Below are 114,514 nucleotides of genomic sequence, written 5' to 3'. Positions count from 1 at the left end.
AGAGGATGGGTTAGATACGGTAATGGAGATACCCAGCCCCTACTCTCCCACTAGGCACCCTGTAGAAGGTACAGGAAGGATTAATGGTGGAGGTGGTAGCTGGGGATAGGAAATGATACGTCAGAGCAGTTTTGTGCCCAGGGTCCTAGAGAATCCCCCTGGGGGTGGCCAGAGAGAACTGAAGTAGTCCTAGCCCTCTGTCCTGCCAGCAGCTCTGGTTGCTAACTCACCAGTTCTAATTAATGCCAATGGGTCTGGGAGTTCAGATGCCAGGGTTCCAAAGACAAGTCCCGAAGAGAGATGAGAGCAGGGGGCCCACCCTCAACACTAGCATTTCCTTGCTTTGGGAGGCTGTGTGCTGTATGTGAAAAAACTGAACCACAAGGCACTTGTGTTCAGTGGCCTGGCCCCCAAAAGGATTCTCACAGACTTCTCTGCCCTAAAGAATGGAAGTCCCAAAATTAGGACCCTTCAGGATCACCTTGGTGGGTCCCTGATAAACCTGAGATGAGGGACCTCAACCAGAACTCCCAGTTGTAGTCAGTTCCTGTGTTGGCCACTCCCTTCTGGATGGCTCTGTCACACAAGTCTCCATGTCAAGCCAAATTCTGGCTTCCAATAGCTTCCCTTCAAAAATCCTAGTTCTACACCTCAGGGCCATATAGAACCAGTCCAGTTCTGCCACTCACTTGAGAATCAACTGGCAACCTGGAGATGGTGGTCATGCATCTTCATGAGAGCCATCTTTTACAAGTGGATCTTCCTTGGAACACTTCAGGGAAGACAGTTTCAGGTGGCTGAATTCCAGGATCAGAAACCACCAGACCACAAGGTCACTGGTCATATCTCCTGACTTACAGGTGACTTAGGCCCTGCTCAGGCAACCTAACCAAGTTCCCAGAAGTGAAGTGGCTGGACCTCTCTGGGTGTTGAGGCAGACATGGGAGTTGTGATGAAGGCTTCTGTTGATCTGATCTGATCAGAGCTGAGCATCCAGGGCAGGGTCCTATGCCTGTCTGTCCTGTGTATTAGATGAGGGGCTTGCACACTACGTTCCAAAAGGTGGAACCCTTTCAGAAAGTAACCCCCAAATATAAGTATAGTGTGTGGCTGGGGATGGTGAGTATAGCTTTGCAAGCTTTCTCAGGCCTGAGATATGACTCACCTGTGAGACATGTCAAGTGGCCATGGGCAAACCTCTGTGAGGCATTACCCCAGTCCAGCCCTGCCCCCTTCCCAGTTCCTAGGAGCTTGAGCAGGTTTGCCACAGCCCAACACTTGCCACAAGGGAGGGAAATCAGATGAGGGGGATTTCATCTGGGGGTCCTATGGCCTATAGGAACAGGGGGTCCTATGGCCTATAGGCACCCTCCCACAGAACCTGCCCCAGCCCTGACTTCACATACCCATCATCTCTCCATTCCCTATGGGGGCGATATAATCAATCCCCCACTCCAGCCTACCACCCAGATCTCACCAAATGCCTGCGAACCATGTTCTCTTTAAAGACCCCAGACAGACCCAGTAGGACCTCCCCAGATCTCCACAATCTAGCCAGCAACCCACAGCTGCCAGCAGATTCCGAAGACAGAGATACCCAAAGTCCCATAGATCTCCTTGGATCTTACCCTCTAAAATTTATCATCCTCACCTATGGTCCCAAGGTACCATCTGGGCCCAACATGCCACCTCCTACAGCCCCTCAGAGACCTGGGACTGCAGCGACTCTGGCAGACCATCAGGCAACTCTTCTCCTCCAGACTGAGGGACAGAGGTGTGCAACCTCTCCCCTGAGCTCTGGACCCACTTGTCCAACCTTACCACCTGCTCTTGAACAAACAAAGGGGGCAATAGAAACACCCACTTCATGGGTTTATCATGAGGGTGACATTGATAACCTGAGAAAAGTGCTTAGTACAGTGCCAAGAGCATGCCGTCTCAGTACAGTAGCTAGTTGATTTTTGTCTCCCCTGGCTGGCCTACCACCACCTCCAGCTCTCCAGGTCCAAGTCTGATCTCATCCACCCCCACCCCCCTCTATGTCCAGGGCCTCAAGCCAAGACCTGCAGTCATCGAGATCCCCCTTCTCCCTCAGTGGCCAGCCAGTCCCCAAACCCTGTCAGTTTCTTCAGTTCTATATCCTTAATAGTTCTCATGGTGATCTTTGATCTTTGTGCCCACCACCATCAACTCAACAGCCTCATGAGGCGTGCCACAGCCTTCAGGCTGCCTTCTCCAAAGGAACCAAGGTGTTCTTCCTAATATGCAGATCGGAGCCCCTCACTACTCTTACTTTTCCCACTATGGCTGGTAGGATAAGGTCCAGTCTTCCCACCCCCTGCATCCTTCGTCTTCCTCCCCTTTCCTTCCTCCCCCCACTAGCCACTAGCGCTTCTGCCCTAGCCTGGCCTGCAGAAGTAGCCTAAGTGTCACCTCCTCAGCAGTCCTTCCACACACAGCCCCTGCCTCACCTCCTCAGCCACCCACAGACAAGGAGGGGCTCACTGGGTGGGCTCTGCCCACGCTGAAGTGTCCTCTGTGAACCCAGGCTCACAGCCCGCTCTTCTGAGGGCCTCTCTGTTCGTCTGTCCCCCTGACAATGCTGTGAGCCACGATGGCCAGGACCAGGTCGATTCTGTTCCTCACGGTCCCCTCCCGCTTCAGCGCACCCAGTTGCTCTGTGGTCGTCCGTTGAATGGATCAGGAGCCCTCATAGGCCTTGCAGAGGAGTCAGAAGCCCCGTGGGTCCTAAGATGGGGCCGACTCTCTGGTCGCTCACACCCGCGGACTCCCACTGGCCGAGGAGCCTCGGCAATTAGAATCCCGTCACCGGGGCGCCTCCTCCTTCCCCCGTGCTCCCGCTGCCTCCGCCCCTCCCTTCCACTCTCCCGCCCTCCACCCGTTCTTTGTCTCCCGCCTCGCCGCCACGCGACCCCCGCGTTGCCTCTTCCCTGGGGACCCCCGCGGATCCCCGCAGAAGCGACGCTACGAGTATCTGCCTGCCGGGCGGGGGACCCCCGCATCCAGCCGGGCCTGGCGGGGCGGGAGGTGGTTCCTCTCCTTCTCTCTCTCTCTCTCTCCCTCCCCCTCCTCCACTCTCTCTCTCTCTCAGAAACACACACACACACACACACACACACACACGCACGCACACAACGCACGGGAGCATCCTCCCCGTCAGGTCTCCTGGTCCTGCCCCGCCCGCCTCGCCTCCTGCTTCCTGCAAACCTTCTCTCTCCGAAATACCCACCCCGCCACGTTTCCTCCGGCTCCAGGACCCCTCTCGCTGACCCCTACCCCTATTCCTGGGATGGAGCGTATGGAGCCAGCCAGGAGCCCCCCGCGGCCGGGGTGACAGCCCCCCACCCCCTTGCCCCTCTCCCACCTGGTCCCTGCCCCAAGCACCATGGGCCTGAGGGGTTTCCGAGGCGCCAGACGCTGAAGATGACAGATGCTGGAGGTAAGGGATTGGGACCCCAAGATCCCTAACGTAGACGAGGATGCGGGGTCACTTGGGCTCGTAGTGGGAACCCTAGTGGGGTTGGATGGGACCAAGAGACAAGGACCTTTCTTCCCTCTTCCCTAGGGGGGCCTGCACGGAGGTAGGGTGCTGGGCTGCCAGGGGAGGGGGTGGAGATAGGATCTGTGTCCCTAATCCTCTCCCTCAGCCCGCAGCCTGGAGAAATTAATTTAAAAAAACAAACTGGTGTTGGGGGAGGGGTGAAGCTTAACTCCTTCTTGCCTGGTGAGGAGCTGGACTGATGGATTGAACAGAAGTAGCCACTTGGCTCTGATTGGAGCGTAAGGTCCCTGGGGTACAGAAGATGCCCTGTTCTCCACCCCACCCCATCTCCAGCGGTGCTTGTGAGGGGACGGATGGACTCTTGCCAGATGCCCCCAGCCTGGGCCTTGTGGGAGGGGGTCATCACTTTCTCTAGCTCCACACTGCTACCCGAGCCCTAGCCTCCTCTCCCAACAACCCCTCTTCAGGCTTTTCCAGTTGCACTTCCCTCTTGGGTTCCTTCTCCTCTCCCAGGGCCCCTTCCCTCCTTCCTGCTCCACTGGGGGCTGCCCCTCTCCTGGCAGCTTTCTCCACCCCTCCCCAGGGCCTCACTCAGGGCTGCCGGAGCCCAGTCTCTCCTGCTTCCCCTGCCCCTGCTGCTGCTGCTCTCTGGGCCATTTCTTTCTTGCTCTTTCTTCCTCCTCTCTGCAGCTCTATGGACTAACACTCCACCAACCTGTCCGTCTCTGTCCTACACTCCATTCCCTCTTCAGGACTTGTGCACACTTTATTTCTCTTTCTCCTTCCCCTGGGTCCCAGGGAACTTGGAGTTCACCTGCCCCCTTTCTCCTAGGGAAGGGACAAATGCTACTGGTGTTCTTCCTCCGGGAATTGGGAAGTTTGGGGAGGAAGGAGTGGCCTGCAAGAGTTAGAGCCCATAGTGTGTCCAGAGAACAAATTCATCTCCACCTTGTAGTGCTTACCTGGTTTGAATGTGAGTATGGTGTGTGAATGTGTGTGTGTGTGTGTGTGTGTGTAGGAGTGTAGAGATGTAGGAGTGTAAATGGGGGGTTCTCTAATTTTGCAAGGTTCAATTTTGAAAGGTGGTATAGGAGGGGCCTGGAGACATCCTGATGTCATGCTTCCCAGGGTTCCCCATGGGACAGTGCAAGGAGGGTCTCCCATACACACCTCAGGGAGTTATTTGTTGAAGAAAGCAGTTTGTGCTGAATCAGAATGTATTGGGCGCTGGTGTGAGCTGGAAGCCCCAGCTCACCCCAGAGGGTATCTAAAAGAGGGCAGCATCTACAAGAGGGTCTTGTTCCTAGACTGGGATCTTGAATAAAGAGCACATGGGCTTTCCATTGGCTTCCCAGGTGGCACTAGGGGTAAAGAACCTGCCTGCCAATGCAGGAGACATAAGAGATGTGGGTTCAATCCCTGGGTTGGGCAGATCCCCTGGAGGAGGGCATGGCAACCCACTCCAGTATTCTTGCCTGGAGAATCCCATGGACAGAGGAGCCTGGCGGGCTACAGTCCATAGGGTCGCAAAGAATCAAGTGACTGAAGTGACTGAGCACACACACGCGGGCTTTCCATTCTCAAGTTGTCTAAAAGAAGCAGCAGCACTGCTGCCCTCAGGGAGCCTCCATTCTGATGGGAGAAGCAGTTCTTCTCTTCAGAGAGTCCCTACTGATGGGAACACTGGCCCCTCTCCTTAGGAGCTCCTGTCTGATGTGGGGGAGATGTGACCTACTTAGGGAATCAATGAAGTATGAAAAATTACTCATTTCCTAGTGGCAGGAAAGGGTGGATTTAGAAATTATATAAACGAATGAGGGGAGTAATGGCTATCTAGGACAGCTTTCTGGTGGAGGTGGCAGCTGGGTCCTGGTCAGATGAGATTTTGCGACTGAATGAGGGAGTCTGGTTCATTCTTTGGAGCAGCCTCTTTTCCCATCTGCCTTCAGGACAGGAAGAGAAGGTCTAGAACTTCTTTGTTACTAGTGCCCAGAGTTCAAAAATGGAAGAGAGTTCTTAGAGGCTCCATATCCCTGGCCCCTTCTTACACCTCATTTCCTGCTTGTAGCCCCAAGTGTCCATGGAGCCTGGGGTGGACATAGTTTTGACGTACCCAGTCTTAGTGAGTATGGATCATTTCCACTACTCTACCCATCCTGTGCCTTCTCCCAGCAGTGTTCTGTCCTTATGAGTGGGTTTCAAAGCTGCAGATCACTACCCAGGATAGAGCTGAGGGGATCAAGGTTGCCTTCAGCCTCTTACCTCTTGCATCGCAGTTTTCCCATCTGTAAAGTGGAGATACTAAGAATCCCAAGCCCGGCCAGCACGCAGTGAGATGATATCTATGTTATAACAGAAGAGGAGAGTTGGAAAAGAACCCAGCAGGCATGTGTCCTAACTTTCCTAAATGTGTCAAATGTATGGTCCAATCCAGTGCTCTGCCCTTCTCGTGGGGACCTGAGAGTTAGAAATAATTGGAGATCATGTCCCAGCCATGTAATGTGCTCCTGACTCTGAGCTTCTTCCTTCTCCCCTCATCTGCTATCCACCTGCCTCTCTAACACCCAGGCCTTGGTTTAGGGACGCTGCAATCCTACATCTGCTAGGAAGCCTGCCCAAACTGTTTCAGCTACATATATCCTGCTTCTCCACCTGCCCTTCCTTTCTTACAGCCTATAAACAAAACAAAACCCCTACCCATCCAACTTCTTGCCAGAACATGCATGATGCTTCATAGAGATTTGGCTATCCACTGTTCTACTGTGGGTACTCTTTATACCCTTCTGCGTCTGTGAGTCTGTCTAGAACTGTGAGAACTGTGAGTTTGTTAAGAACAGAGGCCCTGCTGATGATGCCAGCTTCCTGAACAGCTCATGTTCAGAAAGACAGGTGGTGACTTGATGACATTGGAGGGAGGCAGGACTGGGTGATGGGTGGGAAGATGCCTGAGTGGATGGTGTAAATTGATGGATGTAAAAATGGGTAGATGGTTGAATAAGGTGGATGGTGGATGACTGACTGAATGAATGGGTGAATAGCCAAGTAGATGCACAGATAAGTAGGGAGGTAGGTAGATGAGTAGATGGAAGAACCTGGGTTCTGGTTCTGATTTTGCCATAACTTGTTATGTGATCTTAGGTCAGTCATTCTCCCATCTGTTTCTTCATTTGTAAAATGAGAGGATTGGATTTAATAGTCTTCAAGATTTCTCCCAGATTTGATGTTGGACAGTTTATGATAATTAAACATTTTAAGAAAATGCCAGTGATGGAAAGGCTCAGGACGGTGAAGGGGAGATGTTCAGTGACCTGTGTGGAGACAAATCAGCTCGGACTGGGACCACGGGAGAGCCTGTTGTCTACACCTTGGACTTGCTTCTGTCTCCTGCCCAAGCCCACCATCTGGGGTGTGGTTTAGATGGTTTCTCTTCAAGGGGCTGGAGGAAGACTTGTAAGGGAAGGTGAGGGGCTAGAAGGCCAGGAACAGGTAGCCATTGGCAGCTCCCTTACCTCCACCAACCATGGTCTATTTCCTTCTTATCCATGGTTCTTCTTTCTCTCTCTCTTGTCCTCCCAGCTCTCTCGAGTCATGGCTTCTTCAAAGCTCCAAGAACCTGTGGATGAGGTTTTTGGTAAGTACTGTTTGACTCTATCTCTAGCCAAGGCTAAGAGGTTTTGAGGGAGGGGCAGTCCGGGGGACTTCAGTGTGTGTGTATTTTGGCCTTAAAGTCTGAGTCTTTGTCACCACTATCTGAGTAGATATCCAATTACAACAACAATGATGATAGTAAGGGTCCCCATTTATTAAGTGCTTGTCTCATGCCAGGTACTAGGCTAGCACCGCCACTTCACATGCCCTGTATCCCATCTGTTGTTATTGTTATTCAGTGACTACCTCCTGTCTGACACTTTGTAACCCCATGAACTGCAGTACACCAGGCCTTCCTGTCCTTTACTATCTCCCTGAGTTTGTTCAGATTCATATGGATTAAGTTGGTGATACAATCTAACCATCTCATCCTCTGCCACCTGCTTCTCATTTTGCCTTAAATCTTTCCCAGCATCAGGGTCTTTTCCAATGAGTTAGCTCATCACGTCAGGTGTCCAAAGTATTGGAGCTTCAGCTTCAGCATCAGTCCTTCAAATAAATATTCAGGGTTGATCTCCTTTAGGATTGATTAGTTTGATCTCCTTGCAGTCCAAGGGACTCTCAGAAGTCTTCTCCAGTATCACAATTCAAAAGCATCAATTCTTTGGCACTCAGCCTTCTTTATGGTCCAACTCTCACATCTGTACATAACTACTGGATAAGCCATAGCTTTGACTATGCAGATCTTTGTGGGCAAAGTGATATCTCTGCTTTTTAATATGCTGTCTAGTTTTGTCAAAGCTTTCCTTCCAAGAAGCAAGTATCTTTTAATTTCAAGGCTGCAGTCATTGTCTGCAATGATTTTGGAGCCCAAGAAAATAAAATCTGTCACTGTTTCCACTTTTTCCCCTTTTATTTGCTATGAAGTGATGGGACCAGATGCCATGATCTTAGTTTTTTGAATGTTGAGTTTCAAGCCAGCTTTTTGACTCTCCTCTTTCACTCTCATCAAGAGACTCTTTAGTTCCTCTTGACTTTCTGCCATCAGAGTGGTATCATCTGCATGTCTGAGGTTGTTGCTATGTCTCTCCAGAATCTTGACTCCAGCTTGTGATTCATCCAGCCTGGATTTCACATGATGTACTCCGCACAGAAGTTAAATAATCAGGATGATAATATACAGCTCTGTTGTACTCCTTTCCTAATTTTGAACCAGTCGGTTGTTCCATGTTTGGTTCTAACTGTTGCTTCTTGACCCACATACAGGTTTCTCAGGAGGCAGGTGAGGTGGTCTGGTATTCCCATCTCTTTAAGAATTTTTCACAGTTTCTTGTGATCCACACAATCAAAGGCTCTAGTGTAGTCAGTGAAGCCGAAGTAGATGTTTTCTGGAATTCCCTTGCTTTCTCCCTGATCCAAAGAAAGTTGGTAATTTGATCTTTGGTTCCTCTGCCTTTTCTAAACCCAGCTTGTACATCTGGAAGTTCTTGGTTCATGTAGTACTGAAGGATTTTGAGTATAACCTTGCTAGTGTGTGAATTGAACACAATTTTACTGTAGTTTGAACATTCTTTGGCATTGTGCTTCTTTGGGATTAGAATGAAAACTGACCTTTTCCAGACCTGTGACTACTGCTGAGTTTTCCAAATTTGCTGACATATTGAGTGCAGCACTTTTACAGCATCATCTTTAGGATTTTAAACAGCTCAGTTGGAATTCCATCACCTCCACTAGCTTTGTTCATGGTAATGCTTCCTAAGGCCCATTTGACTTCACACTCCAGGATGTCTGGCTCTATGTGAGTGACCACACCATTGTGGTTATCTAGGTCATTAAGACCTTTTTTTATGTAGTTCTTCAGTGTGTTCTTGCCACCTCTTCTTAATCTCTTTTGCTTCTGTTAGGTCCATACCATTTCTGGACCACGTTTTGTCAGAACTCTTCACGATGACCTGTCCATCTTGGGTAGCCCTGCATGGCATGGCTCATAACATCGTTGAGTTACACAAGCCCGTTTGTCATGACAAGGCTGTGATCCATGAAGGGGATGTATCACTTTAACCCCACAATAATCCTAAGAAGTGTACCCATATAGCAGACATTAAGCCTAGGACACAGCGCTGCAGTGACTGGCTTTAAAGATCACATGGCAGTTTAGTGGCAGAGCTGGGACAAGAACTCCAGACTGCCCAGTTCCCTGCTGGCAGTCACTGTGCTGTATACCAGGATACACTGTGCTCTGTATACCCAGCAGAGGCAACACAGGTTACCTCCGAGTCCCATAAATAAGAGACCTCATCTACATGATGTGCAGGAAAATAAAAAATGCATAACACACTTAGCGTCTATACTCCCGGGGCACCCAGGATCGACCCCCTCTGTTCTGAGATGCGTGGACTCACACACACACACCCTATTATTTGCCTCCTGCAGTCTTTTTATTGTGTGGATTAGAGAAAGACCACTAGAGGACTGAGTTCCCAGCATGCACCGGGGTGGTAAGGCCGTTCCCCAGTTGGATTCAGTGGAGGAGTCAGTGAGCAAAAGAAGGTGGAGGAACATGGCGGGAGAGGTGGAAGCAGAAAGCTCTATCATGTATGCAGCCGTCAGGGCTCTCAAGCCGGGAAAGGCTCCTAGGTGTGGAATGCCATAGGGCCTCCAGCGTCTCCTCCCCTGCCTCTCCTCATCTCTACCTTCCTTGCCCTTCCTTTTCCCCCAACCCTGCTCAACTGACTCTCCCCTGGGGCTGCCGCAGATCCCGGCGATGCCTGGAACTGCTGCTGCCTCCCGGCTCCTGAGGAACTGCTTCCCGCCCCGGCCTCCCTAGGGTCTGTGCATGAAAGCTTTGCCTTGGGGACTCCCCCAGTCTCAAACAGCCTCTGGACCTCAGACTCTGAATCTGTCCATTCTCACCCAGGTCCAGCCTGACTCCCGGCCTGGCAGAGGTGAACTCCTCCTTCCTTAGGCTTTTCAGCCACCAACCCCAGCCCAACCCTTCCTGTTTTCCTTCTCCCCAACCTGCTGAGGTAGCTGCCAGCCTGGCCGGCTTCCTGAAGAGAAAGGTGATGAAATATTCATGACTTCCCACAGCCCAGGGCTGGCTAACTCCCAGGGGGAGAGGAAGAGGGAGAGAGAGATGGAAGGAGGGCTGGAAGGAGGTGAGAGGGGCCTGGTAGAGCAAGGCACCGGGAGAGAAGCTGACCCCATCTTGCCTCGGAAATCCCCAAGCCCCTCAGGAGTCCCTTTGCTCCCTAGACCCTCCACAGTAAGATGACCATGGTTTGATGTGGCCCAGATTCGGGCGCAGAGGGCCTTCTCCTTGGCCCAGGGCAGCTGGGCACCAGTTAACGCTGGACCAGTTAACACTGGACTGGTGAGGATGCTCATCAGCTGCCCACCAGCAGTCCTGCCTACTGTCCTTCATTCCCTCTGCACTCTGGGCCAAACCTTGCTCTCTGAGGAGACTACCTGTAAACTAGGGGATTGAACACACAGTCTCTCCATCTCTGCCTCAGGTAGGGAGGTAGGGAGGGCTTGGTAATTACTCGCTGAGCCTCTGGAGCCAGACTGCCTATAACCCTGGCTTGCTCTTCACCAGCCCTATCAGTTCAGTTCAGTCACTCAGGCGTGTCCAACTTTTTGTGACCCCATGGACTGCAGCACGCCAGGCCTCCCTGTCCATCACCAACTCCCGGAGCCTGCTCAAACTCATGTCCATCGAGTCAGTGATGCCATCCAACCATCTCACCCTCTGTCGTCCCCTTTTCCTCCTTCCTTCAATCTTTTCCTGCATCAGGATCTTTTCAAATGAGTCAGCTCTTCCCATCAAGTGGCCAAAGTATTGGAGCTTCACCTTCAGCATCAGTCCTTCCAATGAATATTCAGGACTGATTTCCTTTAGGATCGACTGGTCGGATCTCCTTGCAGTCCAAGGGACTCTCAAGAGTCTTCTCCAATACCACAGTTCAAAAGCATCAATTCCTCAGCGCTCAGCTTTCTTTATGGTCCCAACTCTCACATCCATACATGACTACTGGAAAAATCATAGCTTTGACTAGATGGACCTTTGTAAGCAAAGTAATGTCTCTCCTTTTTAATATACTGTCTAGGTTTGTCATCGCTTTTCCAGCTCTATACCCTCAGGCAAATTAAGGCTGCCCTGAGAATTCCTGGAGTCTCCTTGGGTTGTGGGGAGGTTTAAATGAGCTAGTAGTTATAAAACACTTAGGACACTTGTACACACACACACACACACACACACACACACTGTCACACCCACAATGTTCTATGTCTGTTAGTGCAATGAACAAAATAGAGAAACATCTGCCTTCATGAAGCTGACATTTTGATTGGTGGAGAGAGACAATAAACGAAATAACCTATATGGTATGCCAGAGAATGATAAATGATATGGAAAAAATTTAGCTGTGGGTTTTGGGGATATTCTAAATTGAGTGGTCTCTCAGTGAGAGAAAGCATTTAAGCAGAGACCTGAAGGAGCTGAAAGAAGGAAGTGTGCAGAAATCTATGGCAAGAGCCTTGCAGGAAAGGGAAGGGGAAGTGCAAAGGCCCTGAGGTGCAGGATAGTTTATATAAGGAAGAGCCAGGGTGGCTGGAGAGAGGGAAGAGGGAGAGCGTTTCTGAACAGCCTGAGTCTAAAGGCCATGCTGAGAACTGTTTCTTCCTCTGTGTGAGATGGAAGTCAGTGGAGGTTCTGAGTGGAGGGAGGAGTCACATGAGCTGACATGTTTTATCAGGATCACTCTGGCTGCTGGGCTCGAAATAGACAGTAAATGGGAAAGGGAGGCAGAGGGAAGACTAGCTGGGAGGATCTGTAATAATGGAGTCAAGAGGTGATGGTGACCCAGACCAGGGATGCTGTGTGTTCTCCTACTCCTTTCCTCTCCCCTCCTCTTTCTCCCCACATGTAGGCATGTATGTAAGTTTGTGTTTACAAAGACACATATACACAATATTTTATTGGGGGAAATCAAAAGTAGAGACTAGCACAAAGTACCCCATCATACATTTATGTACTTATCACTCAACCTCAAGGATCATCAACTCATGGACAGTCTTATTTCATCTACATCCCTTTCCTCTCTTCCCTCCTAATTTCCTGGATTATTTTGAACCTAATCTAAATCATCATGTCATTCACCATAAATATTTCAGCATGTTTATATATATTTCCAAAGTAGAGCTAACAGGAATTGGGGTTGGATCAGTTTGTAGGGTAGGAGGGAAAGGGAGGAATCAGGGGTGACTCCACGGTTTGGCCTTAGCAGCTGGAAGAATGGAGCTGTCATTCATCGAGATGGGTAGACTGGGCAGCTTGCGGGGTGGGGACGTCAGGAGTCCAACTGTAACATGTACATTGAAGATGTCCATTGGAATCCAAGTGGAGGTGTCAAGTAGGGAGCTGGACCCATGAATTACCAACTGGGTCTAGGTCTGAAGAGGGCTTCCCTTGTGGCTCAGCTGGTAAAGAATTCGCCTGCCATGCGGGAGACCTGGGTTCAATCCTTGGGTTGGGAAGATCCCCTGGAGAAGGGAAAGGCTACCCTCTCCAATATTCTAGCCTAGAGAATTGCATGGACTGTATAGTCCAGGGGGTCACAGAGAGTCGGACTGAGTGACTTTCACTCACTTTGGTAGGTCTGAGAAGGCGACTGGGTAGACAGTGGGGTCTTTCACGGAGCCAGGGACAGAGTCTGAGGCAAGGTGGTGATTCGTTTGATGGACTGAGTTTGAGGTGCCTGGGTGCTTCAGATGTGGCAGGTGTTGAGGTGCTCAGACTTGGGATTCAGGGAAGGAATCAGAGCTGGAAATAGATATAGGTGGTAGTTCAGCCACTGGGGGTGATTTAAGGGGTGTCTACAGACAAGAGAAAGAGGAGCAGGCAAAGCAGGGCAGGCATGAGTGATGGGATGGGGTCCCTGAGATCACAGAGGGTGGAGTGGTGAAGAAAGGTCTTAAGCCGTGATGGTCTGGGAAGAACGCTTTCTGCCTGGAGAAACTCAGGGACACTGCAGAAAGAAGTCTGTATTCTAGGGTGGAACAAATGGAAAGTGAAACTCGGAGCTGTGGGGTTTATGCGTAATCTATTGGGTTTACCTACTCTTCCACCATGTCCTCATCCAGGACCTAGCCCTGGGCTATGTACCCCAGGATGGGAGAGACAGGCTTCAGGGGTCTGTGGGCTTTCCTCTTTGCCACTGGCTTATAGGGGTCCCTCTAGTTAACTGCGAGTCACCTAGCTGCTCAGCAGTGCTGTCTCTGAGTGTGACCCTGAGCATGGCACAGGAAGCCAGCATCCCCAGCAGGGCCAGTCTCTGGAGCAAGACTGTGTGAGGGTGCTCAGTCGCTCAGTCATGTCCAGCTCTTTGTGATCCCATGGACTGTAGCCCACCAGGCTCTTCTGTCCATGGAATTTTCCAGACAAGAATACTGTAGTGGGCTGCCATTCCTCCTCCAGAGGATCTTCCCAACCCAGGGACTGAAACTGTGTCTTTTGTGTCTCCTACATTGGCAGGCGAATTCTTTATCACTGCACCACCTGGAGCCAGAGCTAGACTGGCCAGGCTCAAATTGCAGACTATTGCTAGCTGCGGGCCTCAGGCATGAGACTTGACCTTTCTGATCCTCAGTTTGCTTAGCTGTGAAATGGGAATAGAAGCTATCCCTAGCCTGTGGGTTGTTCTGAGTAGACAAGGTGATGAATATACATTCTGACACGTAGTTGGCACTTCTTCAGTGGTAGCCATTACAAGTGTGCTCTCTCCAGCCTCATCTTCCAGTCCTTCCCTCCACAAACCTGTCCTCTCATTGCTCTGGAGGTATCCTGCCCCCAGCTTCCCTTCCTCTCAGCATAGCATATACCAGTTTTGCCAGCCTCCACCAGTTTTGCCAGCCTCCTCTCTTGTAAACTCCCAGACAGACCTGAAGACCCAGCTTTGGTGTTGCCTCCTCCAAACAGGACAATCCTGTCCTCTTGCCTGTGAGAGGGTCTATCACACACTGTATGTACAAGCTGACATGTCCATGTCCCTGTGAGAGACACAGTTTTCTGTCTCATTGGACTACCAGTGCCCAACACTCAGAGACATTGTTGAATGTCTGGGTGTGAGTGCTGGTGGCCACTTGAGGTGGGCCTCTGGGCTTGCTGTCCTTATGTATCTGGTCTTTGTCCCTCTTCCCTGGTTTGCAGACCTGGACTTGGCAGTGCCAGAAACCGTCAGACTGGACAGCAGTTTACACAAGGCCCGGGCCCAACTACTGGCCAAGGGCCGGAGACATCGGCCCTCTCGCTCCAGGCTTCGGGACAGTGCCAGCTCTGCAGAGGATGGTGAAGGCTCCGATGGGCCTGGAGGCAAGGTTGGGGCAATCCCCCCAATCACCATACCCTATACCCTTCTTGCCCCTGGATAATCCCTCCAAAGCACTCTTCCAGGGATACCACACCCCTAGACTTCTCACATAACAAGGCTGACAAATATTAGCTGCAGTTCAATTCTGGCCCATTTCATCCTTTCAAGGAAGGTATTACCCGATTTTCCAGACAAGGAAACTGAAGCTCTAAGAGGTTCGCTATCAAAGTCACACAGTTAGTAAGTGAAGGAGGCCGGATGCAGCCCCTGCCTCTGTGACCAGAAGATGCATCTCTCACTGCTCGTTGCCCAGTCACCCCTCGGCCCTAGGCACGAGGAAGCCTTCCCTCCAGGCTGGGAAGGCCCTAGGAGCCTGGGCTCCCCTCCGGGAAGAGGGGAAGAGGGTAGGCGGTGAGCAGCTGCCCCTCCTCCAGGGAACCGACGGCTGCGGGAGCCCCCTGCACCGGCTGCGCTCGCCTCTGCACTCGGGCCCGGGGTCCCCAGCGGGGGGCTCCTTCTGCCTGGAGCCCCCGGGATTGCGGCGCAGCCTGGACGAGGACGAGCCGCCGCCCTCACCGCTCGCACGCTACCGGCCCCTGCACAACGCCGCCTCGCACGAGGGTCTGGCCGCCGCCTCCTGCTCGCCGCCCCGCTCCGCGGCCTCGTCCGACAGCTCGCCCAGCTTCGTGCGCCGCCACCCTCGCGCCGAGCCGCACAGCGAAGGTGAGCGTCGGCCGGCGCGGCGCCCCCTGCCGGCAAGCGCTCCTTCGGGCGCCGAAGCACTTGCCCGGACCTCGGGTTTGGCACCGGGTGGCTCAGGGGACGTGGAAAATAAAGACCACAGTTCATTCACTTATTTCCAGAGAGCCTTAATGTATGCCAGACACTGGCTGGGCACTGGGACACACAAAAGAGCAAGCAGATGCTGTCCTCGTCCTCGCGAGGCTTATAGGTTCTAGGGGAAGCAGTCAGATAACTCCTTATAGTTTGAGGGGAAGCAATCCCCTAATTAAAAGTATAGGTACAAGGTGTATTGAGTGCTATTCGAGAAAGGGCACGCAGGGCGGGAGGGCATTTATCAGGTTGAAAACATCCTGGGAGCAGTTGGGAGCCTCCTGCAAGGCTTCTTGAGGAAGTGACATGTGAGCCAAGATTAGAAGGTTGGTTACAAGTTGGCCAAGATAAAATTAACAGTAAAGAGTAGTGATCTCTACGTTTTCAGAGTGGTTTACGGTTTGTATAAGGCTTTCATAAACATCTTATTCAGTTCAGTCGCTCAGTCGTGTCTGACTCTTTGCGACCCCATGGACTGCAGCATGCCAGGCTTCCCTGTCCTTCACTATCTCATCCTATTAAGTCTCATGAAATAGGCAGTGTTATTAGCCCCATATATGAGATGCAGGAAGCTCAGAGAGGTAGTGACTTGTCCTAGGTCACACAGCTAGTGAAGGGCATTCAGAGTAAGGTTGCCTGATTCTAAGTCAAGAGAATTTCTATCACCTTATTGGAAGTTGGAAGAGGCAGACAAGCCACCACATAGGCTATTTCCTTCCTTTTCTTCCTCAAAAGATGACAGCCGAGATGCCAGCCCACCTGAGCCCGCCAGCCCTACCATTGGCCTGGATAAGAAGACTCGCCGAAAGTTCCTGGACCTGGGGTGAGTGACCAGAAACAAAGGCTTGGGGATTGGGTAGCACAGTGGGCAGCGCTGTTCCACTCCCCCTTGCCCTCCCCACAGGGTCACCTTACGCCGAGCATCCACTAGCAAGAGCCGGAAGGAGAAGGGCAGCAACCGTCTGTCCATGGGCAGCAGGTGAGAGGTACCCACAGCCCCTCAGCCACAGCTTCTGCCCGTAACTCCCTGTGGTTCCAGCCCTCTCCTCGGTGCCCACACCCATGCAGCGTGCTCTCTCTGCAGGGAGTCGGTGGAGGGGTCCGGCAGGTCAGGGGGCTCCCCGTTCCTGCCCTTTTCCTGGTTCACAGACAGTGGCAAGGGCTCCGCATCTTCTGGCAGCACCACCTCCCCGTCCTGCTCCCCTAAACGCGAGGGTTTCAGCCCTAAGAAGTCAGCTTCTCAGGTGAGTCCGTGGCCTTCTGGCCTCCATACTGGCCCCCAGACTCAGGTCACAGGACACACTTCACTCTGGCTTGGGCCTGGATCCAGGCATTCCTGGAGTCCATTTGTCCATCCAAGGAGCCATTCAATGATCATTAATTCATCCAGTCTCTGAGTTCAGGCATTCACTTGTTCACTTGTTTGTATGCAGAGTGGTTCCTTTGTTGATTCAGTCATTGCTGTCTCCATTCAACACACATAACTGAGCACTATGATCCCCTAGTACACACCCAGCCTGAGAGCTCTTCTCTTCCTGCTAACTCTTTTGCCTGGCTCAGTTCTGACTCCACATCCTGTATTAGGAGCTGGACTACATGTGGTACAGTGAGGCTGGGGGGAACAGAGATGAACAGGACCACAACTTAGCTAGTGCTTGGAAAGTTCACAACCCTGTGGGTGAAGTGAGACCAAGGAACAGAAGCAACAATGAGCACCTATTTACATTCACTAGGATTCTGTGGCCTATAAAGCTCCAAAAGCATTGTTGTTTACCCTCACAAAGGCTCAGTGAAGTAGGGAGGGCAGGCACACTCATCCCTATTGTGAAGTGAAGTGAAGTGAAAGTCACTCAGTCCTGTCTGGCTCTTTGTGACCCCATGGACTGTACAGTTCATGGAATTCTCCAGGCCAGAATACTGGAGTGGGTAGCCATTCCCTTCTCCAGGGGATCTTCCCAACCCAGGGATTGAACCCAGGTCTCCCGCACTGCAGGCAGATTCTTTACCGACTGAGCTACCAGGGAAGCTCATATTGTACAGATGGGCAAATGCAGGCCCAGATTGAAAGGATTTGCCTACAGACTCAACTGGATTTAGATGCCAGGCTCTAATGACCTCCAGCCCTGTGCTTGTTCTGTGATTCTGTTCCTGTGTGCAGCCAGGTCAGAGAAGATCAGAAAACTGTAAATTCAGGGGAGAAAGGGTCACTCTTCCACACCCTCCCTCCTTCCCTCCCTTTCTTCCATTGTGCTGGACCCTGGTGAACAGACACAGCCCAGGCCCTCATAGAGCTCAAAGTCCAGTGAAGACACCACATCTAACCAGGCTTTTGTAAGCCAGGGTGCTGGAGGCCATGCTGGAGAGGCTCAAGGCAGGAACACCTGACCTAGCCCAGGGGAATCCCGGTCAGCTATCAAGGAAGCAACACCAGTCTGACCTCCATTCCTGCTAACTCCTCAGTTCTAGCCCTGCCGCCTCCCAAAGACCTCAGATCCCAACGCCTCCCCTAAGCTGCCTTGCTCTGTGTGCCTGCCCAGCTCCTGGTTCACATCCAAGGGCCCTGAGAAACTCCTGGTGCCTGGCCCTGGACTTCAGCTTCATCTGAATGGGGATGGTGGGTTGTGGGTTGCTGCCTTGGGCTTGAGGTGAGCTCTCTCCTCAGCGGTATGCCCGCTTTCCATCTAGGAATCCACCCTGAGTGATGATTCCACACCCCCCAGCAGCAGCCCCAAGATCCCAAGTGGTCCTCGGCAGGCGGCCAAGTGTTCTTACCCCTACCACACTCTGTCCCAGTCTTCCGATGAGGTAAGCAGGCCCTGACCTCTGACACAGGTGGGTGGGCCACAGGGCACACCTTGCCCCTCACTCTCCTTGGTCTCCACCCCAGTTTCTGGATGAGCCTCTTCCCACCGTCTACCACTGGACCAGTCAGCAGGTGGGCCAGTGGCTACAGAGCCTCAACCTGGAGCAGTATGCTGCTGAGTTTGCCGCGCGGCAGGTAGATGGGCCGCAGTTACTGCAGCTGGATGGAAGCAAACTGAAGGTGGGTTGGGGTGGGGGGACCACCACCCAGTTGGACCCCTGAGGCAGCCTTCAAGGATTGGGATCCCCTCATCCTGACCTTTCCACTCCCTTTAAGGCCACTGCCCTGACCTCTGACCTCTAGGCAAGATCCTTGATCTTTGCTCTCTAGCATGGATCCCCTCCCAGTCTTGACTCCAGCCCAATTCCTCAGTCTGACCTTCGAGCTCCAGCCAAAGTCTTCAGGTTGACCTCTGATCTTGAGGACTAGCCTATCATCTGACTCTTGACTCTAATGAGCCTCCCCTGGTCATCTCATCTGAATTTTGGAGCCTTCATCTCTAAGACTAAAAATCTTGGAGGCTGGTGGTTGTGGGAGGCAAGTGGAGGGAGGGAGGGAGGGAGGGTGTCAGAGGTGGTGCTCTAATCTCTGTTCTGGGGGTTTCTGGCCTGTTTTGCACCATCTGCTGAGTTGCTTGGGGAAGCAGTGGTGAGGAGAGTCCCCCAGAAGTCTTTGGAACAGGAAGGGGCCTCAGCTATTGACGGGCTGTGTGACCTCGGACAAACTCGCTTCCCATCTCTGGGCTCACGGAACCAGGCAGGGTTATTCCAAGGCTGAAATCCTGAGTGGAGGGATGGGAGCCAAGGATCAGGGTGGGGAAGGGGCAAAGGGCCTGGAACCCTGCACCATTTACCCTCCTCTCTCCCAGCCACTCCCATTCCAAAATTTCTGCCCTGAGGGTCCTGATCCGTCAGCAATCCTGGGAGGTGGAGGCTGAGGGCTGGCAGAGCTCCAGCGAGAATACACCTGGGGCACAGAGAACCCCGGGCTTGGGTTGGCCAGGTGTGGGGCTCTGGGGCTCTTCACTTCACCCTTGGATTCCTCCCCCAGAGTCTGGGGCTCAGCAACTCGCATGATCGGGCGCTGGTGAAGCGGAAGTTGAAGGAGCTGGCGGCGGCCGCTGAGAAGGAGCGCAAGGCCCAGGAGAAGGCTGCACGGCAGCGTGAGAAACTCCGGCGCAGGGAGGAGGCCAAGAAGAGCTAGGGAGACGGGAGGGCAGCCACTGGCACCCAGCACGAAGCTGCTGGGCTCTGCGGGCACAGGCCGTCTTAGGAGGCGGGGCCTGGGCACCAGGCTTGGGTTGGCCTGGCTCCATGCTCTCAGGAGGAACAGCCCTCACCCTGTCATCTGTCTGGACCCAGATCCCTCAGAAAGAGAGACCCAGGGGAGAGGACCCAGTAATAAATCCCCTTGCAAGGACTTTTTGGCACAAAGTTCCTGGGGGAAGTGGCAGATTATGGGCAGAGAGGCCAGGGCTGAAGCAAATCAGGGAGCCCAGAGATGCCTGAGTGATTCTGACCCTGTTCCCTCAGGCCATGGGGGTCCTGGGGCTGCCAGTGAACTAGGAGGCCTGCGTACTTTCCAGAGGCCCTGGGCTCAGGACAGATGGGCTGAGCCTCTCTGCAGCAGCAGGTGGATAAAGTAGTTCCTTTACAGCTCTCCCAGGTGACTGCGTGTTGAGAGAGCTCTGCAGGAGGCTGGTGGGCCTGCAGCAAGTTGCACTCAGAGCAGACTCCTAGTCTGCACTCCTCAACAGGAGAGGAGAAAGCAGCACGATTATCTTGTGTCATCTTTGCAAGGGCTTTAGAAGGCAGGCAGGGGTTTCAGTGGTAAAATGATGCCCTTGCAGGTCTGCCCCTCCTGAGGCCCAAAGCCTGGGTTTTGACCGACTCTCCAAGTTGGGCCCACTTCTGCTGCTCCTGCAGAGGCCACCTGGACCCTCCCTGAAGATGGCAAACTTGGGAACTGGTGGGGACAAATGACACCCCCATCAATGCCTAGATGGCCCTTAACTGGTGAATCCTCACCTCAGCCAGGCAGAGAGGCAAAATCTGGGAGGCCCCCTGAAAGCTGCTAAACCGAAAAGGTTCATCAGCCCTCCCCGGCCTGTCCTGGTTCTTAACAGGACCTCAGTGGGCTCCAGAACTGGCAGACAGGAGGGGTGGGGCCCGCTCCCTGGGTGGGGGTGGAAGCCATCCCAGCAGCCCAGGGAAGATGTCTGTCCTAGGGTGAGTGTGTCCAGTGTCCAGGCATCATGCTGGCCAGTGGCTAGCCCAGCCTTTGCAGCACTGGCCAGAGTTAGCAGTAAGGTCAGAGGCCTCAGACAAGAAACCTTCCTTCACCTCCTCCCACCAGCCTGGAGCAGCAGACAGGCCCCCATATACACCCACTCCCCTCAATCCAGCCCAAGGGCTGTGGCTGTGACCCCTGTTCTCTGGGTCTTAGTTCTTTTTTCCTTTCCGCTGCCTGTGCTGGGAGAGGGGCTTCAGAGGGGGGACTGGACATGGGGGCACTAGTACCACCTGGGCCCCAGAGGGGCTGGTGGGGAGGATGGAAAGCTCCCAAGTCCTTGAAGCCATCAGGAGCTATCTGGGTGCCCACCTGCATGTGAAGGGGGAGGCGGCACTTAGTTTCTTTCAATAAACACTTACGACGTGCCAGTGACCTTCCTGTTTGCCCCAGCTGGGGGGTGGGCTGGGCTCTGAGTGTGGCAGGGCCCCAGGTCTGTCAGTGGGAGCTGCACTGTCAAGCGTTCTGAACGGACGGCTGTGGCCACTGTTGCGCTTGGCATGCACTGGGTCATGTCCGGAGCATGTCACGTGTTGGTCACAGGGACTGCAGTCTGCATACATTTGTACAAGAGGATCTCCCTCCCCCAGGAAAGCAGACGGGCCGCAGTCTCATTCCATCTCCTCTTTACTGTAGATGTCACTGTCACCATCATAGCCACTGGGAGGAGCACACAACTTTAACCCCCTGTGTGCTAAGGGGAAGGATAGGGGCATCCGGGGCTATAAAACTAGCTATATACACACAACATTCTAGGGAGAAAGCCACCCCAAGCACACACCATGTCCAGGCACAGTGGGAGTTGGGGTCTGCTCAGGGGGGACCGTGGGCGATGGGTAGGTGTATGCACATGAGGACATGCAGGGGAAGGGCTCTGGAAGTAGCAGAAACATTGCTGGGGTTACCGACAGGGAGGAGAGGCTGGGCGGCTGACCTCTGTGTCCTCCCAGATTATTCGGCTTTAGGGGTGAGCCCCAGGTGAGAATCCCCTCCCACTACACCAGATGTGGCAGGCACCTGGCCCCTTCCCGACACTGACACCAGACCAGTGCCAGGGTACCGGCATGGGCCAGGACAGTAAGGCAAGCAGGGGCGTCCACTTGGAAGGCCAGGGCGGTGGTGGGCAGTGAGGGGGACCGAGGGTCCCTGGCAGAGAAGTGGCAGCTCTGGGCTCAGAGAGGAAGACTGCCATGGAAACGTATCTCTGGAACACCCCATCAGGATGGAGACATCCTCCAATCCTCAGGCATTGCCCACAGAGACTGGACCCAGGGAGACCACCAAGGAGTCTCCATGGAGACAGAGATTGGCACTTAGGGGCCACCACAGACTGGTCACTGCAGTGATTTCCAAAGAGACAGAAGCTGGTCAACAGGGAGAGCCTCCTGCACCTGGGGGGGCTGGGAATGGGGAGGGTCACCACAGTGGCCGGACCCAGAGACAGCAGTCCATTCTCCTGGGTGTAGGTGAGTGGGGCAGCTTCTAGCTGACACGGTACGTGGACGTGTTCTTGGGCTCCGTGCTGGGCACACACCAATCACCGGCCTCCTGGATGGTCTGGTAGTGGCGCCAGGCTGACTTGTTGTAGACAGGCAGGCGCTCCACTGAGTCCGTGGACAGGGCCTGAGGGGCATCAGGGTCAGCCTCTTCTGCTTTCCTGCACCTTGCCCACTCCCTGGCAGACCACCCTTTCCCAACGGTGGGCTCCAGTGGCCACTAACTGTGGCCCACGTCAGCCCAGCCAGGCGCCACACTGGCTGAGATGACTAAACCAGAAAGACCCATGAAAGCGTCCGTCCCTTCTGTGGCTTGCTCCTGCCCGTTTAAAAAGGCTGTTCACTTTAAAGGTCAGGGAGGGAGAGGGAGGAGGCAGGCTGTGTGACCTTGAACAAGGTCATCAGCTCTGGGCCTCAGTCGCCCCAAGCTGAATGGGTTCTCCATGGTTCCTCACATGTCAAGGCTTCCCAGAACAGGGTCTTTACTCCTGCACCACAGACTCCCTGAAACTGCCTGCCAACTCAGGAGCGCCTGGTGGCTGGGGAACTATAGCTCTGCTCTGATTCTGAGTCTGAAATCAGGAAAAGATTGGAGGGATGGAAAAGAAACCTAAGAACAGGCCCGACCTGTCAGCAACCCACCCCCGCCCCTTGGGTGGGGTTTGCAGGCAGGGGCCCTCACCTTGAGATAGATGACAGCATCGGTCCCAAAGCCCTCCATGGAGAAGAGCTGCAGGTCCCCCTGGAAGTACTTGGCATAGAGGCGGGAAATGGGGAGCCCATACCCAAAGCCAGCCTGCAAGGAGGCGAGAAGGGAGCACAGTGAGACACTGGGCCTGGGCTCCCTGGAGCTGCAGGGACCTATATGCGGAGTGAGGATGGCTCAGCTGGGGTCGTACAGGGGGCTCCCAGCACCAGGGTGAGGAGGAGACAGGAGAGAGGGACAGCTGGGAGACAAGATGGGGATGGTGGGGAGAGGGGATCAGTCCAGTGGAGGGAGGAAGGATGCAGGGCATGGTGGGGGTGGGGAGCAGGGCAGGGCAGGAGAGGAGGCTGGCTCTGGTAGTCAGGGGTCTGCACAGGTCACCGGGCACCTCTTTCTCTCTATTTCCCACACTTAGCCCCGCCTATTCCACTGGGAATGGACACGGAGGTGCTGGTGAGCTGAATAATGCCAAGAGAGAGGTAGTTACTAGTGGAGAGAGAGAGAGGACAGGGAGAACTGAGGAAAGGGGACAGACAGACACCCACAGATAGGTAGGGAGGTGCAGGCTGGGGAGAGGGAGGAGGAACAAGGAAGCCCAGACTCCGAAGAGGGGACTGACATCACACACAGCCTACAGCCTCCCATGGAGGTACCAAGGGAAGTAGGGAAGCAAGTGATGGGCACGAGTGACAATTTGATAAGAGACAAGAAGACTGACGCGCATTCTTCAGGAGGTCGGGGGGAACTGGAGTGAAGCCAGCTCACCAGTGGGGTTCCCCCGGTGCCAGGCTGGGGCATGGGAGCTGTGGAGTACATGTAACTGAAGAGTCGCTCAATCTTCCTCAAGGGAACACCCCCACCTCGGTCACTCATCTGGGGGAGACAGGACGTGTCAGGGTCTCTAGATCTGTTTTCTCCACACCCCATCCCTGATCTTCTCAGGTCTTCCTCACCCCCAGCGTCTTCCCTAAGCCCATCTCCTGGCAGGAGGGAAGTCTCCATCCCACTGCTCTCTGGCCCTCAAAGTCAAAGGTCACATACTTTGATGGAAAGATCTTCCTCGCCCAAGGCCACCATGACCTTGATAGGTGGAAGAGTGAGACTGGATTCGTGGCTTTCCACAGTTGCTCGCATGGCATTCTGTAGTGGAAAACATGATAAGATACAGTGAGAGCAGCCTAGACCTAACCACCCCCCACCCTCACAAAGGAACATCCCCCAGTCTCCTCACCTTGAAGAGTTCAAAAAGCATGTGGTAGAGGTGGGAGGGGACATAAACCATGTGAATTGGCTGTTTGGAGTTGGATGCTGCCAGGGAAGTCCAGACCAAAGATCAGGAGATTGTCAAGAGGTCACCATTCAGCATTCATTCACCAGCATCTAACACCCAGCACTCAACCACCATCCATTGTCCATCCATCTGCTCATTCATTCATCCATCCATTCATTCAGTGTCCATTCATCCATCTACCTCTCCATGTAATATCCATCCATCATACAGTGTCTATCCATCCATCCATCCATCCAGTATCCACCCATTCATCAATCATATCCATTCAACATCTATTCATTCCTCTATCTACACATCCAACCATCCGATGTCTTTCAGTCTATTCATTTGTTCAAATGTCTATCTTTTCCATCTATCCATTCATTCAGAGTACAGATCCATCCTTCCATTCATCCACTGTTTATCTATCCATCTATTCATCATTTATCCACTCAAATAGTATCTATCTATCTATGCTATACTTAGCCTACTAGCATTCACCTTGATACCAGAATCCCCTGGAGAGCTTTTTCACCCAGGGGAGATGGGAGGGGGCTACCCACGTGATCCTGACACCAGCATCCTACTTCCTAAGAATCATCCTAACCTGGAAAGTTTCTTGGTTTTAGGGACTGCGTATCTTCCTGGTGCCTGGCACAGAGCTCTGTATGTAGCAGAAGCTCAGTAAATGTGCAATGGATCAATGAATGAGGGAATCTGAGGCCCTGTGCTGGGCAAGTGGAGACAAAAAGCTGAATAAAATTCAGACCTACCCTCTCAGAAATTTAAGTCTAGACAGAGAAATGCACAACTCACTTTCACATCAGGTGCTGTACCCAGAGCTGTGTGCAGGGCTCTGGGCCTGACCCTGGGGATCCGGAAGTAAAGTGGCCTGTCTCTGCCCTTTGGTTTCTGCCCCCAAGTAATTTAAACAGTGCAATTTAGAGGTCCACTTGAGGCAGGCAGGGCCTACCTCCTCTTTGGGAGGTCTGGGGAGGCTTTTCAGAGGAGCTGGACTTGAATGGGCTCTTAAGGGAAGACTAGGATATGGGCAGCGTGACTTGCAGGCATAAGGCATGAACGCCTTAGGTTTCTGGTGCACAGGCCAGAGTGGCTGAGGAGCAGGGTGGTGGTGGGAAGGGGAGAGGTAACTTCCAGGTCTCTGGTCCTCCTCACCCCTCCACCTCCAAGGTCTTTATCCAATTCACCCCCTTCTTTTCCTCTCTGCTGCCTTCCCCTCCCCTTGCCTAAATCTGCAGTGACGTCCTAACTGGTCTTCCTGGGTCCTCTCCTGCCTCCTCCAACCTCTAAATATCTTTAGAATGTTTCTCAGATCCTGTCATGACTATGCCTCAAACCTCCAGTGGTTTCTCAAAATCCCAGCTCCCGTCTGTAGCCTACGGGCCCTGCGTGCCCAGCCTCTCTCTCCCGCTGTTCACTCCTTCAATATCCTAACCCAGCCACACTGGTCCTTCTGGTTCTCAACTACTCCATCCAAAGTAGGACCCTTGTAGCCATCCTCTGTGTTCATCATTCCCTTTCTTCTTTTAGTAATAGACGCCTACTTCCCCCAAAGTTTTAACTAGCATGTAACTGCTCAGCTAGAGACTAAATTCTCAGCCTCCTCTGCAGCTGGCAGACTTAGGGAAGTGGTGTGATCAACTCCCAGGCCCTGCCGTCCACATCCTCTTTCCCAAAACTTCGCCAGGCTGGAACTGAGACGTGAGGGGGTATAGCTGACTTTGACCATTCTATCCCAGGGGCTAGCGAGAGGAAAACCTGTCTCTCAAATTAAGCATTTTTGGATTCCGGGAAGACAGCCAAACTGACATCCCATCTAATACACTGCTCCTACCCATGACTGTCAGGTTATCTCATTTTGTTTCCTTCCTGTCACATATCATGACCTGAAATTAGCTTGTTTATTATTCACTCACTGGTTAAAGGCCCTGTTCCCCAACCGTCCCAACACCAAGAATGTGAGCTCCATGGGAACAGGGACCTTGCCTATTGTGTTTACTGCTTAATAAATATTTACTAGATAAATTAGCAATAGTAATATAATAATAGCTCTGCATCTCCCTCGTTTCCTGACTCCTACCTCACTTCCCTCTCCCATGTCTGCAGCCCTTAGACACACACAGCCTTATTCGCTCACCATTGATCTCCTGGATCTCCAGGTCAGGAGAGGCCATGTAATACTTGTCACACAGGAGCTTGGCCATGTCATAGGCATCTGAAAGAAGCAGGGGGTCATCAGGGAATGGGTGGCCTCCCCCCAGCAGGCAATTCTCTTGGTATCAACAGTGGGTGTCACCAACATTAAACCCATGGGCATGTGGCCCCCACCCACTGGGGAATGGGTCACCCTCTGGCCAGGTAAACGTGGGGGTTCACTGGGGCTCCTCTGTGGGCCAGGCACAGTGAGGATGACTCACCCTTCACCACCTCAGAGACGTTGCAGTTGGGGTCGATGCTGCCGATGTGTTTGGGGTGGGCAGGGTTGGTTCTGCCATCAAAGAGCAGGGCTACAGGCAGAAACGGTGGGCGCAGTTGGCGGGGCCGTGTCCCTCAGCGCTCCCTCCCTCCTTCCCCTGGCTCTCCAGGACTCCACCTCTATTTCTAACACTTCTGACCCTAACACCGTCTCCCCACCCTCCTACCCTCTCTCCTCTGACCAGACCCTACAACCTCGAATCAGGCCAGTTTTGGACCTTTGCAGGCCTGAAACATTCTTCTTCTCAGAAGTCTCGTTCCCACACATTCTACATTATATTTAATTCTTCTCTTTTGCTATACGTTAAAATAATTTTTACCATCTTGTGTATTTAATGATTGGCTGTGATTTCGCAACACTCATAGTTAATTTTCCTAGAATAAGAAACTCTAGAAAACCACCTGTTTCCAAGTGTAACGAGATGGTTATGAGTACCACAGAAAGAAGTGACACAGTTTTGCTTCCTGTAAACCTCTGAACACTGAACGGCCCTGCGCCCGCTCACTGTGCTGGTTGATGAGCATGCGGATGGAGATGCGGCTGAGGTAGAAGCGGTCCAAGAAGTACTGGATGTTCTGGTTGGAGACGGGGTCGTCGCCGTAGGTGTCCTTGTATTCCAGCACGCCCTGAGCCATGGTGGGCACCACGTCATTGTGGCGGTTCCGGATGGTGACCAGGGCATCGGTGAACCTGTGGGGTAGGGGGCAGATGTTGGCTCTGGGACACCCTCAGACTCTCCCTGCTCTGCCCTTCTCTCCACACTTGCCTTCACCCACTCGACTCTTCCCAGCCCATTCCTCCTGAAGGCCGCCCAGACCTCCCACTGCCTGCCTGGCAGTCTGGGAGCTCCACCGGGTGGGTCCTGGGTCCCCCCACATCAGACACACCAGGATTGAGCGCTGTCTCCCCGCTCACCCTGGATACACCCAAAGACAGGGACATTTCCGTCATCCTACGGGCATTTCTGCCCCTGGGGCTGCGGCTCACACCTGCCCTCCCGCCCCCAGCCAGGGCCTCACTCACTGGCTCAGGGTCCGATGGTCCTCAGGGTCCTTGTCCAGGAACTCCATGATGTCCAGGAGACTCTGGACATACCTGTGCAGGAGGGGAGGGGGCATCACCTTAGCTCAGGGCCAGGCCCCTGCCCACCCGACTCTGCTGACCCAACGTTTGCCCTGTGACTCCAGGGGGCAGCCAGAGTGGGCAGCATGCAATGGGCTACACAGGTTGACAAGCTGCATCACAAATTTCCTCACTCTGCTCCATCTGTGACTCCTCCCGACAACACAGTAAACGTACTGTGCAAGAAAATCTCTAATTTGTTGGTTCTCAGAGGGCCTTTGCTTTGCTGTCCTAGAAGAGCAGTCTTCGAAGGGGCTTGGTGGCCACCCCACCCACGGGGCTCCTGGTGAGAAGACTGAGGCCCAGACTGGGGAGGGGGCCTTGCCCAAGACCAGCGGTGACAGCAAGGCACTCAGCCTCCCCCGCCGTCATGGAAACAGACCGAGTGTCTGCCTGCAGGGTGGCTGCTATATCCCAGGGGCCAGCCCAGCGCTCTCACAGAGCAGGGGTTCAAGGAGACAACCTCACACGCTGACTCTGGACACCAGGAGCTGTCAGCCTGTTCGCAGTTCCTAGGGAAGTGGATTTTAAATGGTGGGTGGGAAAAACGAGGTGGGGGGGGAGTTGGTGGGGGCTGGGCATGCCCAGCTCTGACACGGGGTGGGGCTGGAGCCCATGGAGAGCCTGAAGGGGCCCAGCTGCCTAGATGCTGCCAAACTGGAGCCACTGTCCCCCCATCCCCACTGTGAGGCAGGGAGCCACTGCTTTCCTACTAACGCCCCAGTCCGCAGCAGCTCACTCTCTTGGGGAAGGCAGACAGTTGAGCCTCTCTCTGGCAGAAACACTTGGGCTGGCAGGAAGAGGGGCCACTAGAGTCTGACCAGGGAGGGCCCTGGGGGCCTAACAGTCCCTCTAGAAGAGGTCCCACCATAATCCAAAGTCCCATGTATGCAGGGCTTTGACCTTAACAGTAAGAACAGCAGAATTCAGCCCCATTTCACAGTCTCCTCAATTGAGGCCTGAGGCAGTTCCGTAGCTGGGAGGTGATATAGTGAAGACAGGCCTCCAGCGCTCCTGCCACTATACAGTGCTGGCTGCTCAAAAGGGCTCAGCCCCCTGGTCCTGTGGTTCTCTCTGCCTGGAATACCCTGCTCCCTTCACCTACTGCCACTCTCCTCTCTCTTGCTTAACCCAGTAGAGAAGACGGTGAAAGAGCTAGCTTTGAGGCTAGCTCTTGGCAGAGCCATCTGCCAAGTCCCAGCCTGGGCTCTTCCACTTTGAGCTGTGTGGCTCTGGGAAGTCATGGAACCTCTCTGGGCGTGAGTTTCCTTATCAGAAAAAGGGAGGGTATTGTACCTACTGCTATCACTGCTTTTTGGTGAGAATGAAGTGTGATAATCAACACAGTGCCTAGCAAATAGTGAGTACTCTAAATGCTTGCTCTTGTTATGAACAGTGGTTCAGACACTGTCAACAGCTGAGGGCACCCTCTTAGTCCCCAGGTGGCACGTGACACACTCCTCTTGGTTACACTGGGCACAGGCTCTGAATCACACCATGTTTGAATCTGTCATGCTCTGGACAGCCACGGAGAACAGATGGGGCTTTCCCAGCCCTGCTGCTGCCACCTGCCCTCCCCACACAGGGCCCAGCACAGCGCCTGGCAGGAGGTGGCAGAGTCACTCATAGCAGAGATGATCAGCTCTCCCTGGAACCCCCTCACCATCCTCAGAGCCCCAGCAGACAGTCAGAGCGGCCCTCCTACGCCCTCACCTCAGAATTCCTGGAGAATAACAATAGCTGCCGCTTACCCAGTGACCATCAGTGCTCACCTGTGCTCAGAGTCTATGCAGGGGCTTTCCTCTCCCAGGAGCCTTCATGAGCATGTGCTATTTCCCCCTTTTGCAGATAAGGAAATCAGCTCAGAGAGGGCAGATAATATGTTTCAGGTCACATAGTACGCATTCACACTGGGATTCAAACCCAGGTCTGTCTGATGCCAAGTCTACACCACATGGCCAAGTGCTTACTGTCTACACCGGTCCTAACAGTGATGCTGCTGATGTCCATGGTGAGGGCAACCAGTGTCTACCGGTGCTGGCCTTGTGCTAGGGCTCTGCTCTATGCTCCCCTAATTAAACCTCCACAATGACCCTGTGGAGGGTATGCTACTGCTGGACCCATTTTACAGATGAGGAAGTCAACATACGGAGCTGGAATGCTCTCTCACAGGCCTGTGTTACTCCAGATCCCTGGATCCCATGCCCAACAGAAAGCTTCAGGCTCATGTGATTCTTAGAGGGAGAGGGGATTTGAGAGGAGGACCTGCAAGTATGTAATGGTAGGAACAGAGACAGGAGAGAAAGGAGACCAGCTGGGGGGTATGTGCCCTGGAACCCCTTCCCAAGACCCAGGGGGCAAAACAGAGAGGGAGCAGGTTGGAACTACAGGGCTCTGACCAGCTGGGCCAGGACTGGGGGTTGGTGACAGGATGAGAGCTCTCGCTGCTGGCCCCACCCCCTGTGGCTGCCTAATGAACCACCAAGGGGGGTGGCATGAAGTAAAACAAAGGGCACCAGGATGGACTGGCAGTGGGAGCGCCAGCTGGCAGGGCTCTGGGGAGAGCTGCAGCCTCATTCAGGCCTCAGTCTCCTGGATTGTGAAGCAGGGATTAGAATCTCTGCCCGCCTTCCTCTGGGAGACATTCCATCAGGGGAGTGGTCCTGGGTGTACTCCCAGAAGGGAGAGGAGAGGATGACGAGAATTCTCCCAGGGGAACCGTGACTGGGCCTGAAACCCCTCAAGAGTCTGGCAGACCAGACCTTACCCGTGGTCCTGAAAATGGAAAGGAGGGAGTGATGCTGGCTCCAAAACGGCCCACCCTGGAGGGTCAGAGAAAGATCTGGGCTTAGACACGGACAGTCTGGAGCAGTGATGCAATGATAGATGTGTCACCTGCCCTGGGCCTGGCAGAACAGGCAGTGGAGCCAACGTGAAGCACTAGGGAAGGCCTGGCCTGGTGACCTCAGCAGTAAGCAAGGCCGCCCAGGACTTCCTGGGTGACATCTGGTATGTCCTCCCCTCCCCTCTACCAAGTCATGTGGAGACCCCAAACCCTGCCTTCTGGGACTTTCCAGCCAATCCAGAGCCCTGGATTTGGCAGGTGGGAGGGGTAGAATTTGGTGAGAGGAGGGAGCATATGTATGCCTGTTTGAGTGTGTGTGGGTGAGCCTGGGTGTAGGGATGTCGGAATGAATACCTGGCAGAGTGGGAAGAGGCACACGCAGGCTTGTGTGGGCAGAGGAGTGGGGAGCCTGTGTGAGTCTGGATGCCTGTGGGGGTGTGTGTCCACAGCCGCTGGGGACCAGGGTGTAAACAAGGAAAAGGCCCTGTGAGGAGGGGAGAGGTGGAGACGTGCTGGTATCTGGAAGCTGCCTGTGGAGGGGCGCTGGGCACAGCCCTGAGCCAGGCTGACCTGGGCCCCATTGCTGACAGTGCTGCTCTCCGGTCCCAGTGTGTGAAGTGGGCTTCGCAGCAGCAGGAGTAGATCAGAGGAGGCGATGCTGGTGGCCGATCCACTCGGATTACATAAGTGATGGCTGAGGGATTCAATGGCAGGTTTTGGCTACAGCCCCGGGCCTGGCGCAGAGCAGGCCCTAGGTGCCCGGAACCAGTGAGGCGGTCATTCTTTTCAAGGGCAAAGACTACTGGGTTTGGTGTCCACACACCTTGCTGAGGCAAGGGAGGTTCATGAGAATGTGCCGTCGTATCCACTCTCACCCCCTTCCCATACTACACCCCTGCAAAGGCACTACTAGCCACAGGAGTGACTCACTGTCATTTGATTCTACTCTGCAACTCTCACTCAACCCTCCATTTTTCCAGATACATCCCCAAACTCCATGCCCTTTGTCAGCCTGTCACTTTCCCCTGTGAGATGTAAAGGTTACCCCTCTGTGCCCCCGCAACACTAGCCATCAAATAATCTCTGTAAAGAATATCTACTTTTCCGCTGACATGCTTTTCTTAGAAATATCTGATTCCTCCAGAACACGGCTCACTCCCTTTCCTTTGAGAGCACAGCCCCCAGATCACACAGCCTGGGTTGGAATCCCGGCTCTACCACTTACTACCTGATGAGCTCAGGCTAGTTTCTTAATGTCTCTGAACCTCAGTTTCCTCATCTACAAGACAGGGATGATAAAAAGGCCTACTCTGCAAGGTTGTTGTGAAGGGTAAATGAGTAAGGACATGCTCAGAGCAGCTCCTGATGGCCAGCAGGCCTTCCAGGGGTGTCTGCCTCTGTCATTGTCGTCCACCACCAAGACTACACTCTTAAGAGAACCTCTGCCACAGCACATCATCTTTGGCCAGAAGGTGACGCTGCCAGAAGATCACAGACATCACTCGTGTGTAGAGTTCATGTACTTCCACATCCAGCAGTGGCATCTCACCCATTTTACAGATGAGGAAGCTGAGACTCAGAGGGGCCATGTGGTTGGCCAAACGTCAAGTATCCAGCAGGCACAAAAGCCAAGCCTCAAAGTCAGGCATGCTGGTGCCACACTCAGGGCTTTCCTTCACCTTCCAGTCACCTCCAAAACAGGATCCCATGACCTCAAGTCAGTCCAGTTGAAATAATACATCAGGTTTGTTTAGAAACAGGAATTCTCCACTTGCCCACCTGCCTAGACCCTCTCCCCAGCTGAGTAGAAACTCCGCTAGCTGTTGCCACGTGTTAACTATTGCCACCACTGTTACCGAGAGCATGTGCACAAGTCTTGTCCATTTCCAAAGGAAAGGTTTTACTGCTCACTCATCGGTCTCTGAGGCTAGTAGCCCTCTTGCCAAGCTCTCTGGTAGGTTTTCCCCTTCCTCTTGTGGAACTGCCTACCTTCACCACCTCCATCATCCAACTGGCAAGGGGGTTCCCGTGGAGAGGGAGGTCTGTCTCAGGAAGTTCTTCCTTGCCTCAGACCACAATCTCTCTTGCTGCATTTGATGCCCATTCTCTGGAAACAGTCTCAGCAGGCTGTCTCTTCATTGTGTCAGCACACTCTAGCAATACCTTGGTGTGCTCTCCTCTAAATCAATCATCCACTGGGAAGCATTCCCTCTTGTCTCACTTCGCTCTCTCCTGCTGTTGCTGGTCATTACTTCCCAGCTTTGAGAGAAGAATTAAGTCAGGCCAAGCCCAGACGTGAGTAACTGATTTTCAAGAAGGGACTCTGGGACTTCCCTGACGGTCCAGTGGTTAAGAATCTGCCTTGCAATGCAAAGGACATGGGTTCGATCCCTGGTCAGGGAACTAAGATCCCACATGCCAGAGAGCAACTCAGCCTGTGTGCTACAACTACTGAGCCCTTGCATCGCAAATAGAGAATCCACGTGCCGCAATGAAAGATCCCCCATGACACAAGGAAGATCCCACATGCCACAGCTCAGACCCAACACAGCCACATAATAAATGAATATTTTTTAAAAAAAGAAGGGGCTCTATGGGCCTTGGGGGCATCACGGGCAATCAGCACCTCCCTGCCCTCCGTCCCCACATCTCCTGACTCTTCAAGGAAACAAGTGTCCAAGGAGGGGCCCAAGAAGCCCTGTCCTGGAGTTAAGGACCAGCTGGAGAGGCAGCCAGGTCACTCAGCTGGACAGAGCCGGAGGAGAGCTGGAGAGAACAGATGGCACCTTCTGTCTCCTCCCCATGCCTTCCACGCTGCCCCACGGCAGGAAATGCCGGTTGGCTCAGAGGTCCTGGACCTCTAAGGGACAGGCCCCAGTGAGCGGTGACCTCATTGTGCCACGTGAAAATCAGGCTCTGCCCTCTGTCCCCCCACCCACCTTCATCACTTGCAGTAACAGTGCTCTGTCCATAAAGTGAGTGCTCAGATGCCCTAGCCAGGCTCTCTCCTGCCTCCACACCTTTGCACAAGCAGTTCCTTTGGTCTGAATGCTCTTCCCTCCTTTCTAGGTCAAAGTTCACTTAGGCAACTTATAAGGCCCAGTGACATGTCACCTCTTCTCTGCCTCCATTTCAACTTCCCCACAGTGTTCTGATTCAACTGAAATTCACTGTGCAGAGACCATGTGCCTGGGCTTTTCTTACTTTATCCTCATTGAGTTAGAATAAGTCATTTATAGCACATTCATGCGCAGAAAAAAAGCTGGAAGGGCATCAATAAAGGGCACTTACAAAACCTGAATGTTTGGTTAAAGGGTGGAGGGAAATAATTGACATTTTCTTTTATCTACTTTTCTGTGTTCTCCAAATGTCAAAGTGAGCATTCTGCAATGAGGGGAAGAAACCAATGTTATTTCAAAGCAACATTATTTCGCTATTAATTTAAATAAAACAAACTCTTCAGTCGCTTACTTCCGGCCACTACGGAGCTCTTAAGTTTGCCCCTTTTATTCTCCCCATGAGAGGATGGCTCCTGAGCAGCAGCTGCTGCTGCTGTTTCCCTAACCTAACACAGCACTGAGCTCCACGTAGGTGTGGATGCCCCGAATCGAAAAGGAAACCACAGTAGTACCAGACCTGCCATAGCCAGAACAACAGGCAAAAGATTTCTGCACGCATGCCACTGAAGATTAACCACGATTAGCTACTCACACCCCCAGTTACAGAGCAGATTTTTGTTTATTCTTCATGTGATTGGCCTTTGGTTAATGTCATTCAGTTTTTAATACTTATCCCTGGACAAAGTTTTTGAGTAAACTTTATTGAGAATTTCTCTCTGCTACTGCTGCTGTGTGCAATAAACTTTTGGTCTTTGCCCGTCTAAAGCTCTTTGGGGTTGGTACTGTGCCAAGCTTGTGTCTATTTGAGTGTTTTCCAACATCCCAAACAGGCTGATCTGTTTGGATCATACAATTTGAAGATTCACTTCTTCCTGTTTCCCACAAAGTTGCCCCAGCTAGATGTTATCCAACAGGTGCTAGATTCTCAGGGTCAGGGCCGGTGGCAAATGCTGCCATGAGCCTGATTTGGGTTTTGGTGTGAAAATGATGATTTCCTTTTCCAGAGAATGGAGGGTGGTGGGTATAGGGCTGTCTCAGAGACATGGAGGCTGGAAGCTTGATCTGAGTCCCTGCTACGGCCTACGATTCCCACTTGACTGTGAGAACTCCCCTACTTCTCAAAAGTCCCCGTGCCTCTCCTCTTGCCCCACCTCCTGCAAGGCTGGGAGCATCGGGCATCTGACAATGGAGTGGGGGGCACGGGGATCTAGCCGAGGGTCTCACCAGCTCTGTACCAGCTGCACCGAGGGTGTGCTCAGCACCCGGTCAGGAAGCAGGTTGATCTCCTTCATGATGTTGGCCAGGCGCACAGGCAGCTCCTGCCTGAGGAAAGTGAACGAGGTTTTCTCACAGGCATTGCTGGACCCTGGTGGGAGAGGGAAAGGTGAGCCTAAGAGTTACAAAGCACTGGAGCCAGAAGACCTCTGAGTGGTGGGGAAGGGGGTCAGGTCACTAAATACTTCATTTCCTGAGGATTCAGAAGAGACAAGATGACAAGGAGGCACAGGATAAGGGCCCCTCCTGACCCAAGCAGTGACCGCCACACTACCCAGCCTAACCCTCAGGGAGGCTGTGTCCTTTCCCCACCTCCAGCTGAATCCTGCTTGCCTTCAACCACAGGGGACAGGGCCACCCTGGGCCCACTGGGTGCTGCCTCTGGCCCAAGTTCTCTCACTTCTTCTCTTTCTTTTCCCTCCTAGTAGACACTCACTTTGCGGGGCTTGAGCCAGGTGGGCAGAGGAGCCTGGGAAACCCATCCTACCTTGAGATGAGCTTCCCTGGCTGAGGGAAGCTATGCTCAGACCACTGCAGCCATAGGGTCCGGGCATCATCTTGGCCCAGGTGGTCTTTATGTCCACAGTAGACTTGCCCCTACATTAATGCCCACCCACCTGAGAGGTAGACAGGGTTGGGGAACTGGGGCCCAAATACTTACAGACTCTTGGTCTGGCTTGAAGATGAAGAGCGGGTAGAGGACTGAATGAGGTCATGGCCTAGAGTCAGGAGACCTGGGTTCTAAGTCCAGGTTCTGCCTTTAACTCTGTCACCCAGGGCGTGTCACTATCCCTCTGAAGAACTGTTTTACCCACTGGACTCCAAGTGGACCACTCTACTGTGAGTGCCTCCCTGCTCTGACAGTTCTGTTAACTGGGGTCCAGTCTGGACTAGACAACTGCTGGAGGCTGGGAGTGGGCTGAGGAAGCTTTCCTACATGGTGGGAGCTCAGATACGGAGGGAAGCAGGTGAACAAGTATCGGGCAACAGATGCCCTGTGTCCTGGCTGCCACCTCCCTGCCCCCTGCCATCAGTGACGCAGCTGTAACCTGAGCCAGGCACTGTCTCCTCAACTCTTGAGAGACCTGGGCAACCCCTTCTAATCCCCAGCTGGCACCATAGAAATTCTGTGTGGACAGACACTGTCCACACAATGCCTGTTTCAGTCACCGTGTTGGCACATCCTTGCCACTCCCAGAACACTGGTGGTAGGTGACCCTGGCCCAGGAACCCAGGGGCAGCTAAGGATGGGTACAAGCTGTCTGGCTCCATTTCACGGTGCCCCAGACCCCTACCCAGCTGGGGACAGATGGCCAGGCCACAGTAGATTTGATCTTCAAGTGTCCTTGCTTTCCAGGACAGCTGGGGGCCAGCTCTTTCAGTGGAGGGAGGTGTACCAGTCAGGGCCTCTCTCCTGTTGACTCATCTGAAAGAGTCCCTCCCGCTAACAGACCCCTAGGGCGGGCAATGCCCCCTAGTCGCTCCCACAACACCCCCCATTGCCTCTCTGACCTTTACTCTTGGAATCGCCAGGACAATCCCCAGTAACCCTTTAGTGCCTGGATACAACCTCCTGCTCCAATGGCACTGCCTCTCCTCCTCTCCAAGACTCCTCACAAAACCCAGGAAGACACCGTGGACCCCCCCTTCTCAGTGGCCCCCACTTCCCCCTAACAGCCCAGTCTTCAGCCGGGGTGCCCTTAACCCTTTCAAGCACAACCGGCCCCTGCCTCCCCGTTAACTCTTTCCTGTCTGAACTCCTGCAAGCAAACCTTCCCTGTCACTCGGCCTCCCTTAGCCTCCGAGTTAACCCTTCTTGACCAGGACTCCTTCACCCCCACTCCCGCCCCTCGCAGACCCCCCGCGGCCAGCCGCCTCCCGCTCACTCGTACCGAAGTCCAGAAACTGCTTCATGGACAGCGGGGATGGGGAGAACTTGCTGAAGTGCTCGATGTATTTGGGTGCCCCTGCCAGGGACGCATTCTTCAGCAGCGCGCGGACCCAGCGCATGGCGGTGGCGACCACTTCTCGGGCTCGGGCTCTGGACCCTGCGCGAGCAGCGCTGGTGCTCGGCTCAGCCCAGCCCGGCCCGGTGCCGCGGCGGCCGCCTCCTCCCCACCTCGACCCCAGCTAGGCTCCGAGTCCCGGCCAATTGGCTTGTTGCAGCGCCCCGACGTCGCTAATGGCGTCTCACAAACAACTCCAGGAGAGCCAATAGCCTCTCGCCCCGGCACGTGGCTACCCCCTGGGCCCGCCCCCTTAACCCAGTGTTTGCCGGGAGCGGCCTGTTGTTTTCGAGAGGCAGCGCCAAGAGCCCGCGCTGAGAGCCCGCCTCCCCGGCGTCACCACGCGCGTTCCTCCTCCCGGCCTAGCCCGGATTAACCCCTCCCTCCCCAAAGGCCCGTTATTCCCTTTCCTCGTACACTCCGTTTCCCCGATCCCTCCCCGAATCTCCTTCACTTGCCTGCCCCAAGGTTGTTCGGGAGCTTTCAACGCATCCTTTTCCGCCCACAAGGGCCCGATCCACCTGTCCTGATCTCCACCCACCTGCTCTCCCTCAGGGCGTCTGGTGGGTTCCCAGTCTGGAAGACAGTGACTCGGACTGTGGATGGATTGGGATGCGACCCCATGCTAATCCCTAATATAGACGTGTAACACACCTACTTCCACAAAGATCCAAGCAGCTCAGGACAAGGCAGCATTTTGCTTTTCCAGTTAAAAAACTCCGAGTCAACCCCCTCACTAACGCCTAGCGGCGGCTACAATGAACTTTTAAAACCACCTTTATTTTATTATTCTCTACTCATTTGACCTGAGAAAGCAACCTTTTTCGTGGGAACATAGCTCGTCCTCTTGGCCGGATATGTCCCGTCCCCGTCCCCGCATCCCACCCACTTGAGGTGTTTTTCGCTTCAGTCTTTGGCCCACACTCATCAAGTGCCAAATAGTTGCCAGGCTTATATGCTGGGAACGGGAAACACAGACAGGATTGGGACATGGTCTTTTGCCTTGATTATTTCATTTCTCAGTTTGAGAGAGCTGCGTAAGTAAATAACTAAATAGTTACAACAGACTGCAATTATAACCAATGCAGAGCTATGTGCAAGTCTTCACAATGGAAGGGACTCTTAGCTGAATGAATACTATCCCATACGCCAGGCACTCTTTGCATGCATCATCTCATTGAATTCTCTAGACAGCTCTACCGTGCTACTGTTACCACCATTTTACAGTTGAGGAAACAGGTTCAGGTACCATTTTCCACTGCAAATCTGAAGGTGTTACTTCCCTTGCTCTCAGCCTTGGCCTTCACTTCTTACTGGAGCCTTTCCAGTTCTCACATGATCTGGTTTGGTTTAACTCTCTGGCCTCATCTCTTCCACACTCCCCTGCTCAAGTCCCACCCATACTTATCTAGTGCCTTGAACCAGACTTCAATCTCCCCACTGTTGCAAATGATGTCTCCTACCCATGGATCATTCTTTCTTCTGTCACCTACCCATTCTTCTGCACTCACCAAAATCATCAATGACCTAAATGCTAGCTGAATGGAGTACAGGTAACAAAACACACAAATCCCCAACATTTCCACTATATGTTCAACTTGGGTTGGTAGGGAGTTCTCAGGGACTCAGACTGACAGAAGCTTTATTTCAACACAGGCTTCCACAGCATCAGAGCCAGGAGAAGCAGAACTGGGAATCTCACCCAGTAATTAACTGTCTCAGCCCAGAACTGGTCCTCTTCCCTCCGGCTGACAACTCATTGGCCAGGCTGGGTTATGGGCTCCCTCCAAAGGTTCCTCAGGCCTCCTGATCTAGCACTATTTTAGCTCTTAACACACAGCATGGTAATCATCTGCTGACTCATCTGTCTCCCCAGCTAGGCTTTAAGCTCTGTGAGGGCAGGCCTGTGTTGGTCTTATTCACTGCTCTGTCTCCAGTACCAGATACAGGACATTGAAGGGAAAAGAAGGTGAAACAAGAAGTTGGAGTCACTGGGAAGACATGCCACAGAGATATCAAAGACCACCAAAATCCATCCAGCTAGCAACTAGATCATTGACGATATTGGTGAATGCAGTCTTCAAGTTGCCCAGAAGAGAATATTAAATCCTATATGTAAAAAGCTGAGCCCTGTGCCTGGCACACAGTAAATAATAAATAGCAACTATTACTACTACTGTCAAAATTAAAGTAACAAGGAAAAGGCTGTAACCTCTGAGGCTATGTGTAAAAGACAGAGATTTCCCATGATCTTCTCTTTAGAGCTGGACTTCCTAATGGGGGTTCTGAGTTGGATCAAACTTCTCCTGCAGAGTGGTAATGGGAGTGGCATGGAGTGGTGTATCAATCAAGTTAGGTTAGGTGATGAGAAGTAACAAAACTCACAAATCCCCAAATTTTCCACTGTATGTACAACTTGGGTTGGTAGGGAGTTCTCAGGGACTCAGACTGACAGAAGCTTTACTTCAACACAGGCATCCACAGCATCAGAGCCGGAAGCAGCAGAACTGGGAGAGTCTCACCCAGCAATTAACTGTCTCAGCCCAGAACTGATCCCTTTCCCTCCGGGTGACAACTCATTGGCCAGAATGGCATCATCCAACCAGGAGGACCTAGGAAGTGCAATCCAGCCCTGTGCTCAGGAGAGGGAGAATAATCTGTTGGTTTGTTTTGTTTTATTTTAACTGATACAAGAGCCAAGATACTTCTTTTAAAGTGTTTGGAGGTACTGCAGCTCCAAGGAACTCAATAAGCTTGGCATAATACAGGGTTTTTTTCTATAAAGTGGGCATTGCTGGATCTCTGCCAGTATGTTTCTTTCATGAAAGTATAGCTACAACAGTCCTGAAAATGTCTACTTACTTTTGCAAGTGTGTGTGAGACAGATGGTATGTTTTCATCCAAACAAGTGCTCACAGGAGATGGGAGGCTGGGCCCGTGCACTGGTCAGAGAGATATATAGATCCCACTTCATTCTTCAGTGGTGGCAAAGGACTGGACTGAGCTGCACTGAACTCTGATCAACTTGAGCTGGGCTTTGACCACCTACATGTGTGTTTTTTCTAACCTAGTGAATAACCCAGATTTGGAGAACAAACTCAGGTCTCTGGTTACTGGTCCTGGAAGTTCTGGGTAGGGGCTGGGGTTTTCCTGGAGGAACTAGACATCTCACTGTCAATGACAAATCCCAGCACAGAAAATGAGGCAGCAGGCTCTCCTAGAGAGGGTAGAGGGCAGACAGCTGCCACAGGGGGGCCGTCTGAGGCAGCTGAAGCTGAATTGAAGATCTGCCTCTAGGCTTTTCTGAGTAGTAATTTCCAGCCTTGTCAAAAGGACTTCCCTGGTGATTCAGACGGTAGAGTCTGCCTGCAATGCAGGAGACTCAGGTTCAATTCCTGGGTCAGGAAGATCCCCTGGAGAAGGACATGGCATCCCACTCCAGTATTCTTGCCTGGGAAATCCCATGGACAGGGGAGCCTGGCAGGCTACAGTCCATGGGGTCACAAAGAGTTGGACATGACTAAGCAACTAATACTTCTTGTCAAAGGTCCTTGAGAACAATTAACAGAAGGACTTGTGACACAATTTAGGACAGAGAAGTCACAGGGTAAGCAGCCTTGGTCCATCCCCCAGGTCTGTGAGGCTTGGTTTTGGCACTAGCAGAGGCTGGGACGCGCATGTCCACGCACCATTCAGGGTGCACAAGCACAGTCTGCAGCCTTAGCACAGAGGAGGCAGCAGAGAGCTTGACCCAACCCTGCGCCTGTGAACTCAGGACAGAAGTGTGTCTGGAAGAGCTGCAGCAGGCTAGGGCTCCCGGTTCTCCCTCCCAGAGCTAGGGAATGGATACTAGGACTTTTCAGTGTTTCCACCCTTGGGTCACTGGTTCACCATCTGATCTACCCATCATGGTATCTAAGGCTGGTTGTGGGGAAACTGAGGCAGTAACACAGATTCTTATCTGAATGTAGCCACCAGATGAGGGCTCTCAGCTCTCTACCTGTGCACACAGCGTCACTCTATCATTACCCAGGACTACCTGCTTCTACAGCAGAGTAGCTTCCTGCCTCTTCCAGACCCTACACGCCACCATCTCTACTCCTGCTCCTTCCCCAGGCTGACACAGTGTCCACCAAGAAGCTGTCTTGGATTCCATACAGTCTACTCAGGGCTTTTCCTCATCTGATGTTCTGAATCTCAGTTATGTGACGGTGACCATCCCTTAAGTCTGGGGCACCCCTGAGAACAGGAGCAGTTATCTCGGCCATAGAACTTCACCCTCCCAACCTCTCAGAGCCCTGCACCCGGCTCTGTCCACTGGGGGATAAGCTAGGTATCATGATCCATCAGCCTGAATGGTGTTGCTAAGACGTGGGGGTAGATGGAGGCAGATGCAGTGTGTACAAACAGGGGGCTGTTTACTGGTTGCCGTGAGAAGCCTGTACACAAAGAAGGCACAAGGAGGGGGAGGGGGCTCCCCTGCTACAGTACCATGGAAGGGGGGAGGGGCTGAGGAGGGGACCGGCCAACAGGCCGGGGTCAGGACAGGTTTTCTGGAAACAGCTCAACTTCTAGAATGGGCCACAGGTGAGAAGGCAAAGCTGAACTGGCTCCAAAAGCCAAGGATAGTCAAGAGCTCCACTTCTAGGTCTCCAACCCACGGTCAGAGAGGGCAGAGTGGAGTCTGGCTGATGGGGCATGATGGGGCTTCCTCCCTGTTCTACATTCAAGTGTTGCTCCCTCTGTGGTCGCGTGGAGATCCCTCCAGGCCTTCAAGGCCAGGATGGTAATGTGGGTGAGAAGTGGTATCTGCTCTGTACCCGTCCATCATCTCCTTGGCCCAAGACCGGTCCCCACTCTACTGAGGATTCCATCATGCTCCAGAGCGGTCCCAGCACAGCATGTCCCGGCTGCCTAGCAGCCTGTCCACCTCTGTTTCCTCCGGCTGCGTTTCCTACTAGCGCGCGGGATGGCCATGGCTGAGTTCAGAGGTTTTCTCAGCAATTCATGAAAGAAAGCCACCCTGGGGACCTTCTTTCTAGTTCATTCTGCTCTTGGTCTGAGCATGCCAGATCCTGTGAACACCTCCTTGGACGACCTCAGGCAGGGTCCCCACTCTTTGCCATGGGTGCTAGGAGCTGCACTGGGGCTCTGGTGGTCTGCTCCTTGTCAGTAGTTTTCATCTCGAGGTCAGGGTCAATCCAGTGCCTGTGGCTCATGATGGGTCCAGTGTGAACAGAGGAAGGGTCACCCACTGGGGGCCTCTTCCTCCTGGCTCTGGAAGAAGGCCTTTGGCTTGGTTTTGGCACTCGTAGAGGCTGGGACATGCATGGCCATGCACCATTCGGGGTGCACAAGCACAGTCTACAAGCAGTGGGACCCACATGTGCTCATATGTGTCCAGGGCACAGGGCCGCAGTGCTCAGCAATGTACGGGCCACAGCCCCAGCCTTCCTTCAGGGAGAAGGCCACGGCCACATAGCACGTGCATGCACTTGAAAGGTGTGTGTGCCCGAGCCTGCTGGTGCCAGCCAAAGGCAGCGGCCCCTGTGGTCTGTTGGGGCATAACTTATGATAAATAGAAGAAGGGGACACTGGGGGAGCAGGGTGCAATCAGGGAGGATATCAGTAGTATTGGCCCCGAGTCTGCCAGCTGGTCACCCAGTGCTTCTTGGTGGGCAGGGTGCTCCCTGGAGGTGGGTAGCGCTCCTCCTCCCGGATCCTCACTGCGTGATACTTGGGCATGATCCGGTAATAGTGGGTCCGCTTAAAGAAGTCACACTGGAGGAAGGGGAGAAGAGGGAGGCCTTCAGAAGAAAGCATTTACAACCAGCGGGAAGATGTGCCCAGTCCCTTCCTTCTTCACCAGGAGGTCCTCAAAGCCAGGACCCCTACCCAAACACAATGCCATCTCCCTGCCTTGAGATGAAGAGGACAAGGTTCCCCACCCCAGACCCCAGAGGAAGGAGGAGCTGAGGAAGGCAGAGAGGAGAGGGAGAGGCAGATGGAGTCAGAGGGGCAGTCACCTAGACTGCAGATGGAATGGCTAGGAGAGGTGGTGATCTACAGTGACCACAAAGTCAGGAGGGGTCAGTTTGTCAGCCCAAGAGACTCCCAAGAGGAAAAGTGGTGGATCTCAGGAGTAAGGGCTCTACTAGTTCCCTCCTTCTGTGGAGGTGGGGATGGGGGTATGGAATCACTCTGAATTCTGTCTTGTGGCCTACAAACATGGGGCCTAGCCTTGACCCTTTCCAATCCCCAGAAAGCATAAGGGGCACAGGGAGGGTTTATGGCTGCCTCTTGAGGTCCCAAGTCCTTGAGGGACTCAGTGGGGAGGCTGGTGAGAGCAGACGCCACGAGCTCTCCCAGGATATGGAGGGGAGACCGACAGATTAACCTGCTCTTTGGGGGTGGTGCTGGGGACAGAGTGAAGTGCAGACAGGGCCCATAAGGGAAGAGGAGCAGATAGAGAGAGTCAGAGGCCCCAGCCAGCTGGGGGCTTGGGGAAGGGGGCCCGGAGGCCGCGTTACCCAGGTGGGCCGGGGGTGGGGGCTGCCCCCCTCAGTAGTCTTCCGTCAGCCTCTCCGTCTCTGACGGCTGGCTCTTCATCTCCGCCTTCTGCCTCTTAGCTTCATACAGGGCGCGAGTGCGGGCTCGCTTGAAGAAGCCGCACTGCGGAGGGGAGGAGGTGGGGAGGGGCCATCAGGGGGAGCTGGGGGGTCCTTGCCAGCAGCACTCGTGAACTGGGGCTTAGGGCTGGGGAGCCTGGATGCCTGGTTCCCAGTCCCAGCTTGGTGATGTGGCAGGAGCCAGAGCTCCTGGTTCCCCTTTCCAGCTTGCAAGTCCCCCCATTAACCCAGGACTGGGAGCTGGAGAGAAAGTGGGGAGGACTTGGGTGATGGTTGGGTGAGATGGATGTGAGGAATGAGATGAAGGGAGAGTTGGTGAGGGTCTGCTGGCAGGGGGTCCCAGAGTGGGAGTCCCAGTGGCGGGCTGGGTGTTCTAACCTTCCACAGCAAGAGGATGATCAGCCCCAGCAGCAGCAACCCGGCACTCACAGCCACAAGCACCAGCCACAGCTCGATCTCAGCTGGTAGCTCCTCCACCAGGTCAGAGTCAATGTCCACGGAAAACTGGAAGGGGTGAGAAGGGGCTCAGCCATGTGTCCACCCCCTCAGGCCCTGAGCTCATCCTTCCTGTTTCGGCTGGACCCTGGACCCTGCTGTTTGATTTACCACCTGTAGGGGGCACACAGGGACTGGAAAAGCCCCTGCCAGCCCATTGACAGGAGCAGATTTCTCTATCCTCCCCTTTCTCCTTAGAGGCGGACACGAAGATCTCAGATCTGGGAGGCACCCTGGAGTCTGGTTTGTGACCCACACATCCAGGCTTGGGTACCAGCTCCATCCTTCACAAGCTGTGGGACCTTGGACAAGTAAATTCACCTCTCTGAATCTCCATTGATCGTAATGCCTACCTCATAGTATAGTAGAGTGGCCAAAAGTATGGGTTCTGGAGCCAGACTACCTTGGTTCAAGTCCTAACTATGTTATTCACTAGCTGTGAGACCTTGGGCAAGTCACTTAACCTTTCTGTTGTTCATCTGTGAAATAGGGAATATGCTATCTGTATCATAGGTTGCTGGGAGGATTAAATGTGTTTGATAAGAGTAAACTGCTTTGAGAAATAACCTGGTACAGAGCAACACTCCCACAAATATTTACAAAAAAATAGAATACATAGCATATAGTACCATTTTTTCTTCCCCTAAAATGAAGATATATATATAATATTATTATATTACAAATTTTACAATATAGTTATTATACATATTTTGCATATATATACACATATATATTTTTTAAAGTTCCTTTGTGTGTCTTTAATATTTACTTATTTGGCTGTGCTTGGTCTTAATTGCTTCATGTGGGATCTTGTTCCCTGATCAAGGATCAAATCTGGGCCCCCTGCATTGGGAGTGCAGAGTGCTAGCCACTGGACCACCAGGGAAGCCCCTGCATATATATTTATATATAGAAAAATATTTTTCTGACTGTACATGATTATTTCTTAAAAAGTTACTTTTATTATTTCATATTTTTAAATGTCTATATTAAACATATATATATTTTTCAAAGTAATTAGCCTCCAACTAATAAAAATAAATGAAAAAATAATGTACAAAAAAATTTTTTTTAAATAAGCATATTTTTTTTTCTTTCACATAAATGGGATCTGTGTGTACTATACACACTCTTCTGTGACCTTTTTCATCATCTTTCGATGTCAGTTAATCAAGATCAACCTAATCTCTTCTGACGGCTGCACATCATTGTAGGAAATGTGTCAGAATTTACTGAACCAATCTCATACTGAAAGACATTTAGATTGTTTCCAATTTTCTGCCATTATAAACAATGCTTTAAAATATCCCCATATATTTATGTTTGCAAATTTGTCCTATTAGCTCCTTGATATATTATCATATGCAAGATCAAAAGAAATGTATAATTAAAAATTTAATAGATATTGACAAATTCATCTTTAAAAAGAATTCGTCCATTTATATGCCAATCAACAGCATTTCCTTCTACCTTATTGGAACAAGATAGCATTCTTCTTTTTAATGTTTTCTCATATGATATGAAAAAAGTCTTACTGCTGTTATATTTCACCATACGTACAATGCCTATGCATGCCACCCTTTCTCTTTACACATTAAAAATATGTCTATCAATATTTTGTCATATATGCTATAAACTTTTTATTTTTATTTTTTTCATTTATGTATACTTTATTATTATTATTTTTTAATATATTGTAGTGGTTTTTGCCATACATTGACATGAATCAGCCATGGATTTACATGTGTTCCCCTTCCCGATCCCCCCTCCCACCTCCCTTTCCATCCCATCCCTCTGGGTCTTCCCAGTGCACCAGACCTGAGCACTTGTCTCATGCATCCAACCTGGGCTGGTGATCTGTTTCACCCTTGATAGTATACTTGTTTCAATGCTATTCTCTCGGAACATTCCACCCTCGCCTTCTCCCACAGAGTCTAAAAGTCTGTTCTGTATATCTGTGTCTCTTTTTCTGTCTTGCATATAGGGTTATCGTTACCATCTTTTTAAATTCCATATATATGCGTTAGTATACTGTATTGGTCTTTATCTTTCTGGCTTACTTCACTCTGTATAATGGGATCCAGTTTCATGCATCTCATTAGAATTGATTCAAGTGAATTCTTTTTAATGGCTGAGTAATATTCCATGGTGTATATGTACCACAGCTTCCTTATCTATTCGTCTGCTGTCTTTTGCCCTCTTAGTATCTTTACCATCTCTTTTGCTATATACAGATTTAAAATTTCAGAGTTGAATTTTTCAAAACTTTTTTGTGATTTCTGGGTTTAATAAAATAACTCCCTCTCCCCATAATTAAAGATTATTATCAAATTATTTCCTGAATTTTCTTCTGGTATATTAGGTTTCATTTCCTACATTTAAATATTTAATCTAACTCAAATGTGTTTTTGTTTATGGTGTGAGGCAGGGGTTTGTCTTTACTTTCCAAGTATGTTCTCCCAATACTACTTAATCATCTATATTTTTCTCCTGATTAAAATGCTATCTGTATAATAAAAGTAAATTCCTATTCTGTTCCATTGATCTTCCTGGCCCTTCCTCTGCTACTTTAGTTTATTTTAGGAAATGTACGATAATGTATTTAACCAATCCTTCATTCACCTCCTATACATTTCCCTTCTAACCTTTTCATAACAAATTATTAGCAATTTTGTGGTATTTATTTTTCCATATATAACTTAGAATCAAGTTTGGGAACTTTTTTTTCAGGTTAGCACAGAAATGCAACATCTTTACATGCAGATCAAATGAGCTCAAGTAGAGGTTCTCAACCCTGGCTGCACAGTAGAATCACTGGGGGTACTTTTAAACATACCAGTACTGGGGTCCCACCTCCACAGACTCAGATTTCATCACTTAGGAGTGTAGTCCAGACACTAGAAGTTCTCCAGGGGATTCCAATGTGCTGCCAAGACTGAGACCAAATAACTAAAGTATGTGGAAGTGCTCTGAAAAATGCCCTGCGCTCCCATGCCCTGGCCAGGTCTTGCTGTCTCCTTAACACGCTCACTCACCCGCACTGTCTTATTCTCCATGTTGATGGTTGGGACGCTGGTTCGGAGAAACAGGGTGGCCCAGCTGGCTACCCTGACTCGGTCAAAGTCTCTATAATCCTGGAGGGGGAAACGGTGAGTCAAAAGAAGCAGCTGAAGTCCCTCTGAGCCTTCTTCCTGACCAGCCCCTGGGATACTCTCCCTCCACAGAGCATCTTTAAGCAGCACTCCAAAGGACCTGACACCGGGCCTCTCCTCTACACACAGATGCACATCATTCATTCATCTCTGTGTCAGGTCCTATGCTGGATTCTGGGGACAGCAGGGACAGTGAAGGTCACAGTCTAGGTCTGGCCTGCGGGCTAAATCTGGCCCAAGAGCTGCTTTTGTAAATAAAGTATTTCTGGCACACAGACACGCCCATTCACCAGTGTATTGTCTGTAGTAGCTTCATGCTACAATGCAGAATTGAGTACCTACAATAGAAAGCGCGTGGCCCACAAAGCTGAAAAGAGATGTTTAATCTAGTCATTCACAGAAAAAGTTTGGTCTAGGTCGGCTGGCACTGCAACCCAGAGCAGAGTGTGCTAAGTGGCATGTGTGGCTTCTGAGAAAGTTCTGTGAGTGTCTAGATGGGAAAGGTCATTGTCAGCTACAAAAATCAGAAAAGATCTTGCTGGTGGTCTCTGAGGGAGACTGTGAAGGCTGAACAGGAGTTTACATGCAGAGGTAACAGATGGGAGCTGGCATCCAGGGAAAAGGAGCAGGACAGGCTAACGCAGAGAGGTGAGAAAGTAATGGATACACAACAGAATAAAGGACACGGGAGATGTTATTTTATGGAGACAAAATGATGTCATGTCCACACATGGATGCAGGACTAACTCTGACAGGGCACACAGTAACAGGTGCAGAACCCAGCATGCATCCATCTCCATGCAGTCACCGACAACACTCAGGTACACACGTGTGGTCTGGCCTCACCCGCTCCCTGTTGCTCTCCCAGCCCGGGGTGGGTGGCAGTTGAGACCGGCACTGACCTCGATGAAGGTGCTGTTCCACACTCGTGCCTGGATGGTCACGTTGGTGATGACAGGGGCATCAGGAATGGGGCACTCCAGCCACACACAGTGGGTGTGGTCACTGCCACAGCTCTGAGATAGGCAGGGAACACAGACCCAGACAGTCTGGGTCTCTAGATTCTCCAGACTTCGCTCCAGGCTTTGTCCCAACTATGGTTGAAACTGAAGGGGCCTGTCCTCATCCCTTCACTCAAGCACATTCCCCACCAACCCTGCATTTACATGTTTAAGGCACATTTTTTGGACCACGCATATATAGATGCCAGCGATATGGAGAACAGGAAATCTGGTCCCTGTTCATGTACATGGGGCCCAAACCTGAACACCACCTTCCCACACTGGGACTTTGTTCCTGCTGGCTTCCTCCTCTGGGAGGCTACTCCTCCCTCTCCACCCAGCTAGGCTCCAACTTGCTGCACAGGTCTGCTACCCCCTCCCTTCCGACAGAGGGCGCCCTGCACCCTGTCTTCATCTTGTGTCTCCCCATCGCTAGTTCTAATGTCCAAAGTTTTGAACAGCTATATAACCCCCAACAGGCTGGGGTTTCTGGAAATAGAATCAGGGCCTGTGATTTTGGTTCACCATACCAGCTGCTCCCCAGCACAAGGCAAGGGCCACATCTCCACATCAGACTGGGGTCTCCTGGAGAGTAGCACCTATCTCTCTTGCTTCGTATGTCTTGAGGTGTCCACTCATCCTATGATAGGTGGGCATACTCCCCCCAACCCTGCCCTGGCCACTCACCAATTGGATCTCAGACTTGGCCTTTTTGGCAGCAGCCAGAGTGACAGGCGGGGGGCCTTGGCCTCCTCCTGGGTCCAGTTGTCGCCGCCTGCGCTGTGGAGATGGCGGCCTGTCCCCAGGAACCTGAAGGGGGTAGAGGCGATTTACTGGCAGAAGGAGCAGAGGTGAGGAGAGGAGGAAAGGGTAGGGAGAGGAAGATGCTGGCCTTTCTGCCTTGCAGCTAGCAAAGGAAATGGGCCACAAGTGAACGCTCCCCCTGGTGTCCTTACAGAGAGAGTGAGGTTGAGAGGGTTGATAAGGTCTCCAGGTGGCCAGCAGTGCCAGGATCCATTGCCACGGACAGTGATCTCCGTGGGGTACAGCAGCCACTTTCCATTGCTGACTTCATAGGGCCACTCCAGCCCCAGGACCAGGGTCCCCAGGGCTGACAGCCCTTCACCCATTGGGCCCACCTGTGAGGACAAGGGATGTCACGGCTACTTTCTCCTGGGAAACCACCTCTGTCTCACCGACCCCCAATCCTCACACCCTCCGACCCTGGACCCAGAGGTCCCTTTACCTGGAACTCGTACTTGAGAGGGCTTCCCACATCCTCCACAGTTTTCATGCCAGACTCACCCATCACTGTCCCCCCAAAGAAGCTTTGTAGCCGGTGATTCACCCTGGGGGTGAGAAAGAGGCTGGAGTGATAGGGGACAGTAGGGGCCCTTGCAGGGGGTGGGTACCAAGGCTAACTCCTCTGTACAGCTCCTCTGACAGCAAGCAGACCTGAGACAAACCCCAGCTCTAGCATTTACTAGCTGTACAGCCTCGAGCAAATAATTTAACCTTTCTAGCCTCAGTTTCTTCAACTGTAAAGTAAGGTTAATCTCTTAAGTGGGGTCACTGTATCATGGGGCCATTTTGAGAAGACAATGAGATGATGTATATAAAATCATTAGCACAATGAGCTCTCATGAAATGGTAGGGCCACACCAACACCTTCACCCCAAAGTTGCTGATTCCTCCACTGCTAGCTGCTCTGCAAGGAGAACAATAATAGTAACAATAATGACAGTGATGTTGAGGATACCAGGCCAAGAGAGGTGTGTCAGAGGAGCTTGGGAGACACCTTAGGGAAGGGAGACCCAGGTTCCTCAGCAGGCTGAGGTTCAGGGCGGTACCCACATGCTGAGTGAGGCCTGGAGTGTGTAGTCCACCAGCAGAGGCAGGGTCACGGGCCGTAGGTCATCCTGGTGACTTGACCTGAGGAAGGAATGCAGGGGGTAGGGGAGGAATATGTCAGCTGAGGCTGAGGGGCACCCAGAATACCTCAATTCCCATATAGACTGGTTTCCTGAGGTCACTCACGTAGACAGCTGCAGCTGCGCCTGGAGTTCCCTTGTGTGTAGGGTCACTCCGATGACCTCGAAGGCAATGAGTAGCTCCATCTGCCATAAGGGCAGGAGAGGCAGAGATGGGTGTTTGAGGCCAGGCAGGGGTGATGCCATGGGGAAGAGAGGGGCTGAGTGCTGTGCTAGGAATTTGGCTCTCTGGTCTCCACCTCCCACCTGTCTCCACTCTTCCATCTTCCTAGCCTCATCTGCCTCCCTCTTCCCATTCTTTTCTGTTAGTAACAGCTCATGTAGCTCAATACTTCTGAGCTACATGACCTTGAGCAATCACTCAAGCTTTCGAAGCCTGTTTCCTTTCTGTAAATCAGCACCAACCTCCTCAGAAGGTTGTGAGAAATATATAGAAGAATTGGGCTCAGGGCCTGGCACATGGCAGGTGCTCAGCAAAATCAGTTTCCTCACCTCCACCTGTTCTAGCTTTGTGCATAGCTCCCTAGTGGCTCCATTTTTCTGTCTCTGGGTCTCTCCCCACCCTCTACTGCATCCCTCCTCCCCAACTCTAGCTCTTTGATACAAGGAAGCCTGGGAAGCAGGCAGGCAGAGGAAGGATAAGGAATTCATCACAGGAGGAGCCTTGTACCCACAGCCCTGGGAGGGTACAGTTGGGCACTCACCCTCTGGTTCCGTTTGAAGGGGTTCCCCAGCTCACAAACGATGGTTTCATTGGCTTGGCAGGCTCCAGGCTGAAGAAAGAAGACAAATCAGATCTAGGTGGTCAGACTAAGGCTTGTCCCACCCCTCTCCTGTGGCAGAGGGCCTGAAGCCCTTGAGGCTTGAGAACTGGGTTCCCCTAGGAACAGAGACGCTGGAGGCACCTGAGGAAGCCCAGCCCAGAGGACTAGGGTGGGGGGGACACGTGGCAAATGACAACACATGTATATGACATGTACGAAGGATGCATTGGGTCGTGGTTGGGCTCTGAGGATGCAGAGGGCACTCACGGGGCGCACTGAGGACAGCAGCAGGGACGGAGGCACTTCCAGGGTGAGGAGCGCCTCGTGGGCATCTTCCCCAGCCCGCTTCCGGCTTGGGGTGTTGGTCACGTTGATGCTCAGGAGCAGTTTTCGGAAGTCTCTCCTGTACTGGAGCCTGAGAGGGGAGGAGAGCCTCAGACTGAGCCCAAAGCCCTGCCCCAAACTGTTAGGTTCCGCCCCTCAGAAGAAAGCCCCTTCTGGCCAGGGAAGGCCAATCCTATAGTTCTTGGCTAATTAAAATCCCTCCTCTCCGACTTGCCTCTCTGAGACCCCTCCCCTCAGGTCTCAACAGCTCTCCCCACTCTTTCCGACCAATAGGGCCCCGCCCCTCAATTTCTGATAGCCAATGAAGTCCGGCCCACCTTGGCCAACCAGCCCCGCCCAGAGCGCACCTGCTTAGCCGCTGCCCCAGCTCAGACACGAAGGCCGCCCTCATCTGTAAATTGCTGTCGCACCTATTGTCCTGCCCGCATTCCTTCTGGAACTGTACCTGTGGGTGGGGGGAGCTGTGAAGGGCCCACCATCTATAGCTCTCCAGGCCCTTGTCCTTCCGGCCCCGGCCCTGGCCCCAGCCCCACCCACCTCCGTGTGGTTCTCCAGAGCCTGCGCTTGGTTGAGGACCGGGTAGGCGTCCAGGGACCCAAGCCCCAGTTGGGGGCGATCCGGCAACCGCAAAGGTAAAGAGTAGTTCATGGAGATGGTGATGGGTCGGAGTTTGTCGCGGACGTTGTCCTGGGAAAGGAAGGTGAGCTGAACCCAGCTCTGCACTGCCCTCCAAACCAAGTTGTATCCTCATACAAACTTAAACCCCTAGGGTGAAGCTGTGCCCCTCTCCCTCAACCCTAAAAAACCCCTGTAAGGCTGAATCCCCTCTGGTCTGCTCACCAAACTGTACCCGCTTCGGTAAGATGTGGCTCCTCCTCTCCAGAGACTCCTCTGGAGGAAGATTGAGCCTCCCTTCATTCCTGGGGTCCCCAAGTTGAGTTTTCCCTTTTCACTCTGATGTCCCAGAGAGAGCCTGAGCTTGTCCTGGCTTGTGGATGCCTTTTCCTCGGAGACAAGCTAACAATCTCACATACTTCTCTTTGGCCCACATCCTGGCTCCAAAGGTCTCTGCTCTCTACCATGGGCTGGGTGTTGAGCCCTGTAGCCTCCACTTACCTATGACTTTCCAGGTCAATCCACAACCTCTGTCTCTGGAGAGAACTCATTCCCTCACCCTTGACCTTGGGGATTCTCCTGGGTGCATGGAGTTATCTCCTCCTGGGACCATGGAGTCAATGTACCGCCCCTCACCCCTCCCTCACCATCAGGAGCAGCTCCAGCGTCTGGCAGCGCATCTCAGGCATGGAGAAAAAGCCATGGAAGACAGCTGACTGGCTGCGTGCAAAGTGGAGTCGGGGTGGACGGCGGTCCCGGTCAGCCTCCAGCGTGTAGGCCAGGGCTGTGGGTGCACAGGGTGGTCAGCAAGTGACCAGGTGAGCATGCCCCCCCCTCGCCCTACAGCCCAGCACTCACTGATGTTCCGCCTGTAGTTGGGGTTCCCTGCACTCTGGTTGTAAGCAAAGCACAGCTCCACCTGTACACTGTTGAGGGTGGGGGACATACAGAGGGTCAGGTCACGGTGGACCCAGATACCCAGGTCCAAGCTCTCACCCCGTTTACTGGGCAAGAGGAAGCAGGGTCTTTGGGGGAAAGGCAGGGACAAAACTGAGGAGTCTACAGAGCTGGGCTGGGGTGTCCCTGGTCTCTTCAAGCCATAGAAAACAGGGTTAGAAGGCACCAATGGGGAAGCTGAGGTCCTGAGACTAAAGGAGTTGCCTGAAGCCAGGTGTTGGCCCAGCCAAGTCTTGGGCAGGATCCCCAGTCCAGATCTCTTTCCCCACCACCTGCTGCTTCCCTACTTCATCTCCCTCAGCTTTCTGATCCATTATCCTCATTCACTAACAGACCTTGGGGTCATCTCTGTCATTATTGTAACCATCTTAGCAACTACGTTTTTTGAGCACTTAGGATTTACAGAGCACCATGCTAAGGGCTTTTTGTACATTATCTCATTTGATTATCACAACGACCCTGTAAATTGTTTTTTTTTTTTTTTAATTAAAAAATTTTTTTACTGGAGTATAGTTGCTTTACAGTGTTGTGTTAGTTCCTGTGAATTGGTTATTATTATTAGCACTCCCTAGAGCCCATCCCTACCATTGCAGTGGGCAAAGCTGGAATCTGAACCAAGCAGACCAGAGCTCCAACCACCATGCCCTACCTGCACCCCCCCACCCCCACAGTTCACCCACTAGCAAGGAATCTTGCTCTTTAATGAGGTTGAGTGGGGAGGGCAATGCTTTCCCAAGAATCAACCCTTTAATGGTGGGGTATCAGGAGTTGCCAGGGAAGGGTTTTGAAAGCCAGGGTCCCTCCTGGGCTTCCCAAACATCAGGAGGAATGAAAAGGGCAGACTGGGGCCAGAGGGTCTCACCAGGAGGTGGCCGTGCAGAACGCAGGGTCCAGTATGGACGGCCTGGCTACCAAGGTCTTGTAGAGGATGTTGATAACAGGCCGGGCCCTACATAGAAAAACTAGACATCAGTGCCTCAGGCCTGCCCCAGGCCAGGCCAGGGTCTGGGCTCAGGCTTGCATGGACCTGATTCTGAAGGAAGACAGAGCTGTGGCTCCATGCAGACAGGGGTGGAAGAGAGAGGCCCCCATCCACCATTGCCCTGGCTCACCTCAGCAGCACAATGCGGTCTGACAGGCTCCCCACCAGCAGGTCTGGGTAGAAGTTCTCATCCACGTCCATCTGCCCACTCAGGGAGTAGCCAAAGGTGGTCAGGCCAGGCAGTCCCAGCTGCTCTCCATGGATTACCTGGGGGCGGGGGGAGGTGGTGGGGACAGGCTCTGGGGAAGGTTCCAGAGAACGGGGCCCATGGGGAATAGGCAGGAGTGCGTGAGGAAAAGGAAGAAGGTGCCTCTGTCCCTGGCCATCTGTACCTGCTGGGGCAGTCTGAGGAGCCCCCTGGAGCTGCCATGGTAGATGTACACTTTGCCCGAGCCCTCGAATGGGGCTCCCACAGCAATGTCTGGGAAAGAGAGATAGTTCAGGGTCACCCCGGTTACTATGGGTCCCATGGTTTTCCAGCCCTGTGCTGCAGGCCACAGAGCCCAGCATGGCGTGACCTCCCTGTCAAGCAGTGCTCAGAGCATCAGGGAACAGAGTTCTGTGACTTAGGATTAAAACTGGGCCCATTAGGCACCCAACTGCCTCCTTTATATATGGGAAGTTAGGCCCAGGAGAGGAAAGTGACTTACTAAAGTCACACAGCAAGCTAATGTCTCAGGCAGGTCTAGACCCCAGATTCCTGACCACTGGCTATTTGTTTTCCCTTATTATTGTGCCTTCCTTCTCCCCTGTCAACCGCCCCTCCAGACACCTGGTTCTTCTCATGACATTTACCAGCAGGGTCACAAAAGCAGGTGTTCCCCATTTGTGACTTTGCCGGATAGTTCTCAAACACTCACGTCATCCAGTCCTCACGAAAGTACTGGCAGTAGGTAATACTGTCCCCACTTCACAGAAGAGGAAATAGGCTCAGAAAACTCAAAGTTGGACAGCTAATGAGTAAAGAGGCTATTTGAGCCTATGTCTGTCTAACAGTGGGGGCTGGGATTTTCATCACAACACTATAACTTTTCTTGTTAACTTCTAACCATTATTTCCACAAAATAACCCCCAAATGTTTTGTCTTCTTAAACTTTCTAGTTTGCTGCTTTTGATCTGATAAGGCCTAGGTAATTAGAAAGTCAAGCTTGTAGGAAAAGTAGGCAAAGGAAGAATAAGTAGGTCTTGAGTGACAGCTGGGCAACTCTTGGATCAGTAAGTGCTTGGGCTTCATTAACTGAACTTTCTAGCACCTATTTTGGCTCTTTAGAGGTTCCTCTGCCTTCCTTTTGGTTTTTAGATATATTCTGGGAAATTGAGGTTGTCAGAGAAATGACTTCCAGATAAGCCAGGTGCTCCCATGGCAACCAGGCTAAACCCCTTGATTTATCCCTCTCCTTGACATGCAAGGTCTGATTGGTCTCCAAGTCCTGCAGAATAGTAACTGGCATCCCCTATATCCAGAACTTCTACTGTGTCCCTGTGCTTAACATCCACACCTGGTATAGTATATATATATGTATATATATATATACATATATATATATATTTATTTATTTGTCTGCATCAGGTCTTAGTTGCAGAATGCAGGTTCTCTAGTTGTGACATGCGGGCTTAGTTGCCCCTCAGCATGATCTTAGTTCTCCGGCCAGGGACTGAACCCATGTTCCCTTCACTGCAAGATGGATTCTTAACCACTGGACCACCAGGGAAGTTCCACACCTGATATAGTAATATTATATTATTTTTTAAATTTTTAATTGGAGGATAATTGCTTTATAATATTGTATTGGTTTCTGCCATACATCAACATGAGTCAGCCATAGGTAATACTATGCCAAATGTACCATGCTCCCATTTTGCCCCTTCTGTTCCCACCATTGTGTACACTCAGCCTGGCCTTTGATCCCAGTGGTAAGTGCACTGTTCCCGGAGGTCTACTGAGCTCACCCCTGGGGGCTCCCTCTGCCCTGCTGTGAGCTCCCCAGACCTGGGCCCGAGTCTGTCTCCTTTTTGGGCCGCATCAAGCCTGGTATGCAGCTGGCTCTCTCTCTCAGTGGGTGCTGGGGCGGGAGTGCTGGCTCATACCCTGGAATCCGTCTTGGTTGATGTCACCAATGCTTGCCACAGAGAAGCCAAAGGCGGAGTGACTGGGGCCGTGAAGAAGGAGGGAGGGGTGGTTGGGGAAGGAGGTGCCTGCCTGGTTCATGAAGATATAAATTGCACCCCCTACTTCCTCTTTCCGCTCAAAGTAATAGGGGGCACCCACCAGGAGGTCCTGCCACCTGCATAGGAAAGAAGGAGGGGGAGATGGAACACGCAGCATAACTGTTATTTAGCAGACACAACTGTGCCAGGCAGGGCACACAACTCTACAAGTGATGCCTCTGGCCATAGGTTGTGGGAAGGACATGGAAGTGTCAATGTGACCGATCTAATAGAAAACACAGCTTGTGGAGAAGCCATGTACACACAGATCACACCCAAACAGCTCATATCCACTAGGGCCATAAGAATGACAGGCACAGACAGTGAGATGCAGGCATCATGAAATTGTCATGCAAACACCCCAAATCCCATAAAGTCTGATTGCAAATCAACATGCAAAACGGATTTGTACACCCCTGCAAACAACAGGCAAAAAAAATGTACAGTTGCAAACCTCTATTTCTCTGCCCTCACTCGTGCAAGCCCACCCACTCATCATTCTCCCTGGCCACAGAGAAATGTCCCTGGATTCTCACCCATCATTGTTCAGGTCTGCCAGGGCAATGGCACTGCCAAAATAGGCTCCCACCTGCGTGCCCTCCAGCACCTGCCTCCTCCGCAAGTCTCCACCTGCTTCCTGGCTCAGCAAAAAGACAGCGCCCACATGTTGGTGCCGCGGGGCACCTGTCACAATGGTGATGTCTGTGGGGTGCAGGATGGCACTGCCCACCTGCATCGTGTAGCCTGGGATGGGGGGAAAGTGGTCAATTGAGACTCCAGTAAGGTTGGTCCCCTTGTACTCTGGTCATCTCCCAGTATCCCTGTTATCTTCTATTCCTCTATTCTAAGTTGGGCAAGAAAGTGGACCTTGGATGCCCAGCCCCAAGCCCTGACTGTACCCTGACCATGAACTCCGTGAGGGTCGTGACTCTGCCTCTGGGGGGAGTATACAGCTGGTGCTCAGGGTGTGCTAGCTGAACTGAATGCTACTGGTCTTGGTGCAGCCTGGCCTCTCTGCTCCACAGGCACCAGTGTGCCAGGGACTCAGCTCCCTTCTCCTCCCCACCAAAGGGCCACTACCACTGGACTTACCAATATAGAAGTTTCCTATGTCCTCTGGGTCCTTGTAACTATATTCAGACAAATCCCAGTCCTTCCGCTGAATCATGTAGCTGTTTCCTTCACAAAGATTTGAGGAAGGGGGTATATAAGTCACCACTCCTTTTCTCCACTATGTCCAGCCCCACCTCCAGATGAGGATAATAATAACCCCTTTGATCTGTGAGTACTTTGCCATTTGAAAATCACTCACTCTTTATTTTAACAATTCTGAGCTAGCATGATGACCCCCATTTTGCAGATGAGAAAAGTGAGGCTCAGGGATGGAGGCTTAGGGATGTCCAGTCATGGCTGGAATCCAGTCATCTGGGTACTGGCATACTATCAATAGATGACATTTCCCCCACCCTAGACAAAGAAGCCAGACTCACACCATTATCTCCTCCTAATCCTGTCCCCAGACTCGGGCTACCTACTTTCCCCTGTCCCCCAGGCTGCTGCTGGAGAGTACCTTGGCCCTGCCAAGGAGTGGGAGGTAAGACTAGCAGAGTGAGCAGAGGCCTCAGCCTCAGGTGAGCCCAGAGCTGTGACTATGCCCTGGGCAACCTGTTGGTCAAGAGGACAAAATAAATAAATCATTGGAATGTAACATACCACATAAGAAATACAGTCAATAATAATGTAATCACTTTGAAGAGTGACAGATGGTTTCTTGGCTTATAGGGGTGATCATTTTACAATGTACTTAAATGCTGATCACTATGTTATACACCTGAAACTAACATAATATTGTACATCAACTATACTGCAATTAAAAAAAAAAAAAAAAACAAGATTCTGAGCTCCCTCTGCTTGTTGATTCTGCAGTAGTAGGTGCAGTAAGGGAAAAGAGGTCGCTGTTGCTATAGCCTGTGGTGGAGAGAGGCAGGTGGAGGGTGTGTGAGCTGTCAGACACCTAAAAGGCAGTGTGTGGTGTGGCAGAATCAAGTGAGAGTTTTGATACAAGAAAATACTCTGCAGCCCTCTCAAAAGATTGCCTTGTATGTACTGACATGAAAGCATGTCCACAATTTTTATTGATACCTGAAGAAGAAGTAGAAGAACAATACATTTAAAATGATTTTCTGTGTGGGTATGTGTGTTTCTTAAGATACCTATATATTCTGAAACAGGTCTGGAAGGACCCACAAGACACTTAGCAGTATACATTGGGAAATGGGACAAGGGAGATGTGGGAGAAGAAGGGTGCTCTTCCTGTTTATTTTACTGTACCATTTAGTAGTTGTACCAGAAATATGTTTTATTTTTTAACAAGTTTTTAAATGGTTAACCTGGCATCAGATGGACCTATATTCCAATACACATTTCAGGACTTATTATGGCCTTGGGCAATTTATGTTACTTCTCCAAGGCTCAGTTTTCTGTAAAATGGGTACAATAATACTTGCATTTTAAGATTAATGAAGATAACAGGTGTACCTCTGGTACCTAGAAAACACTTTAAAATAGCAAAGGTGGTTGCTGATGGTGGCAAGGGCATGCTCTCCTCTGCCCTCTTGTGTGGAAGCTCTGGCAGGCTGCCTCAGGGCCTAACAGGGGTGGTGGTCTCTGCTCCTCTTCCCTTCCCCCACGGTCCCCACCTTTCCAGTTGTAGGCACCAGGAGCACCAAAGTACACGGTGTTTTGGGTGAAGCCGCCGCTGGTGCCCAGCTGGCACATGCCCGTCTGCAGGTAGTCGGTGTTGCTGTTGCACATCTCGTTGTGGTAGGTCTGCCAGTCATCCGTGGCATTCAGCTCCAGGTCGTTGCCTCTCACATAGCACTTGCCCACCATGCGCCGCTGGTCCTCTAACCCCGACCACAGCACCTGGGTGTAGCGGTGGGCACAGACCTGGGGACCCCCCCCAATACACACAGCTAAACCCGCAGCAGGGACTCTGGAACGGAGTCTCCATGGCCCCGTGCACCTCTGCTTTTGCAGGAGAGGAGTGGAAAGCGGTCTTCCGGCTTTTCTCTCTTCCCATGGAGATGCCTGGACCTGCACTGCCTTTCCAGAATTCCAAAACCTGCCCTGAAGGTTAGGAACACTTTTTGGAAGACCAGAAGGTACTGGATTTGAGAGTGGCTTGGAGATCTCGGCAAAATAAAAAGGGAAAAGGATGAGGGGATGTGGGGTTCAGGTTCTTGGGTCTAAAAGGAACTAGACACAGAGCAGGTTAGGAAGTTGCTTCTCTGTTGTCCCCTGATGATCCTGCCCTCTTAATAAACGGATCAATATTAGAATAACAACAACCACCACAGCAGCAACGGCTAATATTTAAAGAGTGCTTATTTACTTAGTAAGTATATGCCAGACACAAGTCTGAGCTTTTTGCATATTAATTCTCTTAAGCCTCCTACCAGCCCTATGGGCTAGGGATAATCACTTCCTCGTTTTAGATAAGGACACTGAGGCACAGAGAAATAAGCAACCTCACATCTAAGAAAGGCAAGGGATAGTCAATCCAAGGCTGTCGGGCTCTGGGGTCAAGCTCTTAAGCACCAGACTGTGCTGCCTCTCTCAAAGCTTCTCCCAGCACATGAGAGGTGCTCCATTAAAGTTTATTGGGCAAATCAATAAGAATAGGGTATTTGTAAAACAGCCAGGGGCCAGAGGAAACCCAGAACCAGGCCTAGTTCTTGTTTGCTTGTCTTTTGTGTCCCTTTTCACCTGTGAACCAAACTTATGCTCGTGCCGGCCCGAGTCTGTCCCGAGTCACTGGGAAAGTTTCTAGTGTTGGCACGCAGGACATGCTCACTAAAAACGAACTGAATGAGTGGACGGGCAAGTAGAAGACTGTGGAAGGACCCACCACCATCCTTAATAAGAGACTAGAAAATGTGTTTCAGCGAGCTGGTCAAACCCAGAGCTTACAACAATGTTCAAAGGTGACAGAAACCACAACAGTGATGACTATGGGGGTGACAAGTTACGGAAAAGGAGTGCACCGTCCAGACTGATGTAAGTATTCTACTTCTTTAACGGGTGTTGATTACTTGGGTTTATAATTTGCCAAAACGCAACTGAAACTTAAAATCTGTACATTCACTGTATGTAAATGTTACATAAATTTAAAAATGAAAAATAATTGTCTATCTGGGACTCAAAAATTGAGATCCCAGGGGCCAGCACTGACGAATGCAGGCTGGAGGTGACAAGTGACAACAGGGAGTGGCCCCCAACCCAAGCCGGATGAGCTAGGGCAGAAGGGCTGTGCTTCTTCCGTCAGCTGGCCTCCCCAGAAGGAGTGCGTCCAGGCCACACTGCCTGAGGCTCTCTCTGCCCTTTCCATCTCGTAGTCCCCTCAACTGATTCCCACAAAGGGTGAGCACCGCCCCTACCCTGGGGTGGGGGGAATGGGTGATTCAGAAAGGACCCAGGCTGGCCCTTGGGAGAGCGCCAGACACCCTCCCCATCCCCCTGCCACAAGTGCAGGATGAAGGGACACACATGCCCATGGAGACATACAGCTGCAGAAATCGACATTTGCAAGCTCACGCACCAAGGTCCCTTCTCCTGCTCTCTGCTTCCCTCTGCAGCTCCCGGGAGATGAAAGGAGACGTCTGGAGGGGGATCTGACTTACCAGGACTCTGCCTGCAGGGCCCTGGCTGGCCACAGTCACGCCGAGCCACATGTCCTCAATGATGTGGTTAGGGTTACCTGTGGGCATGAGAGGGCTCATGAGCCAGGGCACCTCATCCCATCCTCTAGGCATCCAGCGCCTCCAGAGGGCAGGAGTTGGTCCCTCCCAGATCTCCCACTCCAGCAGGGCCACCCTCCCTCCCTGCCTTCCCCAGCTTATCACAGTCTGAGCTCCACAAACCCCATTTGGTCCCACTCTTCCCTAGGGCTCCCTCTTCCCAGGTGGACAAGAAAGCACTGAAGCTGCCCAGCTGGGCCTTCTGTCTCTTCTAGTCATTCTCTCTGTGCTACCTCCTCCACCAGCCTCTTGACCCAGCACCACTGCCTAGGCCCTCTTCTCACTTTTCTCCTTGATGTCCATCCGCTCACAGTCATTCTTGTGGGCAGTGAGTGGGCACAGATACACAGCACCAGTCCGGTTGGTAGAGCCATTGGGCACAGCAAAGTCCCGGGGGGCACCAGCCAGCAGCCTGGGGGCGAAAAGGTAGTAGACTCAGGCTCACATTCGCCAAAGCCTGCTTCAGACAGCTCACTGCTTGGTGTGCATGTACCGAGCATCTGCTCTGTGCCAGGCTCTGAGGGCGGGAGATGAACGGCTCCGTGCCCCTCCCTCGAGGAGTGCCCAGGGTGGGGAAGGAAGGCAAGGAGACAGACACCTGTGGTCAGTGCCTCATGAGAGGAAAGCAGGGTGCAAACCAGCCCCGACTCTGCATGGGGGGCAGTCAGGGAGGCCCACAGAAGAGTACCTTGGCCTGAGTCTGAGGATGCTGCCCAGGGCTCACCAGGTAAAGAAGGGGAGGAAGGGCACTGCAGGCTGAGGTCTGGCATGTGCAAGAGCCAGGAATCGTGAGCAAGAGGGTGACTCAGGCATCTGCCAGGCCCTCGGTACAGCTGGAGGCCAGACACATGGGGAAGAATAAGAGGGCAGGGTGAAAAGGGAAGCTGTGGAGGGATTTTAAGCAAGGCAGAAACATGGCAAGATCTGGGTTTCGGAAGGACTGTTTTGGTATCTGACTGACATAAGCAGATCTGGCTTGGGGAAAGAACGCTTGGCTTCTGAGATGAAGGTAGATGGGAAAGAAGACAGCAGCGTTGTCCTGGCACAAGATTTAAACTCCCAGAGATCCGAGGAAAGGATGTGTGAGGTGGTGGGGAGGGGTGGATAGTTGGAGGCGTGGGTCCTACCTCTTTCAGCCATCGGAGGACTTAGATCTTGGGGTGGTCTGAAGAACGTGGGCAGGAAAGGACAACCGACCCCAAACCACAGCTGGGTGAGCTGAGTCAGCAGGGTCCTTAAATGACCCTGGGGTGTCTTCTGGCCCCCTTTCTACCGTATTGAGACAGATTTATGAGGTATGGGGGTGATGGCAGGAGAGCGGGGTACCTGACACTTTGGCGGAATGGTGAGCATGAGAGTGGGGGTGGATGAGGACTGTCAGTCACCTTGTCCCCAGTCTGCCTGGAGCCCGTCTTTAGGGATGCCACCTGCAAGTCTCTCCAAGGGTTCTTAGGGCTCTAGCAGTCCATCCCATACCAGACAGGTGACTAGAGGAGAGGAAGGCAAGTGATCAGCCTTGACATATTCTCTCAAAAGGTAATTCTTGGACCACTAGAATAAAAAATCCCTGCGATATTTTTTCAACAGGCAAATTCCTCAGCCCGTCACAGACAGCCTGAGTTGAATCTGAGGGTAGAGCCGTGGAACCTGCATATTTAACATATACCCCAAATATTCACATCGCAGTTTGAGAACCCAGCTCTACCACCCCTTGCTCTCCCAGCATCATCTGTCTGCAGCCTTTGGACGTTCTGCCAAGATCAGCTCCTCAATCCTGCTGGACCCTGCCTCCTGGGTGGCAGACATCTCCCAGATACTCCTCCATCTGCCTCGGCAATGCTGGTTCCTGAGGCTCCCAGCTGAGAACTGGGGCGCCAGGCCTCCTGTCAGAGCCTGGATGTGCAAAACAACAGCCCTGCCCGTAGCTCCTGCCTGGGACCTGACAGTGAGGGCAGCAGGGATTGGGCAGGGCCAGGCCTGGGCATGCCGGGGCCTGGGTGCCTCCGCCCACTGGGTGTCAGGAATGTGCTGCCTGGGGGTGCCATGAAGGGCCTGCACCTCACACCTCAGCTCAGACTTCACCCTGGAGAACAGTTCCTGAGGGCAGGGGTGCAGCTTCTCTATGCAGGGCAGGGCGGGCAACTCCAACAGAAGGGCTGGCAGGGGACCAGCATGGCAGCCAGGCCCTGTTAGTCATCCTTGATCTGGGCTGAGGCGGGTACCTAGTGAGCCCATGGCCTCACCACCTGTAGACATCTGCCCCCAGTGTGCCCGACAGGTGAGAGCGGGGAGCTGCTGCCCGTGGAAAGGGAATATTTCAGCCTTGGAGCTGAGGGGTCTGGTTCCAGGTGTCTTCTGCCTCAAAGGACAATTTCCTTTCCCCTCTCTGAGCTGTGAGTGCTTCATCTGTAAAATGGGACAGCAGCTGCCCCACCAGCCTCCAGGATTGCTGGGGGAACAGTGGGTTCATTCTTTAGAAGGGCCTTCTGACTATGAAGCCGAGACCCATGTGAGCACTGTGGTTCTGCTTTCTTGCGGCACCAGGATGGCCCCAGCACACCCCCAGGCCTTGTTCTGGGGACCCGGGAATTTCTGCCCTGCCAGGTGAGGGCATCTAAAGCAGAGTGCACCGAGCAGACTAGTTCAGGTGCGTGGATGGGACAGAGGGTGACGAGGAAGTAACACTTCAGGGGCCGAAGGATACCAGGCCATCAGTCAGGTCAGTGGGCAGCTGGTCATTCGAGGGTGGGAGCTCAGATTTGGCTGGAGGTAGCAGCTGGGGGTTGGCTACAATGACCTTGGAGGGGTGGGTCCAGGCCTCAGTGGGCAAGGGGTCCCTGGAGAACCCACACTGCATTCCAGGGCGAGCAATGCAAGGGAAGTGTTGCTAGGCCTGCTGCTTTCCAGGCCCAAGTTTAAGTACTGGAATGGCTGAGGAGCAGGTGGCCACACCCTCCCAGCTGCCTCATCTTAGAGGGAGTGGCCTGAGGGACCCCTCCTCTTAGCCTCCTGCGGTACAGAGAAGGCAGAGCTGGGCATGAAGAGCAGTCGGACTGACATAAAACCCCTTACTACCTATACCCTCTCTGCTCTCACCCTGCACCAGCCTGTGCCCCACTGAGGGGCAGTGGGGCGAGACCCTAACCCCAGCCCTGCATCCCAGGCCCCTCCCTCCCCAGAGATTCCACAAGGTGCTCCCCCCACCTCCCTGGAGTATTTTTAGCTCCTACTTGGCCCGCTTAGAGGCCCTTTAAGGCCCTCTGGCTCCCAGCCCAGGATCCAATGGATCCACAGCCAGAGGACTGGGAATAGATGGCGGGGAGGAGGGTGTGCAGAGGGCCGGGTCTAGCTTCCTCCAGCCACAGTCAGGTGTGGGAAAATCCAGAGGGTGGGAAAGATCTTTTTGTTGCCGTTGTAAATGAATGTAAGTTACTAAGCAAATGAGCACACTGCTCCTGCTGTTGGATCTGGTCCAGATCAGATCAGATCAGAAGCTGATCCCTCCCAGGCCACCACTGAGGTCACCCTCCTGGCAGCGGTCAGAAGCGGGATGCAAGGCAGGATACTCTGTTCAGCTCTTGCAGCGAGGGAGAAAGGAGATTGGACGGCCTCTCTCCTAGAGTCAGGCTGGGCTGGGTGGGGGCTGGTGCCCCTCCGGGTGGCAGGGAGATGAGTAAAATGACCTCTCAAGGGCTTTCAAGCAGCTGCCTCTTCACCCTACTTTTTGGCTCCAGCCAGACAGCCCCTCCTGGCCTTTGTAGAGGCCCTTGAGCTCTAAGTCCAGAGAAGCCCTTTCTCACTCCTGCCCCTCCCACCCCCCACCCCATCACTCTTCCTGGGGCAGATCAAAGCTAATGCAACAGCCAAGTAGAAAGCAACAGAATCAGAGGAGGCTGGGGAACAGGGCCCAGGGGTGTCAGGGCACCAGTTGGTTCACCCTAGAGAAGTCTCCCTGGGGCATACTGGGGCGGGATGATGTTCAGAGAAACAGCCCGTAAGATTCAGCTTCCCAGACTCATCACCTCAGGCAGGCACTGGGGTGGCCCCAGTGGAAAGACTTCAGTTAACACTGAGGGGCCAGCGAGTCCAACACTCAGGCCATGGGCCCCCATGCCTTACTCCTTTGGCCAGAAAGCCGGTTGGGGAGGGTTCCACTCCAGCTCTGAGTGCTTGGGTGGGGTGGGGTGCGGAGGGGTAGGGGGCAGCTCTCTGATGCCCGAATCCCAGCTCTGTGCCAACCCTCTGCCTGAATTAGCCATGTCCCCAGAGGCCGCTCCTGTGTTAGCTGAAACACTAGCCTCTTCGTCCTCCCCAACTGCCCCCAGTCCTCTTTCCCCTCTGGTGACTCAGCCTAGAATCCGAGCACCAAGCTGGGGAAATGACAGAATGAGAGGACAGGAGAAAGAGGCCTTGCTCAAGCCTCCAATACTAAAGAACAAGACTGTTTTTCTCATTTCTTCTCCCTTTCTCTGGCTCCTTAGTATCTTTTTCCCCACATCTGATCCCTTAGGGCATTTTTCATGTCCTCTAACCTCAATCCCCCTTATTGTAACCACCATCCTCTTCCTTCTTTGTTTAGTTCTGATCAAGCCCTTTTCACTTCATTTCTACAAGATCAGGCTGCCCCTACCTCCCACCCAGTTTTAAGTGCCTTGGCCTGGCCTGGTCATTGGATAAAGCCAGAGAAAAAGGACACTGCGCATCCAAACCTTCTGCTTGCAGCCACAGCTGCTCTGCCCATTTCCTCTGGCACGAGCTTTGCAGGCTGCCAGGTGCCTGCCCTACCCAGGGAAACATGTTTTAGGGGAACAAGTAAGCCTGGTTCCTGCCTACTTCAGGTATGACCTCATTTTCCTGGAGCTGTGGCCACCCCCGCCCCAGGCTTCCCAAACACCCTCGTTTCCAGGCAAAGGCCCCAGAGGTATCTCCCATAGTCCACAAGGTCAGGTCAGGCCAGGACACCTAGATTCCCAGGAGGGAATGACAGAACAGGTACCGGGGGAAAGCAGGGGAGGTCCGTGACCATCTCCCAGAGGAATAGTCCCTCTGCTTCCCCAGGGGTCCTCACGTATCTCACTAACAAGCCCAAAGCACCCTGGTCCTCTCCCCTTCCCTGCCCTGCTCCTGATCACCAGGAAACTGGAGATTCCAGAGACTGGGAAACTGGGGCCGGGGTTAGAGTAAGCCTCTGATATTGTGGGCATGGAACCACAGTCTAAAGATGAAGGTGATGGGGAACAAAGACACACTTTCGTTTTTAACCATTACTACAATAAGGCCTTCTTTGAGAATATAATGAAAGTTATGCTTTTCCGTCCTCCTGGCTCTAGAATAATGCACAGACATGCAAGACTTTGCATACACTTTCCAAGGTCCCTGTATCTTCTGAAAATCTGCAGGGAATTCCAGGCTCAGACTTTGTTCAGGATCATGAACCCTCCCCCATTTTCCAAAGGGACTATGAAGCTAACAGAATATAAGACTGCCACTTGACTTGCTGGTTCCCCTGAGCTGTGTACTCAGGCAGCTATTTACATCTGGCTACACAGCAGGCTGCAGCTAAGCCCAGCTAGCCCAGCTGGTTCTCCCTAAGGGTCATGGGGCAGAATTCAGTGAGATGAGGAGACGAGCCAAGATGTAGAATCACCCCTGGAAAGACTGAAGATTCCCAAGTGAGTCACCCAGAACACTATCTAGAACTACCTGTCACTCTGAGATTCATCAGTTTTAGAAACTTCTGGGCTCCTGAAAGGCCTAATGCCATCTCTAGCTGCCCAGGAAGAAAAGTAGGACTCCTCCACTAAGTCACCTTGAGTGAGGCCCTTGGTTAGCACAAGAGCCCTCAGCTGATGCAGTATTTAACCCAAATCATCTCCTTAAAACCTCAATATTACCCCCATGAAGAAAGTGCCCTAATATGTGAAGAGTCAGGTATTAGTGACAGATTCTAGATGGGAAACTGGTAATGGGATTGGGAGCCTCTTCTTTCTCCACAACGCCAAGTTGCCTTCTATAGACCAACAGAGGCAGGAAGGCATATATAGATCCAGGCTGAACCCCTTTCTCGGGAAAACAGGCCTAGAAATATCCTGTTTAAGGTCACAGAGCAGAAAATAAAAATTGAAAAAGGCTGGGGGGGATGGGTAGGGAGTATTGCATATTACAGAAACTATTACTTCCTCCAGCTTTCCATTACCTACCCTTGCTTTTCTGATGTTCTCTTTACACTACATTGCCTTATATCATGTTGATTCAGCATTGAAAATCTGAAAATCTTTTTCTGGGCTGGGGCAGAAAGAGCACTAATACAGAAACTTAAGCTGATGGTCACTTAGAGTCTCGAAAAGATGGAGTATTGTCTAAGGCCAGACCGCAGCTGCTGAGGCTGGGCTGGGAAGGATGTGGTAGCCCTAACCTCTGCAGAAGCCAGATGGAATTGAGGCCAAGTAGGCAGGTAGACTGGGCAGGGGCTGGGCCAGCAGGGCAGGGGCCAAGGCTGAGGCAGAGTCTGGACTTTGGACATTCCAACTTCCTCAAGTTTCTGCAGGTTCCAGCCAGAATTGGGAAAGGTTTCAACACACCCTTTACCTGACCACGTCCTCTTGCTCAGCAGGGTCTGACATCTCAGTCGGTCAAACAGAAGAGCCTGCCTGTGCTGTCCTAATAGCCTTCCCTCCTGGACAGCCTCACCTTCCCCATCTGCCCTTTTCCTCCACCTGCCAACCTCAGCACACTGAGCCCACGCAGAGAAACTTCTCAAACTTGGACATGCCCCTCTGGGCATGATATAGGGTGGGGGGACAACATAAGCAGCTGGATGTGTCTCCTTCCCATCTCTCTTCTCTGTCTAGCTCTTTCCCCTCCTTCTCCTTGCAGCTGTTGGGGAAGGAGAACAGAAGAGAAAAACACTATTTCCCTCCTGAAACCAAAACAAACACACTCAGGGTTGAAGATTCAACATGAATCCGTGGAATGCGAGGAGACAGAATCGTCTAGTGGGAGGGCATCACTGCTGGGGGTGGGGGTGGGGTGCAGGAAACCAAGGGGGAGTTGGGACGGCTCCTGCTCTCACTGCTACTTCTGCATCCTCAAGGGGTCTGAAGGGGCGCCTGGACAGCTCCAACCACGCAGACTCGCCGTCACCTCTCTCTTCAACCACCAAGCACTTGAGAAGGCCCTCCAGTCTGGTTCTGCGCAGGGTGTGGCTGGCGGGGCCACACACTTAGTGTGAGGTGGGGGCGGGCTTAAGTGCATGTGCTCGGAGGTCCTTCCGGGAAAGGAGAAAGGCGTTTATCTTGCAGTTTTCCCCAGTTCCCAGCCCTGGAGAGAAGAGGCATTCGGTCCACTAAATTCCCAGTTCATTGAATGGGAGGCGTCTCAGGAAACGGGGACTCCACTTTATTCTCAACAGAGGTTTAGAAGGCTGAGGGGCTGAGTCTAGACAGGTTCTGGCCAGGTCAGCACTTGCAAATGATTGCTGCCCCCATCCCACTTCCAATCCCTCTATTTCCCGCCAAACTTCAGCAGCAGGAGAGCCGCCTAGGTCCCCGCCCTCTCAATCTTAGCTCCCAAAAGCCGACGGCCTGCGAGCCTGGAAGCCACCGGGCCCTAGGGCTCGGACTCAGCTCGAGATCCGCATCCTGTGCGCACACTCTTCCTCCCACCCCACTCCGGCCAGTTTCACTTACAGGTAGCGCTGTTGTCGCTCTGTCTGCCGATGGAGGGCGACCGAGTAACCGAAGAGGCTGCTCGGGTTCCCGGCCTCCTTCACCACCAGGAATCGGGTGTCCAGGTTGAAGGCAGAGGCGGCGCGGTTGCTTGCGGCCACCATCAAGGCGAGCGTGCCGAGCAACGGGCGTAGGACGCCGGCGGCGCGGCTGGGGCCAGGGCCCATGGCTGCTGGCGGGAACCTGTCCCCTGGCGAGAGCGCGTGAGGGCGTGGAGCTGGGAGTGAGGACCTGTTCACCTGCTCCCCCGCGCTACCGGAGAACGCTCCCGCCGGCCGCGTAGTTAAGCCCCGCAGCGCTGATCAGTTTCTGGCCCCCAGACTTGGTCAATTTTACATCCGCTCACGGTCTGAACGCTCAGATTTCCCTCGGAGGTCCGAGGGTCTGTTCCCCCGCCTGCACTGTCCCGGGTCACCGCCCCCCTGCCCTGGGCACCCTGCCCCCCAGCTCGCACCGGCCGCGCCCACTTGGCCGCAAAGTCGCCTCCGATCCGGGTTCGGCGGCAGATCTGAGCAGGCAGACCGGTCCACCGCAAGGCAGACTGGAAGGAGGGGGTGTCCCCCGCGCGCGCCCCGCCTCCCCACGCCCAGGCCCGCACCTCCCCACCTTGCGCGCCCAGCCAGGGCTAAGCTTTCCTTCCGGGGAAAGAGAAAAGGTCCCTGCTCGGCCGCCGCCTCTTAAAGGGGCAGCACCGCCCCTCCCTCATCCTTCCTGAGCCGGCTCCGCCCTCTCCCCCAAACACCTGTCGGGAGACCCCAAAAGCTTGGATTTCCCCTCCCCTCCGCTTGCTTCTCCAGAGAAGCGTCGCTTCCCGAGCAAGATGGATTGGACGGGCGGAGCCGGGGGTGGGATTTGTCCCGCTGCTTTGCTGCGGCCGCTGGAAAGGCCGTTCCGGGCGCGGCCACCTCTGTGGGTCCTGCTGGAGAGCCCCGGCGTTGGCGCATCTGGGAACCAATTTCCGCAAGCCACCGGCTGGAAGGCTCTACTCTCCTCCGCCGCGCTGTGAGTCCCTGAGAGAAGGTTAGCGGTCTCTGAGCATTCTTCCTGGTACCCAGCCCCTTCGCCTTCCTTGTCAAGATTTTTTTCTTTTACCCACTTGTTCCCACCCACTTTGACCCAGGCGGGGAATGGTCTCACACAATCAGACAGATGTTTACCAGTGGTAATAACCAAGCATCGCTAATTATAAATAGCAACGACAGCGTTTTCTCCGGCGGGCTACCTCTTCTGACATCTACTGTATCATGAATATCCATTCGATGTGGAAAGAAGTCCCTTCTCGTTAGAGTGCCTGCATAGCCAGGGAGCTAGGCCCAGACTGTACCCATTTCTGACCCACCCTTGCCTTCAGGGCCCAGCCCAGCAGAATCCCAAAGGTCCCTTCCTCCCACCCAGGCTCTAACTAAGTGTTTGGAGACTGGGCAGGGACTTCAGCCCCGACAGGTATGTCGTGGGTGGCACCAGGTTCAGTTAGGTAGGCGGAGTCCAAAGATCTGGTTATCCGCAGAAGAATCTAACTAAATGGGAACTTGAAGAGATCACTCTGTTTTCTTGAGTCTAACTCAGATTTCTTTTGTTGCAGCACAAAGACCCACTTCCCCTGAGCATTCTTTTTTCTAGGCTTTAGGAGCTTTCTTACTGTGGTACAGTAGTTCATTCTTCAGACCTTACTTCTCAAAGTTCATTTTAGAGCCCCTATCTCTGAGAGTTTATGGTAATAAGATCTCCATATTGTAGTGCTTGGGCAGCGTAAACTATGCTACCTGCTTTACAAATATTAGTAAATTAAATCCTCACAACAATCTTTCAGGTGTTATCTCTGTTGTAAGGTGAAAAAACTGAGGCTTGAAGGCTACGCAACTTGAATTTTAATCCTATGCTTTCTGACCCTAGAGCCCTTTGTGACTACTTGTGCTGATAATTAATGTTCAAACCATACACAGGGCACATCTAGGTTTGGTGGGGCCTGAAGCTTGTACAATTTGAAGCCCTCTCTAAGGAAAAGGATAAAGAATTAGGAATACAAAATTAGATTCAGAGCATGGGGAGGGACTCAAGCTGAACTTCTTTTTATGAATCCTTTCACCTACAGACTCTCATTTCATTGTCATTTGGCCTCATTCAACTTAAGGAGGAAACTAGATGTCCAAGGTCACACAACTCATGGGAGGCCAGAGCTAGAACTGTAGGCCACTGGCCACAGCTGTGTCTTTAAGAGACAAATTCCAGGCAGATGTTGATTGGAAAGCCAGACACGCCTGAACAAAAGCAGCTGTGATAGCAGAGTTTCTCTAAAGTGTTTGGGGAGAGGACACTTGTCCCTGTCTGCCCTTGGAGCAGCATTTGTTCCCAAGCTGTGACTCTCAGAACTGCCCAGCCTCTCTCCACGGACCACTTTGTGGTCCAGAGCCTCCAGGGGTTAGGAGATGTGGAACTAAGCAATAGGAAGCTGACCTGGATTGAATAGTTAGCTTGCTCTCCTTCCAGTGGGCTGCTGGGTCCTCCACCTCATCCTTGGAGAAGGGGGAACAGCCAGGACCAGGAACCCAGGGGCCAGGGTGGACACTCAGTGTGGACAGGGGTCCTGCCTGAAACAGCTTTGATAGTTCTGTCATGACAGATGGGCTCTATGCCAGGTGTTATCTCTTTGGCCATCCCAAACAGGAATGACCAGCATGTCCGATCCCAGGCTTGGGAGCAGGAAAGGGATGAGGGATGGTTTTTCCACTGTGGGGGAGTTTCCAGAGGGAATGTGGAAGTGGGAGCAGGGGGCATCTGGTAGGGGGAGGGCCCAAGCTAAGGAATTTGGAGGAGTGTCAGACAGATCTAGGGGCTTCCTTGGTAGCTCAGCTGGTAAAGAATCCACCTGCAATGCAGGAGACCCTGGTTCGGTTCCTGGGTCGGGAAGATACCCTGGAGGAGGGCATGGCAACCCACTCCAGTATTCTCGCCTGGAGAATTCCCACGGACAGAGAAGCCTGGCAGGCAACAGTCCATGGGGTTGCAAAGAGTCGGACATGACTGAGCACAGCACAGCAGACAAATCTGGGGGAGATGGAATGGAGGTGGAGAGATGAAGGGACTGGAAGGGTCTCTGGGCTGGAGAGATGCGGAAAGAGAAATCCACAGTTCAGTGGCATTATCATCCGCAGCCTCATCTCACCCCTCAATTGACTTTATCAGGCCAACTCTTCCTGTAGAGAAGGGAGCCACTAGAAATGTTGACCCAGAGAACAGCATGTGTAATGAGGAGTTTGAGACCATATTTTGATGTCTGACTGCTGACACCTCTTCAGCTGTCCCCTCTCCCTCTTCAGCCTGAGTGCTGTGCTGCCTCCTTTGGTGTCCATGGGAGATTTGAACCATGCAAGCCCCTTTCCTCACAAATGCTCCACCAATTTCACTCCCTCACCACAGTAAAAACCCCAGCCAGTCTCCTTTCTTCCCTCTCTCAAGCCATTTTGGACCTGCTTGAGGAGCCAGCCCTGCTCCTCCAGAGACCTCAATTACATAAATAATAAAACTTTTCTTTCCATCTTGGCGTGGGTGTGACATCATCAGTCTTGACATTGAACCAAATTTTGGATGGGGGTCCATCTGTCTCTTTTGGTGACCATGACAACATACAAACTGTGGGTCCTGCTGTAGAGTGAGGGAGGCTTCCTGGAGAAGGAAAATCTGGACAAGTGAGAAGGAAAGGACTAGCAAGAGGGAGCCTCAAGAGAGAGGAAAGCAGAAGAGTCAGGGCTTAGCTTGGGGTACAGTTTCCCATTTGTAACATGAAAACATCAGATGCTGTAAAGGACCTTCCATTTATTCCATTTATATATTCATACCAGCTTTCCTCTGCACCCCGCCCCATGCAACACTCCGCTTGCCCCCATCTCACTCTCCCAGATCCCACTTGCTCACTCACTTCTCACAGGAAAGTCAGCACGTATATGGAGAGATATGGATGGAGTAGAATTGTGGTGCCAAAAGGGCTGAATGCAGGCTATCTTCTGCCCTCTCACCTTGTACAAGTTACATGTTGCCTATGTGTCTATTTGTTTCTGAATGTTTTATGTACATTTGAATTCAGAAAGGGAGCTAATGTTTGTTGAGCACCTACTGTGTAGCCACCCCTTTATGTATATCTTCTAATAGCCTTATGAGGTGAAGATGTCACCCACTTTACAGCTGAAAATACTGAGATGCCCAAGGTACCTCCCCCAGGCACCCTGCTTCCCCCATGCCCCGATCATCTTGGCTGCCTTCTGTTCTTCCAGGACACTACAGCTTAGAAGTCACATCCTCCAGGCCTCAGTTTCCCCATCTATGAAATGAAAGAGCTGGAAGAAATCCCTTATTATTCCTCACCTGGCATCCCTGTGTCCCAAGGCTCCTAGTATTTGTTGAACTAAGTGGACCAAATCTCAGCTATTGAATTAAGACTCAGGTCCCTGTCTCTGACTTGAATTGAAAATGCAAATTATTGGGGAGGGAGCGGGAGCAGTGAAGCATGAATGGGTTTATCAGATTTCCTTTCTCCTATGACCCAGATATGGGGGCAGAACAGGCACCCAGGCCAAACAACTTCTCTGGCTCAGAATCTGTCAGTCTCAAGCGTTCATTGACAGCCTGCTATGTACTGGCACGGAGCTGAGAACCTCCAGAGGCTCAAAAATGAATGAGAGCATCTTCAGGAGGCCAGGGTTTCATCCTGGCCTCACATTCTGAAAGCTCTCAGATTTTAAGAGGCTAAATCCACATTGCATTATATTTTAGGGCTGGTGATTACGGAACAATGGGTGGTTGTTAGAAAGAACATTCTGGCTATAGCATGAAGTTGGCATTGCCAGGAGGAACTGGGCTGGGAGGGCAGCTGTAATGATTTGGGCAATGGGTGAAGTGGGATGAAAAGGGGCAGAAGGAGGGAGGGAGAGAGTGAGTGAGAAGGCCCCAAGGTGCTGATCTGACTTGGACTTAGGTAAAGGTGTGTGTGGGGGTGGGTGGGTGGGTATGCAGGGGGTGGGGGAAGGAGAGAACAGAGTGACTCCCACAGGGGCCTGGTGAGTAGGCCCCAGACATCCGGAAAATTCTGTGCTAGCCAACCGCTTTGCCTTTCTAATTCCTCTGACCCTCTCCATGGTTCCCTTGCTGTCCCCCATAGCCTAGGCCTTGCTGCACATGCCTTGACCTTCTGACTGGGAGTTTAGGACTTGGGTGGGCTCTTCAGCATCTCTACTTCATGCCAAGGTGGCCCCTTCAAGTTTGAGAGGCCACTTGGTGGCCCCAGCTGAGCTGAGTCACCAGGCCCCTTGGGGAGATGCCTTCTCATTGGCAGAGTTCTGTGCTCAGGTGTGAAATCTGGACAGGTGCCGGGCTTCATCTGCACCCCCCCCTTCCACTCCTACTAATGTCTTAGAGATTCTGCTAGGGGTGGAGGGCCATGTGTGTGTGGTTGTCCATGGAACATTCCTACACACATGTTGGTTGGAACATGTCTGTGCATGTCATCCCTTACACATTTATACATGTTTGCCTATGTGACTATTTGTCTCTGAATGTTTTATGTACATTTGAATTCAGAAAGGGAGCTGTTTACTGAGCACCTACTATGTAGCCAGCCTTTATGTATATCTTCTAGTAGCTTTATGAGGTGGAGATGTCACCCACTTTACAGCTGAAAATACCGAGATGCCCAAGGTACTCAGGTACCCAAGGTACCAGGCACCCTGCTTTCCCCACCCCCCAATCATCTTGGCTGCTTTCTGTTCTAAGTCTCTACAACTTAGAAGTCACGTCCCTGAAGTAGGGATTCTGCCTTCACTGGAACTTTATCTCCTTGGGCACCCGCCTCCTCTGAGGGGCACACCCAGTAGTGGTCTTTGGTTCTTTGCCCCTGACCCCTCTGGGGTGGCAGCAGGAACCCTGGTGACCTCCCTCTTCACCCTCTCTTGGTCCTCCTTCCTCTCTGTCTCTTCCTAGCACCTCACCCCCTTGCGAGACTCCTCAGCCCACCCTGGGCTTCTGTTCTTGTTCCTCCCTCTGCCTCCCCAGATCACTGTTTGTGTATTAGCATTCCCCTCCCTGCTGATGACCCCCATCCAAATGCCTCCAGGCCCCAGCCTTGATGTTCAGATCTTGTCAACCACCTCCAGCTGGCCACCCACAGGTTTCCCAGATTCTGAGTGTCCAGATCTGGCTCAGCAACTTCCACTTGTCCCCACCGCCTGCTCCTCTATTTTTTTCATTTATTTTTATTAGTTGGAGGCTAATTACTTTACAATATTGTAGTGGTTTTTGCCATACATTGACATGAATCAGCCATGGATTTACATGTGTTCCCCATCCTGAACCGCCCCCCCCTCCACTTCCCTCCCCATCCCATCCCTCTGGGTCATCCCAGTGCGCCAGCCCCGAGCACTTGTCTCATGCATCCAACCTGGACTGGCGATCTGTTTCACACTTGATAATATACATATTTCGATGCTTTTCTCTCAGATCATCCCACCCTCGCCTTCTCCCATAGAGTCCAAAAGTCTGTTCTATACATCTGTGTCTCTTTTTCTGTCTTGCATATAGGGTTATCGTTACCATCTTTCTAAATTCCATATATATGCGTTAGTATACTGTATTATGTTTTATCTTTCTGGCTTACTTCACTCTGATAATGGTCCAGTTTCATCCATCTCATTAGAACTGATTCAAATGTATTCTTTTTAATGGCTGAGTAATATTCCATTGTGTATATGTACCACAGCTTTCTTATCCATTTGTCTGCTGATGGGCATCTAGGTTGCTTCCATGTCCTGGCTATTATAAACAGTGCTGCGATGAACATTGGGGTACACGTGTCTCTTTCATTTCTGGTTTCCTCGGTGTGTATGCCCAGGAGTGGGATTGCTGGGTCATATGGCAGTTCTCGCCTGCTCCTCTCGACAGCCTCTATCTCAGTGCCTCACCCCCAGCAGGATTTCATGGACACTCCAAGTCTGGTCCGTGCCACTTGATCTTCGCATAAGCTGAGCCCTCTGCCTGGAATACTCCATACCTCCTTGTCCACTTGGAAAATCTCCACTTGTTCTTCAAAATCTTTCATGAATTTTCACTTTATTCCTTCACTCCTGCCCCCTTGAACCCTGAGTACACACACACACACACACACACACACACACACACACACAGATGTAATCACTTTTGCATCTTCCAGGCCTTGTACTGACTTGTAGGCTGGGCTCATAGTGTGGTTATAGACTGATAGGACTATCAGTTCAATTCAGTCGCTCAGTCATGTCCAGCTCTTTGCGACCCCATGGACTGCAGCACACCAGGTTTCCCTGTCCATCACCAACTCCTGGAACTTGCTCAAACTCATGTCCATTGAGTCGGTGATGCCATCCAACCATCTCATTCTCTGTTGTCCCCTTTTCCTCCTTCCTTCAATCTTTCCCAGCATCAGGGTCTTTTCCAATGAGTCAGTTCTTTGCATCTGGTGGCCAAAGTATTTGAATTTCAGCTTCAGCATCAGTCCTTCCAATGAACACCTAGGACTGATCTCCTTTAAGATGGACTGGTTGGATCTCCTTGAAGTCCAAGGGACTCTCAAGAGTCTTCTTCAGCCTCACAGTTCAAAAGCATTAATTCTTCTGCACTCAGCTTTCTTTATAATCCAACTCTTAGACCCATACATGACTACTGGAAAAACCATAGCTCTGACTAGATGGACCTTTGTTGGCAAAGTAATGTCTCTGCTTTTTAATATGCTGTCTAGGTTGGTCATAACTTTTCTTCCAAGGAGCAAGTGTCTTTTAATTTCATGGCTGCAGTCACCATCTGCAGTGATTTTGGAGTCCAAGTAAATAAAGTCTGTCACTGTTTCCATTTTTCCCTTGTCTATTTGTTATGAAGTGATGGGAACAGATGCCATGATCTTAGTTTTCTGAATGTTGAGTTTTAAGCCAACTTTTTCACTCTCCTCTTTCACTTTCATCAAGAGGCTCTGTGATAGGATAAGACTATGACCTTGGACAGGTCTCTTCACCTCTTAGTCTCCTCACTGTGAGTTGGACATAAAGATACCAGACTCAGAGGTTTGTTGAAAAACAGCAGAACTGGGACCCAGAAGTATCTCACTGATAGTTGTGCTCAATGTCAATTACACCTGTATTTCCAGCACCCATGACAGTCCCTCACACTCAGTAGATCTTCAGCCACAGTCTGAGTTCAGTTGGCCACATATTCTTTATGACCCTAAAAAAGGGAACCTAGCAGAAGTGAGTGAGAGGCTACTCTGTCTCATAAATACCCTCTTGCTCCCTGCCCCTCCCCCACCATGGGATCATGTTGGGACAAATGTCTTGGCTCAGTGGGTTGAAAAGGAAAGTCAGAACTCTGAGGCATGAATGGCTATGCCCACTGACTCACTTCCTCCTCCTTGCCGCTCTGGACTTGTAGGCTGGGCTTCTAGTGTGATTATACTCAGGCCAGGCCCTGAGTAACACAGGTTGTAGCCTCCTCCCAGCTCTCGCCCCTCATCCTAGTGCTCCCCCCAACTCTCCAAGCCCCTCACTTCTAACCTCACCCTGGAGCGGCCAGCAGTGACAAGAAGGTCTGTGGGGCTGGTGAGTGCTTGCAAGTTTCAGCGAGCTAAAAAGTAGATTACAGGGTAGACTGAGGGGGGAGACACAAGCCTGCTCTCAGGACTCAGAGTCCTATGTGCAAGGCAGGGCGCCTGTCTGGAGTCTGATCTGAGAGGCAGCAGAATTTCCTCCTCCTCCTCATGGCCCTCTCTTTCCCTGCCAAGATCACAGAAATTCTCACTCTTGGGCAACCCTCCTGTGGCTTAAGGCCTATTTCCTGAAGGTTCCTGTTGAAATACAGGGAGTCCTACCTGGCAGGGGAGCTGGCGGGCTCTCTGGCAGGGATAAGGCAGGATATTACAGCATTGCCCACAAAAACCAGGGCCCTGGGTTATAAATGACTCAGGCAGCCATGAGGGTGGGGGGAGGGAGGAAAGGGTGCTGAGGGAAGAGTTGGGACAAAGAATGATTTAGTGGGGGCAGGCGGGGCAGGCAGGGTTCCAGACAGGCCCTGACGCTGCCCTCTTCAGTTAAGTGTTGGCATGATGAGGTCAACAATGAAGGAGATTTTACTTTGCTGTAAAACACTTCCTGAGAGGCATAGCCTTCTGCCTCTGGAGGATTGTCCTGGATGTCAGGGGCTCATCTGAGGGAAGGAAACTGACGGGGCTTGGGGGATGTCAAGGCCACTCCCTCAGTGACAGAGCTGCCCTGGGCCTCGCCGCTGACAGGTGTAGCTCTGAGGTAGGATGAGACCACAGCCCACTGCAGGAAGGAAGAAGGGAACTTGAGGGTGGGGGTGGGGAGGGAAGAGCCAGAAATGTGGCGGGGAGGGGGCATGGAGATGCAGTAGGTAGGGCAGTGGGCAGCAACCACAAGCACAGCTGGCTGTAAGGGACACGCCCAGGAAAGCACTAGAGCCTGGAGTTTGGGCTTCAGCTTGCCCGCCTTGGAACTGAAGGGAAATGACGGGTTCAGGCTTTGGAGTAAGCTGACAGGCTTTGTGGATTCAAAAGCTTCCTCTGGTTAGGAGTCAGGGAGACCCATCTGTGGGCGGATGTGGGGTTGGAAATGATAAGGGGTGAGGAGCTGCCTCACTGTAGATTTGTGAGATGTTTGGGCAAGGAGTGTGGGCTGGTGGCTGTGGGAGGCAGGGGTCATGGGCGGGATCCACAACAAGGACAACCAGTGAGTCTGGGGGACCTCTAGGGCCTCCTAAGTGGAGGTGCAGGTCAGGTCTGGCTGGCAACCTGCCCAAGGCCCCAGGGCAGGGCTAGAGATAGACAAGAAGACCAGAGTCCAGAAGTGACACCAAGATTTGCAGAGGAAAGTTCTCTGGCGCCTTTCCTCAAGAGCACCAGCCTGAGCTTTGCTGTTGATCAGGCCATGTCAGCCTGGTTCCACATGGTTAGCCTGGGCCCATAGCAAGCTCACTGAAGGTAGTCCCTGGGGTCCTAATCCCCTAGGTCTCTCATCATCTGCACCCTGGGCTCCAGCCCCTCAGCTCTGTCCTTCCTTCCTTCCAGCCCCCTGGGTTCTAGCTCTCTTGGTGATCCCAGTTGTAATCCCAGGGGCCCTACTTCATTCATTCCATGATCACCTTTCTCTCTGTACCCACAGACACCCTGAGAAGACCTCAGAGCACTACGCACCCACCCTTGCCACTAGTGGGGAAACATGGTTTGGGCCCTGGCCCCACCCCAGGGAGGGGGCCCCTACCCCTACCCCAATGTTATTCACCTCTAACCCACCTCTGGACAGCTCCGAGCCTCAATTTATTTGCAAAGGGGTGATGATCATGCCCAACTCTAGGGACTGTTGGAAGGGTAAATGATCATACATGGGGAGCAGCTGACAGTGGGCCACCCACCATGCCTTTCCCTTCTCTCTTCCTAGACAACCATCACCTAGCCCCAGGAGGCCCTCCACCTCTCCTCTGATCTGACCCCACTCAAAACCCTACCTTAGATGCCTTGCAGAACCAAACCCAAAGCCCAGGTCCTCAGCAGGGTCTTGAGGTCCCCCATGACTGTCCTGCTTATCTTCTGCTCTTGTCCTCCACACGCCTGTCCTCCCCACACAGCCCCAGCTGCCAGGCAGATCTGCATCTCCCAAATGCCTGCTCACCCCCTTCTTGAGGCCTTTGCCTACAGGCGGTGCTCCAGCCTCCTCCTGCCCGTAGACAGTTCCCCTTCCTTCAAAACTGACTGAAAACCATTGTCTTCCCAAGCTCCCTGGAGCTCACTGGATGCTTTCTGCTCCAGCATAACCCTGTTTCTGCCTCTGATCCAGTGTTTGTCACATTTGGCCAAATGCCACTTACTCACTTGAGTGAAGTTGCTTAAGCTCTTTGTGCCTCAATTTCTGTATTTGTAAGATTGAATTACAAATTGCACCCTAAACATAGCATCATTATGGAGAGTAAAAGAGAACTTGTACAGTGCCTATCACATAGTAATAGCTCAATAAATATTATTTTTTTATTGGGATGGGAGTGGGGAGGCAGTGGCTATCTCTCCCTCTACAGCTCAGTCCTCCAGGAAAAGTCAAGCTCAGACTCCCTCTCTTTCCACCCTGCCAAAAGCTCTTACCACAATACTCTGCTTGGAGTGGAGATCAATAATGTGCATTGAATTGAACGGGTACATTGAAAAACTCATGAAATTCCCTGTGGGTCCCTTTCAGCCCCATTCCTTACGGTACGTGGACACATCAGTGTGAGTGAAATGGACACTCGAGAGCTTGTGGAGGTATCAGCATCTGGGGAATCCCATCATAGCACCTCCATCATGGAGGAGCCCAGTTGGCTTTCCCCAGGGCTCAGACTGGGACCCCAACACAGGGATGAGGAGACAGGGGGAAGGGAGGATCCTGGAAGTCTTCCTGGAGGAGAAAATTGGGGACAGCTAGACTGAGAAAAGGGACAACATTTTGTACTGGAAGTCTCACTATGCCAGTCCCCTTATGTATAGTATATCCTTTATTCTTCATGATAAACCTGTGAGGTCAGTCTCATCATCCCCTTTTCCAGAAGAGGAAGCAAAGGCCCAGCCTAGCAAAGTGACAGGTCCAAGGTCATGCAGCTGGAGGAGAGAGCGGGATTCTCATCTGGCTCTATTGGGCTTTGGGGGACTGCCCAGCTGAGAGACAGCTCAAACTGAGGATGGCGGGAGAATTCCAGTCCCAAAGCCATCTGCCCACTCAGCCAGGGACGCTATGGGCGGGGCGGAAACAGCCACCGGAAGTCAAGGGCACACGGCAAACAAGGGTGCCAGGAAATGACCTGAACCTGGGGCCCTTCCTCCTGGCCAGCCCTGTGCCTTTGACGGCCTGTCACACCCCCATTCTCAGTGCTTCCTCCAAAGGAGCAGGGAAAGCTGAGTTGGAGCCCAGGGGATGGCCCTTGAAACCCTGAAGGAGCCCCGCCAGCCCTAAGCCCCACTGTGTCCAGCAGAGAGGCAGGACAAGGTCCCAGGGGTCTTGTCCTCTTTGCCTCAGATGGGGCTCAGACTAGGGCCTGGCACAGAGAAGGAACTCAGTAAATGTGTGTTGGTTGGAGAAACAGCAGGCATGGTGTCAGAGCTACTGGCAGGAGGGGAAGAGACCTGGTCCTGACCTGGTTTCTGCCCTACCTTGTGACCCTGGGTATGTCATAGAGCTTCCCTGTCCATCAGATTGGGTTGTTATCCTCAAATGTACCACACATTCCAGGAAGCCTGCGGTCCTTCCAGCTCTGTCAGTGCAGTTCTATTAATTCTTTTACCCATTAGATAACTTGGTATTTCAACAAAATGCATTGTTGTTGATGTTCAGTTGCTGAGTCGTGTCCCACTCTTTAGACCCCATGGACTGCTGCATGCCAGGCTCCTCTGTCCTCCACTATCTCCCAGAGTTTGCTCAGATTCATGACCATCAAGTCAGTGGTGCTATCTAACCATCTCATCCTCTGCCGCCCCCTTCTTCTTTTGTCTTCAATCTTTCCCAGAATCAGGATCTTTTCCAATGAGTAGGTTCTTTGCATCGGTGGCCAAAGTATTGGAGCTTTAGCATCAGTCCTTCCAAAGAATATTCGGACTGGTTTCCTTTAGGATTGACTGGTTTGATCTCCTTGCAGTCCAAGGGACTCTCAAGAGTCTTCTTCAACACCACAGTTCAAAAGCATCAATACCTTGGAACTCAGCCTTCATTATGGTCCAACTCTCATATCCATACATGATTACTGGAAAAACCATAGTTTTGACTATATGGACCTTTGTCAGCAAAATGATGTCTCTGCTTTTCAATACACTGTCTAGGTTTGTCATTCTCTACATACTGTCCCTGGTGGCTCAGTAGATAAAGAATCTGCCTGCAATGCAGGAGACCCGGGTTCAATCCTTGCATTGGGAAGATCCCCTGGGGGCAACCCCCTCCAGTATCCTTACCTGGAGAATTCCATGGACAGAGGAGCATGGTGGTCTACAGTCCATGGGGCCACAAAGAGTCAGACACGACTCAGCGACTAACACAGGTTTGTCATAGCTTTTCTTCCAAGGAGCAAGCATCTTTTAATTTAGTGGCTACAGTCACTGTCCACAGTGATTTTGGAGCCCAAGAAAATGAAATCTGTCACTGCTTCTTCTTTTTCCCCCTTCCGTTTGTCATGAAGTGATAGAACCAGATGCCATGATCTTAGTTTTTTGAATGTTGAGTTTCAAGCCAGCTTTTTCACTCCTTTCTTTCATCCTCAGCAAGAGACTCTCCAGTTCCTCTTGACTTTCTGCCGTTAGAGTGGTATCATCTGCATGTCTGAGGTTGTTGCCATTTCTCCCACCAATCTTGATTCTAGTTTGTGATTTATCCAGCCCAGCATTTTGCATGATGTACTATGCATGGAAGTTAAATAAGCAAAGTGCCAATATGCAGCCTTGTCATACTTCTTTCCCAATTTTGAACCAGTCTGTTGTTCCATGTCCAGTTCTAACTGTTCCTTCTTGACCTGCATACAGGTTTCTCAGGAGACATATTCCCATCTCTTTAAGAATTTTCCATAGTTTGTCGTGATCTGCACAGTCAAAGGCTTTAGTGTAGTCAATAAAACAGAAGTAGATGTTTTTCTGGAATTCCCTTGCTTTCTCTATGATCCAACAAATGTTGGCAATTCGATCTCTGGTTCCTTTGCCTTTTCTAAACCCAGCTTGTACATCTGGAAGTTCTTGGTTCACATACTGCTGAAGTCTAGCTTGAAGGATTTTGAGCATAACCTTACTAGCATGTGAAATGAACACAATTCTACATTAGTTTGAACATTCTTTGGCATTGTGCTTCTTTGGGACTGGAATGAAAACTGACCTTTTCCAGTCCTATGACCACTGCTGAGTTTTCTAAATTTGTTGACACATTGAGTACAGAACGTTAACAACATCATCTTTTAAGATTTTAAATAGCTCAGCAGGAATTCCATCACCTCCACTAGCTTTGTTTATAATGATGCTTCCTATGGCCCACTTGACTTCACATTCCAGGATGTCTGGCTCTAGGTGAGTGACCACACCATCATGGTTATCGAGTCATTAAGACCTTTCTTATACAGTTCTTTAGTGTGTTCTTGCCACCTCTTCTTAATCTCTTCTGCTTCTGTTAGGTCCTTAACATTTCTGTCCTTAATTGTGCCCATCTTTGCATGAAATGTTCCCTTGATATCTCCAATTTTCTTGAAGAAATCTCTAGTCTTTCCCACCCTATTGTTTTCCTCTATTTCTTTGCATTATTCTATTAAGAAGGCCTTATCTCTCCTTGCTATTCTCTGGAACTCTACATTCAGTTGCATATATTCTTCCCTTTCTCCATTGCTTTTTGCTTCTCTTCTTGCCTCAGCAATTTGTAAAGCCTCCTCAGACAACCACTTTGCCTTCTTACGTTTCTTTCTCTGATGGTTTTGGTCACTGCCTCCTGTACAATGTTATGAACTTCCTTCCACAGTTCTTCAGGCACTCTGTCTACCAGATCTAATCCCTTGAGTCTATTCATCACCTCCACTGTATAATCATAAGAATTTGGTTTAAGTTATACCTGAATGGCCTAGTGGTTTTCTCTATTTTCTTCAATCGAAACCTAAATTTTGCAATAGGACTTGTGATCTGGGCCACAGTCAGCTCCAGGTCTTGTGTTTGCTGACTGATAGAGCTGCTCCATCTTTGGCTACAAAGAATATCAATCTGGGCTTCTCTTGTAGCTCAGTTGGTAAAGAATCTGCCTGCAGTGCAGGAGACCGGGGTTCGATCCCTGGGTTGGGAAGATCCCCTGGAGAAGGAAATGGCAACCCACTCCAGTATCCTTGCCTGGAAAATCTCTTGGACAGAGGAGCCTGGTGAACTGCAGTCCATGGGGTCACAAAGAGTCGGGCACGACTGAGCAAGAATATCAATCTGATTTTGGTATTGACCATCTGGTGATGTACATGTGTAGAGTCATCTCTTGTGTCATTGGAAGAGGGTGTCTGCTATGTCCAGCATGTTCTCTTAACAAAACTCTGTTCACCTTTGCCCTTCTTCATTTTGTACTCCAAGGCCAAGCTTACCTGTTACTCCAAGTATCTCTTGACTTTCTTATTTTGCATTTCAATCCCCTATGATGAAAAGGATATCTTTTTTTGGTGTTAGCTCTAGAAGGTGTTGTAGGTCTTCATAGAACTGGTCAGCTTCATCTTCTTCGGCATCAGTGGTTGGGGCATAGACTTGGATTACTGTGATGTTCAATGGTTTGCCTTGGAAACAAACCGAGATCATTCTGTTTGTTTTTTGAGGTTGCACCCAAGTACTGCATTTCATACTCTTTTGTTGATTATGTTGGCTACTCCATTTCTTCTAAGGGATTCTTGCCCACGGTAGTAGATATAATGGTCGTCTGAATTAATGATCAGATGAATGGTCATCTTGCCCATTCCTATCCCTTTTAGTTCATTGATTCCTAAGATGTTGATGTTCACTCTTGCCATCTCCTGCTTGACCACTTCCAATTTACCTTGATTCATGGACCTAACATTTCAGGTTCCCGTGCAATATTGTTGTTTACAACATCAGACTACTTTCACCACCAGACACATCCACAACTGAGTGTCATTTCCACTTTAGTCCAGCCACTTCATTCTTTCTGGAGCTGTTAGTAATTGCCCTCTGCTCGTCCCCAGTAGTAGATTGGATACCTTCTGATCTGTGGGGCTCATCTTCCAGTGACATATCTTTTTTGCCTTTTCATACTGTCCATGGAGTTCTCACAGCAAGAATACTGGGGTGGTTTGCCATTTCCTCCTCCAGTGGATAATATTTTGTCAGAACTGTTTACTATGACCTATCTGTCTTGGGTAGCCCTGCACGGCATGGCTCGTAGCTTCATTGAGCTATGCAAGCCCCTTCACCTCAACAAGGATGAGTGAATTTTAGTAGAAAAAGATAAGCGGTGCATGTGAATGTGATAGTGTTAGTGTTGGGGGAAGTGTTAGAACAGCATATACTAAGCTGTGGAGGCAGAAAAACCCAGTGAAAGTCTAAGGAACAGCAAGAGGCCAGCTGAGGACAGATGGTGAGAGGCTTTGACTAGGCTAAGAAACTTGGACCTAATCACGTAGGTCGGCAGTTCCCAGTTGCTGTTCCCTGAAGCACCAGGTTTCCATGAGATGCTACTGGATGTTTTGTAAATATACAAGGGAGGCCCAGGGGAGGACTGGATATTCACATGCAGAAGAATGAAGTTGGATTGCTACCTCAGATCATATGCAAAACTTAACTCAAAATGGATCAAAGACCTAAATATAAAAAGTAAACCTATACAACTCTTAGAAGGAAACATAGGGGTTAGTCCTTGTGGTCTTCTCCTTGGCAATGGATTCTTATATAGAACACCAAAAACACAAACAAAAGAAAAATAGATAAATTGAATGCTCTGATCTAGATGTGTGTCCTCCTCCCCCAAATTCATATGTTGAAATCCTAATTCCCAAGATAATGATTTTAGGAAGTGGGGCTTCTGAGAGGTTATAAGGTCATGAAGGATTTGCCCTCATGACTGGGATTAGTATCCTTATAAAAGAGGCCCACAGAGCTGCCTAGCCCCTTCTGTCATGTGAGGTTGTAACAAGAAGTCTGCGACCCAAAAGAGGTCCTCACTTGACCATGCTGACACCCTGGTCTTGGACTTCCAGCCTCTAGAACTGTAAGACATAAACTTCTGCTGCTTAGAGGCTGCCAAGCCTGAGGTATTTCATTATAGCAGACTGAATAGATTGAGACACTGAACTTAATCGAAATTGTGCTTTAAAGGACCTGTTTCAGGACTTCCCTGGTAATACAGTGGTTAAGAATCCATGCTTCCACTGCAGGGGGCATGCATTCAATCCCTGGTCAGGAAACTAGCATTGTGCATGCCACATGGGATGGCCAAGATAAGTAAAGTAAAAATAAATAAAAAGATACCTTTAAGAAAGCAAAAAGGTAACACATAGAATGAAATGAAATATTTATAAATCATATATCTGATGAGGGATTTGTATCTGGTATATATAAATAACATTTACAATTCCGTAATAAAAAGACAAGTAACCCAGTTTGAAAATGGACAAAGGAACTGAATAGACATTTCTCCAAAGAAGATATCCAAATAGACAACAAGCACAGGAAAAATGTTCAACATTTCTAATTATTAGGGAAATACAAATCAAACCGCAGTGAAATATCCCTTCACACCTATAGGGCTTTTCTGTTTTGTTTTGGTTTTAGTCTCTAAGTGGTGTCCGACTCTTTTGCAACCCCATGGAATGTAGCTTGCCAGGCTCCTCTGTCAGTGAGATTTCCCAGGCAAGAATATTGGAGTGTGTTGCCATTTCCTTCTCCAGGAGATCTTCCCAATCCAGGGGTCAAACCTACGTCTTCTGCATTGCAAGTGGGTTCTTTACCACTGAGCTACCAGGGAAGCTGCTGGGATGGCTAGATCCAAAAAGTCAAATAAGTGTTGGCAAAGTTGTGGAGAAACTGGAGCTCTCATACACTGCTGATAAGAATGTAAAATGATGCAATTGCTTCAAAATAGTCTGGAATTTCCTCAAATAGTTAAACAGAGAGTTACAGTTTGACCCAGCAATTCCACTCCCAAGTATGTACTCCAAAAGAAATGAAAACACATGTTCCCACAGAAACTTGTGCATGAATGTTCATAGCAGCATTATTCAAAATAGCTCCAAAGTAAAAACAACACTAATGTCCATCAACTGATGAGTGAATAAACAAAATGTAGCTTATCCACACTACGGACAGTTATTTGGCCACAAAAAGGAATGAAGTGCTGATACACATTACAATGTGGGTGAATCATGAAAACATTTTGCTGAGTGAAAAGAAGTCAGTCACAAAAGGCTGCATCCAGTATGAGTCCATTGCTATGAAATGTCCAAAACAGGCAAATATTGAAATAGAAAGTAGATTAGTAGTTTTTCCAGGGTTGAGAGGAAGGAATGAGGAGGGCAGGTTGGCATATGGAATTTCTTTTGGGGATGATGAAAATGTTCCAAAATTGATACTAGTGATGGATGCACATTGGGTGGTGCTAGTGGTAAAGAACCTGCCTGCCAATGCAAGAGACATAAGAGACATGGGTTTGATCCCTGGATTGGGAAGATCCCCTGGAGGAGGGCACAGCAACCCATTCCAGTATTCTTGCCTGGAGAATCTCAAGGACAGAGGAGCCTGGTGGGCTACAGTCCATAGGATCAGAAAGTTAGCGACCTTCAGCGAGGACTGAAGGGACCTAGCAGCAGCAGTCTGTGACTACACTAAAACCTTTCAATTGCACCCTTTAAGTGAGTTGGTTGTGTGATATGTGAGTTATATCTCAATAAATCTGTCAAAAAGAAAATAAAAGGTGAGGGGAGTGTGAATTTATTATCAAATTCATTTGGGAAATGTTGGATTAAGGAGGGGCAGTGTGTGCTTTGGGACTTCTCTGGGCCAACATATGTTGGCAAACTCCTGGCGTGGGTGAGAGAAGATAACATTTCCCAAAACTATGACCATAACTTGACCGTGGAACTATCTTCAAAGGAACCTCTCCTGACCTCTCCCAAAACACTTTTCACAGAACACAGTTTGGCAAGTTCAGCAGCAAGCAATGGGGAGCCATTAAGGATTTAAGCAAGGAAGGGCCTGGCGAGAACCTCGCTTAGCAGAGGACAGGCTGCTGTGGGGAGAATGGGCGTAGGCAGGACAAACCAGTGACTTGCTGCCAGCAAGGTGGTTTAAAAGCATTTGAATAGACATTTCCTCAAAGAAAATAAACAAATGACCAATAAGCACTAGACTCAACATCATTAGTCATCAGGGAAATGCAAATGAAAACCACAAGGAGATACTACTTCATACCCACTATGTATGCAGGCTGAGGTGGCAAGGGTCTGAACACCACCATAAGTTGGGACCACCTAGCTCCTTCTCTCCTAAGCTCCTGAAAGGGTGCTTCCTCCGCACCCTCTGGGCTCCCTAACCCTAGGGATTCCCAGGCCTCCCTGGAGCCCCAACCGTCCTGGTGCTTCCGGAGAGGATGCTGGGAGCTCTAATCCATCCTGGCTGTGTTTATGTCCTTCTTCCTGGATATGGGGTGGGCACCAGGCTGGCAAGGTGGGAGGAGTGTGGGGGAAGGTAGCAGATCTGGGGTCCCACGAGAACCCAGTGGGGAGGGCAACCATGGATGGGAGCAGGTCGGCCTGCTCAGGGCAGGCAGGTTGGGGCAGGGGTCCATCCAGTCCCCAAATACATTATTTCCTCCACAGCCTTCCTTCCCCCAGGCCATGAGAAGCACATCCAGAGCTCAGGGCTGAAGGAAGTGGAAAACTTGGCCTTTGAGTCTTAAAAGTCTTAGTCATAATGGTTAATATTTATTGAATATTTATTGTATTCTCTATCCCATGCTAAGTGCCCTACATGCATTATTCCATCTGATCCTTACCACAATCCTCTGGAGTAGATACTGTTATGAACCCCATTTCACACACAAGGAGACTAAGCCTTGGAGGCTTACGATCACTTGCCCAATGTTACATGACAAGACAGTGGGCCAAGGGAGTGTCACGAAGTGAGGGTAGACCAAGGGAGCAAAGTTGGAAAAGCTCACACGAGCACCCTCTTCCCTGACTCCAGCTTTCCTGCTTCACGGCCTGTCCCAAGGCCCTAGAAGTGCATGCGGGGTGCAGCCTGAGACTGCTTCAGTCATCCCCCTGCAGGTGGCCGGTGGTTCTCTCCAATTCCCAGCGGCCCGGCACGGGAACTGTCCAGAGACTTCCTTCAAAAGACATTTCTGTTGTCTTGATCTAAGGCCATGGGAGAGGGGGGAGTTGAGGGCTGCATGTTCCCCTCCAGGGTCACAGTAGGACAAGCAAGGGGACCCCCAAGGAGTTTGGGGGCATCCACCCAGGGCTGAGCCCTTCCAGACAGGGTGACAGCAGGCAGACAACTCTCCAGGAGGGGCACAGTAGAGAAGGCTGAGGACCTCAGTTAACTTTCCAAAGCTCAGACCGGGTTCACGTCCACCCCAATACCAAGTAAAGGGGCCTCTGAAGGGCAGAAGCTGGATTTCAGAAAAGCATCCATCAGCAAGGCATTCTGTACCCAGGAGAGAAGGCTTGGGGTCTCCAGGCTGCACTTGACCCTATGGCCAACCTAGAAGCAGGGGCGTGGCTGACATGACATCGCCCTTCGTAATGAATGAAGAAGATGCTTTCTGTTTATGGACAGACCTGGTCGAAGGCCCAGCAGGCTGAACCCCAAGATATTTGATGCTGCTCCCAGATCAGAGGCAGGCCTTCTGTGGCTGCAGGAGTCAGCTGTGTGGGGAGGGGCAGGCACCATTCACTCCCCAAATATTTACGGACTGTGTTCCTAGCACTGGGCCCAGAGCCAAGGCCCTTGGGTCAGGCCCTGACTGCCTCCATTTCTCTTGTCTCACTCCGACAAGCAGGCCCTGGACACAGGGAGGGGAAGCTGGAGGAGGCAGGAGCCTGGCTCACCCTGCAAGGGGGATGGGAGATGCAGAGAACAGTAGCCTGTCTGCTGATCCTCCCACAGCCCACCCGCCAGCAGGAATCTGGCTGCATCCCAAAGGCTCATGGCCTGCTCTCTGAGGAGAGGTTAGAGAGCTGGGGCAGGGAGGGGGGCCTCCCTGGCTCCCAGAATGGCGGTGGAAGAGTCTCTCTTGTCTCGCTCCCTCAGATTATTCAGCCCCCTAAGAGCAGGGACTCCCCAGAGCCAGGCTGAACCAGACAAGCTGCTGCCTGCCTTACATCCTGGGCGGGAGGCGGTCCCTGGAGACAGAGCTGACAGGAAAAAATAATCAAGGAGCTTGACAGGAGTAGGGGGTAGGGGGGCAGGGGGGATTTGCTGACAAGCAGTCCCCTCCCAGAGCACACCATCCCATCATGCGCCACAGCCCTCAGACACACCCTTAGAACTAGAGGCACGCGTGGGCCCCCGGAAAGCTAAGATGCCGCTTCTGGGTAGTGTACAGGGGCCAGCCCTGTGTGGCTCCTTCTCTCTGGTCCAGGAAAACGGGCAGCCCTGCCCCACTCCCCGGGCCTCTGCCCAAGTGCCTTCTGGAGCCTTCTCCCTTGCCCCCTCCTCTGCCCTTATCACCCTATCGCTGCCCTGAGTCCTTCCTGTCTTCCTCTGTCTCTCTGTCCCTTCTCTCCTCATCTCTCATCTCTACCAGACATGCTGGAACAAGTATCCGCCCACCCAAGAGAGGTCTGGTGGGAGGAGGGGCCAGGCTAGGAGAAGTAGCTGTGGATCTCCACGGCCGCGACAGAGACACTCAGCTTCTCTGTCCCATCCAACCCCACCCTTCCCTAGGAGGTTTAGGGCAGCAACATAGGAGCAAACAGCATATCCTTCCCCCAGGGCGTGGTAAAGTAGCTCAACTTGAACTTCAGCCAAGCCTCTCCCAACCAGGTAAACACCTGCTCCTCTTCCCTGAAGGCCACCCTTTGCCTGCAAACACCCCTGAGAACAGTGAGGGGAGCCACCCTGCCTCCTGGGGAGCCTCATTCTGCCCTGACCCCTGTTGGGAGGGGCTGTTGGCCTGAGAGACTCCAGACCCTGTGGGGCCAAGGCTGCAGGAAAAGACGAGCCCTCTGCCCAGTTATGGCCTCTCCTTCCCAGACCTGGGCTTCCACACCTGGGACTGATTATGGGGTGGGCTGGTCCTTCCATGCCTTTTGGGGGCCCCAGCGAGGGCAGCAAGGGCATGTCTGCCCTAGAATCAGGGTTCAGTGGGCAGTGGCTATCCCAGGATATCTGAGCCCTCCACTTCTCCCCTAAACTCTGGAAGGTCCTCCTGGGCTCCCTCCTTCGATCCCTCCCTCAGTAAGTCTTCCAGGTGGCATGTGTGAACACATGCTGGTGAAGTACTGGTGAACACCTGCTGTGTGCAAAGCACACCTTGGCAGCCTGGGGGAGACCCAGAGGAGCCCTAGCCCTAGCCCCAGCTGTTCAGAAGTCGGTCAGCGGTGGTGGGGGGATAGCCAGAGCAGACCCCCACTGGAGTGGGAAGCTGGCATGCCTATGTTCTGAGAGGTAGGAGCTGGGGATGAGGGTGGGGACAGCTTCTTTAATGAGGACATTTGGGAAGGTCTGCTGGAGGTGGTGACCTTCAGAGTCAGGCCTTAATGAGGAGGTTTTGTTTCACCCTTGCTACCCCCTCACTCCCACCTGACCTAGAACCTCCTTTATCCCCAGAAGCAAAGCATGCTTCTTGCCCTTCTGCACCTCACCCGGGGTGATGGGTGACAGGTCTGTGAGAGGTGAGGCCCTGCACCTATTGCAGAGGACTGGGGTTTCCCAACTGTGAGAGGCAATGGAGGTGCTGTGGTAAGCGTCACCCCACTCATCCTCCTGCTCACCCTGGGAGGAGCTGAAGGTACCCCCCATCTCACCCCATCCTTCAGTCTCAGCTCCTCAGGGCTGCTGACTCTTCCTTTGGGAGTGTCAGGGTCCTTCTACCCAAGGACAGACCTGGACAGGACAGGGTGGAGATGGGTTGGGAAGGGGGCTACTTCAAGCTCTTGGATGTGATGTCAGCAGGATGCATCTCCATGGCTTCCTCCAGCCATCTTGGCGTTTGGCCACTGACATTCTCCACGGTGTCTGTGTGTCTGTGTAACATCTGGCTGAAAGGGTCTGACCTTCTGCAGCCCTATACCAGTGCAGGAAGGGGCTTGGGGGAAGTTAGCTGAGTGCAGTGGGCCCTAAGCCATATCCAGTCTCCCGGTCTGGTTCACATGGAAACCAAGGGTCAGTCACCAAAGGAACTCGAGTGCTCCAAACTTCCAGGTTCACCTTTCCCCTCTCGCATTAAAAAAATCATACTGAAGCAACATGAGCCCCTACCCTGAGGGTCCCAGCTTCTGCTGAATTCTCCACTTCTCTGCCTCTCACCTGTGGGCTGTTGGCTCTGCACTTTGTCAGCCCAGGTATGGAATGCAGCGCCGCCCCCCTTCTTAATTCCTCCTTGAATTCTAGTCACTCAAGGCAGTGAGGGTGGGGAAAAATTCCTTCAGGGCGAGGGTGCTGGAGCAAGAGGTGAGTGTCTGGTCTTTAAGCCCCACAGCTGTCCTCTCCTTTCACGGCCAGCTGCCACGTTTTCACCTCACCCTCGTCGCCCGCCATCTTGTTACCTGGCTGGTTTTCCGCCTCCCTCTGTCTCCTTCCGCCTCACCCACATCTCTCCTCAAGAACTCTCCCCTGAAACCCAGAGAGCCAAAGGCTATTAGCTGGGGCCTCACCACTCTTTCTTTCATGCCCAGGGAGAGTCCAGCAAGTTATTTCCCAGGCAGAGTCTCCTCTCAGGGGAATTCTGCTGCCAGCTTTTATAATAGCAACTGTGGTTTTGTTTTCTTCCCACTCCATATAGATGGGGAAACTGAACCCCAGAATAGAAAGAAAATTGTCCAGGACCTTCCAGGTCAGAGAACAAAGCAGGAGTAGAAACCTAGAACTTCTAACTGGCCGTCTCAGAGCTGTGTGATCCTGAGCAAGTTCACTGGTCTCTCTGAGCCACCATTTAATTTTATTGTAACGTGAATGTTTTATTGAAGTGTAACACACAGATAGAAAAGGGCTCTTTTTTGTGAAACAGATTTTCACAAAATGAACACAATATGTAACCAGAATGAAGATTAGAAAATAGATTAATTCCAGCATTGCCCCAAACTCCTCTTTCTTCCTGCTAATTTTTGCTTCCCCAAAGATAATCACCACCTTGACTTCTAGTGCCTCAGAGTGCTTTTACCTGGTTTTGGACTTTCTATCAACAGCATCCAAGGAACCAGAGATCAAATTGCCAACATCCGCTGGATCATTGAAAAAGCAAGAGAGTTCCAGAAAAACATCTATTTCTGCTTTGTTGACTATGCCAAAGTCTTTGACTCTGGATCGCAATAAACTGTGGGAAATTCTGAAAGAGATGGGAATACTAGCCCACCTGACCTGCCTCTTGAGAAACCTGTATGCAGGTCAGGAAACAACAGTTAGAACTGGACATGGAACAATAGACTGGTTCCAAATAGGAAAAGGAGTACGTCAAGGCTGTATATTGTCACCCTGCTTATTTAACTTACATGCAGAGTACATCATGAGAAACACTTGGCTGGAAGAAGCACAAGCTGGAACCAAGACTGCAGGGAGAAATATCAATAACCTCAGATATGCAGATGACACCACCCTTATGGCAGAAAGTGAAGAGGAACTAAAGAGCCTCTTGATGAAAATGAAAGAGGAGAGTGAAAAAGTTGGCTTGAAGCTCAACACTCAGACAACTAAGATCATGGCCTCTGGTCCCATCACTTCATGGCAAATAGATGGGGAAACCGTGGAAACAGTGACTGGCTTTATTTTTGGGGGCTCCAAAATCACTGCAGATGGTGATTTCAGCCATGAAATTAAAAGACCCTTACTCCTTGGAAGGAAAGTTATAACCAACCTAGACAACATATTAAAAAGTAGAGAAATTGCTTTGTCAACAAAGGTCCATCTAGTCAAGGCTATGGTTTTTCCAGTAGTCATGTATGGATGTGAGAGTTGGACTATAAAGAAAGCTGAGCACAGAAGAATTGACATTTTTGAACCATGGTGTTGGAGAAGACTCTTGAGAGTTCCTTGGACTGCAAGGAGATCCAACCAGTCCATCCTAGAGGAGATTAGTCCTGGGTGTTCATTGGAAGGACTGATGTTGAAGCTGAAACTCCAATACTTTGGCCACCTGATACGAAGAGCTGACTCGTTTGAAAAGACCCTAATGCTGGGAAAGATTGAGGGCAGGAGGAGAAGGGGACGACAGAGGATAAGATGGCTGGATGGCATCACCAACTTGATGGACATGAGTTTGGGTAAACTCCGGGGGTTGGTGATGGACACGGAGGCCTGGCGTGCTGTGGTTCATGGAGTCGCAAAGAGTCAGACGCGACTGAGTGACTGAACTGAACTGAGCTGATCAACAGCATCAAACAATGTATGTTCTTCTGTGTCTGGCTTTTTTGTTGTTGTTGTTCAACATTAAGCTTGTTAGATCCTCCACATTGTTTCTTATAGCTGTAGTTTGTTCCTTTGCTTTGCTGTAAAGTAAATACGCCATCATATGAACACATCACTTTTTATTTGTCTATTCTGCTGATGGACATCCAACTTTTAAAATTCATGGCTGCTGACAATAGTGCTGTGGTGAATATTCTTGCACCTATCTTTTGGGGCATAATGTATGCTTTTCCGTTGGATATACACCCAGATGGGATATTGTTAGGCCATAGGAGTTGGGCTTCCTTCGTGGCTCAGTTGGTAAAGAATCCACCTGCAATGCAGGAGATATAAGAGACCTGGGTTCAATCCCTGGGTCAGGAAGATTCCCTGGAGAAGGAAATGGCAACTAACTCCAGTATTCTTGCCTGGAAAATTCCATGGACAGAGGAGTCTGGTGGGCCCCAGTCCATGGGGTCACAAGAGTCAGAAATGACTGAGTGACTAAACCACCTAAACCACCACCAGGGGCTGGACAAGTTCATCTTTAGTTGATGCTGCTATAAATTTTCCAAAGTGGTTGCACCAACTTACTCCCACCAGCTGGGTACAAGAGTGCTATATGTTTCACATCCCACCAATACTTTACAGTGTCAGTCTTTTTCATTTTAGCTCTGTATGGTATATATGCTTCCCTGGTGACTGATAATATTGAGCATCTTCCCATATGTTGACAGGCCATTTCCAAAGCCTTGTTTGTGAAGTTCCTGTTCGAGCCTCTGGCCCGTTTTCTATTGAGTTGTCCATCTTCTTCCTATTAATCTGTAAGAGTTCTTTCTATTTTCTGGATACAAGCCCTTTGCATTACAAATACTGTCTCCAACTCTGTAGCTTATGTTTCCACTTTCTTAATGGTGACTTGTGATAAATAGAAGTCCTTAATTTTAATGTAGAATAATTTATAAAATTTTATCCTTTATGGTTAGCACTTTGTGTGCCCTCTTTAAGAAATATTTCCCCACCCCAAAGACATGAAGATTCTATGCTTTCTTCCAGTCGCCTTACCTTTTATATCTAGATCTAAACTTATCCTGAATCTATTTTTGATGTGGTGTGAAACAAGGGTCAAAATATATTTTTTCCAGATAATAACTAGACTTACTGTGGTGATCATTTTGCAAGGTATACAAAAGAAGAATCATTATGTTATACACCTGAGACTAATATAATGTTGTATATCAATTCTAGTTCAATTTTCAAAAGATACTTTTCTTCCAAATGGATATCCAATTGACCCAGCACCAGTCTGAAAAGACCTTTCTTTTCCCAGTATAGCATAGCTGTATCATCTGTGTCAAAAATCAAGTGGCCACATTTGTATGGGTCTGTTTTGGGGCTCTGTATTTTGTTCTATCTGGTCTGTTCTTGCACGAATACCAAACTGTCTTAATATATGTGGTATTGGAATTCTTTTGCTTTACTCTTCTACTAAGGTGTCTTGGCATTTCTTGGTCTTTCGCATTTCTACATAAATTTTAGAATCAGCATGTCAATTTACATACACAAACTCACACACATACACATTCCCACTAGGATTTTGATTGAGAGTTCATTGAATTTGTTTGCATTGAGTTTGCATTGAGTTTTATTTGTGGAGGATGAACACCTTTACAATATTCAGTCTTCCAATTCATGAACATAGTATATCCCTCCATTAATTTAGGTATTTTAAAGTATTTCTCAGTTACATTTTGTGATTTTCTGTATATTGATTATTCTTGCACTGTTTTGGTTAGATTTATTTCTTGGGCTTCCCTCAGCTGGTAAAGAACCTGCCTGCAAATGCAGGATACCTGGGTTTGATCCCTGGGTTGGGAAGATCCCCTGGAGAAGGGAACAGCTACCCACTCCAGTATTCTGGCCCGGAGAATTCCATGGACTGTATAGTCCATGGGGTTGCGAAGAGTCGAACACAATTGAGCAACTTTCACTTTCACTTTCACTTCTAGGTAGGTATTTGATGTGTTGACCCAGTGGCCTAATGGATAAGGCATCAGCCTCCAGAGCTGGGGATTGTGGGTTCGAGTCCTATCTGGGTTGCACTGAGATTAGTTTGTGGCTTCCCAGGTGGTGCTAAGTGGTAAAGAACCCACCTGCCAACGCAAGGGGCGTAGAGATCCAGGTTAGATCCCTGGGTCCAAAAGATCCCCTGTAGGAGGAAATGGCAATCCATTCCATTATTCTTGCCTGGAGAATCCCATGGACGGAGGAGCCTGGCAGGCTAGAGTCCATGGGGTCACAAGGAGTTGAACATGACTGAAGTGACTTAGCATACAGGTATTTGATAATTTTATGGTGTATAAATGGTGTTTTCAAATAAATTCCTTTCCTTAATTGTACATTGGTAATATATTGGAAAACATTTAATTTCTTATACTGATTTTATATCCAATGACCTTGCTAAATCCACTTATTTATTCTAATAGTTTATATATTTTTTGGATTTTCTCTGTGTACCATATGCATCTAAATATTGGTGTGTGCATGCTAAGTCACTTGAGTCATGCCCAACTCTTTGTGACCTTAGGGACTGTAGCCCACCAGTCTCTTCAGTCTATGGTATTCTCCAAGCAAGAATACTGGAGTGGGTTGCCATTTCCTCCTCCAGGGGATCTTCCCAACCCAGAGATCGAAACTGAGTTTTTTATGTGTCCTGCATTGGCAAGCGGGTTCTTTACCACTAGCACCATCAGTTTTCCCGTTTGTAGAAGCATTATTTACAATTGCCAAGGTAGGAAAGCAACCTAAATGTTCATCAATGGATAAATGGATAAAGAAGATGTGGTACACACACACACACACACACACACACACTGGAATACTACTCTGTCATAAAAAAAAGAATGAAATTTTGCTATTTGTAGCAAAGGTTGGACTTGGAGGGCATTATGCTAAATGAAATAAGTCAAAGACAAATGCTGCATGATATTACTTACATGTGAAGTCTAAAAAAGACCACAAACTAATGAATAAAACAAAATGGAAGCAAATTCACAGAAACAGAGTACAAACTAGTGGTTACCAATGGGGAGAGGGAAATGGGAAGAGGCAATATAGGGGTAGGGGGAAAAATTACCATGGGATTATATGAAATCATGTGTGTGAAACTTTTGAAAATTGTAAAGCACTACAGAATTTAAAGAATCTTTCATACAGTGAAAAAAATAAGATATATGATTCACTCTTCCCCCAAAAAATGTTGTTAGTTTTATTTTTTCCTTTTCAGTTCTTATAGCTTTTTTTTTTTTTTTAAATAGCTTTTATGTTTTGCTTCATTGCCCTGTCTGGGACTTCCAAGTGTAGTGCTGGTCAGAGTGGTGATAGTGAGTGAGAACCTTATCTGGTTCCTAACCTCAGTAGAAGAGTTTTCAGTAATTCACCATGAAGCTTGATGTTGGCTCTGTGTATGTGTGAGTGTGTGTGTGTGTGTGCACACACGCGCTTGGTGATAGTCTTTATGGTACTTCTTTGTTGGAAACATTTTTCTGATGAGAGAAGAGGACCTGGGGTGGGGAACACTTGGGGGAGCAGCACCCCTAGGAATGGCCTGCTCCTCGCCAGAAAACTAAAATGGAGTTGTCTCCAAAGAGGGAGCACCTCCCTGACGACTCCCTTCCATGTCCTCCACCAAGATTTTAGTCTAAGGAATCACCGAGTGTTCCCCTTAGACTGAACAACATGAGACCACCAGTCCATCCTTGTCATTCTTGAGGGAAGCTGAGGCTCAGAGCAGGGTGGTGACAAGCCTCATGTCAGTAAGTTAGTGGCAGGAGCCAGAATTAGAACTTTAGGTTCCTGGCTCCCAGCTCCCCCTTCAGTCACTGCTCTCTGGTTAGAAATTAGGAGGTGGCCAGAAGGCAGAGGGATGTGGGTTCAAGTGTTTAGGAAAAGGACAACTTTGTCTGAATATCCACAGACATTGTGTAAAAAATGTGATCAGGCAGCCCCTCCTCCAGCAAGAGAGGAAGGGGGCCCAAGGCTGGTGCATGTGGGAGGTGGGTGGAGGAGCTGGCCTTCACTTCTGGTCCTGCACAGTTTGGGAGGGGGCTTTGGGGGAACTCTCAGAAGAGACTAGAAAAGGATGAGGAAGGAACCAGACATGGGGTCCAAGGAGGGCTTGCGAGGCACATAGAGGGGACTTGGGGCTTGGGCTGGGGTGGGGGTGGGGGGAGAACAGGAGCAAACAGAGACACAGGATGTTGCAGTCAAGCAGCACTCTCCTCTCCTGGCCTCCCTCCTCCCCTGCCCACGGGGAATGTTCGGAATGTGATGAGCTGATAAGATCAGGACTCCCACTCCACCTGGCACCCAGTACTGGGGCTGGGGTGCTTTGCCCCATTCCCACTTATCAGAGAGGGTTTCTGGGGAGTGGGGAAGTTTTCAGTGGACATAATTCTAATGGAGGAAACACATGGAGGATGTGAGGGAGGGGTGTTCCTCATGTAGGGCAATGAGCCAGATGCCAGAGCCATGGGCATGGCCAGATGCTTTCTAGCTGAGCTGCACCGTGAGTCAGAAGGCACAGGGCTGGGTTGAGCAAGGGGGTTCCCAGTTGCCAGGGAAGCTGGGGCAGGAAGAGAGGGAGAAGGAAGCAAGGCACAACAGCGGCTGGCACTCTTCCAGAGGACAGGGTTCTGTGGCTGCTGGCTGAGGAAGCTATCTGGGGGCCCTGTTTAAAGAGTGACCCCAGGGGATGCTACCCCAACTCTGCTGGGTCTGGAGTTCGGGTGCATAAGGAGAAGACTGGGGCTCTGGTGGTCCTCACTGAGGTTGATCCAGGGGTTCCTCTAATTCAATTCAAGGCGGCTACTTGGGAAGTCTCAGGTGTGTTCTTAGCATCCAAGCTTACCCTTGTCCACCTTGCCTTCCTGTGGATCCATGGGGCCTCCCCTGAAGACCTCGAAGCTTTTGCATAGCTGCATTCCCTCACCTCCAGTGAGTGATTCAGCCCACATTTGTTGTTGGACACTGTGCAAGGTCCTGGGGCATCTATGGGGAGCAAGTCGAGATCCCTGGCCTTCTGAGACTGTACCTCAGGTGGGGATGGAGTGAGGAGTCAAGCCACGATGCTTCCAGCACATGGGAGACCAGTGCTCTGGAGGTGAACGCTGGCCCTGGGTGCCCAGAACAGGGGTGGGGTAGGAGCCAGGCTTGAGGAAGGCAGATGGTGCACAGTGGCCCCAGGGCATCCAGGCCCTGGGTCTGCTCCAGGGGCCCACTCTGGGCTCTCTGGATGGATATTTCTAAGGAAAGCTGCCAGAACATAGCGGTTGAAGGGAGGAAGGGCGGGGGGAGAGGCTGGTGGTTTGAGGTTGGTCCTGGCTGGAGGAGGAACAGAGATGGAGAAAACCTCAGCCCCAGGGACCACTGTGCGGCTACACCTGAGACCTGCTGTGGGCGATCTGACACCGGGATGGGATGCCATCCAAACCTCACTCAGGGCCCACAGCCCGTTGGCTCTCTCTGCAGATCATAGGCAAGGGGCTCCATCCCACGTGGCTGCAGTAGGAACCAACCTAGGCAGCAGACGTGACCCACGCCCCATGGACCCTCCTCTGCGTGTGGGACCGGCTGCTAAGCAGAGAGGAGCTGTGAGAGGTGCCTCTAACACAGCCCTTGTCTCGGCCACTTTTGTTTCCTCCTTACACCTAGCACAATGCCCGCTGGCATATATGAGGAGTCCAAAGTGCTTGGGGAATAAAAACCGTGAATGAATAAATGACGGATGAGTAAACAAATACGGCAACCAATTTGAGTTCCCAGCAGCCAGAGTCCTCATCTGTTAGAAATAGGCAGGCCTGCCACCTGGTGGCGATTTCGCTTACTGCAGCCGGCGATCAGGGCCCGGCATCACCCTTCTCCAATCTCCGAGGCCTGGATTGCGACCATTAAGACTCATTCAAGGAAAAAAAAAAAAGACTCATCCAAGGGTGACCTTGACCCTCCTCCTGCCTCCAGGTCACGACCGTCTTTTCCAGCACGCTTAGGCAGTGTTATTTTTTAAAATCTCCAAGGAAAGAGATTTCTCCCTCACCTTTGCTCATATGGTCTGACCTCTTTTCAAGACAGAGAAAGACTAAGAGGATGAGAGGCAGGAGGGGCGGGGCCAAGGACTGGCAGGAATTCTGTCTGTCTGCCTGTTTCTCCTTCTGCTTCTAAACATATTGAGCTGACTGGTTTGTGCCAGGATGGGTTTTTGGCCCCTCCCTCTCCATTCATATGAGAAAACTTGGCCTCCTTCTCCTTCGAGGAAGAAAGGCAGATTCCAGGTTGCTCTGGGTGGGGGTCTGGAAATCCCTGATGGACACCCAGGCCCAGAGACACACTGCCCGTCCACCTCACCGAGCAGGACACTGTGGAGACCCACCAGGTCTGTGATGAACTTGACAGCTCTAACCTGGAGAAATGCCCAGCCTGGAGATGGGAGACATGGCTGTGTGACTGTGGGCAGGTCACGGCCCCTCTCTGGGCCTTTGCTTCCCCATCTGTATAATTGGGGTGCCTCTGCCTCTCCACACCTGGCTGATGCCCACATCTTCCCTCCCTCCATTGGTCCAGTTTCCATAACTGCCTCCACCCTCTCCATCCCCTGTCTTGCTCTTCATCCTCAGGGCCAGTTGTAGAACAAACATGACTTCTCGGATGTTCCCTTCTTTTCTGTACTTGTAAGGAAGCATCCCATTGTGGTGAGATCATTGGTTTCCCATCCCTGACATCCATTCTTTTCTTGCTTCTTAGTCAGAGACCCCACTTTTACTGGGGGCACCAGGGATCTCTGGAGTCCCCGAAGGGGAAGCCCAGGAATAAGTGCAAACCTGTCCCCAAGCAGTGGTTCCCGTTGCACCCATGCTGGCCCTCCTCTGCCACTCCAGTCCCCCAGCTGAGCTATTTTGCCCACAAAACCACTCCAAGGGGACTTGATGGTACTCTGGGGGAAATACCAGGGTTCTTCCCAGGGTGCTTTCTTCCAGTGCTCCCCAAACTTCCAGCCCTTGGGTGCCAGGATGCTGCTCAGCTCAGACTGCTGATTGCCACACAGTGGCAGGGTAGGGGCCAGGAGGGCTGAGTCTTTAGGGGAAAATCCTCAGGGAACCCAGCTAAAGGTAAGAGGCAGGGGCTGACAAGAATGGAAAACCACAGGTAAACTTCTTTGCGAAGGAAAGTGCTTCTGATCAGCCAAGGAAATGCTATTCATGGTAAATATCTGCTTGTCATTCCTTTGTCCAAAGGGCCAGTCATTGTGTCAAGGTGGGAATGATGGGGAGTCCGTGTGGCTGGGCGGGAGGAGCCCCAGGGAAAGAAAGCTGAACTCTGAGTCATAGGTAGCTGGGAGCCTGAAGGGGGTGATGAGGCGCATAGAGTGGAATGGGGTGGGACGGTGAGAGAAGGGGATGGGGGAAGGGCCTTTTGGGCAGGCTGAGAAGGGAGGCTGGTCAGAGCAGCAAGCAGGCCCAGGTCTCACTGAGCATTGAAAGTTGGGCGGAAGTTGGCCCCAAGCGCTGAGGGAGTTCATCCATATAATGCAGGAGCTGGCAAACTGCAGTCCACAGAATAAATCCAACTTGATTTTGCAAATACAGTGTTACTTACTGTTGACTGTGGCTGCTTTCTCGTAACAGAGACCACAGGACCTGCAAAGGCTGAAATATTTCCTATCCGGCCCTTTACAAAGTTTGCCAAACCCTGCCGTCACTGGTCCACGGATCACTCATGTCACGACTGATGAGCACTTACTATGTGATAAATTCTGACTGAGGTCCAAGGTTAAGGGTGTCATCCTGCCTCCTTGGCACTCACAGTCTAGAGGGAGAGACTGGTAGAAGAGAAACCACCTGCTAACCACAGAGGTTTTACCGTAGGAAACCAGATTGCTGTCTAGTACAATAGTAGACAGACAAAGTAGAGAAGAGAAAAGTACAGAGGTCCTAGGAGCCCGGGGTGGGGCTTTGAGCTGAGGGACTGGGCTGTGGCTCATGGGGGGCTTCCACCGTGGAGGTAAGCTTGGTCTCCAAGGACAAGAAGGGGTTAGCACCTAAAGGAAGACGGACTCGGAGAGGGGCACATGCTCCCAGCTGGCCCCGAGGGAATGCAGGGCTCTTGGCAGGGCTGGAGTCTGCAGGGCTGAAGTGCTGCTGGGTGGGCCTGAAGGTGAAGATGATGCTCCCAAGGGCTTTGAGCTGCACTTCCTGTTACCCATGAGAGCCGGGTTGAGAGAGGCCTGGGGTAGGACGTCAGGGGAGGGAGGCCTGGGTTGGGTGGGGAGGCAGGGCAGTGGGGTGAACACGGCAGGAAAACTGACAGGTATTTTGGAGACTGGCTCAGTAACCCTCGGGGAGTGACTGTGGCAGGTGGGAGCGTAGTCACTGAGTGACATGCTGCTGTTGCCGAGAAGGGGAGCAATGAAGGAGAAGGTTTAGGATGGTGATGGAAGATTCCGTTTCCAACAGATGGTGTTTGAGCTGCCTTTGGGATGCCCCAGTTACAGTGTCCAGAAGAGAGTGTCTGCCCAGTTCTGGACTTGGGGGGAACGGCCTGTGCCGGAGCTGCAGATTGAAAGGCCAGAGAAGTGGAAGAGACTGTGCAAGGCCTGTATGAAGTGACAGCTGGGAACAGATGCAAGAGCAGGATCCCAGGGACATTACTGAGCATCTGCGACCTGAGCACCTGGCTGAGTGGGAGGCGTTGAGGACAGAGCAGGAATCAGACGTGGTCCCTGACCTTGGGAAACTCACTGTCCAATCGGTAAGAGACACACATCGATAGATCATCTCAGTAAATATGGTAAGTGATCAAATAAATGTGTGTTTGTTTGGCTCCAGGGATCTGGACAAAAGCGATTTAGCAGAAAGCACTCTGGCTCCTGGCTGGCCGGGTAATGGACAGCTGAGGATGCTTCTGCCCACACAGCATCTATTCCCCCTTCTGGTAAGAGCCCCTCAATTTCCCTTTAGGGAAGCACTTCTCCACTCTTGTAACCTGTGTGTGTGGGAGCTGGCAACTCCCTTTGGAGGCCATGCAAGGGGTTCAGGGCACCCACTGAAACCCAATCCCAGGACTGCCTCCTGGGAAGCACTTTCCTGGTTTGGACTGTTGGGGATAATGTAAGAGCAGGCTGGGAGGGGGGGACACGGAAAGCAAACAGAGAGATAGAGTGGACTGGTGACATCATTTGAGCTCGGTGAACCGAGTTCTGTCCGGACCCTGCCTTTCAAAGGCAGCGAATCACTTCATACATGCGTGACCGATTTTTTAAAGTTAACCTGGGACACAGTCATACCAGAAAAACATATAAGAGCATAATAATATCATATATAGTATATCCATGCTCTATGACTTTAACATTAATATATGAAAATAGTTATCTATTTGAAATTACATGTTATTCTCTATTATTTGCTTTTCTGGTCCATAAATGCTGTTATGTAAACAAAACAATAGGATTAGTTAAAAGAGGAGATTAGCACTCATTGATAGTAGGACCAAACAAATATAACAATATTTTTATAACATCTTTTTTTTTGTCCTCATATAATTTTATAAATTTATTTTAATTCTTGGAAACTCCTTATTGAAATTAAAATTCTGTGGGCTATATTACTGTGTATTCTTAAGATACATAAATAAGAGTCTTTTAAAAGGAGAACAGAAATATAATAGGACAAATGAAATAGATATTATCCGTATTTAATTTTAAAAAGAGCACTAACATCTCTCTTCCTGTCCTGTGGCATGGTAGGGCAATTTGACTCTTTCTGTTTTCTTTTCCAGTAACTGAACTGCCTGAGGTCTTTATTTAGGATGGCCTTCTTGTCTTTTATGTAATAGTGCAACTTCAGACAGGCAAATGTAAAATTCACTTGGACCTACAGTTCTGCTCATATCAAGCCCACATTATACTGATTCCTTGTGTCAGTCCAACATGATGACGAACTAAAAATCCTCTCAACAAAAACATTTCAGCATTTTCAGATTGTGGAAATCAGTTCACAGCTCTTGAGAAATGTCCGTCCACTTTTATCTACAGACCTGTTTTGGTCAACCAGCTGTTTATCAATCCAGTCTTTTGCATCTATGAATTCATCATATAGACTGTCCGTATCTAAAATGTCCATAATTTTTAAATACTCAGATGTCATCAGAAGCTTAACTTCTTTCTTCGGGAAAATGGTTTAGAGCACAGAGGTAATTTGAATTTGTGAAATCGAAGTTGATTTCTGCGAAGGTTTCTTTTAGGTGTCAGCTGGATTAGGTCACTGGGGTGCCCAGATATTTGGTTAAACATTTTTCTGGATGTGTCTGTGAGGGTGTTTCTGAATGAGATTAGCCTTGGAATCAGTAGACTGAATACACTTGAGTCTGTAGGTTGCTCTCTTCTACATGGGGGACCTCATCCACTCCTTTGAAAGCCTGAGTGCCAGACTGAGACTACAACTTATACCATTGGCTCTCCTGGGTCTCAGGTTTTGGGACATGGACAGGAACCACACTGTCAGCTCCCTTGGGTCTTCAGCTTGCTGACCGTAGATACAGAAGTCTTCTCAACCACCAAAACCACATGAGCCAATTCTTAAAATGAATAAGTGTGTATCTATATACATGTAGATATAGATGGACAGATCTGGTCACCCATATCTATCTATATCTTTCTATGTAGTACAACATGGTCAGTTGTGTCTGACTCTCTGCGACCTCATGGACTATAGCCTGTCCATGGAACTTTCCAGGCAAGAATACTGGAGTGGGTTGCCATTTCCTACTCCAGGGGATCTTCTCAACCCAGGGATTGAACCCGTGTTTCCTGCGTCTCCTGCATTTGCTGGTGGATTCTTTACCACTAGCGCCACCTGGGAAGCCCAGTGTCTATGTAATGTCCTATTGGTTCTGTTTGTCTGCAGAACCCAGACTAACAGATTTCAAATCAGTTCAAGTTTTAGTAGAGAAATTAAGAAAGTCTTGAAGCAGCCTTATTTCCAAAGTATGAGATTTTTTTTTCTGTATGAGTTTTTGTCACGAGCTACAAATAACATTGAACAACTCAGATGTGGTTGGTTCATCCTTTTCTAGGCTCCTCATGGCCTCTGTAAAGGTCATCAAACAGTTTTGGAGAAATAGCATAAACATTTGTTTTACTCTAATCCCTTTCTCCATTCTCATCTTTAATGTACTTCCAAATTCATTCTTTAAAAATATGAATTTACAACAGGTCAACACTCTAACATCTCTGCCATGGACAGCAATCTTGATAGCTGTCCTGTGGGCACTTGTCTGAGGGAGCGATCTCCTTCCATTTATACAAGGTCAATACACTTATTAAGAGCTTCTGCACATTTTGAGGAAACTAAAAAGTGACTGAAAGAATTCGTTGTGAAAACCTCAGTATCACAGGTAAGTAAATCACACCCTTTTAGCAGCACTGTGCACAGGATGTGCAGGCCATTTGGCAGATTCAGTTCAGTTCAGCTCATTTGCTCAGTCGTGTCCAACTCTTTGCAACCCCATGGACTGCAGCACACCAGGCCTCCCTGTCCATCACCAACTCCTGGAGTTTACTCAAACTCATGTCCATTGAGTCAGTGATGCCATCCAAACACCTCATCCTCTGTCATCCCCTTCTTCTCCTGCCTTCAATCTTTCCCAGCATCAGGGTCTTTTCCAGTGAGTCAGTTCTTTGCATCGGGTGGCCAAATTATTGAAGTTTCAGCTTCAACATCAGTCCTCCCAATGAACATTCAGGACTGATTTCCTTTAGGATGGACTGGTTGGATCTCCTTGCAGTCCAAGGGACTCTCAAGAGCCTTCTCCAACACCATGGTTCAAAAGCATCAATTCTTTGGTGCTCAGTTTACTTTATGGTCCAACTCTCACATCCATACATGACTCCTGGAAAAACCATAGCCTTGACTAGACAGACCTTTGTTGGCAAAGTAATATCTCTGCTTTTTAACGTGCTGTCTAGGTTGGTCATAACTTTTCTTCCAAGGAGTAAGTGTGTTTTAATTTCATGGCTGCAGTCACCATCTGCAGTGATTTTAGAGCCCAAAAAAGTAAAGTCTATCACTGTTTCCCCATCTGTTTTCCATGAAGTGATGAGACCAGAGGCCATGATCTTAGTTGTCCGAATGTTGAGCTTCAAGCCAACTTTTTCACTCTCCTCTTTCACTTTCATCAAGAGGCTCTTTAATTCCTCTTCACTTTCTGCCATAAGGGTGGTGTCATCTGCATATCTGAGGTTATTGATATTTCTCCTGGCAATCTTGATTGCAGCTTGTGCTTCCTCCAGTCCAGCATTTCTCATGATGTACTCTGCATATAAGTTAAATAACCAGGGTGACAATATACAGCCTTGACGTACTCCTTTTCCTACTTGGAACCAGTCTGTTGTTCCATGTCCAGTTTTAACTGTTATATCCTGACCTGCATACAAGTTTCTCAAGAGGCAGGTCAGGTGGTCTAGTATTTCCATCTCTTTCAGAATTTTCCAGTTTATTGTGATCCACACAGTCAAAGACTTTGGCATAGTCAATAAAGTAGAAATAGATGTTTTTCTATCTTGCTTTTTTGATGATCCAGCGGATGTTGGCAATTTTCTCTGGTTCCTCTGCCTTTTCTAAAACTAGCTTGAACATCTGGAAGTTCATGGTTCACGTATTGCTGAAGCCCAGCTTGGAGAATTTTGAGCATTACTTTGCTAGCATGTGAGATGAGTGCAATTGTGCAGTAGTTTGAGCATTCTTTGACATCACTAGATGGTCAACACATAAATCAGATTGATTATATTCTTTGCAGCCAAAGATAGAGAAGCTCTATACAGTCAGCAAAAACAAGACCGGGAGCTAACTGTGGCTCAGACCATGAACTCCTTATTGCCAAATTCAGACTTAAATTGAAGAAAGTAGGGAAAACCACTAGACCATTCAGGTATGACCTAAATCAAATCCCTAATGATTATACAGTGGAAGTGAGAAATAGATTTAAGGGACTAGATCTGATAGAGTGCCTGATGAACTATGGGCGGAGGTTCGTGACATTTGGCAGATTAGATCTTTTCTATTTTTCAGTGAGAAGTTTACAGACTGAATGGAATTTGCTAAAGTTTACATTTGCCTGTCTGCTGAGTATCCAAGATAGAGGAGTAAGATTAGCTTGCATTTGGATAGGATATCAACAACCTTTAGTTTTGTGTTTTCCGTGAATGTGTTAAAATCTTCATAGAAATCAAGATGACCGTTTGAAACTGTTTTTCAAAATAAAGTACCTAAGACCTGGGGGAAACATCTTTTCATTGCCATGATTCAGACTTGATATACACAGCATGACTGTTAGTGAGATCTGAAAAATCAGTTCTCCACTCTCGGAGGCCAAGTTATTGAAACATCTCCTTTTGCTCTTCCATGGGACATTTAGTTGCACCCTCTGAATCAGGAAATGTAACTTCACTCAGTTTCACAGAGCCATCAAGGAAACAATATAAGGATGCTTGATCATTCGTGTGGGATGCCTGAGCCACTATTTGTGACTGAGGATTGGTGTCTTTTAGGAGATGAAAAACTTTTGATCGATTTATAATTACTTGCCTGACTCATCCCAAATTTGTGAGATTCCATCTATGCAAGTCTCCCTGTATGCGTCATGGCCCCTTCTACAAGCCCAAATTCTTTTCTGCATATTGTGCAGTCCTCTGTTTTAATTATTTACCTCCCTGATCCAGTTGTATGTGTCTGTCTGTCATCAAAATATCACAGTTATTCAGAGAAAGACAAATATTATATGGTATCACTTCTATGTGGAATCTAAAAAGTTGTACAAATGAATAAAGCAAAAACAGACTCACAGACATAGAAAACAAACTTATGGAATTAATATTGTTAAAATGGCCATACTGCCCAAAGCAATCTACAAATGTAGTGTTACCTCTGTCAAATTACCCATGGCCTCTTTCAGAGAACTAGAACAAATAATCCTGAAAGTCATGTGGAGCATAGAAGACCCATAATTACCAAAGCAATCCTGAAGAAAAAGAACAAAGCAGGAGGCATAACCATTTCTGATTTTAGACAATACTACAAAGCTACAGTAATCAAAACAGCATGGTATTGGAACAAAACAGCCATATGGATCAATGGAGCATAATAGAAAGCCCAAAAATAAACTCATGTGCCTATGATCAATTAATTTTCAACAAAGGAGACAATAATATACAATGGGAAAAAGTCTCTTCAGCAAGTGGTGTTTGGAAAGTTGGACAGCACAGTAAAATTAGAACATACCCTCTCATCATACACAAAAATAAACTCAAAACGGCTTATAGCCTTAAACATAACATGCAACATCATAAAACTCATAGAAGAGAACATAGGCAAAAATTGTACCAATGTTTTCTTAGGTCAGATCTCCCAAGGCAATAGAAATAAAAATAAACCAGTGGGACCTAATAAAACTTAAAACTTTTGCCCAGCAAAGGAAACTATAAACAAAACAAAAAGAGGGACTTCCCTGGTAGTCCAGCGGGTAAGACTCTGTGCTCCCAATGCAGGGGCCTAGGTTCAATCCCTGGTCAGAGAACTAGATCCCACATGCTGCAACTAAGCCATGGGGCAGCCAAATAAATCTTTAAAAAAAAAAAAACCTATAAAAAAAGACCCTATTTTTAAAAAGAACAATCTACAGAATGGGAGAAAATATTTGCAAACAATGCAACCAACAAGGGGTTAATTTCCAAAATATACAAATAGCTCACACAAACTCAACAATAAAAACAACCCAATTGAAAAATGGGCATAAGACCTAAAGAGACATTTCTCCAAAGAAGAAATACAGATGGCCAATAGGCACGTGAAAAGATGCTCAACATCACTAATTATTAGAAAAACGTAAATCAAAACTACAGCAAGCTACCATCTCATGCTGGTCAGAATGGGCATCATTTAAGTCTACAAATGAATGCTGAAGAGGGTGTGGAGAAAGGGGAACACTCCTCTGCTGCTAGTAGGAATGTAAGTTGGTGCAGTCACTGTGGAAAACAGTATGGAGATTCCTCAGAAAACTAAAATTAGAACTACCACTGTTGCTGTTGTTCAGTCCCTCCGTCGTGTCCGACTCTTTGCGACCCCATGGACTGAAGCACGCCAGGCTTTCCTGTCCTTCACCATCTCCCAGAGCTTGCTCAAACTCATGTCAATTGAGTCAGTGATGCCATCCAACCACCTCATCCTCTGTCGTCCCCTTTTCCCCATGCCTTCAATCTTTCCCAGCATCAGAGTCTTTTCTATTGAATCAGCTCTTTGCATCAGGTGGCCAAAGTATTGGTGGTTCAGCTTCAGGATCAGTCCTTCCAATGAATATTCAGGGCTGATTTCCTTTAGTATTGACTGCTTTGATCTCCTTGCAGTCCAAGGGTCTCTCAAGAGTCTTCTCCAACACCACAGTTCAAAAGCATCAATTCTTCAGCGCTCAGCTTTCTTTATGGTCCAACTCTCACATCCATACATGACTACTGGAAAAACCATAGCTTTGACTATGTGGACTTTTGTTGGCAAAGTAACGTCTCTGCTTTTTAATATGCTGTCTAGGTTGGTCATAGCTTTCCTTCCAAGAAGCAAGCATCTTCTAATTTCATGGCTGCAGTTACCATCTACAGTGATTTTGGAGCCCAAGACAATAAAGTCTGTTACTGTTTCCATTTTTCCCTCATCTATTTGCCATGAAGTGATGGGACCAGATGCCATGATCTTAGTTGTATGAATGTTGAGCTTTAAGCCAACTTTTTCACTCTCCTAACTTCATCAAGAGGCTCTTTAGTTCCTCTTCACTTTCTGCCATAATGGTGATATCATCTGCATATCTGAAGTTATTGATATCTCTCCCAGTAATCTTGATTCTAGCTTGTGCTTCATCCAGCCTGGCATTTCACATGATGTACTCTGCATATAAGTTAAATAAGCAGTGTGACAATATACAGTCTTGATGTACTCCTTTCCCAACTTGGAACCAGTCTGCTGTTCCATGTCCAGTACTAACTGTTGCTTCTTGACAGGCATACAGGTTCCTCAGGAGACAGGTGAGGTAGCCTGGTATTTCTATCTCTTTAAGAATTTTCCACAGTTTGTTGTGATCAACACAGTCAAAGGCTTTTGTGTAGTCAATGAAGCAGAAGTAGATGTTTTTTTCTGGAATTCTCTTGCTTTTTCCATGATCCAACAGATGTTGGCAATTTGATCTCTGGTTCCTCTGCCTTTTCTAAATCCAGATCGAATATCTGGAGTTAGCATATGATCCAGCAATCCCACTCCTGGGCACAGATCCAGACAAAACTGTAATTCAAAAAGACACATGAATCCCTATGTTCATAGCAGCACTATTCACAAGAGCCAAGGCATGGAATCAACCTAAATGTCCATCGACAGATGAATGGACAAAGATGTGTATAAAAAATAAACTCAAAATGTATTAAAGATCTACATGTAAAACCAGAAACTATAAAACTCCTAGAGGAAAATATAAGCAGAACATTCTCTGATATAAATCACAACAAGATCCTCTATGACCCACCTCCCAGAGTAATGGAAATAAAAGCAAAAATAAACAAATGCACCTAATTAAACTTAAAAGCTTTTGCACAACAAAGGAAACTATAAGCAAGGTGAAAAGACAGCCTTCAGAATGGGAGAAAATAATAGCAAATGAAGCAACTGACAAAGAATTAATCTCCAAAATATACAAGCAGCTCATGCAACTCAATAACAGAAAAATAAATGACCCAATCAAAAAATGGGCCAAAGAGCTAAACAGACATTTTTCCAAAGAAGACATACAGATGGCTAACAAACACATAAAAAGATGCTCAACATCACTCATTATCAGAGAAATGCAAATCAAAACCACAATGAGTTACCATTTCACACTGGTCAGAAGGGCTGCTGTCAAAAAGTCTACAAGCAATAAATGCTGGAGAGGGTATGGAGAAAAGGGAACACTCTTATGCTGTTGGTGGGAATGCAAACTAGTGCAGCCACTATGGAGAACAGTGTGGAGATTCCTTAAAAAACTGGAAATAGAACTGCCATATGACCCAGCAATCCCACTGCTGGGCATACACACCGAGGAAAGCAGAATTGAAAGAGACACTTATACCCCAATGTTCATCGCAGCACTGTTTACAATAGCCAGGACATGGAAGCAATCTAGCTGTCCATCGCCAGACGAATGGATGAGAAAGTTGTGGTACATATACGCAATGGAATATTACTCAGCATTTGAGTCAGTTCTAATGAGATAGATGAAACTGGAGCCTATTATACAGAAAGAAAGAAGTAAGTCAGAAAGAAAACACCAATACAGTATATTAACGCATATATATGGAATTTAGAAAGATGGTAACAATGACCCTATATGCAAGACAGCAAAATAGACACAGATATAAAGAACAGACTTTTGGACTCTGTGGGAGAAGGTGAGGGTGGGATGATTTGAAAGAATAGCGTTGAAACATGTATACTAACATATGTGAAATAAATGACCAGTCTAAGTTCGATGCATGAAACAGGGCACTCACAGCTGGTGCGCTGGGACAACCCAGAAGGATGGGATGGGGAGGGAGGTGGGGCGGGGGTTCAGCTTTGGGGGACACATGTACACCCGTGACTGATTCATGTCAATGTATGGTAAAAGCCACCACAATATTGTAAAGTAATTAGCCTCTAATTGTAATAAATAAATTAATTTTAAAAAAAGAAGATGTGCACAAGGATACATAATGGACTTGTATAAAGGTATACAATGGAATACTACTCAACTAAAAAACAGAACGAAATAGTGCCATTTGCAGCAACCTGGATGGGCCTAGAGATTATCATACTAAGTGAAGTAAGTCAGAAAAAAAGACAAATACCATATGATATCACTGCTATGTGGCATCTAAAATATGACACAAATGAATGTATCTATGAAACAGAAACAGAATCAGGGACACAGAGAACAGACAGGTGGTTGCCAAGGGGGAAGGAGATGGGAGAGGGCTGGACTGGGAGTTTGGATTAGTGGATGCAAACTAGTATGCATAGAATGGATAAGCAAGGTCCTACTGTATAGCACATGGAACTACATTCAATATCCTGTGAAAGCCTTAATGGGAAAGAATATGAAAAAGAGTGTATATATATGTACAATTGAATCACTTTGCCATACAGTAGTAATCACACAACATTGTAATCCAATTATTATTCAGTAAAAGTAAATTTTAAAAAAGAAAACAAACATGGTTACTAAAGCAGAAGGGGTGGGGAGGGATAAATTAGAAGTATGGGACTAACAGACACAAACTACTGTACATAGAATACATAAGCAAAAAGAGTTATTATATAGCACTATTGTATATAGTCGTATATTCAATATCTTGTGACAATCTATAATGAAAAAGAATTTTAAAAATAATATGGATATATACATTTATATGGGCTTTCCCGGTGGCCCAGCAATAAAGAATCTGCCTGCAATGCAGAAGCCGAAGGAGACTCGGGTTCAATCCTTGGGTCAGGAAGATCCCTTGGAGAAGGACATGGCTACCCGCTTCAGTATTCTTGCCTGGAGAATCCCATGGACAGAGGAGCCTAGCGGCCTACAGTCCACAGAATCACAAAGACTCAGCCATGACTGAAGCAACTTAGCACACACACATGCACACATATATATGTATAACCAAATCTGCTGTCCCCCTGAAACTACCGTAATGTTGTAAGTTAACTATACTTCAACTGAAAAACTAATTAGAATAAAACACGGTCCTTTAGCCTTTTTCCCCTGGTGATGTCGTTGGTATTGTATTGTAATTATTATCTGAACTCTTAAAATACATGGTCACAATATTCACAATGTTAAAAATTAGGCTATCGCTATCTCATCTCAATCCACAGGTCAAGTCAAAGGCGAACTGTTAAAGTCACTTAAGTTACATGCTTCCATGCCATCATTCGCAGTGATGTTATGGCGATGATGCTTTAGCATGAACCACAAATCACAGCTGACAACACAACATTAGCTAAATTTATATCTAATTTTTTTCTGGGTTAGATCTACACCTATTGCATTTCCTTTTTTAGCAATTGTAAATGGTATTGTATTTTTACTTTCAGTTTTTATATTTTCATTCCTATTCTATAGAAGTACAATTGATGTGTATATATTCATCTTACATCCTGTGATCTTGCTGAATTCACTCACTAGCTCTAGGAGTTATTTTAGTAGATTACTTGGGATTTTCTTTGTAACACATGTTACCTGCAAAAATGAAGAGCTCTATTTCTTACTTTCTGACCTGCATGTATATATGTATCTATTTAATTGAAGTATAATTGATTTATAATAAATAGTGAGTTTTAAGTGCACATCAAAGTAGTTCAGATAGATATATATATGCATATCTATATACATATATATTTCAGATTATTTTCCACTCTAAATTATTACGAGATGTTGAATCTAGTTCCCTGTGTTATATAATAAATCTTTGTTGTTTATCTATTTTTTATATAGTGATGTGTATCTGTTTATCCCATACTCCTAATTTATCCCTCCCACCTCTTCCATTCCCCTTTGGTAACTACAAGTTGATTTTCTATGTCTGTGAGTCTGCTTTGTAAATATCAATAGATTCATTTGCACTATTTTTTAGATTTCACATATAAATGATACTATATAATATTTGTCAGTCTTATTTACTTAAAATGGTAACTTCTAGGCCCATCCATGTTGCTTCAAATGGCAGTATTTCATTCTTTTTTATGGCTTAGTGACATTCCATTATATATATATTATATCTCTCTATATATAGAGATATAGTATATATAATAATTATATATATATTATATAATATATATATAATTATACTATAATATATAATTAATATATAATTATACATATGATTATATTATATATTAATTATATAACATATAATTATATATAATTAAATATGTATGATTATATTATATATAATTATATATTATATATTAATTATATCTTATAAACATATAAGATATAAATATATAATTATTATACCAATAATATATATAATATGATAATTATATATTAACTATATATATAAGATATATATAATTATTATATATATTATATATCTATCTATATATACACATATTATATATATATAATGGAATGTCACTAAGCCATAAAAAAGAATGAAATATTGCCATTTGAAGCAACATGGATGGGCTTATATATATATTATATATATAATTGTATATAAATATACATAATTATATATTATATATAATTATATATTATATACATAATTATATATAATATTATATACTATATAATACACAATTATATAGTATATAGTATGATATAATATATTATATATATTATATGTATATATTATATATATTATATATTATACATCATATATATAATATATATAGATATTATATATATAATGGAATGTCACTAAGCCATAAAAAAGAATGAAATATTGCCATTTGAAGCAACATGGATGGGCTTATACACATATATTATATATTATATTATATATATAACAATAATTACAATATATATAATATAATATATAATAATATATAATATATACATATAAATATGTATAATATAGATTTAATACATACATATATAAAATATAATGTGTATTAATATAATATTTAATAATATAATAATTAATATAGCAATATATTATATATTTATATTACATATATTTTATATATTATGATATATATAAACCTATAATATATATTTATATATAATAAATATAAATATATTATAATACTATATATTATAATATATTGTATTATAATATATATAATGAATATAAAATATATAA

General features: G+C 49.8%; 3 protein-coding genes across 7 annotated transcripts; 1 reads left to right on the top strand and 2 right to left on the bottom strand.

Moving 5' to 3' along the window:
• The first annotated feature begins 2,744 nt into the window (after positions 1-2,744).
• SAMD14 (sterile alpha motif domain containing 14) lies at positions 2,745-20,842 on the top strand. Of its 3 annotated transcripts, none has more exons than XM_043471118.1 (10): positions 2,745-3,460; positions 7,100-7,154; positions 14,322-14,488; positions 14,916-15,204; positions 16,051-16,138; positions 16,220-16,294; positions 16,384-16,559; positions 18,001-18,120; positions 18,203-18,358; positions 19,229-20,842. In XM_043471118.1, the coding sequence occupies exons 2-10, from the start codon at positions 7,143-7,145 to the stop codon at positions 19,379-19,381; spliced, it is 1,236 nt and encodes a 411-aa protein (XP_043327053.1). In that variant the 5' UTR covers positions 2,745-3,460; positions 7,100-7,142; the 3' UTR covers positions 19,382-20,842. The 3 variants fall into 3 exon arrangements, with proteins under 3 accessions (XP_043327053.1, XP_043327059.1, XP_043327042.1); XM_043471124.1 differs by having other exon boundaries at positions 2,747-3,460; positions 14,322-14,483; positions 16,400-16,559; XM_043471107.1 differs by having other exon boundaries at positions 2,757-3,460; positions 16,400-16,559.
• Positions 20,843-21,076: 234 nt separating this feature from the next.
• On the bottom strand, positions 21,077-36,964 carry PDK2 (pyruvate dehydrogenase kinase 2). 2 transcript variants are annotated; one of them, XM_043471144.1, is made up of 12 exons: positions 36,310-36,477; positions 35,459-35,516; positions 34,747-34,888; positions 27,460-27,531; positions 26,942-27,126; positions 26,378-26,467; positions 26,098-26,175; positions 23,901-23,977; positions 23,711-23,809; positions 23,435-23,542; positions 22,646-22,759; positions 21,077-22,090 (listed from the first exon to the last, which is right to left on the bottom strand). In XM_043471144.1, the coding sequence occupies exons 2-12, from the start codon at positions 35,511-35,513 to the stop codon at positions 21,950-21,952; spliced, it is 1,161 nt and encodes a 386-aa protein (XP_043327079.1). In that variant the 5' UTR covers positions 35,514-35,516; positions 36,310-36,477; the 3' UTR covers positions 21,077-21,949. The 2 variants fall into 2 exon arrangements, with proteins under 2 accessions (XP_043327079.1, XP_043327071.1); XM_043471136.1 differs by lacking the exons at positions 35,459-35,516; positions 36,310-36,477 and adding an exon at positions 36,690-36,964.
• A 2,282-nt stretch (positions 36,965-39,246) lies between these two features.
• Positions 39,247-69,249, bottom strand: ITGA3 (integrin subunit alpha 3). 2 transcript variants are annotated; one of them, XM_043471071.1, is made up of 27 exons: positions 69,135-69,249; positions 68,490-68,718; positions 61,086-61,213; positions 60,685-60,761; positions 58,702-58,951; positions 57,095-57,181; positions 56,539-56,746; positions 55,883-56,079; positions 54,127-54,215; positions 53,865-54,001; positions 53,615-53,701; positions 52,654-52,721; positions 52,443-52,579; positions 51,718-51,867; positions 51,528-51,625; positions 51,103-51,250; positions 50,776-50,844; positions 50,118-50,197; positions 49,935-50,012; positions 49,327-49,429; positions 49,037-49,219; positions 48,768-48,890; positions 47,982-48,095; positions 46,963-47,061; positions 43,811-43,936; positions 43,334-43,475; positions 39,247-42,584 (listed from the first exon to the last, which is right to left on the bottom strand). In XM_043471071.1, the coding sequence occupies exons 2-26, from the start codon at positions 68,693-68,695 to the stop codon at positions 43,365-43,367; spliced, it is 3,153 nt and encodes a 1,050-aa protein (XP_043327006.1). In that variant the 5' UTR covers positions 68,696-68,718; positions 69,135-69,249; the 3' UTR covers positions 39,247-42,584; positions 43,334-43,364. The 2 variants fall into 2 exon arrangements, with proteins under 2 accessions (XP_043327006.1, XP_043327014.1); XM_043471079.1 differs by lacking the exon at positions 69,135-69,249 and adding an exon at positions 68,983-69,091.
• Positions 69,250-114,514: the final 45,265 nt, after the last annotated feature.

Source organism: Cervus canadensis, chromosome 1 (assembly GCF_019320065.1).
Source record: "Cervus canadensis isolate Bull #8, Minnesota chromosome 1, ASM1932006v1, whole genome shotgun sequence".
NCBI classification, from domain to species: domain Eukaryota; kingdom Metazoa; phylum Chordata; class Mammalia; order Artiodactyla; family Cervidae; genus Cervus; species Cervus canadensis.
The sequence above is the reverse complement of the archived record's forward strand: the minus strand, read 5'-3'. Positions and strand labels throughout refer to the sequence as shown.

Excerpts from the sequence above, each read along its gene's own strand:
- SAMD14 (XM_043471107.1), top strand. Across the intron at positions 7,155-14,321 it reads ACCTGTGGATGAGGTTTTTG|ACCTGGACTTGGCAGTGCCA; the intron begins GTAAGTACTGTT and ends CCTGGTTTGCAG. Across the intron at positions 16,139-16,219 it reads CGAAAGTTCCTGGACCTGGG|GGTCACCTTACGCCGAGCAT; the intron begins GTGAGTGACCAG and ends CCCTCCCCACAG.
- PDK2 (XM_043471136.1), bottom strand. The coding sequence starts at position 36,807 with ATGCGCTGGGTCCGCGCGCTGCTGAAGAATGCGTCCCTGGCAGGGGCA. Across the intron at positions 26,468-26,941 it reads CATGCTCATCAACCAGCACA|CCCTGCTCTTTGATGGCAGA; the intron begins GTGAGCGGGCGC and ends TTCTGCCTGTAG. Across the intron at positions 23,810-23,900 it reads TGCTTTTTGAACTCTTCAAG|AATGCCATGCGAGCAACTGT; the intron begins GTGAGGAGACTG and ends TTTCCACTACAG.
- ITGA3 (XM_043471071.1), bottom strand. The coding sequence starts at position 68,695 with ATGGGCCCTGGCCCCAGCCGCGCCGCCGGCGTCCTACGCCCGTTGCTC. Across the intron at positions 51,868-52,442 it reads CGCTGGAGCTGCTCCTGATG|GACAACGTCCGCGACAAACT; the intron begins GTGAGGGAGGGG and ends TTCCTTTCCCAG. Across the intron at positions 43,937-46,962 it reads TGGAGAATAAGACAGTGCGG|TTTTCCGTGGACATTGACTC; the intron begins GTGAGTGAGCGT and ends CACCCCTTCCAG.